Genomic DNA, 144,179 nt, shown 5'->3' with positions numbered 1-144,179 from the left:
CCCAACTGCTCTCCCCTGCAGGCCTGGGTCCCCCCCAACTGCCCTTCCCTGCAGGCCCGGTTGCCCCCAACTTCCATCCTCTGCTGGCCTGGTCACCCCTAACTGCCCTCCCCTGCAGGATTGATCGCCCCCAACTACCCTCCCTTGCAGTCCTGGTCCCTCCCAACTGCCCTCCCCTGCTGGCCTGATCTCCCACAACTGCCCTCCCCTGCTGGCCTGATCCCTCCCATCTGCCCTCCCCTGCTGGCCATCTTGTGTCCACATGGAGGCAGCCATCTTTGACCACATGAGGGCAGCCATCTTGTGTGTTGGCGTGATGGTCAATTTGCATATTACTCTTTTATTAGATAGGATATGTTTTTATTGATTTCAGAGAGGAAGGGAGAGGGAGAGAGAGATAGAAACACCAATGATGAGAGAGAATCATTGCTCGGCTGCCTCCTACATGCTCCACACTGGGGATCGAGCCTGCAACCCGGGCATATGCCCTGACCAGCAATCGAATCAAGACCTCCTGGTTCATGGGTCGATGCTCAACCACTGAGCTAGGCCAGTTGGGCAGCACCATGGCTTCTAGAATCAGGGGAGAGGAGTCAGGAGCTAGGAGACTACCAGTCAGTTAGACTGCCTTTGCTGTTACACAGGAATACATCGTGAAAACAATCTAAGCTGGGATGCCTTTGTGAGGTGGAGGACGGGAACCCTTCCTAGACTGAGTTTGATGTCTTGAGAAGAGGAAGTAGGTTGTGAGACTGCTCCTCTGGTTCTATATTTTCTGAGATCACAGCTATATTAGACAGGATTGGTTTCAGCTGTGAGTAATAGAACCCCACAACTAGCGGCTGAAAAGACAGAAGTTTGTTTCTCAAATAAAAGAAGTTTATAAGTAAGCAGTCCAGGGCTGGTGTGACAGCACCATGGTCACAAGGAACCCAGGACCCTCTAGCTTTTCACTGTGCCAGCCATCCCTAGGATAGGGTCCTTACCTTTATGGTCTCATATAGCTGCTGGAGCTCCAGCCATCACATCATAGTTTCAAATAACAGAAGAAGAGAGGAAGGAGCGCATGCCACCTCCCTCCTAAGACCTCCTGGACCTTCCCCCCCATTACTTCAGCTTACTTGTTTACTATAACATAAACCTAACTGCAATGGAGTCTGACAAATGTAGTCCTTTAGCCTGGAAGCAGTATGCCAACTGAAAAAAAAACTGGGATTCTTTTAATTCCAGAGAGAATTGGAGAGTAGATATTTGGTAGGCAGCCACCACAACAGCTTGAAAGGTCACTAGACAAGGTCACTAGGAGATCTCGTTCATTCCACCACACATACCATGTATTGAGCAGTCGTAATGCAACAACAACCACTTTTACTTTCAAACTTTTAACTCCTGCCTGGCCAGCATGGCTCAGTGGTTGAGCTTCGAATCCTGGTTTGATTCCCAGTCAGAGCATATACCCAGGGTGTGGGCTCGATCCCCAGTGTGGGGCGTACAAAAGGCAACTGATCAATGATTCTCTCTCATCATTGATATTTCTAGCTCTCTCTCCCTCTCCCTCCCTTTCTGAAATCAATAAAAATATTTTAAATATTTTGATGTGTATAAAGATACCTCATTTCTTTTTTTAAATATATTTTATTGATTTTTTACAGAGAGGAAGGGAGAGGGAAAGAGAGTTAGAAACATCGATGAGAGAGAAACATCAATCAGCTGCCTCCTGCACACCCCCCATTGGGGATGTGCCCGCAACCAAGGTACATGGCCTTGACTGGAATCAAACTTGGGACCCTTGGGACGCTCTATCCACTGAGCCAAACCGGTCAGGGCAAGATACCTCATTTCTTTATCTTACTCATTCAACAAACATTTACTGAATCAATTGCAAACAGCATTGGAGATAAATAGAACCCAATTTTGAGCCCTGCCTCACTGTATCACCACTGCTCCTGTGCATAGATCTGTGCTGCTTTCCCTAACTCTCCACGCCCTTGTTTTGAAAGCAGCTGTGACCCACGCAGGAGGGGAAATCTCATATCTTGTGGGGGAAGAGAGGAGGTCATGACATTTCAGGCAGCACTGAGAAGCCAGAAAACATGGAATGCAGCGTGAATATCTATTGTTTCAAACTGAAGAGAGCTGTGTCCCTGAAAAGGAAAAAAATAGATTTAGTACTAAGAATAGAGCAGGAGAAACATCAGTCCAGTGCCTTGGGCTGAGAACTGCATTTCATTAGAGTCACAGTTATTGTCCATTGTCCCCTTTGGTGGTTCTGGTTGGGCTGAGATCCGATTTCCACTTCAGTTCTCACAGTTGGCATTATTACTTCCTTTTGTAACTTTTGGGAAAAATTCAATATGAATCAGATTTTGTTTTTAGTTCCCACCAAAGAGGGATTTTTTTTTTAATACAATGAGAACAGACGCAGACTTAGATCAACAGACTTATCACCATGGAGTATCTTTCAGGAGCACTGCCGATTCCTCTGCCTTTCATTGTTTCAGAGTCTGTAATCGCATGACTGTTCCTGTCCTGATTTAGAACGGACTGCACCTGCTGCCCAAACCCTTTGACTTCCTTTAGCTCAGCCTTCCTTAGTTTTTTTTTTTTGTGTGTGTGTTTTGTTTTTGTTTTTCCTTTTTATGAAATTTACAAGCCTGAGATTTATTACTGGATGCTTCCCAGTCAATGAGACAACATAAAACTCTCAAACTTCAAGGGAACACCCAATTTCCTGATTCCCAGTCTTGCTTGTTTTTATTGCCAAAGTTCGGATCTCCAGCCTTCCCAGAGATTCCAGGAGCGATCAAATAGTCTTCCAAAAGTAACTTCCTTGAAGTTACCCAGATTGAAACCAAGATTTTTTTTAAATTATGGTAAAAAACAAATGAAATGTATGGTCTTCACCATTTTATTTATTTATTTATTTATTTATTTATTTATTTATTTATGTTAACCCTCACCTGAGGATATTTTTTCTATTTATTTATTTATTTATTTATTTTTTATTGAGAGTTGAAGGGAGGGAGGAAGAAGAAGGGAGATGTTGATTGCCTCCTGCATGCACCTGGACCGGACCAGGGCTCAAACCTGCAAGCCAGCTTTGTGCCCTTTACCTGGATTTGAACCCGAGACCCTTCGGTGCTCAGGCCAATCCTCTAACCACTGAGCACGCCAGGCAGGGTGACCATCTTAACCATTTTTAAATGTGTAGTTCAGTAATACTAGGTATATTCACATTGATGTGGTGGACAAGCTCTTCAGAATTTTTTTTTTATCTTGCAAAATGAGAACTCTATACCCATTTCATGACAACTCCCTGTTTCCGCCTTCCCCCGGCTCTTGGTAACCACCATTCTACTCTTCGTTTCGATGGATTTGACTACTTTAGATACTTCATATGAATGGAACCATATAGTGTTTGTCTTTTGTGACTAGCTTCTTTCACTTAGCATAATATCCTGGAGGTTCATCCAGTTGTAGGGTGTGACAGGATTTTCTTCCTTTTTAAATGTTTATCCATTCATCCATGAGGGACATCTGAGTTGCTTTTCCTCTTGGCTATTGTGTATGATGCTGCCGTGCACATGAGAATGCAGACGTGAATTCCAGACCCTGCTTTCAATTCTTTCGACGGAAGACCCAAAGCTGGGGTGGCTGGATCACGTGGTGGTTCTATCTTTAACTTTTTGAGGAAACTGCGCATTCTTTTCCTCTTTCAGTTTCAATGAAAATATATGTAAGTCTTAATCTCCACAGATTCTGACATGTATGGACATCAAGAAAACACCCATGTTTCAGAAGACACAGAAAAAAAAGGGTGGAGCATAATTTATATCAAAATGAAACTATATCAAAATGAAGTTATAGCAAAGTCACAGCAGTGAGCCTTTCATTCGGAGATCAGACTCCTGAAAATTTTCCATCTGATTTCACTTCTTTATGCTAATTTTGGCCTTTTCTCATTAAACCTCATTTTCCTTTACTAGAATGAGTTCTCAGATAGAGAGGAGTTAGAGATGACTTTTTTCTTTCCTAAAGCTTTCTTTGTTAGGCACGTGAAATAAAACTAGACAGAAGTCAAAGCCCCTGCATGCGCACCATTGCATACATTTTTGTTTTTAATGATATATTTTTTATTTTTTTGTACACCCCAGTGACCATACATTACATAACTTAATATGTGATCATCCCAATAAATCCTGCACCCGTCCAGCACCATGCCTAGTTATTAGAATACTAGAGGCCCAGTATACGAGATTCATGCTCTTGGGGCCTGGGGAGGGTCCCTCAGCCCAGCCTTCGCCCTCTCACAGTCCAGGAGCCCTCAGGGGGATGTCCGACTGATGGCTTAGGCCCACTGCCCCTGGGGAGTGGGCCTAAGCTGGCAGTTGGACATCCTTAGCACTGCCACGGGGTGGACTCGCCAGCCGTGAGCCCGGCTTCTGGCTGAGCAGCACCCCTCCTGTGGGAGCACACTGACCACCAGGGGGCAGTTCCTGCATTGAGCGTCTGCCCCCTGGTGGTCAGTGACGTCATAGCAACCGGTTGTTTCACCGTTTGGTCGATTTGCATATTAGCCTCTTATTATATAGGACTATTGACTATATTGCCTGTGCTGAACTTTACATTCCCATGACTATTCTGCAACAACTGATTTGTACTTCTTAATCCCTTCACCTTCCCCCGACCACATACATATTTTTAGGGTTACACATGCTTTTGGTCAGACAGTGCTAACAGGGAGTTTGATGTCAAGCATTGCTGTGCTACACCTTTACACCAGATTACTACACACACCCATACAGCAACCCATCTCTTCAACAGTCTCATTTTGGACATTTATTCTGTCCTAGGGGGACCCAGGCATCAATATTTTTGTAAAGCTCCTCAAGGCTGGGAACCACTGTGCCGAAGAGAAAGCTCAGGTTGCTGCTGCTTCCCTCCACAGTATGACTACAGTATGACTTATAAATTTCAGTGTACACTTCTATAATACACCATCTGTATATTCTATTGTGTGCTCACCATCCCAAGTCAAGTCTTCCTCCATCACAATATATCTGACCCTCTTTACCCTCTTCATCCTCTCCCCACCCCCCTTCCCTTCAGGTAGCCACCATTCTGCTGTCTGTGTCTATGAGCTTGTTTTGTTCATTCATTTGTTGCTTTCTGTTCATATCCCACATATGAAAGAAATCATATGGTTCGTGTCCTTTTCCACCTGACTTACTTCACTTAGCATTTTTATTTTAAAAATGACAAACTGCCCTGGCTGGCGTGGCTCAGTGGTTAGAGCATCGGCCTGCACACTGGAGGAGGGTCTTGGGTTCAATTCCTGGTCAAGGGCAAGTACGGGGGTTGCAGGTTCGATCCCTGGTATGAAGGGGGCACCCAATTGATGTACCTCTCTCACATCGATGTTTCTCTCTCTTTCCCTCCTTCTTCCCTCCTTCCCTTCTTTCTTCCCTCCCTCTCTCTCTCCCTCCCTCCCTTTACCCACTCCCTTCCACCCTCTTTAAAAAAATCAATGAAAAAATATCCTCTGGTGAGGATTAAAAAAATAAAATAAAAAATTACAAACTTTCATTTCAAAGTGAAAGTGCCACATAATCTGTGACATTTATGGTCTGATAAATACAAAACCAACTATCCCTCAAGGATTATTCTCTCTACAAGAAAGAACAAATTGATAAAACGTATGTATGATAAATCAGTATGCCCTGACATTAATTTCCATTAAGAAATCATTTTTCTATTTTAAGAATATTTGGCCTAGCTCTAGCCAGTTTGGCTCAGTGGCTAGATCATCGGCCTGTGGACTGAAGGATCCCAAGTTCGATTCTGGTCAAGGGCACATGCCCAGGTTGTGGGCTCGATCCCCAATAGGGGGCGAGCAGGAGGCAAGCCCATCAATGATCCTCTCTCATCATTGATGTTTCTATCTCTCTCGCCCTCTCCCTTCCTTTCTGAAATCAATAAAAACACATTTTTTTAAAAAGAATATTTGGCCTAGCTATGGCTTATGTTATTTCTCACATTGGTATGGCACTTGACACTTTTCAGAGAGCTCTAGGTCTCTCTCACTGGGGGATGTCCACGGAGGAGGGTTCCCACACAATGTGCTTCTTGTGGTTCTAGTGAGCATTGAATGCTGTGACTCACTCTCACTGGAATGTTTCCCCTTATAATTCTTTCTCACAGTGGGCCTCCTGGTCTCCTTCCACCTTTGATGTTAACTGGCTAACCTTGTGGTTTATTTCCTGTTATTTGCAACTTTGGATTTAAGCACATAAATGAAGTCAAAACAAATGAAAAGATACCCAGGTCAGCTATCTTGTTAAGGGTCACAGCTGCGGTTCTGGAAGGTTCCACTATAACAACTGGATTGTAGAGGCAGTTACCAACCAAGATTGGCTCAAGTCTCTCAGGAAATATGTTCTCTGCATCAGAAAAGATGTTATTTGCATGAGTGTTTAGTTTTTCTACACTGAATCACATATTTTGTTGCTTAGGAAATGTATTTGATGAAACTCAAGTGGCTGATTTGTTCCAGTTTATTCAGCATGTAAGGCCTTGTCCTTGAACATCCTTTATCCCTCAGATACTGGGAATAATAATACGGTGAAAATTTGCTAAATTTACCCATTGGTTGGCGCGCATGCGTGTGTGTGTGTGTGTGTGTGTGTGTGTGTGTGTGTGTAAAGAGAAGGTGCTATGGACAGTTTGTTTTCTTATACAGAATGTAGATTCAGAGGTACTTGCACTTCTTGCGATTTATAACTCAGTTCAGAATTCCAAGGTCAGAAATTTGTACATCCACCTCACAAGTGAGTTATATAGATTAGAGGAGGTAATATAAGTTGTGCCCAGTAAATGTTGTTTCTTAAGCAGCCACCTAATACGATCACTTAGTACAAAACGTTCTGGTTTTAGTTTACTTTCTGTCACTGAAAAAGAATGGGAATTGAACAAGTCTTATCTGTGACCCTACTACATGCCAGGGTCATGCTGTACACACGCGGGGAGAAGAGCTAGCCCTTTGTGATAGATTTCATAATACGAGGCTGCCTATAAGCAGGAGAGACATCGCAAACCACTGGGCCGCTCCCCCAGAGCTTGGCTCTGATTCCCACAGGCCTCAGCTGCATTTGCAGCAGGTGCTCCCTCAAGGCACTGCAGAAGGCAGGCAACAGCCCCAGGCTACCGCCTCCAGGCTGGGAACTATCTGGAAATAGTGGGAGCTGAGAAACACGGGTGCACCAGCCCTGAGCCAACTCCTGGGGTTGGGGAATTTGGAGGAGGGGCAGGACATCAAGGCTAATATTCTTACTAGGACACCAAGACCATTTAGGTGGAAGAGAAGCTCTGCAAACGATGAAAACAAGAGAAATGGGGAGTGGGCTAGTCCAAATTGTAGCTACTAGAGGCCATAATATTTGGAATTCTGATTTTTTTTAAAAAATATGTTTTTATTGCTTTTTTCGAGAGAGAGGAAGTGAGAGGGATAGAGAGATAGAAACATCAATGAGAGAGAGAAACATCAATGATTGGCTGCCTCCTGCATGCCCCCCACTGGGGATGGAGTCTGAAACCAGGGCATGTGCCCAGGACCAGGAATTGAACCGGTGACCTCCCGATTCCTGAGTCAATGCTCACCTGCCAGGCTGGAATTCTGATGTTTTGCTCTCTAGACAGGAAACTCTAAATCTGACTGTTTCATTAAAAAAAAAAAAAAAACCACAACAAATCAGAAACCAAACAACCCTATATATAGTCCCCTGCAATGTCTACAGGATGCTAGGTTAATGTCATTGCCACACTGACCTCTATACAATACAGACGCTTCACGAAATGTTCAGTATGTTGCTCACCTGTCCGCCCTGTCGCTCAGCACACTTCCTCTCTGATTTCTCACAACCCCCTTTCGCTCCTTGCTCTTCCCCCTTCCTTACTTGCAAGTCATGCGCTTCTATTTTTAAATTCTTTCTTTCTCCTCATCTTCCTTATCCTTTATTTAGCCTTTTCACCATATCCTCTTTTGAAGTTTTTCTAAAACAAAACACTAAGAATGAAAAACATGCCTAAAAGTTGCTAGGATGTTGCATGCAGCATATACTGGGAAAATATTACTCCTGAAGTCACCCCAGACTTCACTCTAAGAATCCAGGCGGGAGTGTGGAGATTGTGACGAAGTTGTGGTTCTGTTTTTCAAAAAAAAGAAGCTGGGCACGAATCCACTAGCATCAGCCAGAACAGCTTCAAAAATAGACCTTCCATATAAATAGTCATTAAAAGGTCATTTTTTCCAGTCAGAACAAATGATCTCCTTCTAGACCTTTAAAATAATTCTGAAAACATATTTGATATCCTATTGCCCAAATATGCATAAATGTGTTTCATATTTGTCTGTGTTTATTTTCAGTGCTCACATAGTAAAGGCAAAGGTTTATCTAAGTTCTGAAGATACTGTTTCCTTAACAGGAAATGAAACTGCCAGTGTTCCAGAGAGCAGACAAGTACCTAATTTGATGAAGAAATCATGCTGATTCACTGGAAGAAAATCGTCTTAAGCATAATCAAGTGAACATTTGTGTGTAAGTGTTTTTCAAATTAATTTGCCTTAAAAAACCAAATAGCTGCCCTAGCTGGATTGGCTCAGTGGATAGAGCGTCAGCCTTCGGACTGAAGGGTCCCGGGTTTGATTACAGTCAAGGGCACATGCCCGGGTTGCGGGCTCGATCCCCAGTGTGGGGCATGCAGGAGGCAGCCGATCAATGATTCTCTCTCATCATTGATGTTTCCATCTCTCTCTCCCTCTCTCTTCCTCTCTGAAATCAATAAAAATATATTTTTTAAAAAATCAAATAGCTTTATAGACAAAATCATGTAATGGTGTAATCCACAATTTAAAATATATTTTAAGAATTTCTGACTTATATGCTGATTAAAAATACACAAGTCACGACCATTTAACATTTTGGGGTAGGACAGTTAGAGGTGGAAATGGAAACCAAAATCAATGTAAACTTTTAAGAACAAAACAACGTCCGGCCATATATATGACTTTATTTTTTGGAGAGTCTGCATTTTATGTTTTTGCTCCAACTTAATTAGAAAGTTGCATCATTTTATACTGTGTCAAAGGTTTGTTTTGTTTTATTTAAACAGCTACTCTGTTGGCTGATAGGTTAGTTTACCTTACAGTCTTCCTAATTACTTTTAAATTATAGCTTGTCATTCTTGCAATATATGTTTCATCACTTTGCTCACCTTACACCATGACTTTATGAGAATAACTGGAAAGCAAAATACTAGAATTCCAAGCCTCCCTTACCACTAAGGGCTGTTGTGTGACACACCCCGGCCAATAAAATGCAGGTGGAAGTGCTGAGAGATAGCTTGATTCAGACTTTTAAAAAAAGGCCATGCTCTATGAGGACAGGCTATGTATTTGTCCCTCGCCTCCCCCCTTTCCCTGTGCAAGAAATTGACACATTGCTTAGAGGTGCTGGAAGGGACATTTAAGCTGGTTGCTGAGGAAGAGTAGCAGTTAATTAGGTGAAGGGGGGCAGGGATCTTCAAGAAATTATCCTATATAATAAAAAGCTAATATGCAAATCAACTGAACGGTGGAACGACTGGTCGCTATGATGCACACTGACCACTGGGGGGCAGGCGCTCAATGCAGGAACTGCCCCCTGGTGGTCACTGCGCTCCCACAGGGGGAGCGCTGCTCAGCCAGAAGCTGGGCTCATGGCTGGCGAGCGCAGCAGCGGTGGCAGGAGCCTCTCCTGCCTCCATGGCAGCGCTAAAGACCCCTTGGGGGATGTCCGCCTGCTGGCTTAGGCCGGCTCCCTGTGGGGTCCCGGACTGCGAGAGGGCGCAGGCCGGGCTGAGGGACCCCCCCCCCACACACACACACACACAGTGCACAAATGCCGTGTACCGGGCCTCTAGTATTTACTAAAGAATGATTGAAGGACTAGATATCTGACATGTCTATCTTGGAATCATCAAAAGCCCACTCAGTGGGTGAGGGGGTATTCCAGCCCCAGAGGCAGAGTTAAGGAAACAGTTGGAACAGTTGGGTGAATGGGAACAACAAAGAGACAGCGTTGGACTGGAAGCTAGCTGAACTTTTTCCTAAGTGGCGCTTTCCCACAATGATTTGAGCTACCGCGTAGGTAGGAATTTCCCCATCACCAAATGTGTTCAAGCAGATGCTGACTGACACCCACCCAGGAACAGTGGAAGCGCCTGAGTCCTACATTAATGTAGGGATTGTACTATTTCAGTTTCATTCAAACACCTTTGCTTGAATATGCCCTAAAGGAATTTTGAACAATTGTGTAGCCCTTCATACATTTTATTTTGTCTTTTACATTTTTAAATTTTCCCTCAGTTTCTAACTGACATCTTATGTCTGTAAAATCATAGGTTAAACAGCTGCAAAGAATGTGATTTCTGATGTACTGTACATTATGCACATACTTTAAATCTATTCTATTGCTTCAAAATCTTGGCACAGCTTATTTATCTCATTCAATTCATGGAAAATGCCTGCTCTATAACCTAATGGCAAAGCCAGTCCCCACTATCAAACCAATCAGCCCAATCAAACTAACTTTTAAAGAATTGTGCAAAATGTTAGCTCTCTCCCTCTTTACCAAACAATGGTGGACCTAAAACTGACATAATTCTTGCTTGTGCTCTATAGGAGAGACAGATCTTAAGCAAAGTATTTTCACAAGTAAATAGTAAATTACAATTGGTAAGAATGCAGGTAAAGGAGATGTTATCAAAATGTATAATAGGAAGTGGGTGGTCTGGGAGGGCTTCCTGGAGGAAGTGACATTTAAGCCAAGAGCTGAAAGAAGGGAAATGGAAATCTTTAAGGAAAATCTGACTTCATTTTTCAATTCAAATATGTGAGAAATATTATCTCACATCTACTTGTAATGCTCAGATAAAGCAGTTTGTCACCTGGATTAAGTAAATTGCCATTTCTATTATTATTATTATTACTTCCAAAGCTCTCTTTTTTCTCAGGTCTTAAGAGAGAAAATTGTCCAAAATCTAGTCTGGGATAGAACTTTTATGTCTGGAAGATAATCAACAATCCTGATAAAATGCTTGAGCAATCTCTTTGTGGAAAGTTCTGCCCTCCCCAGCGCCCTCCCCCGCCCCCCCCAGCTGACTGCTGACACTCTTTAACCAGTAGTTCCTTTATTGTATCACATATCTCTACTAAAAGAGGATCTTGGAATTGGCTTGCTCAGGAGCCTCTTTCTTTGTGGTGTTTGAAATAAAACCTTGGTTTGTGTTCCTAAGCAATCTGAGAAGCTGGTGAAGGGGAACAGAATATGTCACCCCAAAGTGTGCTCTTTGGCATAAGGATTATCTTGAGCTGGTGGTTTTTAAGAACCAGCAGACACAGGAGAATCTCTGAAAACTTGAGTAGAAGTTACCCTTTGTAAGAGACATTTGCATGTGTAAGGGAATCTCCATTTGTCAGAGTGTCGCCCTGTCTGTACCAGGAACAGGAGGTGACTCTGAATCTCTAGAAACACGATCCTATCACTGGAGAAGGCAAAGATTTAAATCTGTATTACAACATTCCCCTTGTTTACTGTGCTTTTTCCTGGGAAACGCCTATAACTGGTTCCCCAGGCAAACATCTTCCTTTGTCTTTAGCTGGGGATGGTATTTAAGGTGGAGGCTTGGGCCATTTCAGGGAGTTACTCAGTTTTCCTGGGTCTCTCCCATGTATACAGGAGGCATACATGTTATTTAACTTCTGTTTGCTTTTCTCCTGTTAATGTCTTTTATTAATTGGGGGTGGGGGCTGGGAAGGGGGTGTCTAAGTGAAGAACCGAGAAGGGTAGAGGGAAAGTTCTCTTTCCTCCCTGACACTGACTTAACTCACAGGGAACTATTCCCTCAGGAGCTATACATTCCTGAATTATTCTTTGGTTTGGTGCGCAGAGGTTTTTACACTTTTAAGGTAGCACACTCTGCTAAGATTCAGGGTGGTTGGGGCATACATCTTATTTATTTATTTATTTATTTATTTATTTATTTATTTATTTATTTACTAGAGGCCTGATGCACGAAAATTTGTGCAAGAATGGGCCTTCCTTCCCTTGGCTTCCGGCACCGCCTTTGCTCCGGCTGGAGCCACCTTTTTGCTGGAGCTGCCTTTCCGCCCCGCCCCCGGCCGCTTGATGCCTGTGTATGCAAATTAACCCACCATCTTTGTTGGGTTAATTTGCATACTCACTCCTGATTGGCTGGTGGACGTCGTGAAGGTATGGTCAATTTGCATCTTACTCTTTTATTAGTGTAGATTTTTTAGGCACATGGGAGAAGGGTAATTATGAAAGGAGAGATGGGCAAATGAAAACTGAGTCTGACCTCTTCACCTCAGGAGCATTGTCAGGCAGATTATTTCTTCTTTTTTTTTTTTCTCTAAAAATGTATTTTTCTTGATGTCAGAGAGGAAGGGAGAGGGAGAGCAAGAGAGAGAAAGATCAATGATGAGGGAGAATCATTGATTGGCTGCCTCCTGCATGCCCCCTACTGGGGATTGAACCCACAACCCAGGCATCTGCCTTTGATCGGAATCGAACCTGGGACCTTTCGGTCTGCAGGCCGACGCTCTGTCCACTGAACCAAACTGGCTAGGGCCAGATTATTTCCAGAAGGAGTATACACTGAATGGCCAGATTATTATGATCTCTGAACGCATAATAATCCGGCCAACCGTCCATGTCTCCTCCCCCTGGCCAAGCTGGCTGGACCCCACCCATGCACGAATTCTTGCACCGGCCTCTAACATATATATATATATATATATACATATATATATATATATATATATATATATATATATATATACACACACACACACACACACACACACACACACACACACACACACACTGAGTGGCCAGATTATTATGATCTCTGAACGCATAATAATCTGGCCACTCAGTGTATAAGGAATTTGAAGCTCGGAAACCAAGTTCCTAAAACTCAGTCCCCTGGAGAATTCTCCTGTATCTCAAGTGGCAAATGTTTCCCAGTTTGAAAGCCTTAAACTAGGTTACTCCTTCTGTATGCTTGGGGCAGAGACTTATATAAATGACCAGAGAGAGTGACTTATCACACATCACATCAAGAGGTTATTCTAAGGACTCTGGGATAGAGGCCCCCATGCAGCATCCTACCATCTTTTCCAGTTTCCTCAAAGCCCATTCTTCTCAGTGGCTCCTTTGACAACAGAGTGATTATTATTCAGTGGTTATTGTTGCAGGAAGATCTTGTGGTGCTTCAGTCTGAAATGCAGGCCTTGATGATGTGGACTAGACAGAAACAGAAACTTTTCTGAATTTGTCCCTCAGGGGTTGGAGCACTTGATACTTAAGGGTTTGTTTTAAAAGCCAAGTCTCAAATAATTAACATTTGAACTAAAAGGTTGTGTCTATGTCATTGGAAGAAAAGCACTGTTCTTTAAAAAAAAAATGCTTCTGGTTTTGTCTTATCACTCTTAAATGCCAACTGTCAATTTTCACTTCCTTTCTTGATCCAAATCTCAGGAAGATACTTTCCTACAAATCATTACCAGGAAATACCTAGGTTTTAAAATGTACACTTTGCTTTTTCCCATTGAGTTGGAGTAAGAAAGAATAATAAACTTAGTGAAATTCATACCTAGGACAATACACCCGGAAAAAGCAGAACACAATAACCTGGGTTGCAAAACTTGTATAGCCAGTTTCAGCTGGAGGTTAATTAGAATCTGCTGGGAAACCTCTTAAGTCACTGGCAGGAATGAAAACTGCATACACCACCACCTAGATTTCTTCCCTCAGGAGCTTTCTCCTCCCCACTTCCCTGAATTTCCGTGGGAACATTCCTCTTGAGTTCCATCTGGTCTGGCCCGAGACCACAGTGTCTGGGACCTTGGGTGTCCCTGACCATGGCACAACCCCTTTGCTCCTGTAGGGGAGAAGAAAATTTCCCCTTTCTCTTCTTAGTTCTTCTGGCTGGTCGAATAATTAAGACGCCGTAAGACACGTTCACAGGAGAAAATAACTGAATTTAATTCCTTAAGAACACGGGGCCTGCCCGGCCGGCGTGGCTCAGTGATTGAGCATCTTTGGATAAACCAGGAGGTCACGGTTCAATTCTGGTCAGGGGCACATGCCCAGGTTTCGGGCTCGGTCCCCAGCAGGGGACGTGCAGGAGGCAGCCATTCAATGATTCTCTCTCATCATTGATGTTTCTGTCTTTCTTTCTCTTCCTTCCTGTCTGAAATCAATAAAAACATATTTTTTTAAAATAAAATAAAAGCTTTAAAAAAAAAAAAAAGAACACGGGGCCAGAGGACAAATTAGGCACTTATATGCCACCATGAGCTAAGAAGTTGGGCCCCAGCCAGTTTGGCTCAGTGGATAGAATGTCGGCCTGTGGACTTAAGGATCACTGGTTCGAATCTGGTCAAGGGCACATGCCTGGGTTGCAGGCTCGATCCCCAGTAGGGGGTGTGCAGGAGGCAGCCAATCACTGATTCTCTCTCATTAATGTTTCTACCTCTCTCTCTCTCCTTTCTTCTCTGAAATCAAATAAAAATATATTAACAACAACAACAAACAACACTTATGTTAAAAAAAAAAGAAAAAAAAGAAGTTGGGGGAGTTGTGGTTTCTGAGTTCAAAGGGGAGGACAGCAATTCACATGGAGATAGAAAAGCAAACGTTTGGTAAATAAATGTTTGCTGGGCCGGCTTTAACAATGGGGCACCAGAGGACTTTGATCAAAGGATCCTTGTTAGGTTCCACCCTATCACACCTAGTTCATATTAAACTATCTTTATCTGTAACTAGAGGCCCGGTGCACAAATTTGTGTACGGGTGTGGTCTAGCCGGCCTGCCCCGATGGGGGCTGTTCAGTCCGGGCTGGCGGGGATTGGGGGAGGCTGATCAGGGGCGGGGTTGGCTGGGGGCGGGTCATGAGGTTGGGGGAGGGGGCAATTGGGGCCCCTATCGTGCCGGTTGGCCACCGCAGTGCACATCATAGCCACTGGTTGTTCCGGTCGTTCTGTCATTCTGGTTGCTTGGCTTTTATATGTATAGATGCTAGCTCCCTTCCTGGAGCAGGTCCCGATCTCAGTTCTTTTAGGCAGTTGGGGGGAAGGGAGAAGGTCGAAGGTTTTTTCTCAGTATTTATTTCTTAAAAATAACCAGCTGAGCCCAGCCATGGTGGCTCAGTGGTTCAGCATCGACCTATGAACCAGGAGGTCACAGTTGGATTCCCGGTCAGGGCACATGCCCAGATTGCAGGCTCGATCCCCAGTGTGGGGCGTGCAGGAGGCAGCCATTCAATGATTCTCTCTCATCATTGATGTTTCTCTCTCTCTCTCCCTTCCTCTCTGAAATCAATTTAAAAAAAAAATATATATATATATATATATATATATATATATATATATATATGTATATATATATATATATATATATATATATATATATATATATATATATATATATATAAAATAACCAGCAGCCCTAACTGGTTTGGCTCAGTGGATAGAGTGTCAGCTTGCAGACTGCAGGGTCCTGGGTTCTATTGCCATCAAGGGCATGTACCTTGGTTGCAGGCTCCTCCCCGGCCCCGGCCTTGGTCAGGGCATGTGCAGGAGTCAACCAATCGATATGTCTCTCTCACACCAATGATTCTCTTTCTCTGTCTCTCCCCCTCCCACTCTCTCTAAAAACCAATGGAACAATATCCTTGGGTGAGGATTAAGAAAAACCAGCACAAAAATATAACCACCTGAAAACAATCAGCATCTCAAAGAGGCATATTCTGGGGTTGCAAACTCTGCTCCCCTTCACTCCCATCGCAGGGGAGGGACGGACGGTGGGCAGGCAGTCCCTCCTCGGCAGGTGTAACCCACTGCCTATGTGCACCGCTCCTGGGACAGTTAGCTCCTCTGAGGGGTGGGGAGATGTTGGGATCCGGGACTGAGGGGTTGTAGGGACTTCCCCCAGTGTTTCATGTTTTGATCCCATGTTTTAGGGCCACGTGTTTTAAAATACAAAGGAGTTGAGTGACTGTTCTGGGCAAGAGATCACAAAGAGAGGTCCAAGGCAGAACAGGAGAGGTAGAAATGCTGCCTGATATTTTTGACTGGCCTATAAGAGACTATTGAAGTGGCTGAACATTCTGGAACATTAGCTGTATACTCTTTCAGAAGTTCCTCAAGGTTCCGCTATTATTTCTTTTGTCCAGGCTTGTTTAGAGTGATTGTCAGTTAACCCTGCCGGTGGATAAGCATCTGCAAGATGGGCAGGAAGCAAGGCTGGGCTATAATTATAACATAATGCTCTAACAACATTGCACAAGACGGCCTCAGAACTGGATGCCAGAGTACACAGCAATCGGCTGGCTGACAGGCATTTGGATGGTGATCAGTGTTGGATCATGTCCTGGAATGAGGCTTGAAGCCAGAAAAACTGGAAAATGATTTTTGTTTTTCAACTCCTGGGAGGCCCGTGTGGAAAATTTAGGGCAGCAAAGTTTTGTTTCTAGTAACAGAACTCAATATAAACTTGAGGAAGAGAAAGTGAAGGGGCCTGGTTTCCGAACCCCTGGCCTTCCTGGGAGCTGGTCTCCTGTGGAGAAGTTGAGTTTTCTCGCAGAGCTGGCTGGGAAGTGAGGCAGGGAGCAGGGAGCAGGAAGCTCACATCCCCCTGGTTCCTCCAAACCTAACCTGAGCACAGGCGAGACCTTGTTCAGGTGACAAAGAAACAGTCAGCCACCAGTAGTAATGGCTCAAGGCCACTATGTCTGGTTAAATTATTATTTTTTTAAATATATATTTTATTGATTTTTTACAGAGAGGAAGGGAGAGGATAGAGAGTTAGAAACATCGATGAGATAGAAACATCGATCAGCTGCCTCCTGCACACCCCCCACTGGGGATGTGCCCACAACCAAGGTACATGCCCTTGACCGGAATCGAACCCGGGACCCTTGAGATGCTCTATCCACTGAGCCAAATCAGTTAGGGCTATGTCTGGTTAAATTAGACAGAGTTGTGATTCGTGAGGTGTGTGTGGAGTTCCGCTGTCCACTTCAAATCTCAGCCCCCTTGCCTCTGGTTGTATAACAGAATACTGTAAGCTGCTTCGCCCCTACACCCTAGCTTCCGCATGCACAAAAGGATGGCTTTGTTTTAAGGATTAAAGGACATAAGCCATGTATAACTCAAGAGGTGTAGAAAGTGCTTTATAATTATCAGCTTTTTTGTTTGTTTCCAATTAAATTGCGACTCAAAATGGGTGCCTGAGCCCTGGCCAGTGTGCTCAGTGGTTAGCGCGTCGGTTCGCACACCAAAGGGTCATGGGTTTGATTCCTGGTCAAGGGCATGTATCTGGGTTGCAGGTTCCACCCCCGGCCCCACTCGGGGTATATGTGGGAAGCGATCAATCAGTGTGTCTCTCTCACAATGATTTTTCTCTCTTTTCCTCTTTCTCACTCCTTCCCTTCCTCCTTCCCTCTCTCTCCCTCCCTTCCACTCTCTCTAAAAATCAGTGGGGGAAAAATACCCTCTGGTGAGGATTACCAACAACAACCAAAAAACAAAACAAAACACACATTCTTTACTTGCCTGTTACAAGTAAAGAATGACATTAGAGTTGATTCTATCTCTGTTTTCCCTTAAAACAGGGGCTGGTTATTCCATTTATTTTTTTAAAATATTTTCCTCTTTTTACTGAATTTAAACAAGTTGCAGGTGCACAATTCTACAACACACCATCTGCAGACTGTATAGTGTGCTCACCACCCTGAGTCATAGTCCATTTATTTAATGAATAAGTGTGCACTGTGTGCCGAGCATGGAACAAGGCCCTCAGGGTGTAAAGATGATGGGACATTGAGTCCCTGATCCCAAGCTGTGGGCAGGCAAGAGTCAATATTTATGTTCATGCCGTTATGGCAAAGGATAAATAAATAAGTCAGTCCGAGGTCAAATAGTGCGGAGCAACGGCTTAGAAAAAGGGCACGTGTGTGGAGAGAATGCCCGTGTTTGCGGACGCACAGGCCTGGTTGCCAGCCCGGCCCGCAGCCCCTGCAGGGAATCCAAGTTGCTTAACTTCTCTAAGCCTGTTTCCTGATTGCAAAATGGGCCTGACTCGGTGGTGGCTGAAGCCGGCTCCTACCAGCTCCAGAGAGCCTATTGTTAAATATGGGGGACGTTTGCAAGCCAGTTGTTGAAACCATTCGTAGCTTTCAGTTGAAATCAGCCCTGGTGGAAATATTTATACCATGTTAACCAGCAAATTCTACAAATCTAGGCTTCCCTCACCCCACCTTCTCCTGGTTTAAGCACACCACTGGCATACGTGCAGAAGGCAAAACGTTATTTTATCTTGATTCTCTTGGGGTTTTTGGCTGACAGGCATTTGGGTGGTGAGCAGGCATTTGGCTGGGCCTGAGAATTTAATTAACAGAAAGCAGATTAACCGAAGAAGAGCATACACATTTATTCAATGGAAGTTTAACATCACATGGAAGGCTTATAAGGAAATGAAGGCTCAAACAAGTGGCAAAACCTAAACCTTACTATACCAGGTGGAACAAAGAGAGGCAATTGGGCAAACATAACTAAAATACTGTATATGGGGAATAAAGAAAGGATTATTATTTTTTAATATATTTTTATTGATTTCAGAGAGGAAGGGTGAGGGAGAGAGAGATAGAAACATCAATGATGAGAGAGAATCATTGATCGGCTGCCTCCTGCACCCCACAATGGGGATCGAGCCCCCAACCCAGGCATATGCCCTGACTGGGAATCGAACCATGACCTCCTGGCTCATAGGTCCAGGCTCAACCATTGAGCCACACTGGCTGGGCTCACGTAGAATATATTAATACATAATGTACAACCTGCACATCGATATTTATAATTTAATTTAATCCTCATAGCAACTCTGAGGTACTTTAATTTCAGTCCCATCAATAAAGTTTATTTTTATTCCCATAAATGAAGAAGAGCCAGGTTGTCACTCAGTTTCCTTTGACTTCAAGTGGAGTGTTCTTTCCTCCAGACCCTAACTGCCTCTGGACCTTGTCTCTCTGCAATCAAGGATCATTGTCATTGTGGGTTTAGCTGTTTCAAAACCACTTTTGTTGTTGTTATTGATTCACGGGAGAAAGAAAGAAGTATAAACCAGGAGGCTCACAGCTGCTGGAAGCCTCTCTGAGCTTTGCTAGAAGGGAACGCCCCCTCTCCCCCCCCCACCCCCGCTCCCACCCCCGCTCTCAGTCCCCACTTACAAGGCTCTCCCTGCTGTGCCTATGTCATTACCAACACAGTGAACTGTGAACACCGCTTGTTCCCAATAGATGTTGCTTTTCTGGGAGCCTCTGAAGCTCAGAATTACCTAGACATTGATGTCAGGTCTTGGGTGAGGAACATACCAGATGAACCTGGGACATCTTAAAAGTGAGGGTGCTCCCAAAGGCTTCTGGGGTCGTGTCTAAAGGATTCTGAGGCCATCTTGAAGGAGATCTCACTGGGCAATATGGGCATCCTGAGCTCCAATGACAAGTACAATGACAGCCCTAGCCAGTGTGTTTAATGGTTAGAGCAGTGATGGTGAACCTATGACATGTGTGTCAGCACTGACACACGTAGCTATTTCTGATGACACGCAGCCGCTGAGGGGGCACCACTTCTATTTCACGATATGTAGATGTGCACCAGTTCTATTTCACGATATGCAGAATAAAGATGCAATTATTAAGAGAATATCTGAGTTACCACTCAGTAGAAATATCATAAAAGACCGAATAATGAGACTGAACACAAATGTACAACATCAATTAAAGAGAGACATAAAGAAGTGTAAATATTTTTTGATCTCTCTTGATGAAACTACTGATGTCACATCACATGCTCAGTTGGCCATTATTGGTCGATATTCTGATGGTCTCACAATGAGAGAAGAGTTGATAAAGTTAGTATCAGTGTCAACAAGTAAATCAGGAAGCGAAATATGTAAGGTTGTTATACAAACATTTCGTGACCTAAGCATTGATATCTCTAAAGTTGTGTCAGTGACGACAGATGGGGCACCAAATATGGTGGGGGAAAAAGTCGGATTTGTCAAATTGTTTACAGAAGCTATTGGACATCCGATTGTGCCTTTTCATTGTATTATCCATCAGGAGGCTTTATGTGCCAAGACAGGATTCACCGACTTAAACGACTTAATGTCAGTTGTTACAAAAATAGTTAATTTAATAGCTGCTCGCCCTCTTCACAAGCGAGAATTTTTGGCACTTTTACTGGAGGTTGATTCCACCTACAGTGGACTGCTGATGTACAATAATGTAAAATGGCTGAGCCAAGGCAAAGTTCTTGAGCGCTTTGTGGAGTGCTTTGAAGAAATTAATGTATTTCTTGACGATAAGGATCTGGGAAACTTTCCTCAGCTTAATGATGATAAGTGGGTCAACACCCTGATGTTTTTTACAGATCTCTCTGTTCATATTAATGAACTGAACTTAAAGTCACAAGGTTTTGGCAAAAGTATTGACGTTATGTTTGGATACATAAAAGCTTTTGAAAGTAAAGTTAAAATTTTCAAGCGAGATGTAGAAACTAAAACTTATAAGTATTTTCCTCGAGTAACAAAGTATTTTGAGAAGGCCAGTGCAGCTGTGCAAAATGAAATGGAACTCTTGCATATGAAGTACCAGCATGTTTTAGACTCATTACTTGACCAGTTTAGTGATAGATTTAGTCAATTTAGAAGTCTAGAACAGACCATGAAAATAATTAAGTATCCTGATGTAGTAATCTACAGTAGTTTGGAATTAAATGGTTTCCAATGGATGCAAATTGATGATTTGGAGATGCAACTTGCAGAATTTCAAGACAGTATCTGGGCTCAGGTGTTTGTCAACTTGAGGTCAAAGCTTGAGAATCTGGAAAGGTGCCGCTTGGAGAATCAAGAGGAGTGCCACTACGAACAGGAAATTTGGAGTGCCTGGAACCGACTACCAGACACTTTTAGCACCCTGAAAAATATAGCAATGGCTTTACTCACAATTTTTCCCTCTACATATTTTTGTGAGGCCTTATTCTCAGCGTGAAATAATATCAAAACCAACAAAAGAAACAGATTGACAGATGAAGTTAGTAGCGCTTGCTTGGGCCTGAAGTGTACAAAATACCAACCTTCAATTGAAGATTTAGCCAATGAAATTCAGCAACAAAAAAGTCACTAATAGGCAGGTTAGTTAAAGAATTTCGCCTCCCCCTCACTTATCTTAGTTCACGGCACCCCACACAAGCTAAATAATATCAAGACCAACAAAAGAAACCGACTGACGGATGAACAAAGAAGTCACTAAGCAGGTAAGTTAAATATTTAGTTTTTGGTTTATTAAATACAATTATATATAACAATTATACATTTATGCTATTTAAACTATAAATATCGCGAAATAATGTTTTTTCCTCAAAGTGACACACTACCCGAGTTATGCTCAGTTTTTTGGCAAAGTTTGACACACCAAGCTCAAAAGGTTGCCCATCACTGGGTTAGAGCATTGGCTTGTTTATCCAAGGGTCGTGGGTTTGATTCCTGGTCAAGGGCACATACCTGGGTTGCAGTATCTGGATTCCAGATTTGATCCCCAGCCCCGGCTGGGGCGTGTTCAGGAGGCAACCCATTAATGTGTCTCTCTCACATCGATGTTCTTTTCTCTCTCCCTCCATCTTCCCTCCCTTCCACTCTCTAAAAATCAATGGAAAAAATACCCTCTGGTGAGGATTAACAACAACAAAAAAGAAATACACTGAGTGGCCAGATTATTATGCGTTCAGAGATCATAATAATATGGCCACTCAGTGTATAATGACAATGAAGTAAGACACAGGAAATGTTTAAAGTCCCTGAGTTAATAAAAAACGATACTTGGAGGAGGGGTGAGCCTAATTGGAAGATGCTGGAAAAGCCAAGTCATTCTTTTGAAAGTTAGTAAATACAAAGGAAGAATCCAGCATTTATCCTGCCTTTGCTAGGTAAACTGTACTTATGGCAACAAAATACAAGATGGGAGAAAGTTCTCTTTATACAAGTATTTTAGCTAAAGAAGAAGAAATGATAAAAATATGATATCATTTTGGAACGCCTAATGAATCAGACGACCTAGGTATTCATTTGAACAGCTGTTAGCATTACAAAAAGAGATGACCAGACATTATATGCCTCTTGATGGGGACAAAAAATCATGTATGAAATATTCTTGCTAAAAAATCAAATCTGAATTTGATCAAGTTGGGGCCCAATTGGTAAAGTCTTACCTCTGACACCTTTGGCTTTTATTTTGTAACCAAGCAGAAGCAGGCACTACTTGCATTATGGTCATGGCAATAACTTGAGTGACATGGACCCCTTTTAAAAGAAATAACTTTCAGCCCTAACCGGTTTGGCTCAGTAGATAGAGCGTCGGCCTGCGGACTCAAGGGTCCCAGGTTCGATTCCGGTCAAGGGCATGTACCTTGGTTGCAGACACATCCCCAATAGGGGGTGTGCAGGAGGCAGCTGATCGATGTTTCTAACTCTCTATCCCTCTCCCTTCCTCTCTGTAAAAAAATCAATAAAATATATATTAAAAACAAAAAGAAACAAAGAGAAAAGATGGTTCAATTAAAAAAAAAAGGAAATAACTTTCAGATCCCCCGTGGTGATTGGAATTCATTTCTAAAAAATATATATATTTTTTTATTGATTTCAGAGAGGAAGGGAGAGGGAGAGAGAGAAAGAAACATCAATGATGAGAGAGAATCACCAACCAGCTGCCTCCTGCACACCCCACAATGGGGACTGAGCCCACAATCCAGGCACATGCCCTGATCAGGAATCGAACCGTGACCTCCTGGTTTGTGGGTTGATACTCAACAATTGAGCCACGCCGGCTTGGCTGGAATTCTTATATTACTTACTACAGACATATAACTAGATGTGAACATTTTATGTTCATAACTGCTATATAACTCTATATAAATCAAATACAAACAAAACTACCAAACTCATAAAATTCAAATGAACAACACTGATTGAATGTGAGGGAGGATGTTTTGCTGAAATGAAGTTGCTGACACCTGGGGTTTTGGGTTTCAGCGCTGTACACAGTTGGATGACACAATTCTGCCACCATTTTTCTCTAAGAACTTTCCAGACGGTTCTCTTTCATGTAATGTGATGTCACTTCAGTTTGTCTTTGCTTGGCAAGAGCTCACTATGAATGACCTGGTGCTAAGGCAAACAGCATGGTTGTACCCATAATTATGAGTAGGATTCGGTTACAAGATGATTATCTATGATTATCTATATCAGTGGCTCACAACCCTGGCCTCACTTTGGAATACCCATTAAAATGTAATTAAATTAGGAGTCTCTAGTGTGGGACCTTAGTATTTCGTAAAAGCTTTCTAGGTGATTCTAATGTGGAACCAGTACTGAGAACTACTGATTTTGATGATCCAGGAGATGCTTATAATGATTATTCTTTAGAGTATAATCCAAAAGAACACCAAATTTAATCATTCGTATAGAGAATATGAAGTTTTTTGAAAATATGGCAGTGAGCGCCCAGGGTTTTGAGAAACTCGGTTTGGAGTTTGATTCCCAGGCCTAGTTGTGTGCCCTTAGACAATTTCACTTCTCTGAGGTTTAGTTTCTCATTATCAAAAGAAGCTAGCCCCACCGGTGTGGCTCAGTGGTTGAGCATTGACCTATGAACCAGGAGGTCATGGTTTGATTCTCGCTCAGGGCACGTGCCTGGGCTGTGGGGCTTGATCCCCAGTAGGGGGCGTGCAGGAGGCAGCCATCAATGATTCTCTCTCATCCAGAGCCTGCAACCAAGTATGAGCCCTTTGGTCCATAGGCCATCGCTCTAGCCACTGAGCCAAACCGGCTAGGGCTGCCAGCTTTATTGTCTTTATTTTTATTGTTGACACTATTACAGATGTCTCAATCTCCCCCTCTCCCCTCTCCACCCTCCCGTTTGCCCACCTGCACCCAGCCCCGCTGCCCCCCTCTCTGGCCATCACCACACTGTTGTGTCTGAGTTATGCATAAACACTGAGTGGCCAGATTATTATGATCTCTGAATGCTTAATAATCTGGCCACTCAGTGTATATCCTATATAATAAAAGGCTAATATGCAAATTGTCCCCTCGACCAGGAGTTCAACCAGCAGGCAGGCCAGCCAACCACCCATGTCCCCTCCCCCTGGCCAGGCTGGCCGGACCCCACCCATGCACGAATTCATGCACCAGGCCTCTAATAGACACACACACACACACACACACACACACACACACACACACACACACTGAGTGGCCAGATTATTATGCGTTCAGAGATCATAATAATCTGGCCACTCCGTGTTTGTTCTTTGGCTAATCCCTTACCCTTCTTTCATCCACTTCCACCTCACCCCTGATTTTATAAGTTTTTTAAGGGATAGAATAAACTTAGCAAATAATGGTTATTAAAAAAAAATACACACACACCAGAGAAGACCCCAAAATAGCCTTAGGCCTGCAATACTATTCCCAAATGACTGTCAGGGATAATATTTTAGTAAAATTGTAATTTTAGTTATCTTTACAGAGGTGTTGCTTACATGGACTTTTCTCCGTGTCCAGGCTTATGATTGTTTAATATTTCCTTTCATATCATTTCCCCAGAACATGTTTTCTTACTTGCCCAGTGATTTCAGGCTTTTCAGATTTGTTTTATAGTTCAGTTTTTAAAGAGGTGTCTTTGTGATTGAGGTGAACATATAGTGAGCTGGTGCTGGGGTGTTTCAGCTTCCAATGTTAAACTTCAGGGACTTCTTTAAAATGGACACAAAAACTTCATAAAAGCTTTCGTGCTGACAACACTGGGCCTTTAGGGTTAAGCTCTAAGAATGAGAAAACAAAGAGTTGTTATTGTAAGTTGCTTGGTTAATCTAATTTATTCACATATTTAACCACAGTCAGCAGGTAGTTGTTTTCCTCAAAGAGGCTCACTTTCCAAAACACAATTTTCAAAATGTTTTCTTTCCCCACAAGCTCCTTGTGTTCAGTTAACCCTTTTTACGCTAACCAGCGTCTTGCCTGTGGTTACTGGCCACCTAGCAGGACCCTGGTTGTGGGTGGACTCTGTAGGCCTGTTTTGGGGGCATGCTGAGCCACCAGTAAGATCTCCCCCGTATTAATCCAATACGGGTTCACACTTGTTTATATGGCTGCCGTCTAATTTAGGAGCCATAACAAACACTGAAACAAAGGGATTCAAGGTAAAATCCCCCTTCGGAGGAGCCCAGTATTTATTTCCTAGGCCAGCGATCGCCAACCTTTCAGACCTCACAGACCACCAATGGTCCTCGGACCCCCGGTTGGTGACCACTGTCCTAGACAACACAGAAAGCGGAAGCGGAGGATGGGTTTTTCAGGTATCTGTCAACTTCTTTTGAAAAATATTAATCTTGGAAATCAGTACAATTGTTCTTAACTACCATTTTCCTTATTGTGGTAATAAGCGGGTTGAGGAATTATTTTTTATTTTTTTAAAATTATTTTATTGATTTTCTACAGAGAGGAAGGGAGAGGGATAGAGAGTTAGAAACATCAACGAGAGAAACATCGATCAGCTGCCTCCTGCACACCTCCTATTGGGGATGTGCCCACAACCAAGGTACATGCCCTTTACTGGAATCGAACCTGGGACCTTTCAGTCCCCAGGCTAACACTCTATCCACTGAGCCAAACCAGTTAGGGCAGGGTTGAGGAATTTAGATCAGTGTAATGGGTATAAAAGTAGTTCTAAAATAGTCTCTTCCTCATGCCTCTTCTGAACTTCATTTTTAGTCATGGGGAATATTTTCTTTCTTTCCCCCTGGTGGTTTTAAGCACTAGTTTGTTTTAAGGAACTGCCCTCCAAATAGGATGCTAATTTCCCTTCTTGGCACCTGTCCAGCCTATTTGCAAATGTCCTGTATGAATGTGGGATTTTTTGTTCCTGCCCGATTAGCAAAGTGATCCACTTTTCCTTCCGAGTAGTATTTTATGTAGGATGAGACTGTTTTGGGCAAGGTGTTTTTTCTCTAATGTTTCAGAATCCCACCTCTGACTCTTCCTTGTGTAACATATAGGCTTATTTATGGAGTTCCTAAGCTCTGGAAAATTCTGCAGGTGAAATGTACAGTGTCAGCAATATAAAGTTATCTTATAGGTGTTGCTACTAATAAAACCTTGGATTTCAACTGGCTTCTTTCCAGAGTTGTTTAAACAATTACAAAGTTTTAGGTTATGTTTCTTGGCCATTTTATTTTATATTCAACAGGAAAACTGTCTTAAGAAAGGATTAGTAAAAATGCTTACAACAAACAATGAAATCAAAGCGTAATTTATTAAAAAAGAATCAAAACAGAAACTCTAAGTACCAGTGTGTACATTGTACACATTTAAATGACTCACAAGAATGAAGTTTTTTCATATACATTAAGATTACACCACCATGTTATGTTATCAAAAGATGTTCAAGGATAAATCTGACTCCAAACTGCATTGCCATCTTAAAGTGACCACATTTCAAACATGCAACAACGCCACTGGTAATAAAGCTTTGGAATGGGTGCTCATTCTCTTATTTCACTACAAACATGATAGAAAGAAGGTAAGTTGAGAATTTGCTCTAAAATACAATGGGAGGTGTAGTATACACCAGCACTCCTCACTCCTCCGCTGCCATTTTTAGCAAGTACTCCTTGTCGATCTTGAAGAGTCTCCATCCCTCCTCGCTGGACAGATCAGAGGCACCTCTTTTTTTGTAGAAGTTGATAGATGGTTTATTCCATTCTGCCACCAGGAAGTGCATGCTGCTGCAGCGACATTTCATCGCAACCTGTTACAGAGTGGAGAGTGAAATACAAACTCAGTGACATTTTACTTGCTTTCCAGGATCCAGTTTTGAGTCAGTCGTTAAAATAATCTAGTTAACTCTTACAAATTCAGGAACCCAAAACCAAAACGTACCTGGCTTAGATTCTTCAGAATTTCTGATCCTATCCCAAAGCCTAAAAGGAAGAGAAGTACCATTGAAAAAACGTCACTTGAAGGACTTCCAGCCCTGATTTCTCTTTAGAGCCACCCTTTTGAACTCAACCATACCTCTAAAATCACTCATTACGAAGAAGTCCTCAAGATACAAGAGTTTTCCAATCCATGGGTCATAGGTAAAATAGTACATGGCGAAACCGACAATGCTGTGTCCTGTAATCAGAGTATCATGTGAGCTCTGGACAAAATGGATTCATAAAAGTTGTAGTTGCAAAATCCAAAGCCTATCATAGGTTTTAAAAACATACATGCATGTATTAGCGAGAATGCTTTCATTACTTGCCAGAGCAAAACTGCTATAGTCTTAAACTAAAGCCACACATTATTCACATCCTATTGATATACTGGTATGGTGACTTGGGGATAAGGCTTACACGGCAGTTCAGAATAGTAAATATCTGTAGTTTAGAAACCCTGCTTCCTTAAGGTCAGGACATTAGGCCAAAAGTGCAACATTTAATTTCAGAACTTGCCTTCCATTTCAAACATTTTCAATTTGCTCTCCCCAGTTTTTAAGCCAGAAGAAGCAGAGGTAGCCAGAAACAGGTATTATGTAACATCCATATATCTCTAAAAAATACTACATCCCTTATGCTTTCTGCTCATTTCTTCTAGCTTGGGGAACAGACTTCCGGGGGAAAAAGAAGTAAGCACCTACTCAAACAACTTCCCCTTTTAGTTCTGTTTTTTTTGTTGTTGTTGTTTTGTTTTTTGGTTTTTTTTACCAGTTAATAGGGACCAGCAAAATAAATATAATCAGACTCCCTTTTATTGAGTGTCTATAATTCCAAATGGAGGCAAAGATTTCAAATTAAACTTTCTTGCCATTTGCTAGTCCTTTGTAAACATAGGAAGCGAGTAGAATAGAGTTTCTGATCTACCGTGTTTAATATCTACCGTGTGATAGTAGGGCCTTACCTCATTTTATCATGATCATCTACTTTATTGTGTAAAGGATCTTTTAGTTACCTCCCCGCCCATCCATGTACACGGAAGGGCCATGTACATGGCGAAGCTAGAGACTGTAACCTGAAGATTGGGACAAATTAAGAAAAAAACGTGATTTAACAGAATTACAAAAATAAGAGGTTACGATAGGGTCAAACAAGAACCATTTATGAACCTGAGTTACAACAAATGACATACCTAAGTCTTTTGAGTCTCCACAGCACTCTAATACTTACTTTTAAACAGCTCAAGTACTTCCGGTCTCCACGGCACTCTGATACTTAAATAGCTCTTTTAACCCGCCCTAATAAGCGTAGTACCTCTATATTTTATTTCCTCATTAGTTAGAACACTAGCTGGCTATTATTTCTGGCCACATCTCAGTAACTTAAAGCCTGTGTTGTCAGTAGTTCTATACGGCAGACTACGTTTATATAACACTAGGCCTCTCTGGTTTCTGGAAGGGGAGGGCGGTTTACCTTCCGGAGTGATGTGCTCCTTGGATACTTCGGCCACCAGGCAGTGGTAGAAGGGATGCTCTCCGAAACCATCCTCCAGCAGATCTGCGAGAAAGGGGGGTGGGGACAGACAGTGTTGGCCTCGGGGCAGGTGACAGGCACCTGACGCGCCTCCTCCTCCCCGCCACTGCTGCGTTACCTTTTTCAGTTATTATTACTTGTTCTTCCATATATTCATATTTAGCCAGTTCCTAAGGCGATGCACATAGGAGAAAGGAAAAGAGGCAGAACACTGAGTGAGGGCCCGGCCAGCCTAGAGGGAAGGTGGTGGTGGTGGGGGGGGGGGGGGGGGTGGCGAGGCAGGGCAGGGCGCGGCGGGGCGGTGATTCATTGGGGAGTCCCATCCAGAGCCGCTGCCCGGCAGGGGGTGGGGGAGGCGGGTGGAAGGAGAACCGGCCTGAGTCACAGACTCAGCGGAGAACGCGGCCTCCGACCTCCCGCCTCGCCCCCCGCCCTGGGAGAAGCCGGCCCCTCCGGCTAACCTTGATCAGGCGCAGGATGTCACTGCAGTCGGCGGCGGTGGCAGGGCGGATCACGAAGTTAGCCATTTTCGTCTTTTGCTTTTCTTCCCTTTGCGGACTAAGCCTCTGTACTTGAACAACAGGAGAAAGTGGTTCTTCATTCGTTTCCCGGGAGCGGCCTCTTCTCAGTCAGGCTGGCACCATGACCCGGGAAGCCTCGGTGAGCAACTGAAAGACGTGACCAGAGCCGATGGGGAACTGCGAATCTGTGGCGCAGCTGACAGTCTTTTCAGCGCGAAGAAGCCCCGCCCCCGTCGTGAGGCGATGGCTCCTCGTCCAATGAGGCTGCGACCTCCCTCCCCCTTCTTCCGGGTGTCGTCCTCTCTTCCGGCGCCCGTGTGAACCCTTCAGGCGCGGGCGGGGCGATGACGCACGCGACCAGTTCTCTAGCGGCGCCCTCTAGCGGCGTTTTGCTGAATCTTCCGGAAGCCCGACGTTGGAGCCTAGGTGTCCCCAGTCACCTTTGCAACGGGAAGAGGGTGACTTTACTGTTTCCCACCAGCGAGTGACTTTGTTTCCTCCTTAACTCGTGAGAGAAGGGAACTCAGGAAACCTGGCCTTGGGCGATGGGGCTTCGAGCAGCGATTCCGAAACTGGGGTCTGGGGGAGTCTTTGGGCTCCAAGATCCTTTTAGGGAGTCTGTGTCAAAACTAGTTTCATAACAATAGTAAGACGTCATTTGCCTTTTTCAATCTCCGTAGAATTTTCCAGAGGCAACCTGATGTGTGATTAAGTCATTACTCAGATGACTTAAGGAATGGGTTCTTGTATTCTGTGTTTTGTAGAATTTCCTAAAGTAAGCTATTTGGATTTCTCAGTAATTTTTTTTTCTCCTGTACAGTACTTGTAATTTTTAGACTTAACAGAATGTTTTCTTTTATACTTTTTTCCATTTTAAATCTTTCATCTTCCTTGTGGGAACACTCCTAAGTTACACTCTTCATAATTTCCTTTAGTGAAGGTCTGCTTTTGTAAAATTTTCTGTTGTGCTTGTATAAATGTGTTTAATTCTTCTTAAAACTCTTTTTTTAAAATATATTTTATTGATTTTTTTTTACAGAGAGGAAGGGAGGGGGATAGAGAGTTGGAAACATCGGATGAAAGAGAAACATCAATCAGCTGCCTCCTAACTGGGGATGTGCCCGCAACCAAGGTACATGCCCTTGACCGGAATCGAACCTGGGACCCTTCAGTCCACAGGCCAATGCTCTATCCACTGAGCCAAACTGGTTAGGACTCGATAATTTTTAAATGTCAAAATGTTTGAGAACAGTTGTACTAGAATATAGTTATGTCTGGATTGTACCCACTGGAACAAATTATTCAAACCTCTTGCACATAGTTTTTCTTTTACAACCCACCTTCCCAGACAGACCCTCCTGAGGGGCTTGCTTGGACTGCCCTGCCTGGGTTTCCGGATGAGTCAAAGAGAAAGCATAAAAGGGGCCTGCAGTGTGTTCAGTCTGTAAAATGAGAGGTTGAACTATCACCAAATGATCCCCACCCCAAACATTCAACCAGTGATTTTCTGCCTTTGCTAGGAATATCCCACATGTAGAAAAGAAAGCAAAAGTAGGTTCACAGTTACGAGAACCTTCTGGGGATGTCATGCGTAGTGAGTCACGGTGGGAGTTTACGAAATGTCTTTCTCAATGATCTTTAAAAATGTCATTAATTCTCAGTTGCCTAAGCTACTGTAGGTGTTTTCTTTCCTGACACCATGACGCACGGATGACCATTCGTAGGCTCTTCCCTCCACCTGCTTTGGTCAAATATGCAAGAGGACTTAGGAGAACTTGCTACAAATTTACTGCTAATTATAAATTAGACTTCCATGACTAGGCTGTAATGATAGCTGCTTAGTTGAAGCAAAATCAAGCCATTTTAAAATATATATATTTTTATTCATTTCAGAGAGGAAGGGAGAGGGAGAGAGAAAGAGAAACATCAATGATGAGAGAGAATATTGACTGGCTGCCTCCTGCACGCCCCCTACTGGGGATCGAGCCCACAATCCGGGCATGTGCCCTTGACCGGAATCGAACCTGGGACCTTTCAGCCCACAGGCTGATGCTCTATCCACTGGGCCAAACCAGCTAGGGCAGTGGTTGGCAAACTGCGGCTCGTGAGCCACGGTTTGCTGCTCTGTTGACTAATGAGTTTGCTGACCACTGAGCTAGAGCAAAAAAAAAAAAAAAGAGCCATTTTGGATTTGGATTGCTTAGTGTTTTAGAAATTGAGCCGAAACCGGTTTGGCTCAGTGGATAGAGCGTCGGTCTGCGGACTGAAAGGTCCCAGGTTCGATTCCAGTCAAGGGCATGTACATTGGTTGCGGGCACATCCCTGGTGGGGGGTGTGCAGGAGGCAGCTGGTAGATGTTTCTAGCTCTCTATCCCTCTCCCTTCCTCTCTGTGGAAAATCAATAAAATATATTAAATAGAAATTGATTATTTCATTAAAATGCATTATAATGTTTTTTCTATTTATTTTGTTTTTCCAGTTTTTCATGCTCTTATGCTTTGCTTTGTCCTTATGACAAGAGTCTGTCATAATGAAAACAGATGGCTAAAAAGCTAATTGTGGTTGTGTTTGTGCACTGGTAGAAGCTTAGAACCCTAAGAAATTTGAATTTTCTTCATGGCAGTGAATCAACGAGGCCCGTGGTTAGCAAACTGCGGCTCGCGAGCCACATGCAGCTCTTTGACCCCTTGAGTGTGGCTCTTCCACAAAATACCAAGGTCTGGACGAGTCTATTTTGAAGAAGTGGCATTAGAAGAAGTTTAAGTTTAAAAAATTTGGCTCTCAAAAGAAATTTCAATCGTTGTGCTGTTGATATTTGGCTCTGTTGACTAATGAGTTTGCCGACCACTGAACTAGGCTTTTCCATTGTCATAAATAGATAGATGCAATGGATGAAAAACATTATCCCCTCTTGATACTGGGATCCTATCTAATAAAGAGGGAATATGCTAATTGACCCTCATGCCATTGCAAAAGATGGTGGTGCCCACAGCCAATAAGGAAGGAATATGCTAATTGACTGTCCCGCCCTCAAAGATGTCGGTACCCACAGCCACAAGATGGTGGCGCCCAGTCCCCTCAGCCCTGCCAGGGCACCTGCCTCCGGAGTCTCCCAGTCCCTTCAGCCCCCCAGCCGTCCAGGGCCAGCCCAAGGTGCAGGCAAGCCTCGGATTGTGGCTGCCCAGCCGCGCAGGGCCACCCGAGGCTCAGGTAACCAGGGCCGGCTGAGGCTTGCACTGCGGCAGAGGTGTGAGGGGGGCATCGCCTTCCCCTGATTGCCAGGTCACCTCCTGCCCCTGAGGGCTCCCAGACTGTGAGAGGGGACAGGCTGGGCTGAGGGACCCCCCATCCAGTGCATGAATTTTCATGCACCGGGCCTCACACACACACACTAGAGGCCTGGTGCACAAAATTCATGCACGGGGGTCCCTCAGCCCAACCTGCACCCTCTACAATCCAGGAGCTCTCAGGAGATGTCCTACTGATGGCTTAGGCCCACTCCCCATGTTTCTCTGCTCTCTGCAGGGCCTGGAGGTTTCGCTGCAGCCATGGAGATGAAGCCCCCATGCCCTGCTCTCCGCTCTCTGCCTGCCTCCGCCATGCGAAGGCATGGGGGTTCTCCCGTCACCGCCGCTCTAAGGAAGCCTCCATGCCCTGCTGTCCAGGCTCTGTCTGCTGTGTCTGGGGGCGCATCAAGCCTCATTGCTTGGTCCCCCCCAAACCCTGGCGGGGCTAACACGCCCAGACACTGCAGCAGCGGTGGAGCAGGGAAGCTGGATCCGGGAGGCGGATCCAGCCTCGCTGCTCCTGCAGACAGGCCGGACACTCCAGCAGCGGGGCTGAGGGGACTGGGCGCCGCCATCTTGTGGCTATGGGGGCTGCCATTTTGTTGCGGAGTGATGGTTAATTTGCATATTACTCTATTATCAGATAGTGTGTGCGCACTATCTAATAAAGAGGGAATATGCTAATTGACCATCACACCCTCACAAAGATGGTGGAGCCCACCGCCAATAAGGAGGGAATATGCTAATTGACTGTCACGCCCTCAAAGATGGTGGCGCCCCCAGCCACAAGATGGTGGCACCCAGTCCCGTCAGCCCCATTGGGGCAGCAGGTGTGTGGCACAGCCAGGCCTGCCCCCAGGTGGGTCCATCCACCTTGTGCGCCTGCCTCCGGAGTCACCCAGTCCCTTCAGCCCCCCAGCTGCCTAGGGCTGCCCGAGGCTCAGGTAACCAGGGCTGGCCAAAGCTTGTGCTGCCAGCAGTGGCAGCAGCAGAGGTGTGATGGGGCATCGCCTTCCCCTGATCGCCTGGTCACCTCCTGCCCCTGAGGGCTCCAGGACTGTGAGAGGGAGCAGACCGGGCTGAGGGACCCCCCCTCCCAGTGCATGCACTGGGTCTCTAGTATATATATCCTCTTGATGCTGGCCCTGGTATGACCCAAGCCATGCCAATCAGAGTCTTTTCTCATTTGTGCCAAGAAAATCCTTCCCTGGAGACTAGGCTTTGGGTGGTGAGCACATTATAGAGTATAGAGATCTTGTATTATAAAGTTGCACACCTGAAATTTATATAATGTTATTAACTAATGTCACCCCAATAAATTTAATAGAAAAGAAAGTCTTTTCCTTTCTGTTAGCATATCTGGGAAGATGTGGAAGTCTGGGACAATGACTTTGACCTGTCATCACATTTGAGTTTCCGGCTCTGCATAGCCACATCTGGGATGGGCTGCATCCTCCCAACCACCACTGTTGCCTACTTTGACTGTCTCACCCCCCCAACTCCACTCACCATCACCACTGCACACACTTGTAAAGAAAATGGAGCCAAATGATCAGAAAGTCTCTATTTCACTTAACACAGAAAGAAGTGTGCATAAGAAGCTCCTTGGCTAGATAAGGAGGTTGGGTGGTAAATGCTGTTTGGGAATATGCAGAAATAGGGGTGATCACACTTTAATTCCCATAGATGTGCCCAGCTCTGCTCATTTCTGACCCTCACAAAAGGAATGCCTATGTCAAACCAAAGAATAAAAAGCTATACCAGTAGACTGGGACGGAGACATTCTGCTGTTGTAAGGAGTCATCCCAAGCCCTTATCCTATATAATAAAGAGGTAATATGTAAATTGACTGTCATGCACTCGCACAAGATGGCTGCCCCCATGTGGGCACAAGATGGCTGCCACAAGATGGCCGGCAGGGGAGGGCAGTTGTGGGGACCAGGCCTGCAGGGGAGGGCAGTTGGGGGCGACCGGGTTGGCAGGGGAGGGCAGTTGGGGGCGACCGGGTTGGCAGGGGAGGGCAGTTGGGGATGACCAGGCCTGTAGGGGAGGGAGGGAAGTTGGGGGGGACCAGGCCGGCAGGGGAGGGCAGTTAGGGGTGACCGGGCTGGCAGGAGAGTGGTTAGGGGGTGATCAGGCTGGCAAGGCAGAAGCAGTTAGGGTCAATCAGGCAGGCAGGCAGGCGAGCAGCTGGGAGCCAGCAGTCCTGGATTGTGAGAGGGGTCCCAGATTGGAGAGGTGCAGGCTGGGCTGAAGGACAACCCCCTCAGTGCACAAATTTTGTGCACCGGGCCTCTAGTCCTATATAATAAAAACCTAATATGCTAAGTGTTCAGTTGTCTGTTCAACCAATCAAAGCATAATATGCTAATGATATGCTAAGGCTGCTCAACTGCTCTCTATGATGTGCACTGACCACCAGGGTGCAGACGCTCTGACAGGTAGGTTAGCTTATTGCTGGGGTCCGGCTGATTGGGACTGAGAAAAACGGGCCGGACATGTCCTGGAGCCCTCCCGCGGTCCCTCCCCAACTGGCCAACCTCCCTCTCGCAATCTGGGACCCCTCGGGGGATGTCGGAGAGCCGATTTCAGCCCGATCCTGCAGACCAGGCCAAGGGACCCCACTGGTGCACGAATTCGTGCTCTGGGCCTCTAGTCTATAAGATGAAATCTATTTACCCTTCTGGCCTAAATCTATCCCAGGTTATTACAATTGCAATCCATGGGGTCCTTACTGAGGGTCACAAAAATTTATGGCAGCGACAGACCATAGAGACTCTTTGGTTGAAGTTTAACAGATATGATCATGCCTCTTTTCTTCCTGTCTAGTGCTCTATGTGAGGAGACCAGCATAGTGGCAATTTTACTAAAGCCACAGAGATTATCCCCTGGAAACCAGATGTAGAGGCTGAGTGATTTTTAGATAAAGACATGGACATATTCCAAGGCTATGAATGTTTATGACTTAAGATTGGTCTTGTTGACCTAAGAGTCATTGGTCTCTACCATGAACACTTTAAAAAATATATTTTTTGTTGATTTTAGAGAGGAAGGGAGAGGGGAGAGAGAGCTAGAAACATCAATGATGAGAATTATTGATCGGCTGCCTCCTGCATGCCCCCTATTGAGGATCGAGTCTGCAACCCAGGCATGTGCCCTTGACCAGAATCAAACCCAGGACCCTTCAGTCCCATGTTCTATCCACGGAGCCAAACCAGCTAGGGCAACCATGAACACTTTATTTCAAGGTTCCACAACAGCAAGACAGTTATATGAAAGCAGGTTGTATAACTGTACAGAAACTTCATTTCTTTAATATGACCTTTTTTCCTTTCTTTCCTTTAGATTCAAACTGGCCTCATCCAGCACCTAACTTACCTGTTTCCTTCTCCCTTGCATGTCCACTCCCTTAATCATTAAGCCCGCAGGACAGTGAGGCTCTGGTCAGCATCAAGTAACCTTAGGAATAAAACCTTGGGTCTGTTGACCTCAGAGACAGTTTCGGTCAAACTAGAGATAACATCTAGGCCTCAGCTGTGTTTCAGCTCCAGGCCCTGCAAAGTGGCAAAACCAGATGGAGCAACGCCATGGCTGATATCAGGACCAGAAGTACTGATCAACTACCCGGTACCCTAGCACCAACCAATCAGTAGAGACCTCGACCCTAACTTCCTTAAACACCATAACTAGTGATTTCCCCCCTATATAAACCATCCCCTAGAAGCCAACTGGGAGCTAGGCCTTGCAGTGGTTCTCAACCTTTCTAATGCCGCGACCCTTTAATACAGTTCCTCATGTTGTGGTGACCCCCAACCATAAAATTATTTTCGTTGCTACTTCACAACTGTAATTTTGCTACTGTTTTGAATTGTAGTGTAAATATCTGTGTTTTCCGATGGTTTTAGGCTCCACAGCAGCGGTTCTCAACCTGTGGGTCATGACCCACAGGTTGAGAACTGCTAGCAGGGTCGCCTAAGACCATCGGAAAACACAGATATTTACATTACGATATTAGGACCCCTCAGGGGATGTTGGAGAGCTGGTTTTGGCCTGATCCCTGCAGGCCAGGTAGAGGGACCCCACTGGTGCACGAATCTGTGCATTGGGCCTCTAGTACACTTATAAATGGCTAAGATGGTAAATTTTATGTTATGTGGGGTTTTGTGAGAGGGCACAGGCCAGGCTGAGGGACCCCATCGGTGCAAGATCGGGGCCGGGGTAGGACTCAGGAAGGCTCCAGGGCATGTCAGGCCCGTCTTGCCTAGTCTCGACTGGCCGGACCCCAGCAGCAAGCTAACCTACCAGTTGGAGCATCTGCCCCCTGGTGGTCAGTGCACGTCATAGCGACTGGTTGAATGGTTGGACACTTAGCATATTAGGCTTTTATTATATAGGACTAGCGTTCCGGTTGCAGGAAAAATCCTGCAATAGGGTTTCCTGCTGCACTCTACCCCGCCCTGCCTGCTCTCCTCCCTTGTCCCCCGCCCCCCTGCTTTTCTCTGTCTTATAAGTACCGTGCGCTAACCGATTGCGCCACTGGAGCTCCATGCTTTTCTCCCTTCTCTGCCAGCCCGCCCGCTCTTCTTCCTTCTCCCCTGGCCCCGCCTCCGCTCCTCCCTTCTCCCCTGGCCCTGCCTGCGCTCCTCCCTTCTCCCCCACCCCGCCTTCTCCCCCACCCCGCCTTCTCCGCCAGCCCGCCTGCTTTTCTCCCTTCTCCCCCGCCCCGCCTTCTCCACCAGCCCACCTGCTTTTCTCCCTTCTCCCCCGGCCCCGCCTCCGCTCCTCCCTTCTCCTCCCCCCGGCTTGCTTGCTTCTCCACAGCTTTGCTCCCTTCTGCAGCTCTTGGCTTCTTTCTACACTGTCTTGATATGCAAATCAGCTGCTATCTTTGTTGGGGTAATTTTCATACTCGTCCTGATTGGCTGGCAGGCGTGGCTTGGCTGGTTGGTGGGCGTGGCTTGGGTGTAGCAAAGGTGCGGTCAATTTGCATATTTGTCTATTATTAGGTAGGACTAGAGGCCCAGTGCACGAAAATTCGTGCACTTAGTGGGACTCCTCAGCCCAGCTTGCACCCTCTCGCAGTTTGGGACACCACGGGGGATGTCTGACTTATGGCTTATGCTTGCTCCATGGGGGATTGGGCCTAAGCTGTTAGTCAGACATTCTTAGCACTGCCATGGAGGCAGGTGAGGCTCCCACCACTGCAGCTGCGCTGGCCAGCCATGAGCTGGCTTCTGGCTGAGCGGTGTTCCCCCTGTGGAAGCGCACTGACCACCAGGGGGCAGCTCCTGCATTGAGCGTCTGCCCCCTGGTGGTCAGTGCGCATTATAGTGACTGGTTGTTCCTGGTCGTTCTGCTGTTAGGGTCAATTTACATATTACCTTTTTATTATATAGGATAGTAGTGTTAACTAAATGCATATTATTCTGTAACAGATCTCCAGAACTTGCAAAACTGGAACTCTATATGTACATATTGAACAATTCTCCATTTCTCCCTCCCTCAGCCCCTAGTAACCACCATTCTGTCTCTAGGAGTTGGAGTATGTACTTTAGATGCTTCATATAAGTGGAATCATATACAGTAGTGTCTTTCTGTGACTGGCTTATTTCACTTAGTAAAATGTCCTCAAGATTTATCCATGTTATAGCCTATGGCATAAATTTCCTTTTTCAAGGCTTACTAATATTCCAATTTATGTATATACCACATTTCTTTTTTTTTTTTTTTTCTATACCTCCTCCAAAAAGACTTATCCAAATACGAGTTTAAATAATGGGCTGGCAAAAAAAAAACAAAAAGAAGGAAAACAATTTTTTAGATGAAAAAGTTCACAAAAAGAGGTACTAATTAATCATCAAACGTAATTTTTTCCCCCTGAAACACAGCAATTTTAGATTGCTGCTCTTTTCGCCGCCTGCTTGCTTCCCATGAAGGATGAAGAGGCAGCTGTGTCTGCTGTTTAGTATTTTCTGGTCCTCTTGGTGCATTCTTAATAAACTGATTTTTGAGTTGATGGTCATTTTGCTGAAAACCTTGGGTGCTGCTTTTTGGAGCCTGTTCTCTGTAATTTCTTTTTGCAGATTTTTTAAAATTGATATCATCACCAAGAGCAGATTTAGTTACTATGTCAGGTTTCAATTCCTTGGTTGCGGGCACATCCCCAGTAGGAGGTGTGCAAGAGGGAGCTGATCGATGCTTCTCTCTCATCGATGTTTCTAACTCTCTATCCCTCTTTCTTCCTCTCTTCATGGCATGAATTTCTTCAAGCAATCGTTGTGCCCGCCTTTGGTTTTTTAACAGTGCATCTTCAGTACCCTTTTTTGACTTCAGTCTGCTAACACTTCTGACAAGTTTTCGGATAACCAAAACTCGGATTCTCTTCACTTCTTTTCTCATCTTCACAACCTCGTTATTGAGGTTCAGGGTCCCGGGCTGGGCCATGGTTGATCTAGGAAGCGGATCCGCAGCGGCACGTGAACTCAGTCCGCCTTTGGCGTTGGCGTCGCCACGCCCCCTCCCACATTTCTTTTTTTAAAAAAAAGATTTTTATTGATTTCAGAGAGGAAAGGAGAGGGAGAGAGATAGAAACATCAGTGATGAGAGAGAATCATTGATCGGCTGCCTCCTGCACACTCTTTACTGGAGATTGAGCCCACAACCCAGGAATGTGCCCTGACTGGGAATCGAACCATGACCTCCTGGTTTATAGGTCAATCAATGCTCAACAACTGAGCCACGATGGCCGGGCGATACCACATTTCTTTATCCACTCACCCATCAATGGATATTTAGGTTTTCTCCACCTTTTGGTTATTATGAATAATGGTGTAATGAATATAGAGGTGCAAATGTCTCTTCAAGATCCTGTTTTCAATTCTTTTGGTTACTAGAGGCCCAGTGCATGACTGAATCATGCAGGTGTAGGGTCCCCTACACGCTTTCGCTTTCGATTGCGGGGGAGCTGGGTGCCTGTCCGCTGGTGCACCATGCCTTTCAGAAGCCTCCAGCGTGGTGGAGGCTTCCGAAAGGCCTGGTGCCGGAGCAGACAGGCACCCAGCTCTCACGCTATTGATGGTCCGCGGCGGGACGTGAGCTCGCTGCCCCAGAGGCTCCTTCTGTGCTGCAGCACAGCCATGGCGCAGACGCTGAGCTCGCGCCGCCACTGGTGACGCGAGCTCAGCGTCCTGCTGGCCCAATCGGCTACCCCGGCCACCCCGAGTCCTGCCCCTGCGCCTCCCTCTGGGCCAATCATGGGCGTAGCGGAGTGATGGTAATTTACATATTACCATTTTATTAGGTAGGATATACTCAGAAGTGGGATTGCTGATCATATGGGAGTTCTATTTTCAATTTTTTGAGGAGCCTCTATAGCAACAGTGCACAAAGGTTCCCTTTTCTCCATATCTGCACCAGCACTTGTTATATTCTGGGTTTGTTTTTTTATTTTTTTGGGGGGGGGTAATGGTCATCCCAATAGGTGTGAGGTGATATCTCATTGTGATTTTGATTTGCCTTTCTCTGATGATTAGTGATGTGGGGCATTTTTTTTTTATTGAATCTATTGGGGTTGGCATTGGTTAATAAGATTATATAGGTTTCAGGTGCACGTTTCTGTGATATATGATCTTCATATTGCATTGTGTGTCTACCACCCAAAGTCAAATCATTTTCTGTTACCATATATTTGACTCCCTTTACACTTTATGATCCCCCTCTCCTTTGAACATCTTTTTATATGCTTATTGGCCATTTAAGTGTCTTCTTCTGAAAGCTGTCTATTCAAGTCCTTTGCCCATTTTATTTTTTTAAATATATTTTTATTGATTTCAGAGAGAAAGGGAGAGAGAGATAGAAGCATCGATGATGAGAGAGAATCATTGATCGGCTGCCTCCTGCATGCCTCCTACTGGGGATCAAGCCTACAACCTGGGGAGGTGCCCTTGACCAGAATCCAACCTGGGGACTCTTCAGTCCGCAGTCCGATGCTCTATCCACTGAGCCAAACCAGCTAGGGCTCAAGTCCTTTGCTCATTTTTAAATCAGGTGTTTTGTTATTGAGCTATAGTAGGTCTTTGGGTATTCTGGATATTGACTTCTTATCAGATACATGAATTGCAAATATTTTCTCCCATTCAGTAAGTTGCTTTTTTACTCTGTTGGTTGTTTGCTTTGATGTGTGAAAGTTTTAAAAAGTTTGATGTAGTCTCATTTGTCTATTTTTTGCTTTTGTTGCTTGGCAAGAGAGAGTTTTACATAATGTAACAATCCTGGGAGTGACATGCTATCACCTTCAGCATATTCTGCTAATTAAAGGCAAGTCACAGATCTTGCCCACACTCAAGCAGAAAGGGTAATACAGAGGTGTAAACACCGGAAGACAGGATCATGGGGGTCACCTTGAAGTCTGTCTGCATTTGAAGGGCAGTAAAAGCCTGCTTGTTATTCAACAAATATTTATTAAGGTCTGTTTCCTGCCAAGCACTGTGCTAGGGGAATGCTGAAATTAATAAGGCTTAGTCCCTGCCCTCCAGGGACTTATAATTCAACATTACAGTCCCTGACAGTTCTAGTTACGGTTGGAAGGGATTCAGCCACCTGGAGAAAAAAGATAGGAAGAATCAGAACTGAGGGGCAGAGACACAGTCAGTCACCCATTCAGCATGACCTACCTTCTTCAGGCCGCCCACCCTTTCTCTCCTTCTGAAGTCATGCCCAAAGAGAAGACTCAGCTCATGGTCCAAGACTTAACTCCTCATAAATGTGTAGGAAATCTGCAAAGTGCAATCAGCTATCCTTAGGCGTCCTGAAATGTCACCTCTATGAATCTGAGTATGGAGGTTACTCAATAAGATCAGTCTAAATAATTGCCTATTGGTACACAAAGTAGAAGACACCCCCTGTTTTCCCTGTGGCCCCTGGGCATACACAATAGATTTTAAAGTTCAGAATCCAGCTTCCCATTCTTTGTACCATTCATAAACTGGCAATTACATATTAACAGTGATTCCAGGAAAATAGAGGATACTTCAAAGAAGGAAACACAGTTGGGAGTGAACTCCACTTGAGCAGCCTCTGTTGACCTGAGAGTAAAAGAGACCCACATGCTTGCCTCGTGTGAGTGGATAGTGGGTATATTCTGCTGGAGACAACAGAGGTTATTACCTGAGAACTCATGCTGGAGGTGGTGGAGGATATGGGGCGAGTCATTCCTTATTGGGGGATGATGGAAGTGGGATAAGGGTGCAAGATCAAAAGGGGACCCAAAACCACAGGATTGAGAGAATTGTAATACTTTTTAAGGTCTCCTTAAGAGATTAATCATAGGAGGCTGCTACAGGAGAGGAAGAAGTGAGATACGCAACTAGCATTTCTTAGTGTCTACTATGAGTGGCATGGCATGCCTTGGTTGGCATTTTACAGATGTGATTTCATTTAGTCTTTTTAAAAATTGATGAGAGAGAGAGAGAGAGAGAGAGAGAGAGAGAGAGAGAGAGAGAGAGAGATTGTTCCACTTATTTATGCATTCATTTATTGCTTCTTGTATGTGCCCTGACCAGGGAATGAACCTGCAACCTTGGCGTATCGGGATGATGCTCCAACCAACTTAGCTACCCAGACAGAGTTCACATAGTATTAATTACTTATTTTTTACATATGTCCTGCTATGTGATCTAGATTTTTTTTTAATTGAAAGGATATTTATCGGTATACTAAAAAAAGGGTTAACTCTACAGTTCCATTCAGAGCTTCGAGGAATATAATCAGTCATTTAAATAAAGCTGACCTGGATAAATATAATCTGGAAGAATAAGGATTTTTTCCTTCAAAGCTCTTTAGTCTGTGTTGTTGAGCATTTCGTCATCATAGACATATAGAATGTTAATGATTCTCTAGTCCCAAATTCCTCATCTGAGAAAACCGAAGCCCATAGGATAAAGCCCGTGTCCAAGGTCACACAGCTAGAAAGTAGCAGAGTCAGAAATACAACTGAGATCTCCTGACTCTTAGGCAAGAGATCTTTGACTCTACACCCTGTAATCACAGCCCTCATAGATCTTCTGGCAAACATGGAAAGTTTAAAAACAGATTTTATAAAATACTGTCCTAGGGCTGGCTCTTCGGCTAAGAACTGTAAATATTCAACACATTTGGTCCCCTTCTCACAAATTAAGTTTCTCTAGCACACACCTTGATTAATCACAACAAGAATGCTTGCTTTCGACCAGTTCCAGTCTTCCCAACGTGTCCCGCTTCCCTTCTTTGCCCTGCATCTATGCCCCCATACCAAGAATGGGCCTGATAAGTAGGACTGCAGTATGGATCGGGAGCGCCTACAGCCTGAGATAAGTACTAGTAAACAATCAACTTGCTAAGAGATCTCTGCACCCTCAGAGGCTGCTCCCATCCAGACTCCTTCACAGAAGGAGAATTCTAGAGGCCATAGGACTTTCTGCTCGTGGAGGATTCCTCTCTGGATGTCTAGTCAGTGAATCTGGGGCATCATAATAACCATCATTCTTTCTGAGATAAGTGCTATCCTACTTTGAAAATGGTCCACTGTTCTTCATTTATGTTCTTCCCTCTTAGAGAGCGTACCTCACTATCAGATAGGAAATTTGCGTTTTCTTATCCAAACAAGTGACTTAGACAATGCCAACCTGTTGGCACGGAGCCGAAGGGTAGTTGACTCAGTAAGTACGTTTTTTAAAAATTTAAATATGATTTTTTATTGATTTCAGAGAGGAAGGGAGAAGGAGAGAGAGATTGAAACATCAATGATGAAAGAGAATCACCAATCAGCTGCCTCCTGCATGCCCCCAACTGGGGACCAAGCCCAAAACCCGGGCATGTGGCCCCGACTGGAATTGAACCTGGGACCCTTCAGTCCACAGGCCGACGCTCTATCCACTGAGCCAAACCGGCTAGGGCAAGAAGTAATTTTTGATTGGTGGAGTTGAGTTCACTGGTTTGGCAGGAAAAGTAGGGATTTTTGAGGTCAGGCAGACCTAGGTGCAAACCCCAGAGCTGCCAGTTATCAGCTGTGTGATTTGGGACAGGTGTTTGAAACTCAGGGTGCTTATCTGTATAATAGAGTTAAAAGTTTCCTCCTAGGGTTGTGAATATTAAATGCTGTGGTAAAGTCCTTTGTAGAGTGCTTAAAATATACACTGAGTGGCCAGATTATGATGATCTCTGAACGCATAATAATCTGGCCACTCAGTGTATATCCTATATAATAAAAGGCTAATATGCAAATTGTCCCCTCGACCAGGAGTTCGACCAGCAGGCAGGCCGGCCAACCGTCCATGTCCCCTCCCCCTGGCCAGGCTGGCCAGACCCCACATGCAAGAATTCATGCACCGGGCCTCTAATATATATATGTGTGTGTGTGTGTGTGTGTGTGTGTGTGTGTGTGTGTGTATACACACACACATACACACTGAGTGGTCAGATTATTATGATCTCTGAACGCATAATAATCTGGCCACTCGGTGTAGTAGGTACCCTCTAGTGATAATTCCAAGACATATGTCTACTTGGTAATATAAGAATAGCAATTTTTGGATTAGGAAGAATAATTGTGAATGTTTCAATGGGGAGAGAGAAGGATTTGTCCCTAAATCTATTTTTATCCTGCCTTTACACAGGATCATTCTCATATTCATTGACCTATGTCACGAAACTTTGACTTTCCTCATGAATAACAAATGTGCAATGATTCTGTTAATGTTCCCAACCAAGGAGTCCTGTACCAATGGTCATAGAATCAGGAATCAACATTGCAATGCCTATTGCACTCTGCCCAGAGTGTTTTGTCTGCCTGGGCATGGTCTCTATTGATTGGTTGGGTAGTTGATAAGTGCATGTGGTCCTGATGTGAGCCATGGAGTTGTTCTGTCCAGTTTTGCAAGAATTTGTTCTGTGGAATTGTTCCACTTTCCTGGGTTCAGAGCTAAAACACAACTGAGGCTAAGATATTATTATTTTTCTTTTTTTATTAAGGAATTATATGTGTACATATCTTACCATTGCCCCCCCCACTCCCATATATGCCCTCACCCCCCAGAGTTTTGCATCCATTGGTTATGCTTCTATGCATGCATACAAGTCCTTCGGTTTATATCTTATCTCCCCCACCTCTCCCTAACCTTCCCGCTGTAATTTGACAGTCTCTTTGATGCTTTACTGCCTCTGTATCTATCTTTTTGTTCATCCGTTTATAATGTTCTTTATTATCCACAAATGAGTGAGATCATGTGGTATTTTTCTTTCATGGACTGGCTTATTTCACTTAGCATAATGCTCTCCAGTTTAAGATATTATTTTTAACGCTATCTCAGTAGTCAGCAGACCCAGGACCTTGTTCCTAAGATTATTGGATGCTGACCAGAACCTCATTGTCCTGAGGGCTTAATGATTAAGCAAGGGAGAAGGGAGGTGGGTGAGTCAGGGCATTAGGTGAGAGGCCAGTTTGAGTCAAAGGAGAAAATAAAGGCCAGATTAAAGAACATAAAGTTTCTGCGTGATTACAATCTGGAGGGATCAATTACAGAGAAAAAAGGTAAATGTTTCAATATTGCTTTCAAAGGTGTAAAGCAGGGGTGGGGCACCTTTTTTCAGTCAAGGGCCATTTGGATATTTCTAACATTATTCGAGGGCCATAAAGATTATCAACTTAAAAATTAGCCTGCTGTACTTGGTCAAACATTGAATTAACTCACCCCTAATGGCTTGGCAAGGCCAGACCAAATGATTTCTCAGTTCTTATACAGCCCTCGGGCCAGATGTTCCCCACCCCTGGTATAAAGAATAAAAATTATTTATATGTGCAAAACAAAAGATTTGAAAAATTACCAACATTTCAAATAGAGAGTCATACAATTTTAGCTCTTCTCACCAGTTCATTCAGTCGAGTGTAATTCAACTTGCTCTGCTGGAATCCAGTTTCCCCATTAGTTCTCTCGGCCTTGACTGACAACTGAGGGTGATAGGGCTGATGATGGGGTCAGTGATAATTCCAGGAAGTTTACAGGGCCGTCCATCACGTCTTGTATGACTTGCTTGGGTGCCTCGATCACTAGAGATTTTGGAAGATATACCCCAAGTGGGAAACATTTTCTAACAGTTTCTTTGCCATTGTGAGGGCATCATCCTTATGGCAGGGGAAAGCTTTAACTCATGCAGAAAACATATACACAACAAGAAGAACATATCGATAACTCAGACTAAGTGGCAATTGAATGAAGTTCAGCCCAAATGGTCTACGGTAGATGAAGGAATGCAAAAAAAAAAAAAAAAATGAAAAGAACACCAGGGAACTGGGAAGAACCAATAGCCATTTTGGGTTTCCCATAGCCCTAACTATAGGTTTCTAGATTATTTTTTGTTTCCCAGTTTGGTCCCTCTCACTCTGCAGAATCCCATGATTCAAACAGTGATTGCTGTTATACATGTCTGGAATCAGGAGCCTAATTCCCCAGATCTACTCCCATTATCAGTTTTTCAGGGCAAGACTGGGGTACAAGACTATGCCCTCTGGTGGAGAAGGACACCACTCACTGCACATCTGTAATAGCTCTTTAGACAATGCTTGCTAGTCATCACAATTTTTTAAAAAAGTTATTTAATGTCTCTATAACCCGATCTCCTTATCTATAAAATGGAAATGATGGGATTATCCCTCCCCTAGGCTTTGTGAGGATTAAATAAGATAATTGAGCAATAAGTGCTCAATAAATAATGCTTCTAATTCCTCATTTGTTTTTTAAAAAACATATTTTTATTGATTTTAGAGAGAAAGGGAGAGGGAGAGAGAGATAGAAACATCAATGATGAGAGAGACTCATTAATCGGCTGCCTCCTGCATACCCCCTACTGGGGATTGAGCCCACAACCTGGGCATGTGCCCTTGACCGGAATCGAACCTGGGACCCTTCAGTCCACAGGCTGATGCTCTGTCCACTGAGCCAAACCGGCCAGGGCATTTTCTCATTTGTTTAATAACTATTTATTATGTATTTTTCAACATGTTAGGCACTGAGATAAATATTTGATACATGGTAGCTATCATACTGCTATTTAGTCACTTGGTCAATCCATATTATTTCATAATTACAGTGTATCAGGCACCATGCCTAGTATAAGATCCACAGCAGTAAATAGACTCTGCATAAGCTTTTCTGGTTCTCCCTTATGAATTCTTTGGACTTATTTGTTTATTTATTTATTTATTTTTAAATATATTTTATTGATTTTTTACAGAGAGGAAGGGATAAAGAGTTAGAAACATCGATGAGAGAGAAACATCGATCAGCTGCCTCCTGCACATCTCCTACTGGGGATTGAGCCCACAACCTGGGCATGTGCCCTTGACCGGAATCGAACCTGGGACCCTTCAGTCCACAGGCTGATGCTCTGTCCACTGAGCCAAACCGGCCAGGGCATTTTCTCATTTGTTTAATAACTATTTATTATGTATTTTTCAACATGTTAGGCACTGAGATAAATATTTGATACATGGTAGCTATCATACTGCTATTTAGTCACTTGGTCAATCCATATTATTTCATAATTACAGTGTATCAGGCACCATGCCTAGTATAAGATCCACAGCAGTAAATAGACTCTGCATAAGCTTTTCTGGTTTTCCCTTATGAATTCTTTGGACTTATTTGTTTATTTATTTATTTATTTATTTATTTTTAAATATATTTTATTGATTTTTTACAGAGAGGAAGGGATAAAGAGTTAGAAACATCGATGAGAGAGAAACATCGATCAGCTGCCTCCTGCACATCTCCTACTGGGGATGTGCCCGCAACCAAGGTACATGCCCTTGACTGGAATCAAACCTGGGACCTTTCAGTCCGCAGGCCGACACTCTATCCACTGAGCCCAACCGGTTTCGGCTCTTTGGACTTATTTAATGATACCTTCTCTTCAGTGAATGAGATCACTGTTAGATGTCTTCCTACGACATGCCAGGTTCTGGCTGACTATAGGCTGGAAGTGGGTATAAAAATGGGAAAAGCCTTTGGCTCATATAGGCAGATGGGAGATAAGCTGCTCATGATGAGGGCTTTTCCTTCCTTTCTGCTCCCTTTTTCTCCCCTTCTCCTCCCCTCCCCTCTCCTTCTCTTCCCTTCCTTTCCTTTCCACTCTCTCTCTCTAAAAATCAATGGAAAAAATATTCTCCCGTGAGGATTAAAAAAAAGAATGCACTTTTTACTATAAGAACTCTTAACTTTTCTTTCTTTTTTGAACACTTCTGGGGTTTTACCTAGCTGTGTTTCTGAACTGCAAACCCTAAGACCTGAATAATAAATCTTATTCATTTATCTCTAGCCAAAGTCTCCAGACTCTCTGAGTTCAATCGACATGACCCATTGGGGGACTTTATGCTGCCTGAAGCTGCAGCTTTGGGCTCTGCAGAGTTTGAGGTTCTGTTCACAAAGGGTCACACTCTTGCCAATGCACATAGCAAGGGTCACTGAACTACAAGTATGGCTATTGCCAGGGCTTTGGATTCCTGTGGTCAAAGAATCACCATCTTGGCAGGGGTAATTGCCTTCAACCAGCAGGAGGATGTAAGACTGCTGTTATGCAATTGGGCAGGGAGGAATGTGTGTAGAACTCAGGTTGGTGTGTGTGTGTGTGTGTATTTATATATCCTATATAATAAAAGCCTAATATGCTAAGGGTCCGACCGTTGGACTGTTTGACCAGATGATATGATGTGCACTGACCACCAGGGGCAGATGCTTCAACCGGTAGGTTAGCTTGCTGCTGGAGTCCGGCCTATTAGGACTGGGCAAGAAGGGTTGGACATGCCCTGAAGCCCTCCTGCGGTCCCTCCCTGGCCCTGATTATGCACTGGTGGGGTCCCTCAGCCTGTCCTGTGCCCTCTCACAATCTGGGACCCCTCGGGGGATGTTGGAGAGCCAGTTTTGGCCCAATCCCTGCAGGCCAGGCTGAGGGATCCCACTGGTACATGAATCCGTGCACCAGGCCTCTAGTTTGTTATATTTATACTAGAGGGCCAGTGCACGAAATTCATGCACGGGGGTGTGTCCCTCAGCCCAGCCTGCACCCTCTCCAATCTGGGACCCCTCTCACAATCCAGGACTGCTGGCTCCCAACTGCTCGCCTGCCTGCCTGCCTGATTACCCCTAACCGCTTCTGCCTGCCTGCCTGATTACCCCTAACCGCTTCTGCCTGCCAGCCTGATCACCCCCTAACCACTGCCCTGCCAACCTGATCAATGCCTAACCGCTCCCCTGCCAGCCCGATCACCCCCAACTGCCCTCCCCTGTCAGCCTGATTGCCCCCAACTGCCCTCCTCTGCCAGCCCTATCACCCCCAACTGTCCTCCCCTGCTGACCCGGTCACCCCTAACTGCCCTCCCCTGCAGGCCCAGTCCCCCCCAACTGCCCTCCCCTGCAGGCCTGGTCCTCCCCAACTGTCCTCCCCTGCAGGCCTGGTCCCCCCCAACTGCCCTTCCCTGCAGGCCCGGTCACCCCTAACTGCCCTCCCCTGCTGGCCTGATCACCCACAACTGTCATCCCCTGCCGGCCATCTTGTGGCAGCCATCTTGTGTCCATATGGGAGCAGCCATCTTTGACCACATGGGGGCGGTCATCTTTGTGTGTTGGAGTGATGGTCAATTTGCATATTACTCTTTCATTAGATAGGCTAAATTTTTGGTGGGTGTAATAGGCAAAATAAAAGCCTCTCAAAGATGTCCCCATCCAAATTGCAGGAACCTGTCAATATTTTAGGTTACATAGCAAAGAGGTATTAAAGTTGTAGATGGAATTAAGGTTGCTAATCAGATGGATTTAAAGTAGGGAGATTATCCCGGTGAGCCAAGTATAATCACATGAGTCATTAAAAGTGGAAGAGAGATGCTCAGCTGAGGTAGCTCAGTGGTTGAGTGTTGACCTATGAACCAGGAGGTCATGATTTGATTCCTGGTCAGGGCACATGCCTGGGTTATGGGCTAGATCCCCAGTGCGGGGCATGCAGGAGGCAGCCAGTCAATGATTCTCTTTCATCATTGATGTTTCTATCTCTCCTTCTCCCTTTTTCTCTTAAATATATATATAAAAAAGTGGAAGAGAAAGGGTCAGAGGGATATGTGAAGAAAGGCACAGAGAGATGCAACGTTGCTGGCTTTGAAGAGGGTGGAAGGGGGCCATGAACCAAGGGGTGCAGGTGGCCCCTAGAAGCTGGAAAGGGCAAGGAAATGGATTCTCCCCTAGAGCTTCAGGAAAGAACAGAGCCTTGGTGCCACTTTGATTTTAGCCCCATGAGACCCATGTCAGACTTTTGACCTCCATAACTGTAAGATATAAATCTGTGTTGTTTTAAGCCACTAAGTTTCTGGTAATTTGTTACAGCAGCAATAGGAAACTAATGTAGTGGGTGAGACCCAAAGGTATCCAAATCACATTGTTCAGCACCAATTCACTCTTGCTGTATCAGGGGTGCTCTGCCTATTCCTCTATTAGAACAGATGTCATTAAATTACACTGATTTGTTTCCATGTTCCTCTCTCTCTCAGGCTGTTTGCTTCTCCTGGTCCAGGACTGTGCCTTATTCATCTCTGTATTCTGAGTCTCTCAAATGTCACTGAATCTCTGTGTGTCCATGGTGGTGGCACAGGAAGTGGGAGGCACATGGGGAGGAGACTCAGTGTGGTGGCATCAACATTAGAGAGGGCAAACACAAGAACTGGTGGGGACTGAATCCCGTTGACGGTAGCTCTCTGTGGTGTGGGCTGGCAGAGTTTGGTAGGCTGCAGGCACGGAGAGGTAGTGTCACAAGCAACTTGGTCTTGGCAGGGCTCTTGGCCCAGGACTGATTCAACAGAATTCTGAGCCTCCTGGATATGCCCCATCAACAGTGAGCTCCTCTCTAATCCCCTGCCACCCACTCCACCTCCTGCCACCCACAGTGTTTCTCAACTCGATGTTCCAGAATGGAAGCCACAGACTTCATTTAGATACGAAGCAGCTCCAATCACCAAAGTATTCAGTTGGGTTTCCTGGGAGTGACACTTTCTCTAGTTTTCTAACACTAGACCTTTGTACTTTGAAGGACCCTGAATGTACAGTTTACTAGCAAACCCAGACTCTGGCAGGCTTGGCTTGAGACATGTATTCCAGTCCATTAGAGCAGATTGCTCGCAGTGTGTGTGTGTGTGTGTGTGTGTGTGTGTGTGTGTGTGTGTATCTACACGGAGTGGCCAGATTATGATGATCTCTGAACCCATAATAACCTGGCCGCTCAGTGTACTTATGTATAAGGGAAAGCTTGCAAATCTTGATATGTCAAGGGACCAGGAGATAGTGGCCCCCAGTCTCTGGCTAGTAAGTCCTCTGCTTCTTTCTAACTACCCACAATGCAGTTCTTATACATGGAAAAACCTTATTTTAAAATCCCAACTCTGGTCAGTCTACACTGAGTGGCCAGATTATTATGCGTTCAGAGATCATCATAATTTGGCCACTCAGTGTGTGTGTGTGTGTGTGTGTGTGTGTGTGTGTGTGTGTGTGTATGAGGCCCAGTGCATGAATTCGTGCATGGGTAGAGTCCAGCCAGCCTGGCCAGGGGGAGGGGACATGGACGGTTGGCCGGCCTGCCTGCTGGTCGAACTCCTGGTCGAGGGGACAATTTACATATTAGCCTTTTATTATATAGGATATACACTGAGTGGCCAGATTAGTATGCGTTCAGAGATCATAATAATCTGGCCACTCAGTGTATGTTTTATTGATTTTAGAGAGAAAGGAAGAGAGACGAGAGAGAGAGAGAGAGAGAGAGAGAGAGAGCGAGCGAGAGAGAGCGAGAGAGAGGTGTGAGTGAGAAACATTAATCAGTTGCCTCCTGCAGGCCCCCAATGGGAACAAAGCCTGCAACTGGAAATCAAACCAGTGCCCTTTTGGTGCCTGGGACGATGTTCCAACTAACTGAGCCACACCGGCCAGGGCACAAAATACAAATTTACACCTGAAAGCATGTTATGTAAATTTCAACAACTAGCATGATTTTAGCATTTATAAAATATGCAAATCTTCACTATAAAGTACGTTCCAAAAGCTGTGTGCACTCTGAAACAGGATGTTTTGCAGAGAGGGTGGAGCATGTTTACACTCCGTTCCCTCATCCTGGTGCAGCTGCCATGGTATTGGAGGTACTGTTTGGTTTTCCTTGGGCTGAGAAACGGCAGGGTTCGCACCCTGGCCCAGCTGAACAGGCTGCCCTGGAGTCTGAAGGAAGGCTCTTTTTCCCAGCCGGGACGGCAGCAGTTGGGATGGTGTGAAAAAAAATGATGAACAGTGGGTGAGCAAGAGAATGGGGAGACATAGGATGCAGAGTGAGGAATGAATGGAAGAGAACTGAATTTGTTGGAGAAAGTGGCTTAAGTGGGAGGCAGGGTGGGCATGCCAGGGTGAAGACTGTAAGGTTCGGCATAGGTAGGGGAAACAGCCATTGAAATTTTACCACTTAAGTCCTATTTTATTGAAAGAGGCATCTTTATTAAAGATGACACCCTGAAATGAAGATGTCCTATCCTAAAGAGGCCCTCTGATCCCCTGTCACTAATCGCATGACATGTCGTGAATATTCGCCATTTTGAAGCAAGAGGAAATTGTTAGAGGGAAAAGAACGTTGCTAAAGACACAACGTTCTAGGAGCTGCTATAAAAGTGGAGCTTAGGAAAGGCAGGGAAAGTGATAAAAATCACTGCCATTTCCAAATCACCTAGCTTGGGTTTCACTTCTGTTAGAGCAAGTGGATAAAATACTAAGGATTTATGTAATAGTTCACTGGTCTTTCCAGTTTTCTTTAACATTGAGAGAGAAAAATACCTTTCCATTGTTTCCTCCTCCCTCTCCCACCTTTATTCTATATCCTTTTGTATAATCTCTATAATCTGGGAAATAAGGTAATTTAAAAAATATATTTTTATTGATTTGAGGGAGAGAGGGGGGGAAGTGAGAGAGAGAGGGAGAGGGAGAGGAAGAGAGAAACATCGATGTGTGAGAGAGAAGAATCAATCGGTTGCCTCCTGCACTCCCCCTACTAAGGATCAAGACTGCAACCAGGGCAGGTGCCCTGACCCAGAGTAGAACTGGTGACAACTTGCCCTGACTGGTTTGGCTCAGTGGATAGAGCGTCGGCCTGCAGACTGAAGGGTCCCAGGTTCGATTCCAGTCAAGGGCATGTACCTTGGTTGTGGGCACATCCCCAGTGGGGTTGTGCAGGAGGCCGCTGGTCAATGTTTCTCTCTCATCGATGTTTCTAACTCTCTATCCCTCTCCCTTCCTCTCTGTAAAAAATTAATAAGATACATTTTTAAAAAAAAGAACTGGTGACAACTCGGTGTATGGAATCATACTCAACCAACTGAGCTAATGTTTTAACAGTGGTTTCTCATTTTTTTTTAATATATTTTATTGATTTTTACAGGGAGGAAGGGAGAGGGATAGAGAGTTAGATACATCGATGAGAGAGAAACATTGATCAGCTGCCTCCTGCACACCCCTTACTGGGGATGTGCCCGCAACCAAGGTACATGCCCTTGACCGGAATCGAACCTGGGACCCTTGAGTCCGCAGGCCGACGCTCTATCCACTGAGCCAAACCGGTTTCGGCGGTTTCTCATTCTTATGTAATTATAGCATGAATAAGTTTGTTTGAAAGTTAATGACATTTCCAAGAACATTTCCTACCTGATTAGATATCCAAAAGTATATATGATTCAGCAGCCCAAGGTAAGATGGTTACTAGATACTTTTCATAATTCTAAATGGAACTGACAACACATATTGTTAGGTTTTATTTGATTTGATTCTTCTACTTGTAATAATGACATTGATAATATCTTATGTATCTGTTAGGTGCCTTTTATTTTATTTTAATGATACATTTGATGCCAGCTCTGTTTTCCTGGCACCATATCATAATAGAACTATCTATATATATAAAAGCCTAAGCAACGGTTCGACCGGTCACTATGATGTGCACTGACCACCAGGGGATAGACGCTCAATGCAGGAGCTGCCCCCTGGTGGTCACTGCGCTATCACAGCAGGAGCTCCGCTCAGCTGACCAACAGGTGCCAGACGAGCGGCAGCGAGCGGAGCTGCGGTGGCAGGTGCAGCGGGGCTGGGATGACAGGAGCAGCAGGCAGCGTTGGACTGCCAGTTTCAGCCTGATCCCCGCAGGCCACACCGAGGGAGCCTACCAGTGTGCGAATCCGTGCACCGGGCCTCTAGTTGGAACATAATAGGAAACAATAAAGGTGGGGCGGAGAATCTGTTACAGTGATTCTCACCACTAGACAACTGTTGCATGTTTCCTGGTCTGATTTTGTGACCACTTTGTCTTCTAATCCCTGCTATCTAAAATTTGGTATAGCATATGTGCTTTACACACACACATACACACACAGACACACACACAGAAATCAGGGTTGCTAAGCTGTTATAAGAATTAATGCATGCTGCCAGTTGAGATAACCGTAGACACATGGATGAATGCTGGGTGGCTAGGTTTTAGCTGGGGTTCTCTGAGCTTAGGACTGAGGTATGTGAGCTAAGCGATAAGATCATTTCCCCCTCTTTAAATAACACCTGCAGTGGACATCTATAAGATTGGCTGCTTGGTACTCTTTTTTTAAAAAAATACATATTTTAGCCCTAACCGGTTTGGCTCAGTGGATAGAGCGTCGGCCTGTGGACTGAAGGGTCCCAGGTTCGATTCCGGTCAAGGGCATGTACCTTGGTTGCAGGCACATCCCCAGTGTGGGGTGTGCAGGAGGCAGCTGATCGATGTTTCTAACTCTCTATATCCCTCTCCCTTCCTGTCTGTAAAAAAATAATAATAATAATAAATAAAAAATAAAAAAATACATATTTTATATATTTCAGAGAGGAAGGGAGAGGGGGAGAGAGAAACATCAATGATGAGAGAGAATCATTGATCCGCTGCCTCCTGCATGCCCCACACTGAGGATCGAGCCCACAACCCGGGCATGTGCCCTGACCAGGAATCAAACTGTGACCTCCTGCTTCATAGGTTGACGCTCAACCACCGAGCCACGCCAGCTGGGCGCTTGGTACTCTTTTTCCTAAAACTGCTTAATATCCCCGTCACAGTGGCTACTTATGGAAATAGCCATGTTAGTAGATTCTGACCTGGCAATGGGTCTGGGTTGAGGGGGGTTTCTGAGAAGTCAAATGGGCCAATCATAAGACCTTTCCCTGCTGCCACAGGCAACCAATCCGGGGGGTGGGGGTGGTTGCAATGCTCCAGAGCGTCATTGCAGATGCTGGGGATGCAACAAAACTGAGAAAAAAAATTCCTGCCTTTTGGGGGCTTCCCTAGCAGGAAAGGAAAACAAGCCCGCAAGCAAGTTAGCAAATAACATTTCAAACGTAGACCTTTTGGGCCAATGAATCTCTTCTCAGGACTTTTCGTACTTAGGATGCAGATTTGGGGGTCAGTATCTATGCACGTGACTGTGGTTGTAAGATGGAGCTCCTGTTGTCACACGGAGAAAGCCATTATACGGAAGAAAAGAGAATGAAGCCAGTGCACAAAGGAGTGGCTTCCAGCTATTCCAGTCCAAATTGATACTGTTTACACACCAGTGAGAATACGTCTGGCTGGAAGGTGACCTGATTGCACAGAAATTATAAGCTTTCCGTACCCATTGTTATGCCATCTGTGTAACCTGGGAAATTCTCTTGAACTTAATTTTTCTCCCTGAACTTCCCGTCACCTCAACCTAAAAGTTCAAATTAAAAACAAAAAACCCAAAGAGTATAATTCAATAAAATATTTATTGCACTGTTAGGTGTGGCGGAGTATCAAGAAGTATCGCTGACACAAAGCAAAACAAAACCATCTGAACAGGTGCAGACAATCTGAACCAAAATAAAGGAGACATCCCTGCAGGCCAAAAGGAGAGTCTTCTGGATGCCAGACTGATCAAAGGGGGAAATGGGTGAAGACGAAAGAGAAAGCCAAAGACCATGCCCCATTTGTAATTATGAAATTATTTTTATGTTAATCCACACCCGAGGATATCTTTTTCCATTGATTTTTAGCAACCGAGGTACGTGTCCTTGACCAGAATTGAACCTGCAACCATTCAGTCCACAGGCCTACACTAACCACTGAGCAACCCGGCTAAGGCTAAAATGATTTTTTTTTTTAAAAAAAGCCTGCTTACTCAGGCTGGTGTGGCTCAGTTGGTTAAGTGTCATCCCATGCACCAGGAGATCCCCAGTTCAATCCCAAGTCAGGGCACATGCCCTGGTTATCGGCTGGATCCCCAGTAGGCAGTTGATTGATGTTTCTAAGTCTCTCTTCCTCCCCCTCTCTGAAATCAATAAAGACATATTAAGAGAATGAAAAGCCAGCTTAATTAAAATTGGCACATTTTTGGTAAGCATGGGGTATCAGAAGAAACATGAACATGAACCCTGCCTTCTAGGAAATTACCATCTTCTTGAAAGACACCCTCATTACCTTATTTCCTCTTTAGACCGCTTTCCTACGTTTGAAATGTTATTTGCTAACTTGCTTGCTGACTTGTTTTCCTTTCCTGCCAGGGAAGCCCCCAAAAGGCAAGACTTTTTTAAAATCAGTTTTGTTGCATCCCCAGCATCTGCGACGACGCTCTGGCGCATTGCAAACAGCCCAGTAAGAATTCGTTGAATGAAATGCAGAATAAGGTCCTAGGCCAGTGATGGCGAACCTATGACACGCGTGTCAGCATTGACACGCGTAGCCATTTCTGATGACATGCGGCCGCTGAGGTTTATTAAATACAATTATATATAACAATTATACATTTATGTTATTTAAAGTATAAATATCGCGAAATAATGTTTTTTTCCTCAAAGTAACACACTACCCGAGTTATGCTCAGTTTTTTGGCGAAGTTTGACACACCAAGCTCAAAAGGTTGCCCATCGCTGTGACCTAGGGTAAAATCATAAGGGCGTGACCTTGAATTTCTCTAGCCCGGCCTAGATCTCTAACTTGTCAACACTAGGGGGCAGGCCGAGATTAGAAGAGGAACGGATTTTTTTTCCCCTTCAGGGCAGTGGTTCTCAACCTTTGCTTACTTTAGCATCACCTGGGGCTCCTTTAGACACATCCTTAAGAGTAAGGCCACACCCCTGACTTAACTAAATCAAGTCTCCAGAGGGTGGGGCCCAGGCTGCAGTAGTTTGGAAAAATGCCTGGAAGATGACAACGCACAGCTAAGAACAAGATGGATGGGGAGCCGAGGCGTGGCCGTCAAAGTCGCGCGGCTTTCAGCGAAGAGGGATAATGGGGACATTCCCTAAGGACCTGGCAGCACTTCGCCCCCATCTCACACCCCGGCCACGCTCCGCGGTGCATTTAATCCGCAATGGCGGGGGTAAACCGGCCCGAGGCTGACTGAGTGGGGAGCTCCACGGAGACGGACGCCAGTTTCCGGCCAATGAGCTGAGCTGCAGGCCTAGCGTGGCCCCGCCCCTGGCAACGAGGCCCCGCCCCCTGACAGCGAGACCCCGCCCCCAGGCCGCGTGGGCGGAGGGGCCCGCCCCCGGGCGGCCGGGCTAGCGGGGTGCGGTCGGCCTGGGAAGCGAGTTCTGGGCTCCGTGGCGCTCGCTGTCGCACTTGCTCTCGCACTTGTCCTCGCTTCTCTTCCCTCCGCCGGGCCCGGGTCTCTGGTCACGTGCACAGCGGCGGAGCGCGATGAGGCCTGTGGCGCTGCGGTAGGTGGCTGGGGGGACCTGACGTGGCTTCAGTTGGGGGGCGCCCACGCCTGCCCGCGGCGCTGCTAGCGGGCCCCGGGCGGAAGCACCGGGTTGGCGGCGGGCGGCACTGATGCATAGGCATTTGGGCGGAAAGTGAGGCTGGAAGGAAAAGGGCGCCCGCCTGCCGGCCTGGGGTGCGGCACCGCGCCCCACCTTAGCGTCTTGTGGCTTTGAGTGTGATATTAATAGCGAAGCGGCACTTGAAGGGAGGAAGTTGGGTGTTCCCTGAAATTCCTTTGCGTTTGCTCATCCAGGGTGTGGTTCGGGGGGATAGCCCCTTATCTGAAAGCTGGTATTTGGAGTCCCCTATCACCTTTGCGGCCCTTTGCCCTCCTTTGGAGAACATTTTTAGGGTTAAGGGCTTGGCCTACTTGGACTCAGACTTACGTGTGTTGTAATGTAGGGTACTTACTGGGCTCTCAGGACTGTATGACGAGGACCCCTGGTGCTGATTGCGACTTTACCTTTAATGAGCAGCAAGCCAAGGGGGGGAGTTTGATTGGATCACTTGGACGAAGAGGATGCTATTTTGTAAGTGTCATCATCCCAGCTTACCCAGTTGAGGCCTAAGGCTTTAGATTTCAGGGTGTCTGGCTCTCTCCCAAACCCCTTCACTGGAGCCTTCCAGCTGTTCAAGTTCTTTCTGCCTGTCTGGGTCCCCGGGGCCCTTTACCGTTCTAGCTTCTGGAATCATCCAGCCACAGTTGCCCCGCCCGGCCCCTGTGGTGTGGCCCACAGTGCCTCTGACAGTGATTCCCCCGCAATTCTCTTGGAGGTCCTGGTTCTCTCTCAGGGGGTCTCTGTGAACCTTGCTATCACTTGAGAAAAGTTCTCTCTGTGTGTGTCTCTTGTTTATACCACTTAAAAAAGCACCCTTTTTTATACTATTTGAAGACAGGTTTAAAGTCAGGTTCAAAGAAGGACCACGGGGGTGGGGAAAGGGGGACATATGTAATACTTTCAACAATAAAGATTAAAAAAAAAAAGGATCACAGTTGGACATCATGGGAAAGGCCCTCTACAAACTCCACAGTCTTGCCCATGTGCCTTCTTCCAGGAAGCCTTTCTTGATCTCTCCCCCAATTTGGAAGTCCGCTTTCTTTGCAATGAACACACATAAATTTGCACTCCTTTCTCTTGAGTCCTATTGAATCCTAAGAAGGTACTCCTTAGTGCCTAAGAGAAAGAGTTCATCAATGAAGATGGACTGTCCGAGATGATTAGGTTATTTGACTGGTGGGCAATCTTTGTAGCTTCTTTTCCTCCCACTCACAAAAGAGCCACCTGAATTGGTTTATTTCTAAATTGAAGCATTCCTTCAGAGTGGCGGGCAAGAACAGCGTTGCCTGTTATTGTACTGAAAATTCTTCCCAGACACCCACCCTAAGCTTGGGATCCAGAACAGAGCCAAGCCACTTCTGTGACTCCTTAAGCAAGCCGGGGAGAGCTTGGGCTCCTTTCGTTGGAAAGATTCAACCAGGGAATGATAGGGCCTGAGTTTCCCCAAAGCCTTTTGACAGTTTCTTCTAAAGGCTTAGGTGTTTTGCTCTAAAACACCTGAAGTCGTTTCAGGCAATAAGCCAGTTACCGTGGGGTGCCTGGCCGTTGGGTAATGATTAAATCATTCTCCCTCTCCCTTTTCCTCACTGCTGCATATATAAAGGGAAGTAGCGGAGATTGTGAAAAGAGCAACTGCATATGTGCTTGTGTGTGTGCATATGTGCGTATGGAAGAGGGATCAGAAGAACTGGGCTCTCTCTAGTTGACTGTCTCTGGGAAAAGTCATCTAATTCTTTGAACCTCAGGTTTTCAGGAGGTTGATCTGAATTAGAATTTTTAAATATAAGGGCCTATGAGGGTGTCAAAAGGGGGTGGTCTGTGAACCTTCTGAAATAGTATATACTATTTTTATATATCCATTTTCATCAGATTATCAGTAGATAGAATACTAAATTGGAAGTTATAAGCTGAATGTTCAAGAGCAATAGAAATTTGTTATACCATTTTTTGATTAGTATAGTCCAGTGGTCGGCAAACTGCGGCTCACGAGCCGCGGTTTGCCACTCTGTTGACTAATGAGTTTGCCGACCACTGACCTAGACTCTCGATTCCAATAATTACAGGCTGTTGTTGTTCCTTGTGATATAGTCAATAATTTTTTAAAGTATTCAAGTTATGCCTTTGTTCTGTTACAGGGATATATCTCCAAATTTGTTAAGGCAATATACAAAGAACAGGGCTGCAGCACCGCAGTTTTCCAAATAATTTGTCTCAAGTGTTTCTCTATATCCATCAACTCCATTTGGTTCTCAATTCAGACATGGCCCTTCATAGTGCCTAGCTTATGCTTTCTAAATTTCTAGTCCTTTTTTACTTTTACGGGAGACTTTGGAGAAGTATGACTTTCTGCAATAATAATAGCTGATGTAGGTTTTTTTTGTGTGTCTTTTTTTTTGAGGACTTTGCCAGTGTATCAGGCATACTTCTAAGGGTTTAACATAATAACTTCTTTATCTTTATGACAATCCTATGGGATAAGTACTATTATTATCCCAATTTTACAGATGAGGAAACTGAAGCTCAGAGAGGTCAGATAACTTGCCCAAGGTCACTCTGCTAACAAACAGCATGTTCAGCCTCTTAACCTCTGTACTATACTGCCTCTCCCTCAGGCAGCATGGGATGGTTTTCATCACTCTTCAGAAAATACTGTCTCTTGGGGTAACAAAACAAAAATGCTTATGTATATGTATATTTACCCAGTTTATGAGATGGTTATATACCTCCCATTAGTTTGTGATGCATATCTATACTAATCTACACTAATAAAAGAGTAAGATGCAAATTGACCGTACCTTCATGACGCCCACCAGCCAATTAGGAGTGAGTATGCAAATTAACCCAACAAAGATGGCAGGTTAATTTGCATACGTAGGCGCCAAGCGGCCGGGGGTGGGGCGGGACGCTTGCATTGTCGCCATGGCGATGATGCAGGCGTTTCGCACCGCCCCAGCCGCACCGGGCCTCTGGGCAGTGTGGGAAGGCAGAAAGGCGGCTCCAGCCGGAGCAAAGGCGATGCCGACAGCCAGGATAAGGAAGGCCCATTCTTGCACGAATCTTCGTGCATCGGGCCTCTACTTCAATATATTTAGCTACTCAGAGTCAGGTCTTATTTCTTATATTGGGAGCATCTATTGCATCTATTATAATTGCTAGTTAATATTTTGAGGGCATGATTTTTTGCTTTCAGCTAATAGTAGCAATGAGAAATATTGTAACCATACTCATGAGACAGATGCTGGTGAAAAAGGAAAGAGGTTTATTCAGGTGTTGGCCACTTTTTTTAAAATATATTTTTATTGATTTTTTATAGAGAGGAAGGGAAAGGGATAGAGAGTTAGAAACATTGATCAGCTGCCTCCTGCACACCCCCTGCTGGGGATGTGCCCGCAACCAAGGTACATGCCCTTGACTGGAATTGAACCTGGGACCCTTCAGTCCGCAGGCCGACGCTCTATCCACTGAGCCAAACCGGTTAGGGGCGGTGTTGGCCACTTTTGTCCAAAGCCCATCTTCACACCTCAGTGCAGGCAGAGGTTTTTATAAGGAGGGAGAGGGAAAGCAGAACAAAGAGATCAAGGGGAGGAGGTTGAAAAGTTCTCTACATGCAGGCGAACAGAGTTCATTCTGTTCAAGTGATGGTCTGCTATGTGCCATCCCAGTTTTCATCATCCTGGTTTTACATCATCCTGGTTTTACTGTTGAAGGTCAGCAATTCTAGAGCTGGGATGACTGAAGGTCAGAGTCTCTGTCTTCTGAAGTTAGTTCCTAGGATTCGTATACAAACACTAGAGGCCCGTTGCACGACGATTCATGCAATAGGCCTTCCTTCCCCTAGCTGCCGGCACTGGTTTTCCTCTGGCACCCGGGACTCAGGCCTTCGCTAGAAGCCAAGCCTCTTCAGTCTTCAGTCTTCGCTCAGGCCAGAGCCTTCAGTCTTTGCTCCGCGCCTGCATATGCAAATTAACCCGCCATCTTTGTTGGGTTAATGTACATACTGCTGGTTGGCTGGTGGGTGTCATGGAGGTATGGTCAATTTGCATATTTCTCTTTTATTAGTGTAGATCTGTTTACCTATAAGCTACATATTAGTCTGAGTCAGCATTTACAGAAACAATGTCAGAACAATGGTGGGGTGAGTTACAGTTGCCCACTGTTACAATATTATCTTTCTCCAGTGAGCTTTTAAAAACCCAGTACATTCAGTTGCAGAATGCTAGTGTCTGAGAAGGCAGAACGAAGGACTGTTTCCTTCAACAAGGGATTTGAACCTACAGAAAATACGTAAAGTGAAATAGTGAGAACAAAAAAAATGCAGGTCATGTTCTAAGAAAATGCATATTAGAAGGTCAAGACTTAGAAGACTGAAATATTAATATACGTATAAAAGTATAAAAGTGGAAGATTTATTGTGAAAAAAAATAAAGCCAATATATATAAGGTAGAGAGACTTATTACTTATTTGATTAAAGAATAAACACAAGGCCCGGCTGGCATGGCTCAGTGGTTGTGTCAACCTATGAACCAGGAGGTCACGGGTTTGATTCCTGGTCAGGGCACATGCCCAGGCTCAATACCCAGTGTGGGGCGTACAGGAGGCAGCTGATCGATGATTCTCTCTCATCGTTAATGTTTCTATATCTCTCTCCCTCTCCCTTCCTCTCTGAAATCAATAAAAATATATTTTTAAAAAAGAATAAACACAAAACCCAAACTCCAAACACTCCAGCAAGTGTTCTGCTGGAGTGTTTGGAGTTTGGGTTTTGTGTTTATTCTTTTAGTGGATCAGCAGAGATTGTATCACAGCTAGTGTGATGACTGTATGGCTAAGGAGTTACATGTAGGTCTTACCAAATATTTTTACTGAGAGACTTTTCCTGAATGCTGTATATAATTCTGGAGAGGAATCTATAGTGAAGTTGGGCTCTAAAGAAAATTAAAAATATATTTTATGTTGGGGGGGAATCATCACTTGTTCTGGTACTAGGTAGTAAGAATTTACTAGTAACTTGAGCTAGAGTGAGTAACAGTATTTAGGGATCATGACCTCTTCAATATCTTGTCTTCTTTACCTGTGCTCTCAACAGATCAGTTTGTCAATCCCTGATACTATATATGTGTTATTCGTGATATGACAGTGTAGGGCTAGGAGTCAACACTGAAAGCCATAGTGAATAAAAACCAACTTAAATAACTTATTTTGGGAGAACAGGGTAGGCACATTTGGATAATTAGCTTTTATTTTATTTCATTGGGGATTAGAAAATTTCTGCCTAAGTGCAATAAATACTGTCTTTGAATCTGGAAAGGGTTAATTCTCTTTTCAAAGTTGATAAACTTATAGTTGGGTTTAGCTTATCTGTTGAGGAAATATGGTGTGATAATGAAAAAAATATATGTTCATAATTATTTATTCATTTACCAAATCAATTCTGGGCTTCTGAAGCTAATAAAATAGAAAGAGCAAGAATAAATCCATTAAACCTGGTTGATATCTTTTATGTGTTTTGTAACTAGATACCTAATTGGTCTCTGTGCTCAAGAAATATTTACTCTGAGCCCTGGCCAGTGTGGCTCAGTTGGTTGAGTGCTGTCCTGTGCACGGAAAGGTTGCCAGTTCAATTTCTGGTTAGGGCACATGCCTGGGTTGTGGGCTCAATCTCCAGTAGGGGGCGTGGAAGAGGCAGCTGATCCATGTTTTGCTTTCTCTCCCTCTCCCTTCCTCTCTCTGTAAAAAATCAATAAAAATATTTTTTTAATCCTCATCCAAGGATATTTTTCCATTGAGTTTTTAGGGAGAGTGGAAGAGAGAAGGAAAGAGAGAAACATTGATGTGAGAGAAACACATCGATTGGTTGATGGTGGGGAGGAGCCTGCAACCAAGGTATGTGCCCTTGACCAGAATCGAACCTGGGACCCTTTGGTCTGCAGGCTGATGCTCTATTCACTGAGCCAAACGGGCTAGGGCCAATAAAAATATTTTTTAAAAAAGAAACAAGAAAAAATGTTTACTCTGAGACTGATGGGTGCCAGAGGAGAGGGGTTTGGGGGACTGGGTGATGAGGGTGAAGGGACTGAGAAGTACAAATTTGTAGTTACAAAACAGTCACAGGATGTAAAGTATAGCAAAGCAAATATAGTCAATATTATTATAATAACTATGTATGGTGGTTACTGAAAATACCAGGGAGAATACTTTGTAAAATATATGATTGTCTAACCACTATGCTGTTCACCTGAAACGAATACAAAATAATATTGAATATAAACTGTAATTGAGAAATAAAAAAGAAATGTTTACTCTGGTTAGAGAGATGATTTATGGAGTAGCCTCATATGCAAATGTGCATACACTGGAGAAATAAGTATAGACTCCTAGAAGACAATATACAGTACAGTCATGCATTGCTTAATGACAGGGATAGTTCTGAGAAATGCTTTGTTAGGTGATTATGTCGTTGTGTGAACATTATAGAATGAACTTACACAACACAAACCTAGATGGTATAGCTTACTACACTCTTAGGCTATATGGTATATCATGTCGCATATGCAGTCTGTTGTTACCAAAATGTTATCTGGTGCATGATTATGCTAAGGATGTGGGACAGCCAAGTGCTCTGGGAAGAGGCGCAGGTCTTTGGGGTTGCCAGGGGAGAAGCCATGGAACCTACTTTAAGTGTGTTTATTCTTGTTTTTTGTAGGTTTTCTACCTTGAGCAGGGGGCTGCTTACTCCTGGCAGAGGACTGACTCAAGGGTTCCAGAATCCTGAAAAACAGAGAGTCTTCCACATTCATGAAGGCAAGTCTGGGTGTTTACTTTTTAGACTCAAGTGGTTAAAAACCCTGTTTTATTTGGGAGGCATCTAGATAGATAATTCAGGGCAAATGAGGCATGCTACAGGTAGATATTTCATCAACTTCTTCTTATTTATAAAATGACCAGGATAGCTGTGGGCAGAGATCACATTCAGAACCTTGGGGACTGAGTTCTTTTAGTTAAATGATTTCCACTTCCCATGTGTAGGTACTGAAGAGGAAGACACGGAAAAAAGAAATCTGATACATAAGTAAGAGATGGATACTTTAGTTGTGCCAACTAAACACTGCTAGTACATAGTTTTTAGAGGGACCCTGTTTAATCCATGTTTAATTGAAATTAATTTCAATTATTAATCTGATATGCAAATTATGGATGTCTTTATCAACTTAGGAGGACTCATTATAATTAAAATTGTGGATTCTTTAAAAGGTCCACATAAATATATATGTATAAATATAATTTAAAATTCTGCTTTCCTTCTTGGCCCTCAGTACTGGCCTTGCTTCTTACACTGACTAAACCAGTAATAATCGTTTTACGTTAGCGAGCATCACTAGTCTGTATGCTGTTCCCGGTACTTTCTGTTCATTTATTTAAGGAACTCAGAAGAAAAAAAAATCGGAAATAAGACTAATTTACTAATTATTTTTTTTTAGTTTTCTGTGATTTATTTGTAGTTAGAGTTTGCACCAAATTTATGGGATCTATATAATTGACAAAAAGTCAACCATTTCCCCATGTTAATCTAACCATATTTGGTTTTGCTCAGTTAGTTATTGAAGGACAAGGACTATTAATTTCCTGTAACTGGAATATATATTGTTAAATGCTAGAAAAAAAAACATGAACTCAACACATTATTTGATATCCTAAAGATTTATTTTTTAGTTTTGAATCGCTACTGCTTATCTAATTTATTTTCCCTTTATCCATATAGCATCTTCACCTATACACGTGAATAATGGTGTGTGTGGTAATTAGTATCAACCAAGTGATTATTTTTTTATACTAATTCTTCTACTTTGGGGCAGTGGGCATTAACTAAAATTAAATTGCATTCTTTGCCTTTCCTAGATTTACATTTTTGCTTCATTTTTTTCTGGCTTAAGCTTTTCTAACAATTAGCATAGTATAAATATATGAGAAATCAATTAGAATGATACTCAGATTTGGATATTATTGTTAGTCCCTGAACTAATTTGATCTACTGCCTATAAGATAGATGGGGATTCTGTTCATAGTATCTCCATCAAAAAGGTGCTTCCACTAACACTGATATTGCCCCATCCAATGAATAATTGGAATTACCCTTTTTTTTTTGTTTGCTTATGTAAACCCTAGTGATTGGCACAAGGGTATTCTTTTCTGCGCCTAGGAGACAATAATTGTTTCACGTTTTCAGGAAGCAGAGACCTAAACCCTTCTCTGAGCTATTTTTGTGGCATTAAATGAAAATTCATGGATCTTTAAAGCTTTTGAGTGCATGAATCGCTTTTCATAGTTCTTGCGCTTGTTGCCATCGTTCTCATATTTCTTTGTTTCAAGGGATGACCTCTTTATTTTTCTTTCAGTTCGAAATAAGCTGCGGGAGATAGTAGGAGTATCTACCAACTGGAGGTACGCTCTCTTGTATATCATTCTTTCATTCCTGGAGTGGTATGCTAGGCTGTAATTAGGATCAGTTGATGGTCTCATTGTAGGGTGGGGGAGGGAGGAGCTGTGTATGGAAATAGATTGAAAGGTGCTTTTTTTACTTGAGGGAGAAGATCAGCATTCCAACATATTCATCAGTTGATGCATTGTTGTCATAAAATAATGTGATTTACATGTACTCCACATTTTTCAAAGTGCATTCAGGTATATTATTTCACTGGTTCTCAGCAAGAGTTGTGAAAGGCTTATGGCATATGTTCCTATCCCTTTTTATGTATGATGAAACAGAAACTTCAAGAGATTCAACAATTATCAGGGTTTGGGATTTGAACCCAAGTTTCCTGGTTTTTCTCTTTCATGCAGCCTGACGCCTTTGTTGTATCTTGCTAGTTCACAGTTAACCAGGTTCTTACACAGTCTTTCTCTTTCAGTATTTTCCTGATGTAAAATAGGATAATGTTCCTCTTGGTGCACAGAATTTTGAGGCTAAAATGAGATAAAAAGTTTAAGTGATCACTAGGCATACAATAATCTATTGTTGGTGTCCTGGCTGGGTAGCTCAGTTGGTTAGAGCATCATCCTGATATGCCAAGGTTGCAGGTTTGATTTCCAGTCAGGGCACATACGAGAATCAAGTAGTGAATGCATAAATAAGTGGAACAACAAATCAATGTCTCTCTCTCTCTCTCTCTCCCTCCCTCCCCCTCTCTCCCTCTCTCCCTCTCTCCCTCTCCCTCTCTCCCTCTCCCTCTCTCTCTCTCTCTCTCTCTCTCTCTCCCCCCCCTCTCTCCCCCTCTCTCCCTCTCTCTCCCTCCCCTCCCTTTCCTCCCTCAAGTCAATAAAAAACATAACCCATTGTTGGTATAAAAGTCATCCAATTACTTCTTTATAGGAAAATTTCAACTTACTAGAAACTAGGAAAAAGAATACCTATGTCCCCACCATCTGGATTGGATACTATTAACATTTTCCCCGATTTGCCAATATACACATATTGGCTGAACTGTTTCTAAGTTAATTATAGGTATCACAACACTTCAGCATACATCTCCAATAAATAAATATATTCTCCTATGTAACAAAATCAGTAGTCATATATCTTCCACAAGCAAGACAGTCTGTAACATAATGAAATTGACAATGATTCCCTAGTAGTATATTACACATTTATATTCGTAATTCCTCAACTGTTCCTCAAATGTCTTTTGTAGCTTTCCCCCTCTCCTAAAATTACTTTCCCAGAATGCCCGGGTTTACACATAAGTCTAGCTTTTTAAAAAGCATCAAGATCCAGCCCAGCCAGTGTGGCTCAGTGGTTGAGCATTTACCCGCAACCAAGAGTTCACCAGTTCAATTCCTGGCCAGGCACATGCCTGGGTTTTGGGCTCCATCCTCAGTAGGAGGCGTGCAGGAGGCAGCTGATCGATGATGTTTCTCTCTCATCAGTGTTTCTATCTCTCTATCCCTCTCCCTTCCTCGCTTTAAAAAAAAGATCAATAAAAACATTTAAAAAACAAAAAACAAAAACAAACCATCAAAATCCAATAAAGGATTGCATATTACATTTGGTGGTTAGGACTCTTTAGTCTCCCCCTAATCTAGAATAATAGTTATCCCTCTGTCCCTTTTTTTAATCACCACAAACTTGACTTTAAAGAGGCCAAGCCATTTGTCTTGTAGAATGGTCCACATTCTGGATTTACCTGGTGCCATTTAACTTATTCCTCTATCCCCTATATTTTTTTTGCAGGCTAAACTTTTCTGGTAATAATAAGTACTTCATAAGTGAAGCTTAAAAAGACATCTTATTTTATTATTTTTTAATTTTCACCCGAGGACATTTTTCCATTGATTTTTAGAGAGAATGGGAGAGAGAGGGAAAGACAGGGAGAAATATCAATGTGAGAGAAGCACATCGTTTGGTTGCCTCCTGCACGAGCCCCAACCAGGGCCTGGGCCGGGGAGGAGCCTGTGACCGAGGTACATGCCCTTGACCTGAATCGAACCCGGGACCCTTTGGTCTGCAAGCCGATGCTCTATCCACTGAGCCAAACCAGCTAGGGCAAATAGATATCTTATTTAATGATATTGTAAACATTTTAGTTTCCTATTCCCTTGTTTCTCTCTTCTCTTCACCTTAATTATCTCTTTTCTTCCCTTTCTGTCTCCTTCTCATATTCTCTTCCGCTTTACCTTTTGCTCTGCTTTCCATACCTCTTTTCCTCTTTTGGATATACTTCATTATTCCTCCGCTGTCTTTTTCCTGAAATTGATGAGAGAAAGAGAGAGAGGGAGAGGGAGAGGGAGAGGGAGAAAGAGAGGGGGAGGGGGAGGGGGAGAGGGAGAGGGGGAGAGGGAGAGGGAGAGAGGGAGAGGGAGAGGGAGAGGAAAGAAGAGAAGAGAGTTGGGGCACAGGGAATATGAGAACTGTCAAGTAGAGAAATGGGAATATGGAATTCAGTGGCCATGTCATTCTTTAACCTGTGTATATATATATACATTGTGTCCATCTCTCTATTTTTACTTTGATTTCAGATATTCTATTATTTGAATATACTTTTTGATGAGGGTGATTATATGGTTCATTTGGGTATATCCATATCACTTATAAGTATGTTTTTCTTATCTACTAGCCTCAGAAGTTTTTAAAAAATATATTTTATTGATTTTTTTTACAGAGAGGATGGGAGAGGGATAGAGAGTCAGAAACATCGATGAGAGAGAAACATCAATCAGCTGCCTCCTGCACACCCCCTACCGGGGATGTGCCCGCAACCAAGGTACATGCCCTTGACCAGAATCGAACCTGGGACCCTTCAGTCCTCAGGCCGATGCTCTATCCACTGAGCCACACCGGTTAGGGCAAGCCTCAGAAGTTTTAACAGAAAATTTTAATTTCACTCAGTAGCAGGTGTGAAGGGAGGGAAGGAAGAGGAGATGAGGTAGGCCCAGACCTTCTCTTTCCTCCTTTGATGGTGCCTGTCTGGCCTGTGTACAGCTGGGACTGTGGGACAGCACTGCCCCTGTGTTTCATGAAGCTTTTGTCCTTTCTTCTCAGAGACCATATGAAAGCAATGGAGGAAAGAAAATTACTTCGTAGTTTTTTGGCGAAGTCACAGGAAGCACTGCCCCCTAGGAGAATGAAGGACAGTTACGTTGAAGTTCTCTTGCCTTTGGGCAGTCAGCCTGAATTACGAGAGAAATATTTGACTGTTCAAAACACCGTAAGGTAACATAGCACTCTTTTTATTTGTGTTGTTTGTTTCCTTTCTTTATTGCAACTTTGAGATATCCTTCACACACCATACTATTCACTTATTGACAGTGTGCAATTCTGTGTTTTTTGTGTATATTCAGAGAGTGGTGCAGCCATCACCACAATTAATTTTTGAACGTTTTCATCACCCCAAAGTGTGCTATTTATTTCTACAGAAATTATTTTCACTTAATTCCGTTTTCTTTATTTCACAGATTTGGCAGGATTCTTGAAGATCTTGACAGCTTAGGAGGTACTGGTATTATTTTAGTATTTTGAAATACATACTTAGACTAATACATTGAATCCTATGGCTAGAAAGGGATTATTTTTTATTAACTTGCACAGAAGAGACTATTGTAAAAGAGGAGAAAAAAACAGCTACTACCTCTGAATTGGCATAATTTCCCCAAAAATGTAGATTCCTACTTATCAATTAGAAACTAATTAATCCTCCTTTCTAATAACTTTTTAAAAAGTCTTAAATTTACAGAAAAGTTGCAAACAAGTACAAAGAATTGTTCTTCCCTGAATCATGGAAGAGTATGTTGCTGATATGCATATCACCCCCAAATATTTTTTTTCTTTTTTTTCCCCCATAACTCCCCTCCACCTGGTTCCCACCCCACCCTCTGCCCTTATCCCCCCCCCCCACTGTCCTCATCCATAGGTGTATGATTTTTGTCCAGTCTCTTCCCGCACCCCCAACACCCCTTTCCCCCCGAGAATTGTCCGTCTACTCCTTTTTTATGCCCCTGATTCTATTATATTCACCAGTTTATTCTGTTCATCAGATTTTTTATTCACTTGATTTTTAGATTCACTTGTTGATAGATATGTATTTGTTGTTCATAATTTTTATCTTTACCTTTTTCTTCTTCCTCTTCTTAAAGAATACCTTTCAGCATTTCATATAATACTGGTTTGGCGGTGATGAACTCCTTTAGCTTTTTCTTGTCTGTGAAGCTCTTTATCTGCCCTTTAATTCTGAATGATAGCTTTGCTGGGTAGAGTAATCTTGGTTGTAGGTTCTTGCTATTCATCACTTTGAATATTTCTTGCCACTCCCATCTGGCCTGCATAGTTTCTGTTGAGAAATCAGCTGACAGTCATATGGGTGCTCCCTTGTAGGTAACTAACTGTTTTTCTCTTGCTGCTTTTAATATTCTCTCTTTGTCTTTTGCTCTTGGCATTTTAATTATGATGTGTCTTGGTGTGGTCCTCTTTGGATTCTTTTTGTTTGGGGTTCTGTGCGCTTCCTGGACTTGTAAGTCTATTTCTTTCATCAGGTGGGGGAAGTTTTCTGTCATTATTTCTTCAAATAGGTTTTCAGTATCTTGCTCTCTCTCTTCTTCTGGCACCCCCATAATTCGGATGTTGGTATGCTTGAAGTTGTCCCAGAGGTTCCTTACACTATCTTCATATTTTTGGATTATTTTTTCTTTTTTCTTTTCCGGTTGGGTGTTTTTTGCTTCTTTGTATTTCAAATCTTTGACTTGATTCTTGCGATCCTCTAGTCTGCTGTTGGATCTCTGTATATTATTTTTTTATTTCAGTCAATGTATGCTTAATTTCTAGCTGTTCCTTTTTCATATCCTCGAGGGTCTCACTAAATTTATCGGCCTTTTGTAGAAAATTCTTGAAAAACCTTATAACCATGGTTTTGAACTCTATATCCAGTAGTTTGCTTTCCTCCATTTCTTTCATTTGTGACCTGTTTCTTTGTCTCTGCATTTTGGCTGCTTCCCTGAATTGATAGAGTGTCTTTGTGTGCTAGGTGTCCTATAGGGCCCAGTGGCTCAGCCTCCCCAGTTAGCTGAGGTGCACACTCTTGGTGCACCCCTTTGTGGGCTGTGTGTACAGTCTTGTTGTAGTTAAGCCTTGATTGTTGTTGGTATCACTGGGAGGAGTTGACCTCCAGGACAATTGGCTGTGAGGATTAGCTGTGTCTATGCTGGGAGACCTTCTGTGCTGGAGACACTCTACGAAGCAAGACTTGCTTCAGTGGGGCTTTGGTGCTCACTGAGTCTGCCCCTGAGTGTGTCCCTTATGGATCTGAGGAGTTGTAATCTGGATGGTCCTACTCTAACCCCTGGGTACACTGGCTCTTGGATCTCCAAGGAGGTGCTAATTTAGTCTCTGCCTGAGGCCACCCAGCAGGAGCTACGGAGAGATCTGCAGATTCCTCTTCTTTGTTTGGGTTTTAGAGGTGCCCATATGAGGCCCAGCTATGAAGCAATGCAAGCTGCTGTGTGGCCTTGGGCCTTCTTTTGGATGTTCTGGGTCTCTCTGACTAGCTGCAGTTTGTTAGGTAAGTTTACATTTCAAAGGACCAGGCCATTCATATGCAAAAGCCTCTGTGCACAGCTTGGATGGGGCGGAGTCTCAGGGTGGAGCAAACAGCAATGGCTTCCGGTCAGCCCTGCCCTAATTGGCCCCCGGGTCTCAGTGTCCCTCGGTAATCACTGCAAGCACCTCTGAGAGAAAGCTGTCCTCAAGTTCCTCCCGCTGCCAGACAGTCCAGTTTCTCCCCGTATGAGTCTGGGTCCCCAGAGTTTCGCCTGGAACTGGAGTTCAGAGCAGTCAGGAGCTTGTGTCTCCCTCCCGCTTGAAAAAGCCAGCCGCGTACTCAGTTGCCAGCCCTCTCCACATTCACGCGCCTCTGTACCTCTGCACTTTACTTCTGCAGCTCCTCTGAGTCTCAGTGTGCTTTTCTCTTCCCTTCTCGTTGTAGAATTTCCACTCAGCCAGCCTTCCTGTGGTTCTGGATGATGTCTGTTTTGTCTTTTAGTTGTAGTTTTGAAATTGTTGTGCGAGGCAGCAGTTTAGGTGTTTACCTATGTCGCCATATTGGTTTCTCTCACCCCCAAATATTTTCATGTCTGTTTCCTACCAACAAGGCCCTTCTCTTACATAACCACAATACAACCATCAACATCAAGAAGTTAACACTGGTACATTAGATTGTCTAGTTCTTCAATGCCCTTCAACTTTCACCCATGGGACTTTATAGTGGAAGGATCCAGCTCTGAATCCTATGTTGCATTTAGCTGTCATGTCAGGAATAGTTCCTTAATCTTCCTCTGACTTTTATGACCTTGACACTTTTGAAGTTTATAGGCCACTTCTTTTGTGGAATGTCTCTCCATTTGGGTTTGTTTGATGCTTCCCCAAGATTAGATTGAGGATGTGCATCTTTGGCAGGAATGTCACAGAAGGGATGCTGTATTCTTACTGCGTCTTATCAAGTGGTACATGATTCTGATTTGCCCCATTACCATGATGTTAACTTTGATTCCTTATTGAAGGTGGTTTTGCCGGGCTTCTTCCCTGGAAAGTTACTCTTTTCCCCTTTGTAACTAATAAGTACCTTGAAGGGAGGTACTTTGGGACCTTGTAAATATCCTAATCCTCATCAGACTTTCAACTTATTACTTTAAAATCCATATGGCCTTAGCCAGTTTGGCCCAGTGGATAGAACAGTAGCCCTCAAACTGAAAGGTCCTGGGTTTGATTCTGGTCAAGAGCACGTACCTCGGTTGCAGGCTCTATCCCCTGTCCTGGTTGAGGCACATGTGGGAGGCAACCAATTGATGTGTCTCTCTCACATCAATGTTTCTCTCTCTGTGTCTCTCCCCCTCCCTTCTACTCTCTAAAAATCACTGGAAAAATATTCTCGGGTGAGGATTAACCAAGAAGGAGAAGGAGAAGGAGAAGGAGAAGGAGAAGGAGAAGGAGAAGGAGAAGGAGAAGGAGAAAGAAGGAGAAAATGAATTCAATATGGACTCAGGGATTCCTATTTTATTGATTGGGTTATAATATGTTACCTGTACTATCACCTGTTTGGATACCCAAATTGTCCCACGACTGGCCTAATCCATTCAAGCTAGCTTTTGTGGGTTTTTCTTGATGTGTCCCTATCATTTTTTTTTTAGCACTTTCTGTCTTTCTGACATGGCAAGATGTTCTAGGTTCATTTCTACTTTCCCTGCCCCAGTCCTGGAATCAGCCCTGGTTCTTTTTAATGGAAAATGATGTTTATTTATTTATTTTAAATGCTTATTTTAGAGAGCGAGGAAAGGAGATAGATAGAAACATCGATGAGAGAGAATCATTGATTGGCTGCCTCCTGTATGCCCCCTAGTGGGGGTTGCGCCCACAATTTGGGCATGTGCCCTGATCAGGGATCGAACCGGGGACCTCTTAGTTCTTGGGTTGATGCTCAACCACTGAACCACACCGGTCGGGCTGGAGAATGATATTTAGAAACCAAGATCTGGCTGCTGGGAGGGGAGTGATCTTTGCTGCTGGGGTATGACTGCTCCCATGCCCTTTCATTGAATGAGCTGGGGAATGTATGCACATACACACATTTACCTATGTTTATCTATCTGTCTGTTTCTCTGTGAAAACTATGGGTTCATACTGATAGTTCAGTTCCACACCACAGTTTCATTCTGATTTCTTTCCTTTTCATATTTGTAATTGCTTTCTCCAACTGGCTCCATTATCTTTAATATTTTACTTACTTGATCGGTTCCCCTGGATGTAGCCAATGTCACATCTCTGCCATCCCTAGTTTCTCGTGGCTGCTCCCCTCACTGGGGTCTACTCCATGCAAGTCCCTTTCTGCAGGTCACTGTCCTCATTGTGCTCAGAGTCACCATGCTGGGCCATCGCTCTTGTTACCTCTCTGCATGTCCTCCTGACCCTACTTGGCTTTCAACACCCTGCTCTGGGCCACCTTGTTTACTCCTAACTAATGACTTGTGGATTGAACTATGGGAAAGGGTTTAAAGAAAGGCTTTAATAACTTAAAAAATATAGACATAAGCCCATTGTTAGGCTTATACCTAGCTACTTTTATCTTCAGATTAAATAAACCAGGTTACAATTTCTTAATGGCCTTTAAGAAAATTACACACACACATGTTTGACTTTGATTTACATAAGTGTCCCTAAATTTACAAACTGCCGAAACCGGTTTGGCTCAGTGGATAGAGCATCAGCCTGCGGAATGAAGGGTCTCAGGTTCGATTCCGGTCAAGGGCATGTACCTTGGTTGCGGGCACATCCCCAGTAGGGGGTGTGCAGGAGGCAGCTGATCGATGTTTCTCTCTCATCGATGTTTCTAACTCTCTATCCCTCTCTCTTCTTCTCTGTAAAAAATCAATAAAATATATTAAAAAAAATAAATTTACAAACTTCCTTGCCACTGCCCTGTTTTTTCCTCATTACCTCCTATTGGTGGCCAATCCCCTCCACCTGTTTACTTGATCCTATTCCTTCCATTTCTTCAAGGAACTTGCCTTATCACGTCTTTAAGTCTCTTTTATCTTAAAATGAAAAGTAGGCAAAGTTCACTTCCCTATAACACTCTCCAACTGTCTTTCTCACTTCAGAGCTAACTTTCTGGAAAGAACTAGAAAAAATCGTATGCTCTTATTGACTCCGTCTCCTGACCTCCTGTTATTTCCCAACCCTCCATGTTCTGGCTTCTCCTTATGCCATTGAACTGCTCTTGCCAAGCTCTCCGTTGGCACCCTCATTGCATGATCTACTCTTCAGGGCTTACTCAACTCCTTTGTGGCTCCTACTGCTGTCAGACTTGTCCTTGGGCTCAACTGCCAGTTCCTCCTGTTGGGTTGCTCCTTCCTCTTCTCCTGCGTATGCTCCTCTGTCTCTGTTGATCCCTTAAATATCAGTTACCCCCAGGGCTTTGTCTTCTGCCCTGTTTTTGGTTATCTGTACATTCTCTAGAAAATCATCTCCTTTACTCCTCAGGCTTTAGTTGATATCAGTATGGGGAATACTTAGGAAGGTACATTTCCTGGCCTACTTTTCTGAGTTCCAGACCAGTTTGTCCTATCTCCTGGGCATCTTCATGTAGATGGGCCAGAGGCTTCTCGAATTCGACATGTGGAAAACAGCCCCCTTTCCTCTTTTTTTTTTTTTTAAATATTTTATTGATTTTTTTACAGAGAGGAAGGGAGAGGGATAGAGAGTTAGAAACATCGATGAGAGAGAAACATCGGTCAGCTGCCTCCTGCACACCCCCTACTGGGGATGTGCCCGCAACCAAGGTACATGCCCTTGACCGGAATCGAACCCGGGACCCTTCAGTCCGCAGGCCGACGCTCTATCCACTGAGCCACACCGGTTTCAGCCCTTTCTTCTTTCTGTATTATCTTTTTCAGTGAATGGTATACCATCTTCATTCATGCCAGCTGGAAACCTGGCTTTAGTCAAGTCTCCCTTCTTTTTAGCTCTTGGATCTTTTTTGTTCTCTTCATTTCCACTGCTTCTTAGATGAATATGGTTTTTTGCGGGGGATACCACAGAGGCTTTTAAATGGAGTTTCTTTGCCTTTAGCTTCTCATTCCCCCAGTACATCCTTTAGCAGGTACATGGATGGAAAATTCATTGTCACACAGCAAATACTTATTGAGCACACACCCAGTGCTGTTGGTGGTAAACATTTGAATGAATCACAGAGGAAGCAGGGAGGCCACGAAACACAGAAGTATAATGATATTTGTAAGGTGCATAGAACCATACTTGGCACATACAAGTGGTTGCTGAGTGATGGAAAGTATACAGATAACCACAGGGTATTATGGGGAAGGCGGGATAACTCTGAGTGAATTCATTGCTTTATGATTAAGAAAGAGTCAGGAGGAAAACTGGGAGCCGAGTCCCTGTGATTGCTTTTCTTTTCTGAAGATGTTTGATGCCATCAGACTTGTGTGCTGGGGTCTTTTTCTGACTTAGGCACTGTGTCTCTCTGGAGTGCTGACAAGCCACCTGGTGGGCCTGTGCTTTGGGTTTCAATTTCCTCACCAAATCTAAAACCGATTGGACAGCTAGATTAGAGGGTCCCCAGATTTCTTCAATGTATAAAAGTCTTGGGTCATAGGATAAGACCACCAGTGGGGCATGGGGGGTTGGGTCTTCAAAACAAGATAAGACTTTTTCGAGATCTCAGGAGTGAATTGTAAATGTTGAGAAATAATTCTGCTTTGCTTTTATTTGGTTCTCTTCTGTTTTCCTGCAGTTCTTATTTGCTACATGCACACCAAAGTTCAGGAAGCTAAGATGTCTCCTTTATCGATAGTTACAGCCCTGGTGGACAAAATCGGTAAGTGATATTATTTTCTATGCATACTTTAAATTCTTAAAAATTACAAGACATTATTTTCTAAAATTTAAATCATTTTTTATTTTTCAATTACAGTTGACATACAATATTATATAGTTTCAGGTGTGCACCCCAGTGATTAGACATTATATAACTTAGTAAGTGATCATCCTGATAAATATTGTACCTATCTGACACCATGCACAGTTATTAGAATACTATTGACTGTATTCCCTATGCTGTACTTTACATCCCCATGACTATTCTGTAACTACCAATTTAATTACAAGATATTATTGAGATTAAAATTTTATGGGGGAATTTTTATGCATGTGGAAATGTCTAGAATGCTATATACCAAAATATTTATTATAATCATCTTTAGGTTGAAGGATTTTGTGTGGTTCCAGTTTTATTTTTTATATTCTTTACATTGTCTACATTAAAAAAAAAAAGACATACAGCCTGGCTGGCATGGTTCAGTGGTTGAGAGTCGACCTATGAACCAGGAGGTCACGGTTTGGCTAAGGGCATAGAGAGTCACCTGAGGACTGAAGACTCCTGGGTTCCATTCTGGTCAAGGGCACATGCCCAGGTTGCAGGCTCGATCCCCAGTAGGGGGTGTGAGGGGGCTGCCGATCAATGATTCTCTCTTATCATTGATGTTTCTATCTCCCTCTCCCTCTCCCTTCCTCTCTGAAATAAATAAAAAATATATTTTAAAAAAAGACAAATTTCTTTTGTGTGTCAAAAAAATCATTATTTTTGGAAGACAGGAAATGTAGTGGAACTTACCAACATTTCCAACGAAATGGAATTTACCAAATATTAATTCTCCGTTTGCAGCACAGGAAAGTTTGGGTATGATTTGAACTCAGATGGATTTCATTTTTTTTGCAGATATGTGTAAGAAGAGCCTAAGCCCAGAACGGGACATCAAGTTCAGTGGCCATGTTAGCTGGGTTGGGAAGACATCTATGGAAGCGAAGATGCAAATGTTCCAGGTGTGTAAGCGCCTAAAGATGGCCCCCTTGTTTCAATACAACCCACTAGTCTTAGTTAAAGGAAAGCTTACTTAGCTGTGTGTCCATAGACAGGTATGTAGCCCACCACTTCTAGACAAACTATTGGAAGTTCAGGTCACACAGATGGTGGGTTATTAATATCCTCCTCCTGGACAAAGACCGACACATTATTTGGTGTTAGTTTCCTAGGGCTGCTATCACAAAATACTGTAAACCAGGTGGCATAAAACAACAGAAACGTATTTTCGCACCATTTCGGAGGATAGAAGTCCAAGATCAAGGTCTCAGCGGGATTCTCCCTCTAAAATCTGGAAGGGAGAATCCTTCCTTGCTCCTTCCCAGCTTCCGGTAGTTTGCTGCCAGTCCTTGGCATTCCTTAGCTTGGAGCTGTAACCCTTCAATTTCTGCCTCATCGTTACATGGCATTTCCTCTTGTGCATCTGTGTCTCCTCTCTTTATAAGGACATCAATAATATTGGATTAGGCCGAAACCGGTTTGGCTCAGTGGATAGAGCGTCGGTCTGCGGACTGGAAGTTCCCAGGTTCGATTCCGGTCAAGGGCATGTACATTGGTTGCGGGCACATCCCCCGGTGGGGGCGCGTGCAGGAGGCAGCTGGTCGATGTCTCTCTCATCGACGTTTCTAGCTCTCTATCCCTCTCCTTTCCTCTCTGTGAAAAATCAATAAAATATATAAAAAAAATAATATTGGATTAGGGCCCACCCTACTCCAGTATGACCTCATCTTAACTGATTATATCGGCAACAACTCTATTTCCAAATAAATGCATGTTTATAGATACTTCAACATATATTTTTGGGGACACAATTTAACCCAGAACAGACACTTAGACTATCACAGCAGTTAGGAACCTCTAATGAGCAAAACATAGAATAGCTACTATAAAGAAATGAAGAAATTTGACAAGGAAAACTACCTCAAAGGGGGATAATAGCACAGAAATCAAATAATTCAGCATATGTCTAAGATTTCATTATGAAAACTTATTTAAGAATGACTTTTAGTTTAGCCAGGGTATTCAGTAGACCTGTTATTTATTTATTTATTTATTTATTTATTTATTTATTTATTTATTTATTTTAGACCTGTTATATAGATACATTTTTTTTTTCTGTTATGGAATTTTGAAATACTTCACCTTTTGGAAAAAGCTTGAAGCTTGCTCTGCAGTAATTAAAGTTATTTGTTAAAAAAAAGTTATTTGTCAAAGCCCTGGTCGGGTGGCTCAGTTGGTTAGAGCATCATCCTACACACCAAAAGGTTGTGGGTTTGATTCCTGGTCAGGGCACATATCTAGGTTGCAGGTTTTATCCCCGGTTGGGGCATGTATGGGAGGCAGCAGATCAATGTTTCTCTCTGCCTCTCTCCCTTCCTCTCTCTCTCTAAAAAAAAAAATAATAAAAAAAAATCAATAGTTATTTGCCAAAAATAGTTAAGTAGTTTTTTAATCCTTATCCAAGGATATGATTTTTAGAATTGATTTTAGAGAGAGAGGAAGGGAGAAGAGAGAGAGAGAGAAACATAGATGTGGGATTGGCTGCCTCCCATACCCGCCCTGGCTGGGGATTGAACCTGCAACCTTTCGGTGTATGGGGTAGTGCCCCAACTAACTCATCCACCCAGCTAGTGCTTAAGTAGTTTTGTATTTGATGCTCTATGTAAGCGGTTGGATTCTGTAATTCCAGTGCAGCTGTAACTGACAGTAGTACTGTTTTTAAAACAAAACACCATCAAGTTGTTGGGGATGCTGTATGATTTGTCCACATACTTTTAAATATATATATATTTTATTGATTTTTTACAGAGAGGAAGGGAGAGAGATAGAGAGCCAGAAACATCCATCAGCTGCCTCCTGCACACCCCCTACTGGGGATGTGCCCGAAACCAAGGTACATGCTCTTTTTTTTTTTTTTAAATATATTTTATTGATTTTTTACAGAGAGGAAGGGAGAGGGATAGAAAGCTAGAAACATCGATGAGAGAGAAACATCGATCAGCTGCCTCCTGCACACCCCCTACTGGGGATGTGCCCGCAACCAAGGTACATGCCCTTGACCGGAATCGAACCTGGGACCTTTCAGTCCACAGACCGACGCTCTATCCACTGAGCCAAACCGGTTTTGGCAGGTACATGCTCTTGACCGGAATCGAACCCGGGACCTTTCAGTCCGCAGGCCGACGCACTATCCACTGAGCCAAACCGGTTTCAGCTGTCCACACACTTTTTAAATCTTCATGGTTGATTCCTAGCCTGCTCAGTGTCACGTGCAGCAGATTGCTGGCATAGGACCAGCATTCTAGGGAATCTTGACAATTTGAATCTTGGACAAGTCAGTTGAAAAAGAGATACAAGGATTATTGGGAGGAGAGAACCAATGAAAATCAGTGTTAGGCAAGTACGAACTTTTTAAAAAAAAAATTTCATTTCTCATTGGCTATTTTGCCTAATAACTCATGACTCGAGTGGTCCTTTCCATTCCAGAGAGGAGCTTGATGATGGGTGCCTCCGGTTTGGGTGTATGTAGGTTCAAACCCCAGCTCTGCTGCTTATTAGCCACATGACTGTGGGTAAATCACCTTCTCTGAGCCTCTGTTTTCTCAAGTGCAACATGGAAGCAGTAGCAGTACCATATTATATGGTGTGGTACAGATGAAATGGAAAACAGCCCCCCATATGAAGAACTTGTTACGTTGCCTGTCACACAGTAACTACTAATCACATGTTGACAATAATGCTAATTTATTATTGTTACTATGGAGATGATCCCAAATCCCTGTTCTGGGCTTGACCTTCAGACCTAACTTGCCAAGTACCTATTATATCTCCCCCGACACGGGCTCTGGCTACCTCCCGTCCAGTGTGTTTCAAATTGAGTGTCAGCTTCGCTTCTAATCCTGATCTTCCTTCAGTGTTTCCCCTTTGTCATCCTCCTGGTTTCCCAGCTGCAAACCTTTGTGATAGCTTAAATTTTTCCCTTTCCTGTGCAGCCTTTTGCCAAGTTTTACAAATTCATCGCCCTCCGCAACTCCCCAGGGTCCTTTCTCCCTCTTGCCCTTGGCCCCTGTATTCTGTTCAAGCCCCCACTGCCTCCGTGTGAGTACCTGAACTGTCTTTCATTTAGTCTGCCTGCCTGTTGCATGTTTTCACCCTCTATTCATTTTATACATTTTTATCAGGCCTTCCAAAGCTGATCTTAAATCACATCACTCTCCTTCTCAAAAACCTTGACCATTATCTGCTCATTAAAGTCTAAACTCCTTTGACGAGTTAGGATCCAAGGGTCTCCAGAACCTAGCTCCAACATCATTTAAATACCTTCTTAGAGCTCACGGCTAGACACTTTGAGCATCCTAAGAGTAGGGAGTTGTTCATTTTTGCATTCCCGATACTTGGCGCTAGTAGGTGTTCATTATAATAAACCATAATTTAAACAGGAAGAAAGTGGCTGAGTATCATTGCTTATGCTTTTTCCTTTTCCTGAAATCCTTGTGTTTTGGCTCTGCACATCCACATTCCACTTGTGCTTCCAGGTCACTCCATCCTCTAATCCTTCCCTGGTCCTCCAGCTCATAATACCTGTTCCTTCCCATGATGCCTTCCTCAGAACCCTTTCTCTGACCTGCTGATCTCTGCTCCTCAGAGCTGCATAGGAACATGTTTTCTCTTCTACTAGGTCATATGCTTCTCAACAACAGGATGTGGGTGTGAGTCACCAAGCCCACTTCCTGACGTCCACTCATTTAACAGTTCACTTAGCAATCATTTATTGCCTGCCATTCTGTGTTAGGTATACAGCCGTGAGCAAAACCCAGTTCCATTTCCTTGGAGTTTATATTTTGGCAGTCTTCAATAATTCCCTGCCTCGATTCATACATTGGCAGTCATTGATCAGGTATCTGCTGGGGGCCAGTCTTGGTGCTAAGTGCTTAGGGTACAGATGTTAATGAAAATGGCCTTTGTCCTCAAGGAACTCATGATGCATTGGGGAGGCAGCCACTTAAAGAAATGATCGTGGTATAGTATATTAAGTATTTATGCAGCATTTCTCGACAGGGACACTATTGGCATTATATGTGGGGGAATTCTCTGTTCGGCAGGACTTTCCCCTGCATTGTGAATTGTTCAGCTCCTTGCTTACCCCCATCCCGCTAGTAAGGTCTCCTGAGTCATGTGACAACCCTACCCATTTCCAAATAACTCTACAGGGGTGAGCACGACTGTCGGGAGAGGACCTTCCATTTAGCTGGCAAACAAAGGAGGGAATGATGAGTTGTGTCTGGGGAGAAGGGATGAGTGTTTGCTGACTGGGCCGGGGAAGGGTGGTTGTGATGAATGTAGCCCTGAGGAAGGCATCAGGCGAAGGCATGGAACAGAGGTATTCAACAGCATGGCCCATTCCAGGGCCTCCAAGTGGTTAGCCGTGGCTGGCGGGGAGGGGGAAAGGTGCGGGTATGAAGAAGTTGTTTGGGAACAGCTGGAGAGGAATTGGGCTCTGTGGTGGAGGGCTGTATATACAGGGCCAACAGGCTTTGAGCAGATGCTAGAAGAAAGTCAAGGTGGAAGGTACTAGGGCCCAAACAGGCGTTAGTGATGAGGAAGGAACTGAATGGACCCTCAGGTTATGATGGGACTTTATGATATGATTGTCCTGGAAGTACAGACTTCCCAGGGATAAAGAAACACCTTAAAACTTCAAAGGCTTTTGTGCATTGTAAGTATTTAGCTTAATCCACAGATTTGTCACTGATCTTTTTTTTTTTTAAACATTTTATTGATTTTTTACAGAGAGGAAGGGAGAGGGAGAGAGAGCCAGAAACATCGATGAGAGAGAAACATCAGTCAGCTGCCTCCTGCACACCCCCCACCGGGGATGTGCCCGCAACCAAGGTACATGCCCCTGACCGGAATCGAACCCGGGACCCTTGAGTCCACAGGCTGACGCTCTATCCACTGAGCCAAACCAGCTAGGGCTGTCACTGATCTTATTCCTTCTTGGGAGCCCCTTTGCTCAGCTAAGGGATCCTAAACGTGCTGGTGGTTGGCACACTGAGGTTCCTGAAAACGCTGATGTCTAGGAGAGTGGCGGGAGGTCCACCTGGCCCTGTGTGCCATTTTGAGGGCAGGTAGGCCTGGAGAAAGCCAGACTTCTGTCTGAAGCAGGACAGTGAAACGATGATGTAGAAGGTCCCTCTGTGACCCCTGTCGTTGGGGCCCAGTCAGGCACAGCTCCGCAGCCTTAGCTCATGTCCATCCCAGCATTTCCCGCAATGCACTGTTTGGAATTTTGGGTGCCTTTCTCCTGCTAGACCACAGGTTCCTGGTCACGCTGCTGTCCCCACACAGAGCCTAGTTCTGTGCCTGGCAATTCAGCAGCTGGTGGTTCATGAATGCACTTCTCCTTTTGTTTCTTTTTTTAAAAAAATTGTTGAGGGTATTACAGATGTCCCCCATTTTCTCCCCCTTTGCTTCCCTCCTCCGGACTTTGCCCCACCCCAGGCCTTCACCGCACTGTTGTCTGTGTCCATGGGCTATGCATATATGTATATAAGTTCTTTGGTTAATCTCTTCTCCCCCTCCCCACCCCGTATCGCCTCTGAGGTTTGTCAGTCTCTTGCATGCTTCCATGTTTCTGGATCTATTTTGTTCGTCAATTTATTTTGTTCATTAGGTTCCACATATAAGTGAGATCCTGTGATACTTGTCTTTCTCTGACTGGCTTGTTTCACTTAGCACTGTACTCTCCAGGCCCATCCATGCTGTCTCGAAGGTTAAGAGAACCTTTTTTTTATAGCTGCATAGTATGCCATTGTATAAATGCACCACAGTTTCTCCTCTTTTTCTAATTGCTGCCTTTCTCAAAGCATGCACACTATCTGTTAGAATTGTAGTAGTCTTCCCAGGAAATGCATTTTTTACATCTGCATTTTCTTTCCTTTGTTCTTTAGTTACAAGACAGTGAATATTGTCCTGTTTTGGAAGCAACATTTGTAATGGTGGCCCGTGATTCTGAAAATAAGGGGTAATTGTTCTTTTTTTCTAATTCTTTATTTTGAACAATTTTAAAGATACACAACACCAGAGAGAAGAGCATAATGAATGTCTATATACCCATCACCTACACTTGAGTTTTAATATTTTTGCCATATTTGCTTCATCTGTTTTTTTTAGTATATTATTTTCTTTATAATATTTTAAAGCAAATCCCAGACATAATGACATTTCACCTCTAAAAACTTTAGTTTAGGCATCTCTTAAAAAAATGAGGATATTTTTGTCTGGCTGATGTGGCTCAGTGGTTGAGCATCAAGCCATGAACCAGGAGCTCAGGGTTCAATTCCTGATCAGGGCACATGCCTGGGTTGTGGACTCAATCCCCAGTAGGGGGTGTGCAGGAGGCAGCTGGTCAATGATTCTCTCATCATTGATGTTTCTCTCTCTCTCTCTCTCTCTCTCTCTCTCTCTCTCTCTCTCTCCCCTCTCCCTTCCTCTCTGAAATAAAAAATATGTATTAAAATATTTTTTAAAATGAGAATATTTTCTTAAATAACTACATTACCATTAGTACACCTAACAAAAATACTAGTCAATCCTTAGTATATTCCAATAGTTCATATTCAGTTTTCCCCAAATATCTTTTTAATGATCTGTTCAAATTAGGATACAAACAAAGTCCACATATTGCATTTGATTTTTATGTCTCGTAAGCCTGTTTTGTTGGTCAATAGCTTCAGTGAGATATAATTCACATATAGAATTCACCCATTGAAAGTGTACAATTTTATGGCTTTTAGTTGTGCGGTCTCTAGGGGTTGTTTAAATCCAGAATAGTTGTGTGTCTCCACTGTCCCCCTCTTTTCCCCCCACTCAGACCCCAAGTATCAACACTCACTAGGTGAGCTGCTGTTGACGCAAAATGTTAGCATCATTGAATGCCCCCTTATTGTTTTATCAACTCTTGAAAGGCCGGATGGGTTCTTCTAGACCAGGGGTGGGGAACGTCCTGCGCGCGGGCCATATAAGGCCAGTGAAATCATTTGGTTTGGCCCTGCCAAGCCATTAGGGGTGAGTTAATGAAATGTTTGACCGAATATAGCAGGCTAATTTTTAAGGTGATAATTTTGTATGGCCCGTGAAGGATGTTATAAATATCCCAATGGCCCTTGGCAGAAAAAAGGTTCCCCACCCCTGTTCTAGACAATGTCCAATTTTCTGGATCTGTCTCATTGCTTCCTCATGGTATTTTTTTCTTGGACTTGTTTCTCTATTTCTAGTATTTTCTATAAACTGAAGTTAGAGCTAGAGCCTTGATTAGACTCAGGTTCAGCTTATTGGGTGCGAGCACTTCATGGGTGATGCTGTGTATCTCGTGTCTTGTATTGCATCGTAGAAGGAGGTATAGATGGTCTCCCTCCTAGCGATGCTAAGATTGACGCGTGGGTTCAAGTAGTGATAACCTGATCTTGCCACTGTCAAGTTCAGTTTATCCGCTTATGATCAGCAATGATCTACAGGGCAGGGTATATCCAATGTATATATACTTCGCCATCCTGCACAGAGCTAGCTCCCCATCAGTCTTTCTCCAGGGCTCTTAATGCCCTTTGTTGATCATTGCTTTAATCATGTGGGAGTGTAAAAGGATTCTCAAGTTCTGTCATTCTTTCAACATTTATTAGCTGGAGTTCTGTAAAGAAGAGCTGTCCCTTACCAACTAGGGCAATTTGGTTTGTAAAGGGAAGTCAAGATGAATGTTTCATTCCTGTCTTTTACTTACACATTTGCAAAAGAATGAGTTGATTAATTAGCTAGTGACAACATGGTTTTTCTACTATTTTGGCTTTAAAAAACAATATCTTTGTGAATGCGTGGATTTTAACATATAAATGTATTTCCACGAATTGTAGCCAGTGCTCTTGCTGCTCAGAGGATACTATCTTTGGTCAGTGGGAGCCCCTTTAAGCTGCCTCCTGTGATAAGCCCTTTTGACATTTCCCCATTGGTTTTTGATACCTGCCTGCTCTCTGGTGCAAGGAGATATCTTGGGCTCATCTTACACATTTCCTGCCCCAGGCCTAGAAACAGCCATTTCCCCCAGGAGTCCTGGGGTTCCTTTTAGTGGGAACTGGTATTTTGAGACCAAAATCTAGGCACTAGAACTGTACTGTTACTAGTTTATCATCATGTCTAGGCCTTTTTAGTGGGCAGAGCTTGGGTATATATTATAAAGCAAATAAATAAACAACCTCATGAGTTTATAGTGTCATTTTCAAGTTTAATTGTACAGGCCTTAACTTATTTGGCTTTCTACTTTATCTTTTTTCTCTTAAATTGATTGATTGGTTCCTAACAACAGTTACACCCAAGGTCTTCAAACTGAGAAAAACCATCTAATTGTGTGGGGGGAGTAGGGTGGGAGAGAGTTACAGGATTGCTGTTTGTACAGGACTGTGTAGAGGCCCTTGGGGAGTCTAATTTGTATTAGAAACTTGAGTGAGGAGTTTGCAATGAGAAGTCATTTCTGCTGCGTGGAAAGCTGACATGGAAAATGTGATAAGATTGAAAAATACCTTGGCGACTGGTCTGAGCGAAGAATGCACCCATCTAGCTTCAGTCCTCCCACCTTCCCCAGCTGACCTGCTTGCTGCTCCGGTGCCTGGCCTGGGGCTCCTTTGCCAGCATTGGGGGGCATTACTTGAAGTTCCTCTCCCAGCTGATGTATTTCAGTTTCCCAAACTGCCATTTCAGGTCTTTTGTTGCCATTGTTGTTTCATCAAACTTTTGGATTCTGCCACAGTGAAATACTATGTTCCTTTTTGCTCAGTTTTCTATTTTAAAAAAGTTGCCACCTACAGAAAAATAGAATAATGCAACGAACACTTATATATACCCTTTACTTAAATTCGCCAGTTAATGTTTTGCCACCAACCTATTTTCCCATTCTCTATAAATATACATACACATTTCCCCCCGGAATCATTTGAAAGTTTGAGACTGTTTCACCCATAAATAGTTTAGCATATATCTCCTAAGAATAAGATAATTCTCCTAGCCGAAACCGGTTTGGCTCAGTGGATAGAGCGTCGGCCTGCGGACTCAAGGGTCCCAGGTTCGATTCCGGTCAAGGGCATGTACCTTGGTTGCGGGCACATCCCCAGTAGGGGGTGTGCAAGAGGCAGCTGATCGATGTTTCTAACTCTCTATCCCTCTCTCTTCCTCTCTGTAAAAAATCAATAAAATATATTTTTAAAAAAAAAGATAATTCTCCTACATAACCTCAATGCTTTTATTATACCCAAGAAATTGAACAGTGATATAATTGTATTATGCAATATATGATCCATATCCAAACTTTGCCAATTGTCCCTAAAATATCCTTTATGGCTTCTTCCCCTAAGGCAGATTTGGTCAGGGATCATGTATTGCAGTTGGTTACCATGGTTCTTTAAACTAGTCACCCTGCCAGGATGTTCTGCAACCGACTTTGACTGCTTCCTCATGATTAGGATCAGGTGAAACATGTTGGCAAGCAGCTACGTCCTTTTGACAATGTGAACGTTCTACTGTGCAGATGGGCCTGTAACCAGAAGCCTCCTCTGTTGTTCCCGAGTCCTTGTGTGAAGCAGTCAGTCAGCATTATTCAAAATGAACAGCAAAGTCCTGCCGGTGTGGCTCAGTGCTTGAGTGTTGACCTATGAACTAGGAGGTTACAGTTGGATGCCCAGTCAGGGCACATGCCCGGGTTTCAGGCTCAGTCCTCAGTGGGGGGCATGTAGAAGGCCGATCAAATATATTTTTTAAAAATGTTATTCTCTAATAAAAATGGAAGATTAACTATTACCCACTAGTTTTCAAGTCTTTGCTGTTTGCTTGTTTTTTAAAGAATATTTTAAAAAATATTTTTATTGATTTCAGAGAAGAAGGGAAAGGGAGAGATAGAAACATCAATGATGAGAGAGAATCATTGATTAGCTGCCTCCTGCACGCCCCACACTGGGGATCAAGCCTGCAACCTGGGCATGTGCCCTTGACTAGAAACGAACCCGGGACCCTTCAGTCACAGGCCAACATTCTATCCACTGAGCCAAACTGGCTAGGGCAGATAATAACATTTTAATTTATACTCTTTTCTTCTCTTTAGGTCGGCATTTGTAAATCCACTCATCCCTGAAGGCCCTAAGGAAGAAGCGCTCTTTAAACAAGGAGAATGTATATCAATTTTTTTATTATAAGATAAACTTTTAAAAGCACATTAACTGTACTGCAGAAGAGATTATGTTTAAGAGTATGCATGGACTCCTCATATTAGTCAGGTGTCTTACTCATTCCAAGAATTTACTGAAATTAAAAATACCTTATTTTTTGTTCCATGAAGTTCATACTTTGAACAGTTTTATCGATCAGCCAATATTTATTAATTGAAGTAATTTTTTCTCATTGTTAATGAAATGGTAAATGTATCTTTAATGTAATAACTTGGTTGGGGCTCTAGGTCAGGATGATTATAGCTGGTTTTACACTGAGCTGGCAAAGAATCACAAAGTTTTTGTGAGATGTATGGACAATTCCCAAGGGGATTGTTACAGTCTGGAAGTACAGCCCAGTTCAGAAACCCCAGTGTGCAGTGTGACCCTCCTGACACCATGGTTCCTTATTGTCCCATATTTCAGTGAACAAGGGGAGAAGGGTCGCCTTCAGCTCCATGTCGTTACTGAAAATGGCTCCCAGTGCTGAGGAGAGGATGACCATCCATGAGATGTTTCTTAACACACTGGATCAAAAGTAAGTTAGGCTGGCCCGGCCGGTGTCGCTCAGTGGTTGAGCATTGACCTATGAACCAGGAGGTCACAGTTCATTTCCTTGTCAGGACACATGCCCGGTTGCGGGCTCGATCCCCAGTGTGTGTGTGTGTGGGGGGGGGGGGGGGCGTGCAGGAGGCAGCCGATCAATGATTCTCTCTCATCAGTGATGTTTCTCTCTCTCTCTCCCTCTCCCTTTCTCTTTAAAATAAAAAAAGTATATTTTGAAACAAAAAGTAAGTTAGGCTGGTGAGATTCCACATTAGGAATGCATTCATCCTTGGTGTTTTCCATAGCCGGGCTTGCCTGAACATATTGGAAATTGTTTGCAAATATTTTCCTTTTTAGCAGCTAAACCATGGCCCTAACAGGGTTTACTGATTCTCTATTTGCATAGGACTATAAGTTTTCAAAGTCGAGTTTTGCCCCCTAATGCAGTATGGATGGAGAAATCAAAACTGAAGAGCTTGGAAATTTGCCACCCTCAGGTATGTGATATGGTGAAAAATCTGAATAGGATAACTTGCATCCATGATATTCATCTAAGATATGACATCTTTAAACTGGCCTCTGTTCTTTGGCATTGTTAATTCCTTTGTTCTGTATATGCGTGTGGCCATGAGCTTGTATTTCCTATCATTCATTTTATGCCCTATAGGAGAGGAATATTTTCAATCGGATCTTTGGTGGTTTCCTTATGAGGAAAGCATACGAACTCGGATGGGCTACTGCTTGTAACTTTGGGTAAGTTAGATTTAAGGTAGTATTGACTTCTGAGAAGCAATTTTTACTACCCCACTGAAATGAAACTTTTTTTTTTAATACGCCGGAGGAAAAAAAGGCACAGGTGTGTTCCAGAAATAGCCCACTGAAATGAAACATTTTGGACCAGTCTGGATGTGTTGGGGAATTTGTTGTGTTTTTAAAATAAATGTCACACTCATACCAGCTGGGTTTGATCCTCATTTTAGAAGTCTGTTACTCTGACTAGGTAAATTAGCACATTACAGGCATACCTCGTTTTATTGCGCTCCGCTTTATTGCACTCCACAGATGTGTTTTTTACACATGGAAGGCAAGACCTTCCACCAGCAAAACGGTTATGCCTCGCTTTATTTCATTGCTTACTTTATTGCGGTGGTCTGGAACCAAACCTGCAATATCTCCGAGGCCTGCCTGTAAAGACCTATGAGAAAGGGAGGTGACAATATGCTGAAGGGAAAAGATACAGTGACTTCGGCACTGATCTGGTCACAGTGATGTGTCTTACCATTCCTTGCTGGTATGATTGCTTTCCCCTTCTCTAGGTTTATTCTTTGATCATTTAAATTTCGCTTCCGTCAGTTGTTAGGGGAAAAATAGAGAGCATCTGAATTTTACACTTGACCCCAAATTCTGCCTCTCCCAATAGTGGTTCCCGACCATTTGTAGTGGCGGTGGATGACATCATGTTCCAGAAACCTGTTGAGGTTGGATCATTGCTGTTTCTGTCTTCCCAGGTAGGTGCGCGACAAGATAAAATACAATTTACGATCATTCGGGCCTAGAAGAGAAGTTTTGATATCCTACAGCTATTGCTTCTCTTGTGACTGCCTGCTCCCCCTTCCCAATGTGATGGGCTCCCTCGTGTCTACAATCTCTTAGGTTTGCTTTACTCAAGGCAACTACATTCAAGTCAGAGTCCACAGCGAAGTGGCCTCTCTGCACAATAAAGAACACACAACCACCAATGTCTTTCATTTCACCTTCATGTCGGAGAATGAAGTGCCTTTGGTTTTCCCCAGAACATATGGAGGTAAGCAGCCAGGATTGCGTGTCCCTAACAAAGGCAGGAACTTTTCAAGAAATTTTCTCCTTTCAAATTGTTGTAGGGAGCACACTGATGCCTGTTAACTCAAGAGCACATCTTTAAAAAGAAATAAATATTATATTATATTATATTATATTATATTATATTATATTATATTATATTAAATATATATATATTTATATTATTATATTATACTAGAGGCCCAGTGCATGATTGAATCATGCACGTGTAGGGTCCCCTACACGCTTTCGCTTTCGATCACAGGGGAGCTGGGTGCCTGTCTGCTGGTGCACCAGGCCTTTCAGAAGCCTCTGGCGCGGGGGAGGCTTCTGAAAGGCCTGGTGCCGGAGCGGACAGGCACCCAGCTCCCACGCTTTTGATGGTCCGCGGCGGGACGTGAGCTCGCTGCCCCAGAGGCCCCGGCCCCTTCTGTGCCGCAGCACAGCCATGGCACAGACGGCCACCCCGAGTCCTGCCCCCCCGCGCCTCCTGACCAATCGTGGGTATAGTGAAGGTATGGTCAATTTGCATATTTGTGTATTATTAGGTAGGATTATATTAAATATATATATATATAATTATTAATTTCAGAGAGGAGGGGGAGGGGGAGAGAGAGAGAAACATCAATGATGAGAGAGAATCATTGATCAGCTGCCTCCTGCACGCCCCCTACTGGGGATCGAGCCCACAACCTGGGCATGTGCCCTGACGGGGAATCAAACCACTGAGCACCTCTTTAGGAGATTGTGCATTTTCAGGTTCTGCAGCCCAGAAGGCCAGGATGCCTCCTGGCCCCGCAGGTGGCTGTGGCTGCTCTGCCCACCTGGCTGTTGCCTGAAGAGCTGGTGCCAGCTGCAAGCAGCCACTGGAGGTCAAAGACTGGTCCAGCCAAAGGAAAGGGGTGGGAGTCGAGGCTTGCTGCCGTGGGAACCGTGCGCACTCCTGGCCCAATAGCGCTTGCCGAGCACCAGTTCTGCGTTCTCATTGCCGCCCAGTGTTCCCGAGTAGTCCTGTGTTTGTACCTTGCTGTTCTGAGGCACTGCAAGTTTCTCCATGGTTATCTCTCTTGTGTTTCAGAGTCCATGTTGTATTTAGATGGGCAGCGGCATTTTAACTCCATGAGTGCATCGCAGACCATGAAAAAGGACTACCTTCTGAAGCCCCAGGGAAAGCCACACTTGTTGGAGACCAGCCTTCCTAGTGCCTGACGACGGCCTCATCACGTGTATAGGTTTAGTGCTTATGCTCATCCCCCATAGAGAAAAAGGATGTCTTCAGCTTTTAGGATGATTAGAAAAGTAGAACAAGAGAGTGGCCGGCTGGGGCAGAGGGAGAGAGAGTTATTAAATAATAAACACTTTCAAAACGATTGAAATTGTGGATCCACCATGTTGCTTCCTGTCTGCTGAAGAGATCAGGACAGATGCCTTTGTGTGCCATTGGAAACCTCTTTTTCTCACACAGATCACAGACTATCCATGCGTCCGTGGCTTCTTGCCAAGCCATTTGGAGGGCATTCTTTCAGCCTGACCTTTGTGGCAGTTCCCCTGTGTCCTCTAAATCCCAGCAACCCTCCATGATTCCTTAGTGTTTTGCCTCCCCCTGCTTTCCAGCTTTCGTTGTTAGCAAAGGGTAGATGAAAAGGGGGAGGGGGGGGCGAAGGGATTTGACGAAAGAGGTGGTATTGTGAAAGATTTGTGGGAAGCTTTAGATCTGAAGCCATACGCGGAGATGTTCAGAGATGAGCCAGATGAGGAAACAGGACTGTGTGTTCACTCTCTCACTAGACAGCTCCTGGTACTCTCTGCTGGCACTAGGTGGGATATACAATTAAAAAACAAGTCCTAGCTGGTTTGGCTCAGTGGATAGAGCGTCGGCATGCGAACTGAAGGGTCCTGGGTTTGATTCCAGTCAAGGGTATGTAGCTCGGTTGCAAGCTCAATCCCTGGCCCTTATCGGGGCTGGGGCGCATGCAGGAGGCAACCAATCGATGTGTCTCTCTTACATCGATGTTTCTCTGTCCCCCTCCCTTCCACTCTCTCTAAAAATCAATGGAAAAATATCCTCGGGTGAGAATTAACAATAACAACAACAACAACAAAAAAAACCACCCAAGAACAATAATAACAGCTGCATATGCTTGTGGATCATACTTGCTATGTGGTAGTTCATTTATTTCTTTTTAAAAAATATTTTTATTGATTTCAGAGAGGAAGGGAGAGGGAGAGATAGAAATATCAATGATGAGAGAGAATCATTGATTGGCTGCCTTCTGCATGCCCCACATTGGGGAATGAGCGCCCAACTGGGCATATGCCATGACCACTGGGAATTGAACCATGACCTCCTGGTTCATAGGTCGACGCTCAACCACTGAGCAACACTGGTTGGGCAAGCTCATTTATTTCTTCCATCAGTACTATGTGGTAGGTTCTGTAACCCCTCATATGGTTAGGTCAGGAAACTGAAGTATAGAGAGGTTAAGTACCGCTAGTAGGTGGTGGTGCTGGGATTCAGAATGAGACTGGGTCCCACCCCTAGTAGGTGGTGGTGCTGGGATTCAGAATGAGACTGCGTGGGGCCAGGGTACTCTTGACCAGTAAGTACACTAGACTGCTTTCTAGGAATGTAGCAAGGGAGGCCACACCCAGTATCAATCACAGTGTCACCTAGGGGGGCTGTACCCAACATCACAATTACCAAAGGGAGGTAACCCTTGAGTTCGCAGCCAAGACACGGTTTCTTCCTGGATTGGACAGGAAGTCGCTCAAGGTCAGAAGAGACCAAGACCAGGCTGCAGAGAAGAAAAAAGTCATCTCTGGAAAGGAAGGAAGCAGTCTTTAGTGGGGGTTCCAGATCAGTAGTCACAAACTTGGCTCTGCCTCAGAGTTAGCTGGCATGCTTTTATTTTTTTATTTTATTTTATATTTTTTAATAGATTTTTATTGATTTTTTACAGAGAGGAAGGGAGAGGGATAGAGAGCTAGAAACATCAATGAGAGAGAAACATCGACCAGCTGCCTCCTGCACACCCCCTACCGGGGATGTGCCCGCAACCAATGTACATGCCCTTGACCGGAATCGAACCTGGGACCCTTCAGTCCGCAGGCCGATGCTCTATCCACTGAGCCAAACCGGTTTCGGCTAGCTGGCATGCTTTTAAAATCATGCTAGTTTAGTTTTTATGGAAATCAGTTACTATGAACAAACCTTTCTGACATCGTCAGTCCCGGGAATGAACAGTAGCATCAATCTTTGCCTCCTGAGCTTCATCTGGCCCTTTAGCACAGCGTTTTGCATATCTACCCACAACCCAGTGGGGCCCCTGAAGTGGCTTCCGGGGAGGGATGAAGGGAGAGGGACGGGCTCTGGGGAGTTGTGTGAATGTGTTAAGTGGAGTTCAGTGAAGAGACCTAATCCTGTTGTGTGAAATGTACATTATCCATTCATCCATTTATTGCTGTGCACTGTAGCTTTTTCTAAAACTTTCCTTGCTATTTTAAGTAATCTATAATAATAAAAGCATAATATGCTAATTAGACTGACGTCCTTCTGGACCACCTTCCAGACGAAGCTGGGGCTGCGAGGGAAGCCTGGTCCCGGGTGCCAGAGGGAAGCGGGTGCTGGCAGCCATGGGAAGGAAGGCCTACTCTTGCATGAATTTCGTGTATCGGTCCTCTAGTGTTGCAATAAATATCTTTAGTTAAAATATTTAATCCTTAAATTATTTTCTTAGGAAAATTGTAGAGAAGTGATGTCCAGGGCAAAATAGTATATATGTTGAAGGCTTTGAGTGTATTTCACATACCCCCCCAGAACAGTTGCACATGTTCATACATTGAAGTACATACATGTTGAAGGCTTTGCGTGTATTTTACATACACCTCCAGAACAATTGCACATGTTCATATGTTGAAGTACATACATGTTGAGGGCTTTGAGTGTATTTCACATTACCCTCCAGAACAGTTGCACGCGATCACTTACTCATCAGCAGTTGGCCTGAACTTAGGCACATTTTATCCTATTCTTTTATTATTTTATTTTGTTTTTTTTAAAATTTCTTTATTGATTAAGGTGTCACATATTTGTCCTCATTATCCTATTCTTTTAAAAACATCTTTGCCGCTGAAACCGGTTTGGCTCAGTGGATAGAGCGTCGGCCTGCGGACTCAAGGGTCCCAGGTTCGATTCCTGTCAAGGGCATGTACCTTGGTTGCGGGCGCATCCCCAGTAGGGGGTGTGCAAGAGGCAGCTGATCGATGTTTCTCTCTCATTGATGTTTCTAACTCTCTATCCCTCTCTCTTCCTCTCTGTAAAAAATCAATAAAATATATTAAAAATAAATAAATAAATAAATAAATAAAAACATCTTTGCCATTTCAATAGGCAAAAAATGACATTCATTAACTGCCTTTCTTTTAATTCTACTGGGATTGAACTTTAAAAAATTTGCTCATTGTCTTTTTTATCCTCACCTGAGGATATTTTTCCATTGATTTTTAAAGACAGTGGAAGAGAGAGGGAAAGAGAGAGAAATATCAATGTGAGAGAAACATATCGACTGGTTGCCTCCTGTATGAGCCCTGACTAGGGCCTGGGCCAGGGAGGAACCTGCAGCCAAGGTACATGCCCTTGACCAGAATCAAACCGGGGACCCTTCAGTTTGCTAGCTGATGCTCTATCCACTGAGCCAAATGGGCCAGGGCTCATTGTCTTTTTAGTTGTTACTTGTTCGAGTAATTTTGGATATTGGAGTCTTAACCACAAATCTGTTATCTACCAATATAGTTTTTTAAATGATAAAAACTAGAGGTTTGTGTTTTTAAAAAATTTTTTTAAATATATTTCATTGATTTTTTTACAGAGAGGAAGGGAGAGGGATAGAGAGTTAGAAACATCGATGAGAGAGAAACATCGATCAGCTGCCTCCTGCACACCCCGCACTGGGGATGTGCCCACAACCAAGGTACGTGCCCTTGACTGGAATCGAACCTGGGACCCTTGAGTCTGTAGGCCGATGCTCTATCCACTGAGCCAAACCGGTTAGGGCAGGGCTAGAGGTTTTTAAAATATATTTTTATTTATTTCAGAGAGGAAGGAAGAGGGAGAGATAGAAACATCCATGATGAGAGAGAATCATTGATCGGCTGCCCCCTTCACCCCCCACACTGAGGATCGAGCCCACAACCCCGGGCATGTGCCCTGACCGGGAATCAAACCGTGACCTCCTGGTTCACAGGTGGACGCTCAACCACGGAGCCACGCAGGCTAGGCAAGAACTAGAATTTTAATATAGGATTTTAAAAAGATGAGAGGAAGCAGACCATGTAGGATACACAATAGATTCTAGATATTTAGTGTTCTGTCCCTCTACTTTAAAGAACAGCAAACTTTTAACCAGTACCAGCTCTGCCATGTATCTAGTGTGGAATTTCCTAATGTGGGTTGGATGTGGTTTAGTCCATGCTGAGATATCCCAGTAAGCCCAGTATTACTTAAGGCATTTATTACAAGTTCTTCATTTTTTTTTGCTTAGGTATTTCTTCAACGGGCAGTCCTTTTTTTTTTTTTTTTTTTTAATTAAGACAGCTCAAAGATTTTAGCATTAATTTCAAGGGGATATGTCCTGGTATGGCCATCCAAGTTGAGGCGTGTCCGCCCTTAGCCTGTGTGTGATGGGTCCAACCTCGCTCTGCAGTCTGAACAGCAGTCTGTGGTAAGCAAGACAAGGTAGGGTCCTTCCCGGGAGGGTTCCAACTTGTTTCCCTTCCAAGTCTTGATTAGAACAAACGTAGTCTGAACCAGAAATGCAAGAGGAGGGTCTTGGGTCAGGAGGCCTTCTAACCTGAGAGAGATTAAAGTAAAGAGATACCCAGTACATAGTTCTTAAGAAATTGGTCCCTAGTCTCCATTGTAGGAAGATCTTGAGGCATTCCGGGGCCTATTCGACTGTAGGTCAAGAAAAAAAGTTTAACTTCCTTTGTCCTTGGGTGTGACCAGCAAATGACACTAATTGAATCTCTGCTATCTGTCTCCCTGAGTAAGTTGATATAAGCTATTTGCCCTCTGGTTAGGGAGGCAAAATGCTAATCATTCACTCTTAAGTGTCCTTGGTTTAGAAAAGATGGGATTTACTCTGTTTAACCATCTAGTTTCCCTATTTTACTTATCCTGGCTTATTGGCATGTGTCATTTATATAACTTCCTTTTAACATTTCTCTCTCCAAACCTTCTATAACTTTCACAAACATTCTTATAATTTTAACTCACTTTTTCCCCCCTACAAAATGCATGTCTATGCCTCATGTCCTCTATTATCAAAACCATACAATTTCCTTCCAATTCAATTAGAGAAACCTTAATTTTCCAATGATAACCAAAAAGTAAACAGCCAGTATTTCTTAAACCACACCTTCAATCAAAGACATTACATCAACATTTCCAATTCTACTATAGATTTTCTGTAACAAAAGCTGAAATCAGGTGAACTGAAAACTTGTTGAAATATTTAGATATTACCCTAAACGGTTTGGCTCAGTGGATAGAGCGTCGGCCTGCAGACTCAAGGGTCCCAGGTTCGATTCTGATCAAGGGCATGTACCTTGGTTGCCGGCTCATACCCAGTGGGGGGTGTACAGGAGGCGGCTGATCAATGTTTCTCTCTCATCGATGTTTCTCTCTATCCCTCTCCCTTCCTCTCTGTAAAAAATCAATAAAAGCTGAAACCGGTTTGGCTCAGTGGATAGAGCGTCGGCCTGCGGACTGAAGGGTCCCAGGTTCGATTCCGGTCAAGGGCATGTACCTTGGTTGCGGGCACATCCCCGGTAGGGGGTGTGCAGGAGGCAGCTGGTCGATGTTTCTCTCTCATCGATGTTTCTAGCTCTCTGTCCCTCTCCCTTCCTCTCTGTAAAAATTCAATAAAATATATTTAAAAAGAAAGAAAGAACTATTTAGATGTTTATCATTTAACCCAGCAATGCTCCAAAGCCTTTAAGTTACCATTAGGTACATGAGGCTGGAGAAAGGTGGAGCGGGGAAGGGAGCAGGCCTGCAGCCTGTTCTAGGACTACAGTTTCCAGGCCTCCAGCCACTTGGATTTGAAACTGCCACATTTTGCCTTAGTGATAACATGCTAAAGTTTGGGTGATAATGAGTTCAGCTGATAGTATCAGGACTGTTCTTTGGGAATGGGGAGAGAGTGCTGGCCTTGGGATCTAAAGGCTCAGTGAGGGGTCCCTTCCTTTTTCTCTGTGAAATGGGCAGTCTTTAAGGGTTGTGCCTTTATCACTGGTTTCTCCAGAAAAGAGTTCACGCTGGCGTGCTTTGCACTGTGTCATACGTACCCAAGTGATGCTATACTATAGATCAGCACGGGTGGTCCGCGGACCACTGGTGGTCCGTGAGGTCCGAAAGGTTGGCAACCGCTGCTATAGATCCTTTCTGGCAACCCGAATACCCTGTCTCCATGTTCCCTTTGCTGCCTGCATGCTCTATGACATGATCTACTTTCTCCCATCTCTTTGTGTAGAACCAGGAGCTTGATTCCTGAAGAACTGAAGTCCTTCTCTTACCCCCAGGGAGTTCAGCATTTTCTTTTTGATGCGTTTGTGCAGGGAGAGATCTTTGATCCTTCTAAAGACATTTGATTCTTTGGGATGGCTGGGCTCACCTGGAGGTTCTTCTGCTTTAGGTAGCATTGGCCACTGGGGTCACTGGGGCAGCTGTGTTCATCCGGGAGCTTGCCTAGTATGGGAACATCTGGCACCTCAGCTGGGGTGGCTGGCATGGGTGGGGGCTGCCCAGGCCTCTCTAATAGGCTGGTTGGATTTCTTTAATGGAGGCTCAAGGGGTCCAAGAGCAACCAGACACATTCTTAGGTCATAACTATATCCTCCTCCTGCCTTTCAAAGCCATTTTTGTGGAGGGAATGATCGGTGGTGTCATGGAAGCTGACAAAGATGAGCACTGGGAAAAGGCTACAGGTTGGATGATCAAGAGGTGCTGGAAAGAAAAAACAATTTCAGCCCTGACCGGTTTGGCTCAGTGGATAGAGCGTTGGCCTGTGGACTCAAGGGTCCCAGGTTCGGTTCCGGCCAAGGGCATGTACCTTGGTTGTGGGCACATCCCCAGTGGGAGGTGTGCAGGAGGCAGCTGATCGATGTTTCTCTCTCATTGATGTTTCTAACTGTATATCCTTCTCCCTTCCTCTCTGTAAAAAATCAATAAAATATATTTTAAAACAATTTCAAAAAGCTGGATGACAAGGGGCTGAGTCATTGCAAGCGTGCAGCTCTTTCCTGGGTGAATTCCTTGGACACTGGTGCTAGTGAGATGCTGTTTTATAAACATTTTATTGACAAGTAACGTTGGGAAACTGCCTAGGATAACCCTCCTCTGATATGTTAGAATGGATATTAGCTTACAAAAGACTGAAAAGTAGGACCATAAGAACACCTGTTTAACTTGACCATGGACCTTTTTCTTTTTGTTAACACCTACAAATAAATAAAAAACACTAGGAGTTTTTATAACTCTTACAAAGCTGGGATCACACTCTTTATTCTATTTTGTTACATGAAAGGCCAGTATAGTATACAGTATGTCCAAGGAGTAAATCATTTGCACTCTTTTGCTCTGAAAAATCAAATATTAGTATAATGTTTCTTTTTGTTGTTGTTAATCATCACCAGAGGATATTTTTCCATTGATTTTTTTAGAGAGAGTGGAAGGGAGGGAGAGAGACACATCAATGTGAGAGAGACACATCTATTGGTTCCCTCCTGCATGCATCTGGACCAGGGTCAGGGATGAGCCTGTAACCAAGGTACGTACCCTTGAGCAGAATTGAACCGGGACCCTTCAGTCCATGGGTGGATGCTCTATCCACTGAGCCAAACCAGCCAGGGCAGTTTTATGTTTCTTAAAACCAAATTTTGGATAACATTTTAGATCCCACTGACATTTTCATCTTTCAAGAGTTAGCAGTTTTGCTTTGTTGTATAATTGCTGTCATTGTTGATGTTTTATAAAATTAACTTCTAACAATGTGTTTAACTGTACAAGGAATTCTGAATAATAATATTTTAGCATTTAATCCTTTACAGATGAGAAGAGGGAGGTGAAAGGAAGTGCATCAGGAGGAAGGTGAAGGTTAGTTTATAAGCTATTTGCCTCTGTTTTGGTACATAGAATACAAGTTTGTGTTACCCGTTTCTGTTTCTGAGCAAGAGCCTGAAGTTCAAAATCAATGCTTGGTGCTTTAACATGAAAGCTTAGGGATTCTTTATTTGTTTATAGAACCTCATGGCAACTTGTATGTTAGTGAAGTGTGGCAAAAACATCAGTTATAAGATGTAATCATGGGGCTGGGTGGGACTTGGTGGGGGGAGGGGAGAAAAAAAAGATGTAATCATTACAAAATAAGAATTTTTATGTATAGCTAAAGCATGCTGGATTCTTTCTATGTGTCAGGCACTGTGTTGATGACATTAAAACGTATTTTCTTGACCTGGCTGGGTAGCTCAGTTGGTTAGAGCACTGTCCTGATAAGCCAAGGTTATGGGTTTGATCTCTTATCAGGGCACATACAAGAATCAACCAATGAATGCATAAATAAGTGGAACAACACATTGATGTTTTTCTCGCTCTCAAATCAATAAATAAAATTTAAAAATGAACTTTCTCATTTAATTCTTACAATCGTCCTTTGAGGTAAATACCATTATTACCCCCATTTTGCAGATGAGGAAAGTGAGGTTTAGAAAGGGGAACATAATTTCCCAAAGCCCACCCTGTACCTTTATAGGTGCGGTAGACACAGACTAGATCTAGAATCTTGGCCCTTTGCCACATTTTATACATATTTTCTCAGCTGTTATGATAAAAAGTTAACATGATTTTATGTATACGGTATGAATATACTATATATATATATCAGAACATGATAGAATCTCAACCATAATAGATGAGGTTGGCTGAAATATTTTTAGCATTTAAAAAAAACCTCTTAAAATAAGACTTTTGCTACATTTGTGATTGACTCTTTAAATTGACTTGTGAATGTTTTCTCCCCCTCGCTTGGCAACAAATAATGAATTACTATAAAACAGGTAACAGGAAAGAGGAATTAAAAAATAAGGCTTTAGCCCTGACCGGTTTGGCTCAGTGGATAGAGCGTCGGCCTGCAGACTGAAAGGTCCCGGGTTTGATTCCGGTCAAGGGCATGTACCTTGGTTGCGGGCACATCCCCAGTGCGGGGTGAGCAGGAGGCAGCTGATAGATGTTTCTCTCTCATCGATGTTTCTAGCTCTCTGTCCCTCTCCCTTTCTCTCTGTAAAAAATCAATAAAATATATTTTAAAAAATAAGGCTTTGGTCAGTTTAAAATGGACTTAAGGGTCCTTAATAAATCACATTGTTTCATGAAACTGTTGTATCATAAGATTATTTTGATCTAAGGGGCTCAATCTGAGGTGGATTTGGGGTGCTTTGGTCCAGTTGGGTGGGTTTCTGGCAGGCAGTATGATTTGGGGAAGCGTGCTGGCCTTAATGTTCACACCTGTGAGGTTGATCTATGTCTTCAGGCCTCTAGTTCAAGGGGTAGGGTCGGGGGAGTCATTGCTTCGAGTCTGATTCTTCCTCCATAAAAGTAGGGGCATTTTTCTCATCTCACAGTCTTCTGATTTAGGCCTATATTCCTTCACTTGACTCAGCTGTTCAGTAAGTGAAATATTTTAATGAACATTTCATGAAATATCATCCTAAAAATCAAATCCTATTTAAGATTTGTATGCTAAAAAGGAGCCTCAGAAGAATAGAGGCCATTCTGAAAACCATTTAGTAATCCAGAGGCACTGAGAAATTAATACCCCAGAGAAAGGATTATAGTAACCAAAGACAGGGTAGGAATATTTTGATTTAAATTTAAAAAAAAAATGATTTCAGAGAGAGGAAGGGAGAGGGAGAGAGGAATAGAAACTCGATGAGAAAGAATCATTGATCGGCTGCCTCCTGCATGCCCCCTGCTGGGGATCAAGCCCGCAAGCCAGGCATGTGCCTGACTGGGAATCCAACTGTGACTTCCTGTTCATCAGTTGAGCACACCAGCCGGACAGGATATTGTGATTTTTGTTTCACAGAAATTGTGCTCTAATAGAGGGAATAATATGGCTAAAACAATATAACGGAAGTAAAATGAAAAGTACAGATGACAAGGTATTGATATAGTAGGCATTTATTTTTATCCTGAAAAAAAAAAAATATATATATATATATATACACACACACACACACACACACACACACACACACACACACACTGAGTGGCCAGATTATTATGACCACCTGACGTTTGTAGGCAAATTAGCCGTGCACTGCATCGTATGGGATATGGAAGCCGAAGGCCTGTTCGAACACCTTTGCTGTCTGCAGTTACCAAGATAAAATGTCTCCAGTTCGCACAGGAACACAAGGATTGGACAGTTGAGCATAGGAAAAAAGTCATGTGTTCCAATGAATCACGTTTCCAGTTGCATCATGCAGGTGGCAGAGTGAGAATTTCGCGGAAACAGCATGAAAGCATGCACCCCTCATGCATGAGTACAACCCTTCAAGCTGGTGGGGGCAGTGTTATGGTTTGTGGCATGTTTTCCTGGCATGATTTGGGCCCTTTAATTCGTGTGGAACAACGTCTGAATAGCACAACATACCTAAGTATTGTTGCTGATCAAGTTCATCCTATCAGGTTGATGGTGTATCCCAATGGAGATGGCTTCTTCCAACAAGACAATGTGCCATGCCACGGTGCTCGTATTGTGCAGGAGTGGTTTCAAGAACATGAGGGAGACTTTAACTTGCTTAGGTGGCCCCCACAATCACCAGATCTCAATCCAATTGAGCATTTGTGGGACGAAGTTAAAAGAGCCATCAGGCAGCTGGTTCCACAACCATCAAATCTCACAGAACTGGACAGTGCTATTCATCAGGCATGGTGTCAGATTCCTCCCATCACCTTTCAACATCTCGTGGAGTCAATGCCAAGAAGAATCACCGCAGTATTGAAGGCAAAAGGTGGCCCAACGAAGTACTGATGGTCATAATAATCTGGCCACTCAGTGTATATCTTGGGCTATGGAATTTAATGGGTTGTGACCAGCATTACAAAAATAAAAGCTCAGAATGCATCATGCATAATGGTGTGTGAAACTCATTGTGAACGTGCATGTTGCACACGCATGCACCTGCATACTAGGTCACGATGTAAAATGTCCTTTTAACTGGGTCAGGGTCATTAGTGGGAGTATACTCAGTACAAATTAAGATGCCTACTTGAGTTGTACTTAGTTTTGAATTGGTCTGATTTTTTTCTAAATTATATTGGTTAAAAAAAACCCATAAAATTGTTCGCATTCGTTGTTGCTAATTAGTTGTAGCTTGAAAGGGGGGCTCAGTACCTGGCAGATGGCTGAGGGATTTCAGTGCGCCGAGCGCCATCTCGTGGCCTTTGGGTTACAATGCAGTGTACTCCCTTCAATAAAAAACTTGTAAATCCTGCTTCTGAGCTCTACAAATGACCAGAATATAAAGTTAAACCACACCTGCACATTCAATTTTTTAAAAAAATATATTTTTTATTGATTTTAGAGAGGTAGGGAGGAGAGATAGATAGAAACATTAATGATGAGAGAGAATCATTGATCAGCTGTCCCTTGCACTCCCCACACTGGGGATCAAGCCCATAGCCCGGGCATGTGCCCTGACTGGTAATCAAACCGTGACCTCCTGGTTCATAGGTTGACACTCAACCACTGAGCCATGCTGGTCGGGCTGCAGATTCAATTCTTACCTTCCATCTCACCTTGGCCACACCCTCACCGCTGACCCTAGCCAGTAAGCTCTAAAGTATGTGCCATTTCCCAGCAGATTATCATGAGAGGAAAACCAGTCAGTGCTTTGTCTCTTGAAGTTGGGTCACAGGTACAGTCTTTTCATATAAGGACAGTGCACTCATAGGTGACAGCCTTCAGTGGAGCAATAGGAAATGGGTGTACAATCCCCTCCTCTGTGACACATTCCCTCATCCCAGTTTTTCCTTTTAGTTGCTTATGCTCGCTTTGGAGCTACCATAGGTGGCAGTGTCTTTTAGAGACTGTGGGCTTCTTGTGGGAAGAGATGTCATATCTTTATATCTGTATTGACTAGCCAAGTACCTTGTTCATGTGTAAGTAATAAATATGTTCTGTATGAACAAATGATTTAGGTGAATTTGGGTGTTTGATTTGGCTTTTGAATTTTGTAATTTAAAAAATTGTCAGGGTAAGCCTCAAGAAGGTAGACATTTAAAACTATATTTTCAGGATTTTACATAAGTGTACATTATGCCAAAATTGTATTATTATGTGAATAATGGAATTGGTAAAAGTTGCTTTGCTGTCTAAGACTAAATACCATGGTAAATATTTTCCTTCCTTTTAAAAGCTAGGTAAAATTTTTAATGAGTTTATAGAAGCATGTGTATATATACTGTATATGTGTGTTATATCTATACACACACAAGCATATATACCTATCTCCCCTGACATGGAGACCTTTATGGAGCTGTTTACCTGAGATACATGTTTTATCTCATTCATATATTAACTAGAGGCCCAGTGCACGAAATTCATGCACTTGGGGGGGGGATCCCTCAGCCCGGCCTGCATCCTCTTGCAGTCCAGGAGCCCTTGGGGGATGTTGGAGTGGGCCTAAGCCATCAGTAGGACATTCTTAGCGCTGCTGCGGAGGCGGGAGAGGCTCCTGCCACCACTGCTGTGCTTGCTAGCCATGAGCCCGGCTTCTGGGCTTCTGGCTGAGCAGTGAGTGCTTCCCCTGTGGGAGCGCACTGACCACCAGGGGGCAGCTCCTGTGTTGAGCATCTGCCCCTTGGTGGTCAGTGCACACCATAGTGACCGGTTGTTCTGCCATTTGGTCGATTTGCATATTAGCCTTTTATTATACAGGATAAGTCTATTAAAAAATATTTCAGTGACATAGCATCAGAAAGTTTATGGGTAATGAAATACAATGATGCATTCCGTGATATCAGATTGGGGGTGGGTAGAGTACAGAGCATCATTACCTAGTGAAATAGTGGTTAATGTATTTGAGAACAAAATATACAACCAGGAAGTCTACTGACAGATGGAAAGTTTAGGATGTAGGATTAGATGTGACCATGGGCAGAAAAGAAATGATGGGAGTGGGGACTGATTTCTTGTATGAGATTCTGGGGATTCAGAAATCCCTGGAAGAACAGTCTGCTGCAATCACTGTAAAGCTCGGCATACTGGCAAGACTTAACTGGGAACTATTCAACAGAAGATCAGAACTTGGAAGGAGAAGCATGGAATTATATGTGATATACTAGAGGCCCAGTGCACGGAATTCATGCACTCGGGAGAGGGGTCCCTCAGCCCGGCCTGTGCCCTCTCACAGTCCGGGAGCCCCATGATAGATCGCCCCAAAGAGGTAGGCCCTGCCCACCCAGCCAGGGCTCCACGATGGATTGCCCCCATAGAGGGAGGCCCTGCCCACCCACTGCAGCCTGCAGGTTGGTGGCCTGGGCCTCCCTCTTTGGGGTGATCGTGGAGACCCCTGATTGATTGATCAGACAGTCATTCTGCTGTTTGGATGTTCGGTCGATTTGCATATTATGCTTTTTATTATTATAGATACTAGCATGTGTGTATATAAATGTGCGTGCACTGAAGAGAGATTGCCTAGTGATTTCACAGAACCTCCAAGTCACTCTTGACCTATTATTTTGGATAAGCTCCAAATGGCATGGCATGGTCTGTCCTGCTGCAGAGGCAGCTACTAAACTGTACTGGTCTCCTTCCCTTAATCTGTTGGCAGCTGTCTCTAGAGGGATTTGTCAGCCTTACCACTATTGACATCTTGGGCTAGGTCTTTGTTGTGGGGCTGTTCTGTCCATTGTAGGATGATTGGCAGCACCCCCCCAGATGTGACAACCAAAAATATCTCAAAATTTCCATGTCCCCTGGGGGCAAATTGTGCCGGAGTGAGAAGCACTTCTCGATTGCATAGGTCAGCATGTTCTGGGAATAGGTCTCCTATAGCTGCCACCCTGTCAGGCCCAAGGCCCATCCTCTGCAGGGGGACTATCCTTTCTGGATGCTCTTTTTTCCCCAGTCTTCTGTAAATGGCCACATGAAATCATCTTTAGGATGTAATTTTGGACGTGTGGGCATTCAGAAGTCAGTTGTTTGGATAGTTGATAAAAGGCACTGAAAAGGAGTGCATTTAATGCTGTTTTATTCATGGCTATTTACATTAATTAATATCAAAGTGGTGAGTCAGGATGTATTTTCACTCATTTGTTGGTCTCCAGAAATTACTACACTATCAACACCTGCTTCAGTAATCAAATACTGAGCTCCTTAAGGGCAGAAAACTATCTTTGGTTACTGATATATACCAAGTGTGTAGAGTAGGCAATCGATAGCTGCTGTATGTTGAATGAAAACAGTAATGACTGGCTTTTTGGAATAGATATAAAAATAGCTGTCCTCCCTATAAACATACCTAAAATGAACATGTTAGAAAAGCTCTAAGAGACAGGCTTATTCCATGAGTAAAAAATCTGTACGCTTCAGATTGGAAAGAGGAAATCTGAGACTAGGATTCCAATTGTATTGGAAGTATTGACAAGATTATTACAACCCTTTTTGAATACCAAAGTACTAGCAGTTTTCAACTTTACTAATAGGTTGGCTTCTAAAATTTCAAATGTAAGCTATCATTTAGAACATACTTACATGGCACACCTATAGATACTTACGAAAGTCATTGCCATATTGGGATGGCAAAAGGGGTGATGACATAGCATTGGGGTTCAGCGTTCCATATAAAGAGCTAGCTACATATGCTTACGGATTCAAATTTTGTTGAACTAAATTTAAACATGTAAATTGCTACTTATATATTTGGTATAAGTTGAAAACATGAATTTAGAGAAGGGGGTGTGTGTCCAAATAGCTTTATGTTGTACAGAGCAGTGAGCTCTGGGTTCAGCTGTCCCTTACCAGACAGTGTGGAGGATGACTGTGCTCAAAACCTGTCCTTTGCTGTCACCCTCAAAGGTACAGAGAGGTGAGCCACGGTGGAGTGGTAAGAGCCACGAACTGGAAGGAGACCGTCTGGGGTTCAAAGTCTGTTTCTACCTTTCTATCTGGCTGTGTGACTTTGAGTAAGTAGTTGATCTGAGCTTCAGTTTCCTCATCCGTAGAATAACAAAATGCCTGGCAGGTAGCAGAACCACATAAATGGCAGTTGTTGTTGTTACGAGTTTCATTCAATTGGACATTTCTTAGTTTGGAAAGAGAGAGTAACTGCCTATCTTTTGGCATCAGTGTCTGACTTCAACAGTAAATATCTTTGGACCCTGACATGGATGTTTTATATTCTCCAAGAAGTAACTACAATAACACAATGTGGTAACAACATGGCGCCTTTTATTGAAGGCGTTCAAGCATCATGGCCAGAGGAAGTATTTTCAGTTCAGTTTGTCGAAATACTTCAGTTTTCCAGCTGGATCTGGGATTATCTATTGAAAGAAAAAAGCAGATCACTCATCATTAGTTGTCTGATAATAGTTTCCCATCTCTTGACTAAAGAAGACTGTGTTTGTGTACTAATTATATCATACGTATGTATATAGGAAACACTGGATTTGTCCGACCTACTAATCTCAGCTATGCCAAAAGGAAAATCATTTGTCAATAAATTAACATCTGTACTCAAGCACCCCCGAATTTACTTACAGCTCTTCTCTCGGCCACCAGGCTTTCATGGCATCTTCGGGTTTGATCTAATTAAACCAAACACATTAAGAGAGCATGGCTACAGATGTTAATGTATTTCTAAAATCATCTGCTGGTGAAGTGTTGGGGTGCCAACAACCTGAAAAGGGGGCAGTGTGTTCAAGTGGATTTTTTTGGAGGTCCAAAATGCAACCTTTTAACCTCAAACTGCAAAGGTAAAAAAAATACTCTAATACAACCATGGAGCATTAACTTCAATAACTAGTGAATGGAAAAATACTCCAAAGAAACAAAAAAAAGCCTCCCTACTAGACCTGTTTACTTGATAGTTATAGGTAAAGTACATCCATCCCTACATATAAAAAAAACCTCTTGTAATCACCTTATGATAGTTCTATATGCGTCTTCTATTTTTATTTTTTTTTAAATATATTTTATTGATTTTTTTTTTACAGAGAGGAAGGAAGAGGGAGGGAGAGAGAGTTAGAAACATCGATGAGAGAGAAACATTGATCAGCTGCCTCCTGCACACCTCCTACTGGGGTTGTGCCCGAAACCAGGGTATATACCCTTGACTGGACTCGAACCTGGGACCTTTCATTCTGCAGGCCAATGCTCTATCCACTGAGCCAAACCAGTTAGGGCTATACGCGTCGTCTTCATAATTTTTCTTTAGCATAAAATAAACATTACCTAGTTTTTCAGGCATCACTTCAAGAAGCATTCTGTTTTTGTCAGTTTATAACCTCTCTGCATTTAAATTCAGTTTTTAGGTACTTATGGAATAACTACTTAGTTCCAATAGTGCGCTGGACAATGGGGATATAGGATAACTACCATGGTCACCACTTCTGAGGCTCATACAAGCACGTGGGAAGGATGTCAGTGTACATGGCTATTTTGATGCAATGCACAGTACGATTGTGTGTGACTCAGTGGGGGCTGAGATGGCATCAGGGACGGTCTCCGAGTGGAGGTGACATTTAATTTGGTCTTGAAAGACGAGTAGAATTTAGAGAAGGGGACAGGTATTTCAGGCTCTGGAAAGACCTGAGCAAAGTCACAAAGGTGTGAAAAAACAGGGCTTAATTGGAGGAAAGATGAGTCATGATTTGGTGGGAGCACAGCATTTGTGCGTGAATCATGGGGAACATGACCTGGGAGAGACTGGTGGGAACAGAATGCAAAGGCTTGAAGGCTGTGCCCTGAATATTTGGACTTTGTCCTGTGAGTGACGGAGAGCCGCTAAAAGGTTCTGGTCTGGAGAATGACATGCATTGGAGAGGAGAGATACTGATAAACCAGGAGGCCTGTGCAATATACAGGGGAAAACAGGGATATGGAGATGAAAAATTCATCTATCTTAAACACCAGCACAAAACCTTTTCTGATCCTATATCCCCCTTTCCTACTTTCTTTCTGTCTCCCCGCCCCCAGCTGTATTTCTTGTACTAGTTTCATATTTCATCTTTATTTCATCCTGCTCTCTCAGCACATGCCTGCAATACAAGGTGATGTTAATGCATCAGTCACTGTTGGTTCTGCTCTAGCTCCAGGGGGAAGTGCCCCGAGCTTGATGCTTTTTAAGGCTTCTTAGGTGATACCGGTAGCTTCTGATTCATATTTCTATCTGTGAGCCTCACAATCAATAACTGTAAATTAACCCAATGACTGATTTATAATTTAAAGTACCTACTGCTCAAAGTCTCTTTAATGCTTAACTTCAAATCCATCAGATCTGTGTAGAGGTGAATATTGTATTGTAGCATTAACTTTGACCCACAAGGGCAAAGCTGCTTTGCACACTTATCAAAACTAGTTTAAATCAATGAAATGTTATTTTAACTAATCTGAGTGAGGTTAGAGTGAATTTCTACCTCTCACTGTGTACGCCAATGGTACTGTTTTGTTGTCGTTGTTTGCTAAGGAAGAAAGTCTTAGGAGTCTATATTTTTCTTTTATCCTAAGATAATGATTTCTTCTTCTAATTCTCTAGGTATTTTTCCTAACTGGAGTTTGTGTAAAACTCTTTGATTTTTAGAAGATAACATGTTCATTAAAAAGGTTCAAGCCTGGCTGGTGTGGCTCAGCGTTTGAGCACTGGCCCAGGAACCAAGAGTTTGCTGGTTCAGGGCACAAGCCTGGGTTGTGCACAAGCCTGGGTTGTGGGCTCAATCCCTAGCAGGGGCCGTGCAGGAGGCAGCTGATCGATGATGTTCCTCTCTCATCGATGTTTCTATCTCTCTATTCCTCTCCCTTCCTCTTTCTCTCAAGATTAATTAAAACTTATTTTTAAAAAAGGTTCAAGCAAGTTTCTAAGTTGTATTTTGGCCAGAGACTACTGGCCAGAGACTACTTCAGGGACTGTCTATAAACTATACAGCCTCCCCATGAATGTACTTGTTTCAATCTTTTCTTCCTTCAAATGATGAATCATTAGCTTCAATGTTAGTTAAGCCTGTTTTTTTTTAAAGCTTTTTACTATATATAGAAAAGCTTTGCTTGTGACTGTTTTCTTTGCCCACAATATAGGAAGAAATTCCATAAATGTTCTCTCAGCCCTCTGAATTGATTCTACCAAATCTCTGCTGCTCCCTTTTGTTGTTGTTGATTTTAATGACATATTCCGCTGGATATTAGGCTTTAAAATTCACAGCATGAAGTCCTATGTTCTGCTTTCTCCAGTGTCAGCTACTCTCTCTACAGTTCAAAGAATGCCTGTACTCTTCGGATTTTTGCCGAGCAATGTTTAAGTCATTTACAAAATCAAGACAGTGCTATTACAGATGATCTTAAGGTTGGCATTTTTGTTTGGCCCCAGACATCCCCTTAACAGAAGAATCAATTTGACTTACTGTTTCGCTACCAGGTTTCCAGCCAGCAGGGCAGACTGAAAGGAACAAAAATTGGTAAAAGACAATTTAAAAACAGAGGTCACCTGTTGGCTTTTCTTTTCCCGAATGAAATAAAAAATGGAGCCTGTATTAATGAGACCATTTCTAGGCCACTGACCACCTGGCTGTTAGTAGCTTGCTTGCTTGCACCAAGGAAGTTTGGTCACAGAGCTTAGCAGTAGGTAGCTAATCTATTTTCATTTTTGTCAATTATGTTTACTTGCATTTATAGTATAAGAAACCAAATTGAGTGTTCCTCTAAGAAAGTTGGAAACTTTTGGGATGTGGTGAACTGAAAGGTCTTGGTATGGCAAAAATTTCTCTGAACTTACATAAACTTAAAATAAGCTGATTTGCTGTTTCCTGTAGTATTTTGTACTGATGCCATGGTTTGCTGTTTGTCAAAAGAGACTTTAAAATTATTCAGAAAGTAGGATTTTATTTGGAATATACCTTGACCCAGGCATTGAGTTACACATTTGAAAGGAATATAAAACATATATTCTATTTTAGGAAAATCTGACCTTTCCCATTTAGCTACCGCAAAAACTTGGAGTGAAAGGATGAATAGATTACTAGTGTGATCCTGAATAACCTTGCTGATTACTGAATTACCTTGAGGAAAAAAATCTAAATCAAATAATGTACAGATGCAAATAAAACCTACATTACTAAATATTGCTAGAATGGTACATTTTAAGTTTTAGAAACATAATTTGAAATATTACAGCAGCAGAAACTTTTCTTTGTGCTTATCCAAAAGGACTATGCAAATAATGAGTACTTTTGGATCTTTTAATTCAGTAAGTAGACTATATTAGTGATATTTCATTAAAAGCACTTTAATAATTTGATTTACTAAAAAGATTAGCTAATAATTTGAAAAAAATCAATCAGATGACTTTGGAACCATCCAATGTACTTACAGGATAATAAACCAAACTAGTTATACTGCTACCTCTTCTCAAATTAAAAAATCAAAAGGCTATGATGTTTGGAAGGAAAGAGTACCTTCTCCATGTTTATCGGTGTACTGGAATGCTTGAACCAAACGCAGTGTCTCATCCACTGATCTGCCCACAGGAAGGTCATTGAGAGTAATCTGTCTTAGGATCCCTTTGTCATCAATAATGAAGAGACCTCTATAAAACACAAAAGTGGTAGGGGTGAGGTCATTTCATCTCAGTTAAGACAAATATTTGTTAATTAATGCAAATCCCTGTAGCATCCACACAGGATTGTTATACAGAATCAACACACTACCTACTTGACTAGTACACACACACACACACACACACACACACGTATCTACTATATAATTTTGGATTATAATTTTTAAATTGTAGCTTTAAATTTTTTAAAAAGTTAAATTTATTGGGGTGACATTGGTTAATGAAATGATATAGGTTTCAGGTATACATTTCTCCTTTACCCTCTTTTACCGACCCCTACCCCCCATTAGCTTTAAAATTTTGTTTTGGTCTCTGATATGTCCTGAAGTATTTACAGCTTAATCTTCATGTGTACTAGGTTTGGGATTTTACTGTACTGTAAATGAAATGATGAAACTACACAGCAGAGTCTTCCTTGAAGTGAAGGAGTGATCCATCTTTCTCTTCACTGGCTGTTTGGAATGTCTTTTTATTTCCTTTTAATGGTGGAAAAAGACAGGGTCACCAATATAAGTGAAGTCACCTTTCCCTCTAAATCTCTGTATGTGTGACTCACTTCTATGGCCTGGGGAGTAATGACGTAGTTTGATTAAAAAGACCTGTTACTGAGATAGTGATGACATTGTAAGAGTTAAAGTAGACTAGAGACAAAAATTTTCAAAGAATTTACTGATGTCAATATGGATTTCAACCTAATACTTACTTTAGATTAGAAAAAGATCTCAGATACTGGGGCTAATTGCTTGTGTACAAGTATAAATGATGAGATATTTTTAGTAGAAATACATGGTATTACATATCTATTTCATGATATCTTGTTTCATAATAATATTAAACATTACTAAAGTATTCCTGCTTATCTCACAATACATTTTTTGAGTGAGCAACTTGATGTCTGAAATAACTATGACTCACTCCCCTTGGACCAGGTCAACTTGCTTAATTATCCTATCTAATAAAGAGGGAATATGCAAATTGACCATCACTCCATCACAAAGATGGCTGCTCCCACAGCTGAGGCCAAGTTCCCTTAAGGAGCCTTAATGAGCAATCAGCAGAGACCTGAGGCTAAGCCCTCCCCCCCCCCCCGCCCCGCCACGGGGCTTGACAGGGGACCTCAGGTTGTGCCCCCCCACCCGGCAGGGCTTGACAGGAGACCTCAGGCTGTGTCCCCTGCCCTGGCGTCAGGCTGGGGGACCTCAGGCCGCACCTCCCGCCTTGGCACCAGGCCAGGGGACCTGAGGCCACACCCCCCGCCCTGCAGGGCTTGACGGGGGACCTCAAGGTGCGCTTCCCGTCCTGGTGCAGGGCTAGGGGACATCAGGGTGCTCCCCCCGCCTCAGTGCCAGGCCGGGGGACCTCAGGCCATGCCCCCTACCAGGTGGGGCTTGACAGGGGACTTCAGGCCACTTCCCCCACCCCAGCACCAGGCTGGGGGACCTCAGACCACACCCCCTGCCCAGCGGGGCTTGACAGGGGACCTCAAGGTTCACCCCCCAGTGCTGGGTCGGGGGACCTCAGGCTGCGCCCCCTGCCCAGCGGGGCTTGACAGGGGACCTGAGGCTGCGCCCCCTGCCGGTGGGGCTTGACGGGGGGCCTGAGGCTGCGCCCCCCTCCTGGTGCTGGGCCAGGGGACCTGAGGCTGCGTCCCCCCCCCCGCCTGGTGGGGCTTGATGGGGGACCTCAGGCCATGACCCCCACCCAGCGGGGCTTGACGGGGGACCTCAAGGCACATCCCCCGCCCCGGTCTGGGCTGGGGGACCTCAGGCCATGCTCGTCCTGGCGCCGGGCCAGGGGACCTGAGGCTACACCCTCTGCCTGGCCAGGCTGGACAAGGTTGGGACTGGCTGGGTCTGGATCTAGCCCAATGGGGGGTGGGGGGCGCCGGCCAGGTCTGGGTCTCACGTGATTTTGAGGCGCATGTGGGTGGGCGGGGACTTGACTCTGGGTCCCATGGTGTGCCCCAGACTCTGACAGGAGGAAGGTTTTCATATACATTTTACTAATTTTCTTTCATCTCTGACACTTCTATTATAGAGAAAGGGCAAATAGCAATATTAAATTATTTCTTCTAATTAATCCCCTTTTAATGTGCACGAATTTCGTGCACTGGGCCACTAGTTATTTATATGGGTGTTCTTTCATGTAGCTTTTACAGCTGAAAACTGTTGTCAATGGTAATCAAGTCTGTTCTGAAGTAAGTGAGCCTGATCTAAAATTTTGAGCTTTCCTCTGTAACACACACCACATAAAAACAAATCTGCCTTTCCTTTGCTAGCAAATTCTAGCTTTTGTCTTCTGTTTTAATTTTGTGAACTGCTTCTTTGGTAGACTTTGAGATTAATACATTTGCCATACTTGGTGTAATATACATGTATGTCTCTTCCACAGAGAAGAAACAGGTCATTCTTATAAAAATCAGAAATTAAAATGGCAAAAGTCATCTCAATAACAACCCCAGAAGCTAAAGGAAGCAGGGCAATGCTTTCAAATGTTTGCAGGAAAATTGCCTTTCAATCTACAATTCTACATCCAACCAAATTATTAATCATCATGAGAGTAGAATAAAAACATTATCTGACACATAAGGTCTCAAACCATTTTACCTTCTAATGATCTTTTACTAAGAATCTATGAAGATGTGTGTCACTAAAACAAGGCAGGCAGGAGTAGGAGCTAGAAAGTTAGGGAAAAGGGGGAATAAAGTGGGTATGAGGTTTGTTTATGGAATAATGAAAATGTTCTAAAATTGATTTGTGGTGATCATTGCAAAACTCAAAAAAACAGGATTATAAAATAATGACACTTTCACAAAAAACATTTAAAAAAGAAACTATTAGCATTGAAAAGCTAATAAACAACACAACAAAATTAGTTGTTATAAGTTAAAATTGCCCCTTTTCACCCAAAGAATTCTATTAGCATTTTTTTTATTTTTTTAAAATATATTTTATAGATTTTTTACAGAGAGGAAGAGAGAGGGATAGAGAGTTAGAAACATCGATCAGCTGCCTCTTGCACACCCCCTACTGGGGATGTGCCCGCAAGCAAGGTACATGCCCTTGACCGGAATCGAACCCGGGACCTTTGAGTCCGCAGGCCAACACTCTATCCACTGAGCCAAACCGGTTTCGGCTCTATTAGCATTTATTAGCTCAAGTAACCCAGTGAGAGCTGTTGGGTAAAATTTCCTTAATTTGCCGAAACCGGTTTGGCTCAGTGGAAAGAGTGTTGGCCTGCGGACTGAAGGGTCCCGGGTTCGATTCCGGTCGGGGGCATGTACCTTGGTTGCGGGCACATCCCCAGTGGGGGGGGTGCAGGAGGCAGCTGATGGATGTTTCTCTCTCATCGATGTTTCTAACTCTCTCTCCCTTCCTCTCTGTAAAAAAATCAATAAAATATATTAAAAAAAATTCCTTAATTTTTCCTACTCCAAAGACATAGATTTGCTAAATACTTTGATACTTGTATTTAGGAAAACCATTATTGGAGTCAGTTTGGAGAAGAGGAGAAAGAAATGGACAAGGAGTTTGGGGACCAGGGTTCAAGTCTGCTCTCTGCCATTAACCAATTATATTTCTCTGGCTAAGTTCATGGAACTCTATGAATCTGTTTATCTGTAAAATAAAGATAGGGGTGGTCAAAGACCTTTACATAATATTCCAGCTCTAACAGTCTATGACACTCACTAATTATTTTAAAGAGTATCTATACCATTTTTGCAAGTAGAGCAAATAATATTTCTTGATCAAACTTTGTATCTCCTAACTCCATTTCAATGAGGGTTACAAATATATTTGGATTGGTCATAATGTAAAACCACTAAAAAGGTACCTAAGAGTGTGGCCTGAGTCTTCCAGATATACACCATAGTCCTTTGCGATCTGATGGGTCAAATCTGAAAGAAGTGGAATCTTTATTGGTCCAAGTCCTCCTTGTCTTCGAGGGGTGTTAATCCTGTAACAAACAGAATATTTACCTCTTAAGAGTTAAGTAAATGGCATATATCAAAACAGCACTTTTTCTCTGCATGTGCACACACATGGACAAACGCCACACACCCATTCTTTCTCCAAAAAAGACAGGCTAATATACATTCTATTTTCTTGCCCTTTCCCCCACTTAACAATATATTCACATCCTTTCAACACTAAATATGGAGCTATACATCACATTTTTAATGTATAAACATATCACATTTTACTAATCTCTACTGACATACATTTAAATTGCTTCCATTTTTTTGCTTTTATAAACACTGCTGGGAACTTCCTTGTATTCTTAACATTGTACACTTGTCTGATTAATTTCTAGAAGTAGAATTGATGAATAAAGAATAGACACTGTCATAAGCATAACCTTAGAATTGTGATCATAAGGCAATTCCTTGAGAGACAGGCAGGAAACAACTGGATATTTTAATATTCTGAGAGACAAAGAAATGCAGTCTACTTGCAGCAGTGAAGGAAGTTAGCTATAATCTCAGACACATAAGTCTTGAGATTTAAGTATTCTTTAAGTTGAAACTGGGGGATGTGGGCTGGTGCTCCAACTGGAAGGCATTGACATAGCAGCCAGAAAACAGGGAAATAATGCTCCCCATGTCTGCAGCTCCAGTTCTGACATCCAAGTAGAAATCTCTGGTTGACATGAAAACTATCCAGCTGAGAATGTGTACCAAAGAATTCCTTGGAAAAACAATCTCCAATTATTTGGGATGGCATAGATGTTTTCCCTTAGTGGATTTGTGTTTTAATCATATGGAGATACAGAATTACTATAGAAGTGACAAAGCAAATTAAACCCATAGTTTTAATATTCTTACATTGAGAAATAATTAGTACCTATTTGTATAATGAGTTATTTATAATGTTTAAGAGTATTTGGCATATTAGAATAACATATATACCTTGTGATTCCAATTTAACATGTGTAAATTGAAATTTTATTCAGTTTATAAATAGTAACAAAACAATTTAAAAGGATTTAAGATGCACCATATCTATTTATTAGATTGTAAGAATTGTTTATGTTCTTGGGATACTCAAGGGAAATAAAATAAAATATATAATTGCTTTAAAAAATACTCAAAGAGAGTTAAATACTTAAGGTAATATAAATTAAATTTTAGTTGTGGCTCCTGAACCAATTAAAATTTTAGTTTTATATACATATACATGCACATATAATTTATATGTACACATAATTGTAAATGGAGGAAAACTTATTTTGAATTTGTTACTCTATGAATTTAATGTTGTTTTAAAAACAATGAACAGTCTTTATCATGCATACAGTTTTGTGCAAAAAATTGTGGACATGATTAAAAACATCAACATACACATTTCAGATTCTGAAACATGTTGCCCAACTATTTTCCAGAAATGCTGAACTACCTGTGTGTATGGGAGTGCTGTTTCTTCCCACTTTTGAAATCACTACATGAAAATTTTCAAATTTGAAATATTGGCCAATCAGACAGGGGAAAAGAATGACATCTTGTGTCATTTTAACTTACAATTAATTAAAATATTTCTAAAATTAATTTAAAAATCATTGCTTCTGGAAAATTATAAAAGCTATTTTGAGTTTGGCTTAATACTAGACAACTGTGTAACAGAGAAATGGTATTTTAAAGATTTTTTTTCCTCCAGATTAAGGCTACCCAAAATTTGTCATAATAAAATAATCATACAATTCAATAGTTTTTGTTATGGACATCTTTTGCATTGAACTTTCCCCCTCAATTTTATTTTTATGTAACTTCATTGAACTAGCATTACCCAGACAAATCTGAATTGTCTGATAAATAACTATATTCCTATAATGTTGAGTTGTCTGCCAATAATTTAAAAGTAAATCCATTCTTTTTCCTACAAATGTAAATGTAAGGTACTGACCAGGCCAAATGGGTAAACTGTGAATCGACAGAGCATGCCACCACTTCAGTGTTTATGGATCTGAATTCTTCAATTCTATCACCAAAGGCGATAATTTCAGTTGGACACACAAAAGTGCTGAAAGTAAAAAGAAAATATACTCAGTATTATCAAAATACACATACATGCGAGTTTGAAATGACTTAAGTCTTTACAAACACATTTAGTATATAAAAATGCACATTAAGAACAACTTTATATATGAATCCTCTCAATATTGAGTAGTCTAAAATGCTTTATAGCTTTCAAAGGATCTATACAAATCTGACATCATTTCATTGTTTTTACATTCCTATACCAGCCTTATGAGCTAGATGCATCTATCTGGATTTTGGAAATGAGGAAATGCCCTCCCATCCCCTCCATTTTTTGATAAAGTCCCGTTGTCAGAAGGGCATGTTTAGAGAATATTACCTTAGGGTAGTGTTTTTCAAGCTGTGGTAGGAATTACTTAAGTCAATTTACTGAGTTCCAATTAGCATTTTAAAACAGTGAAATAGAAAATATGAGAATACATCATTCACAGTAAGGGTGAGTTATGAAACATATATATATATATATATATATATATATATATATATATATGTGTGTGTGTGTTCAGGAATGATACTAAAAATATTTAACAACCTTATTTCAAAACTAGAGGCCCAGTGTATGGATTCGTACACACTGAAAGGAAATTAATTAGAAGGTGGCTGGGGGGGGGGGGCAGGACTGGGCGAGATGGGCCAGACACGCCCTGGAGCCAACCTCCCATGGTCCCTCCCCGGCCAGCCACACCTGGGGTGGTGCCAGGGCTCGAAGGGTGTCTGCGGAGTGAGCAGGGTCCCTCAGCCTGGTCTGCGGGGATCAGGCCAAAACTGGCAGTCTGACATCCCCCAAGGGGTCCTGGAGTGCAAGAGGGCACTCTGCAAAGTTACTGTCACTTGGCAGCTCCTGTGTTGAGCATCTGCCCCCCGGTGGTCAGTGCATGCACGTCATACCTACGGGCCAATCGCTTAGCCTTTTATATATATAGATTGGCTTTAGTGCTGGAGGTTTCGAAAAAGGATCAGGTAGGCGGAGCAACTTGGGGAAGGGGTTGAGAAAGTGGATATTTACCCTCTGGTATGGAAGTTTTTCAGTATCTCAGTATAGCATGGCTGTACTGGTGCATACAGACTGAATGTTACCATTTATGTATGTGTAAGTGTATTGGGTAGCAAACATTTATTTTCTATTGTGTGTGATGGCCAAGAAAGTTCGAAAAATGTAGATTTAGGGGCCAAGTTCCTACCACACCCCAACATAGGCTTTTCAAATGTTTCAGTTGTTCAAGTGGAGGACTGTCATATGCAAGCAGAAAGTTCTAATCTAGACTACGTTCCTGGAACCTGGGCTATACTGTGTATTTTTAATATTTTCCACAATGTAGGTATGGTCAGTCCCTGCCTTCCTTATTATCCCAAGAAGTGCTATTTAGAGACACATTTGCCTGACTTCTTAGTGAAGACAGAGAAAAAGGTCTGGCAGAAAACTGAAGGATTGTTTGTGACTTTCATCCTTATAGACTGGCAAATGCCTGAGAATTCTTCCTTATCTAACCAGGCCCAGTCTGACTTTATATAGAAACAACAGAAAGAAGCTATCTTAGCCAGAAGACCATTGCTAACATCATGCATAATTAGCTATGTCTTATTCATTATGGAGTTTTAAATAACACTGGAGAGACAGAGCATATTTGTCCGCTATGTTAGACTAATTTCAGAATTCAGGTTTAATGTTTTATTTTACATACGTTTTAACTTTGGTTTTATAACATGAATTTAGAAGGCCTATACTTTTTATATATTAAAACTTCAACTTCTGGTTTCTATTGGAAATTAAAATATATTATACATTTCAGCTAGTCAAGCTAATTTAAAAGGTTATGTATTGTGTAGCTTCATGACTTGTATTAGTCTCCACGTACTAATTTTTATGAGAATCCTTCCCATTTGGATAGACTAGGTGTCAGCAAACATTCAGCCACAGGCCAAATTTAGCCTATCTTATTTTTTGTAAAGAAACTATTTTTAAACAATTTTTTAAATATATATTTTTATTGATTTCAGAGAAGGGAGAGGGAGACAGAACATCAATGATGAGAATCATTGATCAGCTGCCTCCTACACACCCCCTGCTGTGGATTGAGCCCTGACCTTGATTAATGATGGGTAATAACTGAGGTCTTACTAGCTGCTTTGTACATGTATTACTTACAAATCAAGTGGGTAGAAGAAAAAAACCAGGTATTTTCCATGATAATCAGTTAACTTGAGCTCCTTAAATTCTCCATTTATCACAGCGGTTCCTTCCCAATAAGGTGCTGGCTTGGAAACTAAGGAAGAAAAATATAGGATGTTTTATGACACTGAGAAAACGGATGGGATGACAGGAGAAGAGCTTTAGGAAATCAATAAAATCAAGGGTTCTAAACCTTTGGATCTCTTTAGCAGTCTGGTGAAGCTTACATACTTCTCAGAATAGTGTTACTGGATATATAAAATAAAATATATAGAATTACAAAGGAAAAATTTATATTAAAATGAAATTATCAAAATACAAAAGACCCATATTGGTGATGTAGTAATACATGTTCCCTTTTATTAAGACTTTAAAAATGCAGGATCTAGCAGTGATCTAATTAACTACCAAAAATAGTGATGGATACCTGTAACAACCAACAACCACAATATGGCATGAAAATACCTGGGGGTCTATTGACAACAGGTACAAGCAAGTACTGCTGAAGCTAATGTGGTTTGTTGCTGATGTTTATAATGGAAAGACATGCTCAATTTCAGTTGGAGGTTATTGACAATGCTTTTAATTCTATTCATGCTCACAGAACCCGCCCCCCCTACATTCCATCCCTGCACTATACCCTACTGGATCCTTCACTATAGCCCCTACAAGTTGAATAACTTAATATATTTCAGATAATTAGATATGCCTTTCCCTAATAGCAGTCTTTCAGATGTATTAATTTAAACATTTGGCCAGTTTCTCACATACTCATGGAGGACCTGTTGCCACCCTCAAAGAGCAGGAAATTTGCAAATACATCAGGCCGGAAGTGTACAATCCCAGACCATGGCATTATTTTCCTAGAGGGCTTTGAAAGAAGAGACCCCTTGGAACAGGTTTCAAGTGACCTAATGGAAATTGAATAGTTGGTGCTGCTCTCTTGTAAGGGCATGCTGTAATTCTAGCCAACATGCTTTGAGAATATACCTTCTGTTACATTCAGATAACACTTGAACTTTCAGAACCATTACATATATGGAAGTCAATCCTTGTTTCCAAGTTTGACTATGGTTCCTAGAAAGTGAGGCTCATAATAGCCAGCATTTACTATATTTTGTATAATATCCAGCATTTTTGATCACTCTAAAAGAGACATAAACTTAAGATGAATTTCTCTGTGAAGTTAATATATAACATGTGATTACTTGTCTTGAGTCAGCAGCCTGCCTCATATAAATATCCTGATCTGATTAGGTAAAGGCCAAGAGGGGGAATTAGTAGAAGGGTACTGAACTATACATGCTTTGTATACATTACTGAAAATGCTATTCAATGGGGTTGGTTAACAGGATATATTAAGTAGATTTGTGGTTGGAATTATAATGACCTGTTATTCCTTAATGATTTTAGCATATGAGGACAACCAAATCTGAGAAATAAATTTTGTTCTCAAAATTCTGAGTTTGAAAATTTGGGGTTCTTGATTTAAGAATTACGAAGTTAGTTCAAAGAAAAAAACTGTCATCAATTTATGGAGCAAAAAAAAGAATGTAGTTAACTTTGCTAAGATCTATAAATGGAATTCCCAAAGCAACCTCTCTGTGTATTAAAATCTTGAATATAAATCATGTAACAGATTCTGGCAAATGCAAAGCAGTATAAAGGATATTTAAACCTCCTCTTCCCATAACCCCATTAATTTAACTACTGTTAACATTCTGATGTCTTTCCTTTAAACACAAATTTGGATCATGTTGCACCCCTTTTAAAAAAAAAGCAACAGTAAATCATTTACAGTTTTCTTGTCACTAAAAATTATTTCAAAGTATGACCTTAATGGCTCTATAATATTCCACTTTATGAATAAAAGTCCTCATATCTTTAATTCTAGATAAACCTACATGACACAGAGATATAGCAAATATCCAAAATTTGAAGAAGTTCTCTGGTAAAGGGAAATCTATTACCACTGTTTTTTTTTTTATGAGCAGACTTGGATGGGATTTGTTTCGTATGGGAAATATAATGTAATGCCAGTAAACACTTAACTGGCTGACACAGTTCAAAATATCTTCCCAGGTAAGTGAAACTAATGACACTTTGAAATACTGTGATTTTAAAAGCACAAGACTGGGACTCAAAGATTTTCCTGCTGGCCTTGACAAAATAAGCTGCCATGCGGTGAGAGGGCCTGTGAATAAAGAAACTGCAAGCGGCTGGTTCCTAGGAATTAAGCATGGCACCAGGTCACAGCCAGGAAGAAAACAGGGACCCTGTCCTTAACCTCAAGGAACTGAATTCTGCCCACCACCATGTGAATTGGGAAGAGGATGCTGAGCTCCAGAAAGGAATGCAGCCCAGCCAACATCTTGACTGCAGCGTTGTAAGATCTAACCCAGCTAAGGCCTCCTGTGAAATAATAAACATGTTGTTTAAAAAAAATAAAAGCGTGAGACTGGTTTCTTAAAAACAAAAAAATCCAAAAGTAGTTAACTTTCAGTAGGAAAGAACTGCACATGTTTAAGAAGGCAAAACAGTTTTTCTCATTTATTACTCCCACTCCATCCTAAGTCGTAACATCCCACTTTACACTGAGGATTCATAACTGTGAAGCATACTTTTTACACTGAATATGGACATAGAACATGGTGTAATTGAACCACAATACACATCTTCAGAATGCTGTAGGAAAAGCAGGTTACTTAAAAACAAGCAAGGGACAGTCTTTATCCTTTAATCCCTGCCCACTTCTTTTTGGCTAATCTTAACATCTAGATGCAGCAGGCCATAACTTTCTCAGTATCTCAGTCTGACGTGTCCTTCCTGAAAGTGGCCATTACCTGTGTACACTGGACAGAAATGCAAATAATCAAAAGCCAAACTGGCAGGACACAAATTTGCCATGAGGTTTATCATCAACCAAAATACATTACTTTGAACCGCCTTTTTCTTCCTTTCCTTACAAAGAGCCTTCAAAATACACCCTGTAAGAAGTTCTTCGTTTCTAAGAGACACAAAGAATACCCACTTATTATATGTTTTGGGGAAGGGCTTTTAATAGTCTTTATAAGATGAAAACAAAAGGAAAAAAGAGAAAGGTGAAACGTTTGCTCTCCTGAACATTTTGTTTAGCCAATTTTCTGTTTAATCAAACTTTCTATGAATCATTATTCAACTTAACCTGTCTTCCCTGGAATAGTACTTGGAAACAGACGCGATATGCTGCAGCCACTTTGCAATGTTTGAGGAAGTGTTTCAGTTTGCACAACATCCTCCGATGCCTGTAAGTCCGGGACCTGGACCACCCTCTTTCCTTTTTCTGCGGCTTTTGGGGTAACCACTACTTACAAAATCTGATTAGTGGAAACAATCCCTTTCTCACAGCAGGAACCCTCCTCCCTTGCCCTGCTAAGAAAGAGCCAGGCCCGCCCAGGGACCAGAGGCAGGACGGGGGGGGGGGGGGGGGGGGGGGGGGGGGGGGAGCGCCGCCCTAGTCTGGCTCCCCGGTAGCCTAGCAGGGCACACGCGTCTCCTGGTCCTCCCAACTTCCCGCCTCCCTCAGCCACCGGTCAACCCCCCTAGGCGGGGCACCACCTACTCTTGGCTTTGCTGAGGTGCAGGGAGTGGTCGGCGGCCGAAACTCGGGACGCCTCCCCCGGGTACACTTGTCCCCCCGCGTAGAAGTGGCACTCCTCTTCACGGGTTCGGGGCCTCTCCTCTGCCTCCAAGCCCCGCAGAGTCTGGGCCAGCAGCAGCAACAGCAGTAGTGGCAGCAGCAGCAGCCTGAGGCTCCGGCTGGGGGCTGGAGTCTTCGCGGCTGGCAGCAACCCCGGCGCCTCCATGACCACGCGAGCGCAGACGCACGTTCTTTGGCGCGAGCGCTACTTCTCCCGCCGCCAGGCAGCAACAATCGCGCGCTGGACACCCCCGCGAGCAAGGCTCGGCCTCGCGAGAGCTGCCCCGCCTTCCCCTCCGCCGCCCGCCCCCCGCCCCCACTCCCCGCGCTCCGCTCTCCGGATTCCAGGCTGCCCCGACTCCCACCGCAACCCTCTCAATCCCCCCACCCCCCACCCCTAAGCCCTGCCACGTGGCCTGCTGGCCGCTGCCCGCTTTTGCGCCTGCGCCTTGGGGAGGACAGGCTTGGCACTCAGCCCGACTCAGCGAAAGCTGTGTGTCTGGAGTGGCCGGTGACTGGCCTGGCCTCAAGCGCTCCCGTCCTCTGCTCGGTTCCATGCCCATCTCTTCCAAAAAGCCTCAACAGGGCACACCATCCCCCTTAGCAAACTGAAACTAACCTATCTGCCTTTGATCCGCTTGCATTTTATGCTTGTAACAGTTTCTTCCTTGAAGTCATCTGTGTGAACAGTGCCATGACTACCCCCGCTAGTTCCAGGTCTTTTAAGTCCCCAGAAACTTGGGATGAGAAAGGTCTAATCATTTATTCTCCAGCAAGCAAGGGCAGCCAGGCACTTAGGTGACCTACGCCTGTCTCAAGGTATCTTTTCTTCTTCTATTTTCCCCATGAAGACTTGAAAAGTAAAAAAAAAAAAAAAAAAAAAAAAAAAGACTTGAAAAGTTCCCAGGAGCCCAGACTTTCTCCCAGCACATTATTGTTCCATTTTATGCCAATTATGCCATCACATTATGGGGACCAGAATCCCTGTTTTCCTCCTGTGAGCTCTTGTCATGTTTGTGAATCCCGCAGAAGTCTGTTAGACTGTCAGCTCCCTGGGATCTAAGTCGGTGTGGAATTCATCTTTGTTCCCAGGGCACCTGTACATGGCATTTGCTACTGTAAGCACTTGTTTTTATAGGTAACGCCTAACACTCCCCACAGCCTGTCTCCCTTTCAAGCTGTTTTCACATATTATACCCTTACCCCTGCGACGACCCTTCGAGGCAGATAGGACACCTGCCCTGTTCACACCTGTCCCTCATCCTAGCCCTGCCCACTCTATGCCCCGCCCTCACGGGCAAGTGCGCATGCGCCCTGGGGGCAGGCCGGAAGGCGCATGTCTGGGCCGCGGCCACCCGGAAGCCTGACTGGTGGGAGACCCTATGATGGCGTGGACTGTGCCTAGTCACCCGACCTCCCTTCTGCCGGCTCTCGGCATTGTTTGAGGCCCTGCTCATCCTTCTAGGCCCATCTCCTCCCAAAAGCGTCCTTGAAGACTGGGCTCCCGCCTTTGTTGCGACTGGCCTGCCGCCATTACGGGAGCCTGGCCTGCCGCCATTATAGGTGCCGGGCCTGCCGGGCCTCCCACCATTACAGGAGCCGGGCCTGCCGCCATTACAGGTGCCGGGCCTGCCGGGCCTCCCACCATTACAGGAGCCGGGCCTGCCGCCATTACAGGTGCCGGGCCTGCCGGGCCTCCCACCATTACAGGAGCCGGGCCAGGCGGGGCTGTCGCCATTACGGCAGCCTGGCCTGCTGGGCCTGCCAGGCCAGTCGCGCCTGCCGCGCCGGCCGCCATTACAGGAGCCTGGCCTGTCGCACCTGCCGCCATTACAGGAGCCGGACCTGCCGCCATTGCAGATGAGGGGTCTTCACACTCAGCCTGTTTTACATCCTCCTCACCCTTCCCCACCCCTCGCCTAAAAAGCCTCACTGCAGCCCACCATCCTGCCTCCTCCCCAAAGGTGAAATGAACCCTCTGCCTCTGAAATGTTTGCCTTTATACCTTTAACGTTTATTTTCCTTTTCCTTGGGCTGAGCTGGGTGAACAGTGCCCTGACTTCCCGCACCGGCCATAGCCCTTTTAAGTCCTGGGAAAACTTGGAGAAGAAACGTCTACCCTGAAAAGCAGTATCTGAAGACGCTTTATTCTCTTCCAGCAGGAAAGGAACGTTTCCAGCCAGGAAGTCACCGCTGGGTGACCTAACACTGTCTGCCTTAAGGTATGTCTTCCGTTTTAAATCAGCACTTGGTGAGTTCCCAGACCTTACCTTTCTCCCAGCACAGTGTTGTTCCATCTCTGACAATCACGCCATTCCTCACTGTGTTGCTAGAAAGGCAGGTGAGGACTGGGGCGGGGCAGGAGAGGTAAGACCCGGCACACACCAAATAGATGGGAACCATTGGCAGTCTTTGTGTCCCCAGGACCCCTCCCAGCTTCCTGGGCCCTCGTCTTCTTTCCAAATCCCTCAGAAGCTATCCTAACCGTTTGACTTTTCTCTGTTAGATTGTCATTTACCTGGGGTCGAAGTCAATGTCAAACTCATCTGTGTCCCAAGGCTCCCGGCACATGGAAGTTGCTATTGTAAGTACTTGGTTTTGCAAACACCACCAAGAGCCTGTCTGGGTTTCAAGTTACTTTCACATATTCTATCTTTGCTCCTGTGCCAACCCTTTGAGGCAGATGGGAACCTGCCCTTTCCAAACTCACCCCTCACCCCAGTCCTGTCCAGGAAAAGTTTGCTTTCTGTTCCCTGACCCCTGTCTTCTGTGGGTGTAGGAAGAAAAATGTGAAGCCACCTCCCTTTTGCTGCGAAGGGGAGAGCTTGTCCTTACCCATAACATTGTCTGGCAGCTCTTCACTTTCCGGGGGCGAGTAGATAGCAGTCCTCTGACTAGGGGGCTCTCGCGGCTCCCGTCCTCCTCTTTCTCTGGCCTCCTGTTCCACATGCAAGGGGAGTGGGGCACTGGGGGTTCGGGACTGAGTCCGAGGGGTTCGGCCCAGGCGTCTGCTGCGAGATCGGCTTCGGTGATCCATGTTGAATAAACAGCCACGCAGCCTCAGTGAATTCTAGGCCCTGTGCTGGGCCTCTACGTTTGGGCACTGGGAGAGGAAGCTTGGGTAGAGAGTTATTGCCTAAAAACTCTGCTCTGGGCCGAGCTGAGGTGCGGCAGTTGGCAGCAGGGGTTGCCCACCAAGTGGGCCCGTGAACCTCCTGCCCACTGGAGAGGCCAGATAGGCCAGCTCCCCAGCGCCAACGGTGCGCCCCTCAGTTCCAGCGGAATCCTTGGGCAGTTGAGGTTCTGGGAGGCAGTTTGCTCTGAATCCTTCTGTCCAATGATATTTCCTGAGTGCCGCCGCCTCAGGCAGGCATTGTGCTGTCACAGTGGCAGGCAGTCACAGGGAGCTTGGGCAGGGGCACTGCCCCCACGGCCCTCACCAGCCAGCTGGAGCCCGTTACCCACGTGAATAGTATAAAACCATCAGGCACACAGGGGTGGTTCTATATATAGAATGCACCTGAGAAACATCTGGGGAGATGAAAAACATTCAAGTGTATGGAACCCGCCCCAGAAATGATGTAAAAGTTCCGGGGAGGGGAGTGGTCCCAAGTGTCCATGGGTTTACAAACGATGTGAAAATCCACCCCCGATGGAGGTTAATAGCACAGGTTTGGCGTCAGCTGGCTCTGGGTTCCAATGTGAGTTCTACTGCTGCTTGTCCCTGTGGCCTTGGGAAGGGTGTGGAACCTCTCTGAGCCTGAGTTTCATCTGTAGATGGGTGACTGACGTTAATACCTTCCCCATGTGACACTGACAGGATAATGAGCTCATGATATAAGTGTAAAACCTAACTTGGAATGTGGGCCTGGCCTGCACCCTCTCCCATTCCGGGATCCGTGGGGGGAAGTCCGACTGACGGCTTAGTGGGCCTAAGCTGTCAGTCGGCCATCCTCAGCATGGTCACGTAGGCGGGAAAGGCTCCCACCACTGCCACTGAGCTCGCCTGCCCTGAGCCTGGCTTCTGGCTGAGTAGCGGTCCCCTTGTGGGAGCACACTGACCACCAGGGGCCAGTTTCTGCGTTGAGTGGCCCAGCTCCAGCCCCAGCCAATGCCGCAAGCCTCTGGCTGAGGCTTGGGCCCTGGACAGGGACCCCCAGCTGGCTCTGATCACCTGTGGGGGACCCCTGCTGGCTCTGATATTCCCCTCTGATCTTCAGCTCCAATATCCCAGTTCCAACAACTGCTCTCCGAGGCTGCAGCCATCTTGGTTAGGTGTATTTGCATATTCCCTTTCTGATTGGCCGGTGGGCGTGGCTTGTGAGTGTAGCGGAGTGATGATTTGCATATTACTGTTTTATAGATATGATTTGCCTATTGTGGACATTTCATATGAATGGAATCATACAATGTGTGTCCAATTGTATCTGGCTTCTTTCACTTAACTATAATGTCTGCAGAGTTCATCTATGTTGTAGTATATTTTGGGACTTCATTCTTTTTATTGTGAAAAATATACATAATACAATTTTAGGCATTTTTAAGTATGTAGTTAAGTGGCATTAAGTACATTCACATTAATGTGCACTTCTCAGTATCATCTTTCCCCAGAATTTTTCATCTTTCCACACTGAAACTATTGCCTCTTAACAATACCTCCCCATTCACCCCTCCTCCCTGCCCATGGAAACCACCATTGTACTTTTTGCCTCTGAATTTTACTACCCTAGGTGCCTCTTATAAGTAGAATCATACAATATTTGTCCTTTTGTGTATTCTTTCACATAAGCTTAATAGTTTTTTGTTGTTGTTCTTTTAAAAGGGAACATTATTTATTTATTTTTAAATGTATATATTCTTTATTGATTTCAGAGAGAAAGGGAGAGGGAAAGAATGATAGAAACATCAGTGATGAGAGAGAATCATAGAAGGGCTGTCTCCTGTACACCCCATAGTGGGGATTGAGCCTGTAACCCAGGCGCATGCCCTTGGCCAGAATTGAACCCGGGACCTTTCAGGCCGCAGGCTGACACTGTGTACTGAGCCAAACGAGCCTGGGCTAAGCTTAATAGTTTTTATATTATGAATAGTGACCCGGTGCAAGAAATTTGTGCAAATTAAAAGGGGATTAATTAGAGGAAATAATTTGATATTGCTATTTGCTCTTTCTCTATAATAGAAGTTTCAGAGATGAAAGAAAATTAGTAAAATATATATGAAAACCTTCCTCCTGTCAGAGTCTGGGGCACACGAGGGGACCCAGATTCAAGTCCCCGCCCACCCACATGCACCTCAAAATCACGTGAGACCCAGACCTGGCCGGGCCTTCCCCCCATTGGGCTAGATCTTCAATGTTTAGACAGCTGAGTCGAACCGGAACACATGGCACACAAGACAGAATGAGTATGCAATCACACAGGGTTTATTTACCTATTCCTAGTGGGTCCTAGGCTCCAGCAAAGGCCACCCGGCGATGCACACTGAAGGACAGAGGATGAAAACAGAGACAGGCAGGCGGCCACAGTTGGTTCAGGCTCACACAGCAGAGCAATCAGTGGCTTGTCTCTCGGAGCGACGTGGAGTCCTCTATGAAAACCTTCCTTCTGTCAGATTCTGGGGCACACGACAGGACCCAGAGTCAAGTCCCCGCCCACCCACCTGTACCTCAAAATCGCGTGAGACCCAGACCCGGTCGGGCCTTCCCCCCATTGGGCTAGATCCAGACCCGGCCAGTTCCACCCTTGTCAAGCCCTGCTGGGCAGGGGGCGCAGAGTCTCAGGTCTCCCGGCCCAGCGTCAGGCCGGTAGGCGCAGCCTCAGGTACCCTGGCCCGGTTCTGGGGCACGGGGGCTTGGCCTGAGGTCCTCTGTCAAGCCACGCTGGATGGCGGGTGCATTCTGAGGTCCCCCGGCCTGGTGCCAGGGTGGGGGGCACGGCCTGAAGGCCCTTGTCAAGCCCCACTTGGTGGGGGGCATGGCCTCAGGTCCCCTGGCCTGGCACTGGGGTGGGGTGTGGGATCTGAGGACCCCTAGCCCAGCACCAGGATGGGAAGCACATCTTGAGCTCCCCCGTTAAGCCCTGCTGGGTGGGATGCATGGCCTGAGGTCCCCCGGCAAGTCCCAGGGGCGTGGGGGAGGGTGTAACTTCAGGTCCCTGCTGATTGCTTGTTAAGGCTCCTTATGGGAACTTGGCCTCAGCTGTGAGTACAGCCATCTTTTTGATGGAGTGATGGTCAATTAGCATATTCCCTCTTTATTAGATAGGATTTAAAAAAGTTTTTTTTAGACTTAGTTTTTTTTTTTAAATATATTGATTTTTTTTTTACAAAGAGGAAAGGAGAGGGATAGAGAGTTAGAATCGTCGATGAGAGAAACTCCGATCAGCTGCCTCCTGCACACCCACCACTGGGGTTGATCCCCCCACCAAGGTACATGCCCTTGACAGGAATTGAACCTGGGACCCTTCAGTCCGCAAGCTGACGCTCTCTCCACTGAGCCAAACCGGTTAGGGCTAGGCTTAATAGTTTTAAGGTTCATCTATGTTGTGGCATGTATTGGATGAACCTTGAAATTATTAAGCCACTTCTTTCTAAAAAAATTTGTTTTTATAGATTGTAGAGAGGAAGGGAGATGGCAGTGATGGAAGGTTAATTTGGTGTTTATTTCTGAGGGGTGCACATTGGGGAATGATAGTAGTTACTAGAAAATCTTGTTTTGTAAGTATAATAGTTGTAGAGTGGATTATAGGCCTCTAATTCTGATTGGGTTGCTTGTTTGGGTTATAATTGGTGGTGGTAGGGATGTAGAAGGTTGAGGATTGGTGATGCCATAAGAGAATACTGGTTGGTAGTGGTACGTTCTAAGGCATACTGTGCTGTTATAACATCCTCAATGAATAACGCAAGGTTGAAGAGGGTTTTTTGTAAAGCAGTCAGTAAAAGAGAGTTGTGTGTAGTAAAAACCCGTGGTGGGTAATACAGTGTGGTTTGTAATGGGTGAGTAAGTGTGTAGGTATAATTTGTTCCATGCACCATCCATATAGTGGAGCATGTATTGTTGGTATCCCTGTGATAGGATTCCTGAAAGTCTGCGTGTGTTTGTTGGATTAATGTTTGCTCCAAAATTGTCGAACCATGCAATAGATTTCAGACCACATGAGATGTTATATGTAAGGTTTACAAGGTGGTCCTGAATATTTAAACATGAATGGTGTCTCAGGTCAGGGTTAGAGATGATATTAGGTCTGATTACTGTTTTAGGGTATTGGTAATGTATGTGGTGGAGCTACTGGGTGAATCGGCGGTGTCTAGGATATTGCCAGTGGTGAATTTGGACGGAATAGAAAGGTTGGTCCAGGAGGCGATGGGGAGTGGGCCATACGAATATGGATTGGTGCGAAGAGAATTGAATGAAGAAGCATAGGTTTGATATGTCTGGAGTAGGTAGGGTAGTTTGAATCCCGTGAATTGGGGGTTAGAGACACAGCCACCTCTAAGGTATACAGGGGCATAGATCTGTTAAGGAGGAAGACTAGAAATTTGTAGTTTCCTCTTGACCATGAAACGTTTGCCCATGTGTAAGGGTCTCCATCAAGGGTATAGTAGAAAGTGTTTCTAAGGGTATTGTAGATATTGTTGTGTGTTATATTAGGAAGTTTCACGATGGGGAGTCTAGGGTATGTGTTATGAAAGTTGGAAGATAGGGGTATGTTAGTGAGATTTGCAAGAATGCATGCTCTGTGTCTGAATGATGTAGTATTACAGAGGTGAGATCCATTAAAGAAGTAGACTGTTTGTCTTTAAGTGCTGTGTGTGTATTGGATATGACTCCTGGGAACTGTGGTGTTCTGAGGTTTGTTTTCCAAAATCCCCAAAACTCGGGTTGGGATATTTTCCATTTAATAGATTCATACTGTTTGACAGTGTGTGCCTGGAGAAGCCATAAGACTTGAGGAGGGGTTTTTTCCGTGGCATTGAAGCAATTGAGAACAGTAAGAAGTTCAGCGTATGCTCCAAGAATTAAATCAAAGTCATGTTTTATTTTCTGTTTAAATAAATTTTCTGTGATGGACTGGGTGCCATTTGGGATAAATGCAATGAAGCATATGCAAGCTATTTTACCAAATTTAGGGTTGTTATTAATTTGAAGTAAAGGATTGTTGAAATTTTCAAATACAGGTGGTGTAATGAGATCTGTAAGAACTTGTGGAACATGTCTGTATGTCCAGAAATTTTGGTCTGAGGTTAAAAATTCCTGAGGGGTTATAGCATCCTCCAGTGGTGTTGAGAGGTGATGCTTCGGTGACTCCTGAGGCATGATACATGAGTCAATGCAGAAGTTGCCAAAAATTGGAAAGATTGGAAAGCCTGTGAGATAGTATTGAGAATATGTAATACCATTTTCTGTGACTACATGAGTCATGTTAAAATGTTTTGTCCTATTGAATCCTAGTGGAAGAATTGGGTTGTTAGTAGGGGTGAAAAGAATGGATGTCTGTTGAGTATTGGCGTTACTGTGGATGTGGGGGAAGCATTTGAGGAGTCATCTGAGGAGTCATCCTCATCCTCATAGTTGTTTTTATCCTTGGACTGAAAAGAGTCTTAAGAGTCACAATCCTCAAAATCTGTTCCTTCCTCACCTGTGTACGAGAAATGCATTAATCTTTCCATAAAGGGAATGACATTGATTTGCTCTTTGTATGCATGAGTTACAAAGGGATCTGTGCTTTGAATGGGTTGAGAGTAGGAGGATTTGTTAGTGATTCCATATGTTGTAGTTGATGGTTGATAATGTTGTGTGTCTATGATTGATTCTGATCTAGTGGTGAGTGCATCTTGAAACCATTGAAGTGGTATGCAGTTTTTCAGTTGGGTGAGGTAGTGAGCTCTAAGGGTTTTGCTCAGAATTTAGTGCAAGGGTTTGGGAAGTGTGTTCAGAAAGGTATGCAGGGCAGAGTTTATATGTGCTGTGATAGTGGATAGAGGTATTAAAATCAAAGTGTCCTATAGAGTATGAGAATAAAGAATTATTGTTTGTGACTATGTGTACAGGTGGATACACATAATGTTTTCCCGATTTTTTTCAGGATAGGTATGTGGGTAGGATGTGTAAGAAAGATAAATGAAGGGATTGTCATTGTGGTAGTAGAGGGAGCAGTGGTAGGGTTAGAGGCAGAAGTAGTAATCATAGAAGTCTGGGCATTGCAGGTATCAATAGAAGTGGCCGTATTAGCAGAGGCAGCAGTAATAAGGGAGAGTGTAAAGGCTAGAGGTAGCAGAGAAAATCTAGTTCCATGTCTCCCTGTTCTAGATCCTGAATGACGTCCTATGCTAACAGAACGTGGTGGATTTCTTCTTGAGTGATACTGGGTATGCACTCCCATGTTGGCGGCACAAGGGGAAAGGGTGGGGATTGATAGTTATTGGAGTGTAAAAAGCAACGAAGGGGGTTGCTAATGAGAGTAGTTGGGATAGGATGTGGGTCTCTATTAGGAGAGTAGTTGGCTACCTCCACCAAGCGAGTATAATGCTGTAAGAGGTGGAGGTAATCAATAGCAATTTGCCCTGGGAGATATTCAGCAAATGCTTGAATGTCATCCAGCAGGTTATGGAGACTTTGTCTCACTGGGCCTGTGAGGCTGGTCTGCAGGTTTGCAGGATATTCAGAATAAGAGTCGGGTGGGGGTATCCAGGAGTACCAAGGATCATTACATATCTGGGGGTGAAGTCTTAAGTGAAAATTGTCAAGAGCAATACTAGGGTAAAGAGGAATTGTTGGGGCTGGGGCTGGTTCCAAAGGAGGGTTAATTGGAAGTGGGGTGGAGGAAGGAGTAGGGTAAATGGGGGGTTGGTTTGGTGTTGGTTGTGGGGGTACTGGGACTGCTGAGATTTCTTCTAGGAATGCATTTAGTTGTTGTTCCCAGGTTTCCAGTGTCTGATCACTGAAAAAGAGAGGGGTATTATTTGTTTAGGATGCAGAGGGTATGATTATAAAAAGCGGAGCAGGGGTTTTTTTAAGGCTTCTAGGGTCGAGTGGACGGTAGTGGTGGGCTCGGTGGTGTTGGTATTGTTACACGAGCGATATGGACACCACGTCCAATGGAGTGTCAGTGGGGTTGCTAGGAGTGCTATAAGGAGGAGGAGTCCAAAGAGGGAGGTGCAGAGGATCCTGAAGCACATTGTTAAGGAGTCATTTGAGGGCCAAAACTAGAACTAGTGTGGTAAGGATTGAGAAGGGGTGAGAGGAGGTATGGATCAATATAGAAGTTTTTGAGTGAGCAGTTGGATCATGCCAGAGGGGTAGAGTTTTGTATTTTGGTTTGTTGTAGGTGTCCTAGACTGTTTACAGTCCAGAAGAGTGGTGATCCAGAGTGGACGATTATTTCCTGCGGAGATAAGTAGCCATCCTTAGTGGATTTAGTCAAGATTTTGTGGGGTAATTTTTTTGTGATATTGGAGGGTGGTTCATGGGTTTATTTTAGCAGGGAGACCTGCGAGCCGGTATCTATTAAAATATTTTATATTGTGCCGAAACCGGTTTGGCTCAGTGGATAGAGCGTCGGCCTGCGGACTCAAGGGTCCCAGGTTCGATTCCGGTCAAGGGCATGTACCTTGGTTGCGGGCACATCCCCAGTAGGGGGTGTGCAAGAGGCAGCTGATCGATGTTTCTCTCTCATCGATGTTTCTAACTCTCTATCCCTCTCTCTTCCTCTCTGTAAAAAAATCAATAAAATATATTAAAAAAATATTTTATATTGTAATGGCCTGCTTCCCAGGGAGATTTGGAGGGATATGTATGGTCTGTTGTTATTTATTGTGTGGAATGATGTGTCTATAACTAATGGCCGGGGGGAGGTTACTGAATATACGCACCTCAGGTGGGATTTCTTCAGGGTCTGTAGTGTAGAAGTAATGTCCTGGCATTGGTGTCTGGTATGGCCCCCTTATTGCCGAACTTGCTGTGGTTGGCGGGACCCTCTCCAGTTTCCCTGATTCTGTGTGAAGTGGTTTTGACTATTTTGAAGTGGGTTGTTGTCTTGAATCTCTATCCTGAAGGGGTTTCTTTGATTTTGTGGTTGGGTTGGTGGGTTTCTGTTGAATGGGTTGTTATTACCTCTTAATGGGTTATTTCTAATTGTGTTGTTATTATTATTATTATTATTATTATTCTTTATGAATTTGTTGTCCTTGAAGAACGGATTGTTCCTCCTCCAATAATAAGCTTGTCCTTGTCTGTATTGGTCATTCTGCCTGTTTTGATTGGTTTGGGGTGTTTTTAAGGGCTTTAGAGGTCCTCTATACTGTTGCATGGGAAATGAATATTTCTTTGATTCCTTTGCGGTGAAGGTGAATTTCTTTTCTGCTAATAGGTCTTGGTGCAGTTGGATTTTCCTTTTAATATCCTCTGCAGTGTTGGACCTTGCGATAAGGTTTTGAAGCTGCATTTTGTAGCCATTTGGAGCATTTCTTATTAGTACCTTGACTATCCCTTCTACATCTGAATTTTCCCGTGGTGAGCTCAGATCTGGTGTATAGAGGCTAGTTAGGATCACCAGTTTCCTTAATTGGGTCTGTAATTGTGTAAGAGATTCCCAGTGTTCTGAAAACTGTCCTGAAGACAGGTCCACTGATGGAAATGCTCTTCTCCATGCATCTCCTATCCAGCTCCATAATGGTCTTACTGTATTTGAGTGTTGTTCTGCAGTTTCCTTGAGTGCTGTTTTTAATTTGGCTAATTCTATTGCATCTATCACTGCTGTGAGTTCATCTGCACTTAACATAGATGTGTGGCCTCCAAGTTCATATATTTTTACAAGCCACTCTACGTCCGTTAATTCTCCTTTAATCAGTAGTTTTCTGAGTTCTGCTAGTTCCTGCCTTGAAAATGAGGTGAATTCTACTGTTTCCTCAGTCCCTTCATTTTCCGATTTTATTACCCTCTTTTTCACTACTGCTGGCTTGCTGGAGTATTTTGCAACTACCTTCTGTGCCAGTGATCTTCCCTTGTCAGTGTCCTCCAGCAGGTGATGGATGGTCTGTAGTAATATTCCTACTACCTCCTGTGGTGGCGCTCTTTCTATTATTGGAAACAGATTGTTAGGATCTACTATGTTTTGGTTGAGGCCTGGGGCTGTCTGGATTTTATATTTGGCCCTAGGGCGTCCTCTACCGGCCTCCATTTGCTTTCTGATGGTATGTTAGGCTCAGTAGGTTCATTTCTTTTGAAAAGCTTGTGAAAGCAGTTTTTAACTTTCTGCATGGTGTTGAGTGAGACGGAGTCTTGGTCCGTACGTACCAAATGGACAGATTCCTTGTGTATGCGGTGTGTTCCTATTGCAGCATGTGGTTTCTAGATGGAGAGTTGTTAGTTTTGTTTTTTTTAGAAAATTAGAGTTTTAGCTAGCTTCTTCAAAATATTGTTCATAAGTTTGGCTCTGCTGTAAATTTATTCTTCAAAAAGTTTCATTTTTCTTTACTTTCAGTTTCCTTTAATTTATTGCCTTGAATTTGAACGTGAGTTTCGATTTTGGACCGAACCTTGGTGGCCCGGTTATGCTCCAGTGTCGAATCTCCGGATTGGTAATAGGTTGGTTGGTATAATCCGCCAACTCTGCTCCTCTTGGACAGAGCGGCAGCTAGGACCCTCTGGCATTCACCTTCAGGAGTTAGCTTCTCCTGGGTATGCCCTCACGGTGGACGACCACTGACCCGTGTCCTTAGAGGCTAGTTCGCTTTTTTTCTTCTTTTTTTCTTTTTTTAAAAAATTTTTATTTTTTAATTTCTTTATTGATTAAGGTGTCAAATATTTGTCCTCATCCCCCCATTCCCATCCCACACCCCTCCCCATGGATGCCCCAACCCCCTTTTGAACTTAACCATTGGTTAGACTCATATGCATGCATACAAGACCTTTGGTTGATCTCTCCCCCTCCCCCCACCCTCCCGTAACCTCCCTCTGAGGCCGATAGTCCGATCAATGCCTCCTTGTTTCTGGTTCTGTTCTTGTTCATCAGTCTATGTTGTTCATCATTTCGCCTAGATGAGCAAGATCATGTGTCACTAGAGATATACTTATATGAACTGAATGTGAGATGAGCAATAATAGTTATGCTGACAGGCAAATGAATCAGTCTGTAGTGAGTTTCTTTCTGGACCAACAGTTCTTTTGAGACCCAATATCAATGTCCACCAGTTCCTCATGTGTACATGTCGGCACTGACCCCTCAGCTCTGGATGGTGGACAAATGGTGGTAATGCAGGTCTGACTCCCTCTGGTTTGGTCTCGGCCGGACTCAGAGACACGGCTTCACCCGGACCCAGGGGGTGCGTGGCCTCACCTGGACCCAGGTGCTCGTGGCTTCACCCGGACACGGGACCCAGCCTCACTCGGATCCAGGGGCACACGGCCTCACCCGGACCTGGGATCCAGCTTCACCTGGACCCAGGGGCGCGTGGCCTCTCCCGGGCCCAGGACCCAGCCTCACCCAGATCCAGGGGCACATGGCCTCACCCGGACACGGGATCCAGCTTCACCCGGACCCAGGGTCGCGTGGCCTTACCCGGTCCCAGGGGCGCGTTGCTTCACCCGGGCCTGGGACCCAGACTCACCCGGATCCAGGGGCACACGGCCTCGCCCGGACCCGGGATCTAGCTACCCCGGACCCAGGGGCGCGTGGCCTCACCCGGACCGAGGGGCGCGTAGCCTCTCCCAGACCCAGGGTCGCGTGGCCTCACCCGGATCCAGGGGCGCACAGCCTCACCCGGGCCCAGGACCCAGCCTCATCCGGATCCAGGGCACACGGCCTCACCCGGACCCGGGATCCAGCTTCCCCCGGACCCAGGGGCGCGTGGCCTCACCCGGACCCAGGGGCGTGTGGCCTCTCCCAGACCCAGAGTCGCGTGGCCTCACCCGGACCCGGGACCCAGCCTCACCCGGATCCAGGGGCATACGGCCTCACCCGGACCCGGGATCCAGCTTCACCCGGACCCAGGGGCGCGTGGCCTTACCCGGACCCAGGGACGCGTGGCCTCACCCGGTCCCGGGACCCCGCCTCACCCGGATCCAGGGGTACACGGCCTCACCCGGACCCGGGATCTAGCTTCCCCCGGACCCAGGGGAGCGTGGCCTCACCCGGACTCAGGGGCGTGTGGCCTCACCCAGACCCAGGGGCGCGTGGCCTCTCCCAGACAATGGGGCGCATGGCCTCACCCAGACCCAAGTGCGCGAGGCCTCACCCGGACCCGGGACACAGCCTCTCCCGGATCCAGGTGCATACGGCCTCACCCGGACCCGGGATACAGCTTCACCCGGACCCAGGGGCGCGTGGCCTCTCCCAGACCCAGGGTCGCGTGGCCTCACCCGGACCTACGGGCGCATAGCCTCACCTGGACCCAGGGGGGCGGCCCCACCCGGACCCGGGACCCAGCCTCACCCAGACCCAGGGGCGTGCGGCCTTACCCGGATCCAGGGGCATTTGACTGCGCCTGGACCCGGGACCCAGCCTCACCCTGACCCAGTTCCCAGCCTCACCCGGACCCAGGGGCGCGCGGCTTCACCCGGATCTGGGACCCAGTGGGGTTTCGTCTTCTTGATCCCAATTCCTGTTGGTCAATTCCCTCTCAGCAATTCCTTCGGCCATTTTCTCGGAGCTCCAGGGCAGCCACCGCAGAACTCGTTGGGCGGCGGGCTCGGCGAAGCTCCGGTGTGCCCGGTGCGCGGCGGCGGGCTGGTCCGGGGTGGCTGCGTCGGCCCTTGGGTCTGCAGCGGTGGCCGGTCGCCGAGCGTGCGCACCTGGCCGCTTCCGGGGTGTTGAGATTCTTGAAGGACTCGGAGGTCAGCAAGCGCGTAGTCTCCCACCCCATGTCTCCCAGGGGCTCGTCTGTCCGTGCTCGGCAGCGAGTGGAGCCTTCCCCTCAGCCGGAGACCGCTGGGGGAACTGCGCCGAGCACGTTCCAGGCCGCCAGTGTGTCGCCTGAGCTGTAGTTCTTAAGGTGTGATCTTTGGGTCACTGGCATCAGCTTCATCCCGCGTACCCCTCTCTTTTATTCTAGTTGTAGAGCATCTGCTCAGTCAGCCCTCCGGTGGTTCTGGATGGTGTCTGCTCTCCCGTCTTAGTCCCAAAATTGTTGTGGTAGGCAACAATCAGGCTTCCGCCCTATGCCTCCTTCTTGGTCCTCCTTTGTATAGTTAAGTCTTGATTGTTGTTGGTGTCACTGTGAGGAATTATCCTCCAGGCCAATTGGCCGTGCGGACCCTCTGTGTCTATAAAGGAAGAGTTGCTGTGCAGGAGACACGTTTATGGGCCGGGTCTTGGTGCAGCAAGGCTTTGGCGCTCACTGAGTCTGCCTCTTGAATGTGTCCCTTATGCTAGTGGTTGAAATCTGGTGTCATCTCACACCGACCACTAGATGCCCTCGTTTCTGGGTCTCTAATGGAGTGTAGGTCAGCTACTGCCTGAGGCCACTCAGCAGGAATTACAGCATCCCTTATATTCGTGACCTGTTTCGGTGTCTTCCCCTTTTGGCTGCCTCCCTATCGCTCAGCTTCCCCAATCTCCCTAGGTGGTACCCCCCTTTGTGGGCTGAGTGCAAAGTCTTGGTGTTGTTAAGCCTTGATTGCTGTTGGTACACTGGGAGGATGTGACCTCCAGTCCAATTGGCTGTGAGGATCAGCTGTGTCTATGCCGGGAGACAGCCCCATTCAACTAGACTTGCAAAATTGTAAAAGCCTCTGTGTTCAGCTTGGATGGGGCGGAGTTACAGGGCGGAGCCTACCGCCTTGGCTTCCCGTCAGCCCCGCCCTATGAGGTTCCTGTGTCTCAGTGTCCCTCTGTACTCCCTGCAAACACCTCTGAGAGAAAACACCTCTGGAGTTTCGCGCGCTGCCAAACACTCTAGTCTCTCCCCCAATGAATCCGGATTCCCAGATTCTCGCCCGGAACTGGGTTTCAGTGTAGTCGGAACTGGGGCTCAGCACAGTCTGGCGCTTTTGTCTCCTTCCCACCAGGGCAAGCCAGTGGCACAGTCAACAGACCATCCTCTGCGCACAATCCCGTGAGCGCCTCCGGTGCTCTGCCTTTCGCCGCTTCTCTCCATTTCTGCCTTACAGCCCAGATTCCCCCAGTATGAGCCTGGCTTCCCCGGGTCTTTCCTGGAACTGGGGTTCAGTGCAGTTGGAACTGGGGTTCAGCACGGTCCGGAGCTTTTGTCTCCTTCCTGCTAGAGCAATTCAGCGGCACAGGTAACAGTCCCTCCTCTGCGCGCATTCACATGCGCGCCTCCGGCGCAACTCCTCTGTGCCTCCGCCCCACAGCCCAGACTCCCCCAGCATGAGCCCGGCTTCCCAGGGTTTCGCCCGGAACTGGGGTTCAGTGCAGTCGGAGCTGGGGTTCCGCACAATCTGGAGCTTTTATCTCCTTTCTGCCAGAGAACGCCAGCCAGGCCGTCAGCCGTCCCTTCCTCTCCCGCTCCGTCCTCCCCGCACACGCGCGTGCTCGTGTCTCCGCCCGTGTCTCCATACCTCAGGCTTTTGCAGCTTCTCTGATTTTCCTTGTGGTTTTCTCTTTCTTTCTAGTTGTGGGCATTTCAGTCAGCCAGCTTTCCTGTGGTTCTGGATGATGTCCGTTTTGACTTTTAGTTGTATTTTTGAAATTGTTGTGCCAGGCTGTAGGTTAGGTGTTTAACCTATGCCGCCATCTTGGTTTCTCCTCTAGTTCGCTTTTGGTAGTGCCAGATTAATCCCCTTTACACTCGGTGGTCATTTTCTTAATACTCCAACCGGAACCTGAGTGTTTTTGCCAATTTTAACCCTTTGCACTCGCTTGCTTTTTCTCGATTCCTGCTACCGATGCTAACCGTGTGGAGTCACACTCGACATTAGAGTGCAAAAGGTTAAATACTTATCCGCCTGCGCTGAGGAGAAATTTATTTTGGAATCCTGCCGACTACGCCAATTGTCCCAATTATGCCCCAATTAATTGATTATCTGTCTAGATTTAGTGGGACAAACGCAGGTGACCAGGAGTCAGCAATAACGGCCTATCCCCTGGTACTTCAATGTCTAGACAGCTGAGCTTGAACCGGAACACATGGCACACAAGACAGAATGAGTATGCAATCACACATTATTTACCTATTCCTAGTGGGTTCTAGGCTCCAGCAAAGGCCACCCGGCGAAGCACACTGAAGGATAGACAAGGAAAATAGAGACAGGCAGGCGGCCGCAGTTGGTTCAGGCTCACAGAGCAGAGCAATCAGGGGCTTGTCTCTCGGAGCGACATGGAGTCCTCCTCTTCTCAGGCAGGATACCTCAACTGAAGACGGTCTCAAGGTTATATAGACTGTGGTAAACAGCTTGTGTCCTTATCAGTGTGGGCCAGACAGTGTGCCTTATGCTGGGAGCAAGGCGTTTACACTTTAACCCTTTGCACTCGCTTGCTTTTTTCTCGATTCCTTTATTCTACTCGGGATTTAATTTTTTAAATACCCCAGATTTTACAAAGTGCGGCAGTAGAATAAAAAACGAGTTTCTTTTCATACAAACTTATTTATTTGGATTTTTTGATATTTCAAATTATTGATACATTCAGTACAATTCGACATACGAGCTGCCGTGTCGAGTCACACTCGACATCCGAGTGCAAAAGGTTAAGGGCTCAGAGCTTTTGCATCAAGATAGTGGGGTGTTCATTAATTTTTGAAGTTACAGAGTATTGGGGGTTTCAAGACAGCAAACATTTCACACAATAATTATTTCATACATTAGAGGGGTTACATTATTATAACACCGGGGCTGCAGCCAGCCTCAGGCGCTGGGGCCCGATATATCTGTCTCCCCTAGGACGTGGGGGAGGCGGACATGAGGCTTCTGTTGCTGGCTGCGGCCTGGGATCAGGGGGCAGGCGGCTTCTTGGTCTTCCAGGCACTGGCACCCAACTTCTCTGACTCCCACAGCCCAGAGCGGCGGGGGGCGGGGCTGCTGCCATGGTTTCAGGTTAATTTGCATACTCACGTTGATTGGCTGGTAGCATAGTGCAGTGACGGTAATTTGCATGTTTCTCTTTTATTAGTGTAGATACTTCACTGTATTATGATGTATTTTGTTTATTGGCAGGTTGAAGGTGTTATTCTCTATTGCGTTGGATGCCCACCAGCAAGGGATAAGTACGATCCCCAACAAAATTCAGGGCCTGCTTGCCTGTTATGTTACTTGAAACAATATTTCACACACTGTTTCCCATTTGTAGGCAAAGAACCACTGCTGTATTTCTCAAACTACACTATTCCATGTTTCTGAGGAAACAGTTGTTTGTGCTATAAAATGGCTACAAAAGTTGACCAGTTTGTCTTACAGTAAAAGAGAAAAAATTACATGGAGCATTGATTGCCGCACATGCTTTTGGAAGATTGACTCCTTAGGATTGTAAATTCCCTTTCCCGGAGGCTGATAAGGTCCCAGTGCCCTTGGGAAAGATACCACAGATTGACTAGCCAAGTATGGAACAGAACCTAGGAGCAGGAATAGTTCTCATGGATAAAGTATTTGGTGACACTGGGCAGTAGGTTATACAGAAATGTACTGAGGTCCATAAGTACTGCGAGTAGAAAAGAGTGATAGTAACGATGTGTTTGGGAAAATGCCCCAAGGGGAATATATGCACTCGGTTCTAGGCTTTTCAGGCTGGACTGGGGGACAAGGAGTGCAGATCACCTGGTCATCTTTGACTGACACCACATTCCAAGCTAGTCTGGCTGCAACTGCATTGCTAATGGCAGGAGGAGGAGCAGGTGACTTAGATCCCCTTGCTGAGATGTGTGGTCTTCAGTCTGATATTTATCTAGCACATGCAGCACCATCTTTTTGCCCAGCCCTTTCTCTTTTCAGTAATTTTGGGCTCTAAATATGGCAACTCCCCCCCCCCCACACACACACACAGACACACACACAGGTAACTCCCATTTAGGTCAGATGCTGCTACTAATAGTGCTTGTGGAAGTATATATCTGAGTAGTAGGTCTGCTTGGTAGAAGTGCATATGATTTTTAGAAAGATTATTCGAGATAACTTCTCTCTAAAAGTAAGTTTGATGGCTTGATCAGTATGAACTAACAGTATGAACTTTTTTGTTAATCCTCACCCGAGGAAACTTTTTCCATTGAATTTTAGAGAGAGTGGAAGGAAGGGAGAGGGAGAGAGAGAGAGAAACATTGATGTGAGAGAGATACATTGACTGAACAACACTGGCTAGGGCACGATTATGAACTTTTAACTTTTAATATGTAATCAGGCTTATTCTACCTTCTCTCAACGTCAAGAGAATCAGAAGCAGTTAGTGAGGTGCTAACATGTGAGGATTATTCCGGTGATTCTAGGAGGTACCTGTGTTGCTGGAAATGGGCCATGTGGTTTATGCTTCCTTCCCTCATTTGGATAACCAAATGGAACAGGAGGAGGGTAGTGACTCTGATAGCCATTCCCTCAATAAATTCCTGTTTTCTTTTCTGGGCAAAGGCCACATTGGAAGAGGTGGGAATATCAATTTTGAAATGTGGTACACGGGGTTTGGGGCTGTAGTCACCAAACTGGGTTTCACTTCTGCTTCCTTGTTTCTTCACCTGAAGAAGAGGATCTCAAATGATAGTCAGAGGTAACCTTCTCAAGGTCCCTAGTAACTTAGAGATCTCCTCCTTGCTCTCATCCTCATTTTCAAAGCTGACAACAATGAATGCATTGCTTTTCTTTCCATACCAACAGCACATCTCACATTGGCCCACCCTCAGAATGAGTTTCTTTGGCAAGCCCAGGTCAGTATAGAAGACGTGGCTGCTCTCATAGGCTTTCAAGATGTTAGGATCGGTCTAGCCAGTTTGGCTCAGTAGATAGAGTGTCGGCCTGCTGACCAAAGGGCCCCGGTTTGATTTGGGCAAGTGCACGAACCTCAGTTTCTTGTTCCTCCCTGGCCCTGGCCCTGATCAGGGTGCATGCAGGAGGCAACCAAGCAATGTGTTTCTCTCACATCAGTATTTCGCTGTCTTTCCTTCTATTTTTCCAGTCTCTCTAAAATCAATGAAAAAATATCCTCTGGTGATGATTTAAAAAAAAAAAGGTGATAGGATCAACTCTGAAATTTACTGACATAAATGCATCTTGTGGGCCTATCCCTTTTTTTTTTTTGAGGATACCAGTGATTTTTATCTGGTATACTAGAGGCCCAGTGTACAAAGTTTGTGCACAGGTAGTGTCCCTAGGCCTGGCCGGTGATCAGGGCGGATCGGGGGCTCTCTGACTGCACGCCGGGGCCTTCCTTCGTTCCGTGTCGCCCCCTGGTGGTCAGCGCACGACATAGCGAGCGATTGAACTCCCAGTCTCCCAGTCGAATTCCCGAGGGGACACTTTGCATATTAGCCTTTTATATATGTAGATATTTTATCAGTTTTTACTAATACATTCTCATATTGCAAAGAATGTTGTACAAACATCTATTTAGTACAAGCATCTTGTGATGTTTGAATCATCAGAAATAACATAGAACTGTACATAGTCGACATTGAAGTCAATTTAATTTGACTTCATGTTTTCTTTTTAATAGTCTCCAAAGACAAAAGCAGCTGAAAACAAAATTAAAATGATTTGAAAATTTGTTGAAAGTTAAAAAAAATTGCTTACTAAATTACTGGTCTTCAGCACCATTTTTGTTTTCTGTTTTGATGTAGGTTCTTATTTGTCTGTTTCTTCTCTTGCTCTTTAGACTGGTGTAGATACGCCATTTTCATCACGTTCATCATTACTATCAAATTTAGTATTCTTGCTCTGAAACTATACTTTTAGCAGACCTCGTTTGGGCAGCTTTATTTCTCTTCCCTTTTCCTTTAAAACTGCAAGCCTTTAAAATTTTTTTTTAAAAATTGATTTCATAGAAAGGGAGAGACAGAGGGATAGAAACATCAATGATGAGAGAGAATCATTGATCGGCTTCCTCCTGCATGTCCCCTTTTGGGGATCGAGCCCAAAACCGCAAGCATGTGCCCTGTCACAGAATTGGAATTGTGACCTCCTGGTTCGTGGGTTAACGCTCAGCCACTGAGCCACACTAGCTAGGCAAATATGCAATTCTTTTTACCTCAATTTGTTTAGGGATTCTTGTTGATCTTCTGTGATTTTCTAAACCAATCTTTATGTATTTATTTACACATTTGATAAAAATATCAGGGGGCCCCTCCCTTCCTGCCTGGGTTCTGACTGTGTCCAGCCAGGCTTTTGACCAGCTTCGGGTCTGCCTCTGGGACAAGGGGCCTAGTGCTGGGGGCTTTTGTCTACACAGGCAAGGGCTCCCATGCGGGCACTGGGGGGGTCTCTTGAGGGTCTGGGGCCCAGGGGCCTCTGCAGTCTATTCTCAGGAGCAGACACCTTTCTAGGGTTTGTCTGGGGTTGGAGGGAGGGTTTCCCTTGGGAATGGGGTGGAGGTTTCCTGGGCAGGGTGGAGTTTCAGCAGGGAAGCGGTGAT

General features: G+C 44.1%; 3 protein-coding genes across 4 annotated transcripts; 1 reads left to right on the top strand and 2 right to left on the bottom strand.

Moving 5' to 3' along the window:
* Window positions 1-26,474: 26,474 nt before the first annotated feature.
* Window positions 26,475-29,417, bottom strand: SAT1 (spermidine/spermine N1-acetyltransferase 1). The gene is made up of 6 exons (XM_079765550.1): window positions 29,152-29,417; window positions 28,809-28,860; window positions 28,631-28,714; window positions 27,255-27,356; window positions 27,120-27,160; window positions 26,475-26,988 (listed from the first exon to the last, which is right to left on the bottom strand). Exons 1-6 carry the CDS (start codon window positions 29,215-29,217, stop codon window positions 26,818-26,820), a joined length of 516 nt encoding a protein of 171 aa, XP_079621676.1. The 5' UTR covers window positions 29,218-29,417; the 3' UTR covers window positions 26,475-26,817.
* A 27,692-nt stretch (window positions 29,418-57,109) lies between these two features.
* Window positions 57,110-99,271, top strand: ACOT9 (acyl-CoA thioesterase 9). The gene is made up of 16 exons (XM_079765739.1): window positions 57,110-57,286; window positions 64,093-64,190; window positions 65,149-65,175; window positions 65,783-65,828; window positions 68,923-69,093; window positions 69,336-69,373; window positions 76,175-76,258; window positions 77,159-77,262; window positions 83,251-83,324; window positions 87,441-87,508; window positions 87,970-88,081; window positions 88,496-88,586; window positions 88,757-88,842; window positions 89,510-89,597; window positions 89,743-89,893; window positions 90,986-99,271. The coding sequence occupies exons 1-16, from the start codon at window positions 57,267-57,269 to the stop codon at window positions 91,114-91,116; spliced, it is 1,389 nt and encodes a 462-aa protein (XP_079621865.1). The 5' UTR covers window positions 57,110-57,266; the 3' UTR covers window positions 91,117-99,271.
* Window positions 99,272-106,401: 7,130 nt separating this feature from the next.
* PRDX4 (peroxiredoxin 4) lies at window positions 106,402-122,950 on the bottom strand. 2 transcript variants are annotated; one of them, XM_079765748.1, is made up of 7 exons: window positions 122,602-122,949; window positions 118,977-119,094; window positions 116,697-116,813; window positions 114,631-114,753; window positions 110,636-110,766; window positions 109,586-109,620; window positions 106,402-106,513 (listed from the first exon to the last, which is right to left on the bottom strand). In XM_079765748.1, exons 1-7 carry the CDS (start codon window positions 122,843-122,845, stop codon window positions 106,463-106,465), a joined length of 819 nt encoding a protein of 272 aa, XP_079621874.1. In that variant the 5' UTR covers window positions 122,846-122,949; the 3' UTR covers window positions 106,402-106,462. The 2 variants fall into 2 exon arrangements, with proteins under 2 accessions (XP_079621874.1, XP_079621875.1); XM_079765749.1 differs by lacking the exon at window positions 106,402-106,513 and adding an exon at window positions 106,712-106,777 and having other exon boundaries at window positions 122,602-122,950.
* Window positions 122,951-144,179: the final 21,229 nt, after the last annotated feature.

This window comes from Cnephaeus nilssonii (genome assembly GCF_951640355.1).
Source record: "Cnephaeus nilssonii genome assembly, chromosome: X".
NCBI lineage: Eukaryota > Metazoa > Chordata > Mammalia > Chiroptera > Vespertilionidae > Cnephaeus > Cnephaeus nilssonii.
Note: the sequence above shows the minus strand (reverse complement) of the source record. Positions and strands in the feature narration are given on the sequence as shown.

Coding starts and splice junctions, on each gene's coding strand:
- SAT1 (XM_079765550.1), bottom strand. CDS start 29,217: ATGGCTAACTTCGTGATCCGCCCTGCCACCGCCGCCGACTGCAGTGAC. Junction 28,715..28,808: donor AGTAATAATAACTGAAAAAG/GTAACGCAGCAG, acceptor CCTTTCTCGCAG/ATCTGCTGGAGGATGGTTTC. Junction 27,161..27,254: donor CGTAATGAGTGATTTTAGAG/GTATGGTTGAGT, acceptor TCTTCCTTTTAG/GCTTTGGGATAGGATCAGAA.
- ACOT9 (XM_079765739.1), top strand. CDS start 57,267: ATGAGGCCTGTGGCGCTGCG. Junction 69,094..69,335: donor ACTGTTCAAAACACCGTAAG/GTAACATAGCAC, acceptor TTTATTTCACAG/ATTTGGCAGGATTCTTGAAG. Junction 76,259..77,158: donor AGCCCTGGTGGACAAAATCG/GTAAGTGATATT, acceptor TTTTTTTTGCAG/ATATGTGTAAGAAGAGCCTA.
- PRDX4 (XM_079765749.1), bottom strand. CDS start 122,845: ATGGAGGCGCCGGGGTTGCTGCCAGCCGCGAAGACTCCAGCCCCCAGC. Junction 114,754..116,696: donor CAGTTTACCCATTTGGCCTG/GTCAGTACCTTA, acceptor TGTTTGTTACAG/GATTAACACCCCTCGAAGAC. Junction 109,621..110,635: donor CACCGATAAACATGGAGAAG/GTACTCTTTCCT, acceptor TGTTCCTTTCAG/TCTGCCCTGCTGGCTGGAAA.